The 144,179-nt window shown below is 38.9% G+C and overlaps 5 protein-coding genes, 1 long non-coding RNA gene and 2 pseudogenes across 12 annotated transcripts in view; 4 read left to right on the top strand and 4 right to left on the bottom strand.

Annotated features, from left to right (window-relative positions):
- Positions 1-2,701, top strand: part of LOC143304220 (omega-amidase NIT2-A-like) — a 6,364-nt gene extending 3,663 nt beyond the window's left edge. Inside the window, exons 2-4 of the mRNA XM_076626609.1 lie at positions 932-1,116; positions 1,518-1,686; positions 1,961-2,701. Of these exons, the coding sequence (XP_076482724.1) occupies positions 1,033-1,116; positions 1,518-1,686; positions 1,961-2,094 (387 nt within the window). The 5' untranslated portion in view covers positions 932-1,032 and the 3' untranslated portion in view covers positions 2,095-2,701. The remainder of the gene's footprint in view (positions 1-931; positions 1,117-1,517; positions 1,687-1,960) is intronic.
- Positions 2,702-18,763: 16,062 nt separating this feature from the next.
- On the bottom strand, positions 18,764-22,278 carry LOC143304240 (venom serine protease Bi-VSP-like). 4 transcript variants are annotated; one of them, XM_076626629.1, is made up of 7 exons: positions 22,130-22,278; positions 21,746-21,801; positions 19,996-20,091; positions 19,641-19,919; positions 19,297-19,565; positions 19,140-19,236; positions 18,764-18,977 (listed from the first exon to the last, which is right to left on the bottom strand). In XM_076626629.1, exons 1-3 carry the CDS (start codon positions 22,259-22,261, stop codon positions 20,049-20,051), a joined length of 231 nt encoding a protein of 76 aa, XP_076482744.1. In that variant the 5' UTR covers positions 22,262-22,278; the 3' UTR covers positions 18,764-18,977; positions 19,140-19,236; positions 19,297-19,565; positions 19,641-19,919; positions 19,996-20,048. The 4 variants fall into 4 exon arrangements, 3 of the variants coding, with proteins under 3 accessions (XP_076482744.1, XP_076482746.1, XP_076482745.1); XR_013060943.1 differs by lacking the exons at positions 21,746-21,801; positions 22,130-22,278 and adding exons at positions 20,304-20,847; positions 20,924-21,017 and having other exon boundaries at positions 19,140-19,565; XM_076626631.1 differs by lacking the exons at positions 21,746-21,801; positions 22,130-22,278 and adding an exon at positions 20,284-20,631 and having other exon boundaries at positions 19,140-19,565.
- Positions 20,938-30,775, top strand: LOC143304239 (omega-amidase NIT2-A-like). 4 transcript variants are annotated; one of them, XR_013060937.1, is made up of 5 exons: positions 20,938-21,050; positions 25,691-25,875; positions 26,277-26,445; positions 26,720-26,953; positions 29,929-30,775. XR_013060937.1 is itself a non-coding variant. In XM_076626621.1 (4 exons), the coding sequence occupies exons 2-4, from the start codon at positions 25,792-25,794 to the stop codon at positions 30,138-30,140; spliced, it is 465 nt and encodes a 154-aa protein (XP_076482736.1). In that variant the 5' UTR covers positions 20,938-21,050; positions 25,691-25,791; the 3' UTR covers positions 30,141-30,774. The 4 variants fall into 4 exon arrangements, 1 of the variants encoding a protein (XP_076482736.1); XR_013060936.1 differs by lacking the exon at positions 29,929-30,775 and adding an exon at positions 28,752-29,222; XR_013060938.1 differs by lacking the exon at positions 29,929-30,775 and adding an exon at positions 27,105-27,459.
- Positions 30,776-43,266: 12,491 nt separating this feature from the next.
- On the bottom strand, positions 43,267-57,515 carry LOC143304216 (RRP12-like protein; annotated as a pseudogene).
- Positions 57,516-64,946: 7,431 nt separating this feature from the next.
- LOC143304215 (uncharacterized) lies at positions 64,947-65,585 on the bottom strand. Its single transcript, XM_076626597.1, has one exon. The coding sequence runs from the start codon at positions 65,583-65,585 to the stop codon at positions 64,947-64,949; it is 639 nt and encodes a 212-aa protein (XP_076482712.1).
- A 14,260-nt stretch (positions 65,586-79,845) lies between these two features.
- On the top strand, positions 79,846-82,493 carry LOC117164028 (uncharacterized; annotated as a pseudogene).
- A 14,989-nt stretch (positions 82,494-97,482) lies between these two features.
- On the bottom strand, positions 97,483-98,004 carry LOC117164029 (uncharacterized). The gene has a single exon (XM_033346802.2). It carries the CDS (start codon positions 98,002-98,004, stop codon positions 97,483-97,485), a length of 522 nt encoding a protein of 173 aa, XP_033202693.2.
- A 39,542-nt stretch (positions 98,005-137,546) lies between these two features.
- Positions 137,547-139,067, top strand: LOC143304230 (uncharacterized). The gene is made up of 3 exons (XR_013060929.1): positions 137,547-138,575; positions 138,651-138,771; positions 138,892-139,067. It is a non-coding gene; the product is annotated as an uncharacterized LOC143304230 (long non-coding RNA).
- Positions 139,068-144,179: the final 5,112 nt, after the last annotated feature.

Genomic DNA, 144,179 nt, shown 5'->3' with positions numbered 1-144,179 from the left:
AGGTGTGGTTGAAGTTCCCATCTTATTTCGTCTCGGTGGCTAGTTGTTCGGGTTTCTCGAGATCGGGTTGAATTGGCAGTGGGACAAGCCTTTTGACGCCCCGATCCAAAATGCTCTTTGCCGTCTGAACTGTAGCTGTCCGGATGACACCATCGGCGCCTGGATGAACCTTGATAACTCGGCCCATTAATGAATCGCCAATGAGGAAATGTCCGGGAGTGAGGGCTAGGAGATCATTTGGATCGGTGGAGATAGGAGTTAGCGGGCGGGAATTGAGGACTGCTTCTATTTCTATGATAAGAGTATTACGGTGTTAAGCTCATATGTTTCTGTTTCTCCACTCGCGCTGCGCCATAATATCCATTGATATTTCCGATCCTCTGGTCGTACGAGGAATTGCCGATACATTTTCTCGATGTCGCCAGTGAGTACGTACTGATGAGCGCGGAATCTAATTAATATACAAAATAAATTGTGAATTGATTCGAGAATATAGGATTTCCCCATTTTCATGATTATCGTGATTTTTGTATAAATATATTTGTGAAGATACTAATAATTAGGTACTTATAAATTAGTATTGTCAATTATTTTGCATTTATAATTCCGCCTCTAGTATAAGTGTTAATTGAAAACTAACTTTATGTTTCAAAAAGTACTAGCAAAGTCGTTGAGTAACAAGCCACTGATGCTAACACAAATAGCATTGTCGTAATTAAATATTTCTAAATATTCATTTTTCATTTTGAACCTGTAGAAACAATTTATTATATATACTATTAGCTAAGTAATTGCATATTTAATTAAGTCGAAATATAAAACTTAGTTATTTTAATAATTTAAAAAATAAAAAACTGACAAACATTTCAATTTAATTTATGGTTGGAACAAAAGACAGTTATTTTTCATTAATTGAAATATTGCAATGCAGAGTACTTTCCAAAATACGCCGAGAGTATTCCTGATGGTGAAACGAGCGTTGCTTCATCGAACGCAGCTAAAGAAAACAACATCTATGTAGTTGGTGGTACGATGCCTGAAATAGAGGGCGATAAATTGTACAATACCTGTACTATTTGGGGTCCCGATGTAACTTTGATAGCAAAGCACCGAAAGGTAAGTAATATATTCCTTTATGGCTTTGAATTTGAAAATATTGGGGTGAAGAAAGTGACTCTATCTAGGAATAATTTAGGAATATACATATGTACATACGTATACTATAACCAATTCTATAATTTACGGTTTATAAAATACGTTATGATACGGGAAACGCCCATTTTTGTTGTAATGTGTTTGTTGTTGTATAAATTTTTCACATACTTAAAATATTATTATACTTATTTTTTCTCCTTTTTAAACATTATTAAATGATAAGATTCTTTAATAAAAGAAAGTGATAAAAACGCTGTCAGTTATTAAATAAAAAATAATTAAAGTTTAGGAGTTGGTAACTTTGATATTAAATTAGAAAAGTTGCAGCAATAGAATTAGCGACCACATTTTTATGTTATTAGGTACATCTATTCGACATCGACATTCCTAATAAGATTACTTTTCGAGAGAGTGATTCACTCAGTCCTGGTAACTCCCTAACGACGTTCGATGTGAAGGGCTGCAAAATAGGTATTGGCATTTGCTATGATATTAGATTCGAGGAAATGGCACGCATTTATCGGAACAAAGGTACAGTAACTTAATCGATCAATACTTAACTAGCAAAAAATTAAATATCTTTCTTAAATATATTCTATATAAAATTAATATAATCTGTAACTCTGTATAAAAAGAAGCTTAATTTAAAAAACCAGTATATTTGCTGAAAATGAAACAAATAAAAGAATTAAAAGCACAATAAGAGGACTGTCCTCGCATATTCAGAAATGATGGAATGTGAACCGTGCAACTACGAAGTTAATTGGTATTCGGTGGCTTCATATTTCCTGCTTCTCTGGGTTAGGTTGCCAAATGCTGATATATCCAGCGGCATTCAATATGACCACTGGACCACTGCACTGGTCATTACTTCAGCGTTTCAGAGCGAATGATAATCAATTATACGTTGCCTGCATATCACCGGCTCGTGTTCCTTAAGCAAGTTACGTCGCATGGGGACATACACAGTTGACCAATCCCTGGGGAAAGATTCTTTACGATTTGGAAACTCAAGAGAATATGGCAGTCACCGATATCGGTAATTTACAGCTTAAAATTAAAAGCGAGAGATCCATGATGTAATTAATTTTTAGTCTCGTTAATTTATCGATTTAGCCATCTTCCTCTGTATTTGTTGAATTTATTAGTAAGCATTACTTATTACTTCGTATGTTTCTTTTTTCTATCAGATGTAAAAGTTGTTGAGGAAGTAAGGGCTCAGATGCCTACATTTTCTCAGAGACGTACAGATTTGTACGACACTGTCTGTAAGAAGGAGTAACTCTACACTAAAACAGAAAATGTTTTTTTATAATATTTCTACTGCAATATCCCTTTTTTGTGAATTATTACTAATTTCTTATCATTTGTACTAAACGAATGACTCAATTAAGAAAACCAAAACGTTATAAATAATAATCTGTATATCTTGTGTATCAACATGTAATTGGATATTATAATAATATAGGAATGCTATAATAATATAGGATAATAATATAGGAGAATAATAATATAGAAAAAAATACATGCTTTTAAACACCTTTAATATCGATCACATAAATTGGTATAATTCACAATGATTACGCATACATAAAAGACCCCTTGATAGTAAAATTTACGATCAAAAGGCAATTACGTATCGTTTAACAACATTTAATTTATAACACCTTTTAAACATTTAGACAGATTAACACATAACACTTCTTATATATAAACATCAATTCGAAGTTATCAGCTTGAAGAAATTGGTCGATTAATACCTGTAGATTGTCTGTCTCGATGAAAGACTTAAAGAGAGCAAAAACATGATAATGCCGCTAATATAATATTCCTTCTTTCTTGTATCTGTCTGCCTCTCAGGTCGTTTTACTAATTACAATAAGTAATTTCGACTTCTTTGCGCTCTCTTTTAACGCATTCGAGACCGAAAGAAATTCATATCAGTCAGTAGGCAAGGATATAATATACATATTTTATATATAACTTATGTAGTAATGTATATATCATGTTAGTTTCATATTTTTTTCAACATAGAATTATTATATATATATATATATATATATATATATATATATATATACAACTGTACATAATACATTATAGAATAACATAGTATATAATTTTATATTTTAAAAATATGAAGCATACTATTTAAGATTGTCATCGATTTAAAATCAGAGTATGAAAAGGATACCCTGGAGAGAGTAAAACACAGAATCATTCCAACTAAACATTCAGATCGTACCGACACCTAGGTATCGTCTTACAATTAAATCTCGGTCTCGAATGGATTAAAATGAAATACATACTTGCAGCTTCAACATCTTCAATATCGAGGAGATTCAAACTTTACAAATAAATGTAAATTGCGATGTAAAACAAAGCGATGTAAAAAGGGAAAAAGGAGGAAAGAAGGAACAGGGAAGCAAAGAGAAGAAACGAATTTTTCATTTTCTCGAAACTGGATCAAGTTTCAGGAAGACCATCCAAGTAATTGATGTCCTCTGTAATTATTTGTTAATCATGCGCGGAATCAGAACGATTCGACCTCGTTCCAAAGCAAATCGTTACTAGAGTAGAGACGGGAATTAATAATTCGTGTCAATTGTTCGATCGTGTTCACAAATTCAAATGCGGTTGAGTGGCGGAAACCATTTATAACACGTCCCATACAGCGTAGATCGCATACACGTCTTAGGATGTATTTTTGGTACTTATATATACTCTATATATATTCTTACTCTATATATACTTATATGTACTCTACATATATTCTCTATCTTAGATATACCATAAAATATTTCGTGAAATCGCGTATTCGTGTCTAATGTCAGGGATTCTCTTTCCATAAGTCTGCGTTTTCTATATTATCTTTCTTCCTTATCAGTAGGCATTCTCACAATTTGTGATTAATACTGCTCGTACAGGAATGTTGGGTTTTTGACGTTGTAAAATTTCACGTGAAATAATAATGCCTATATATTGACTAATTTATCAATTAATTAAATCCGTGTATATCAAGTTTTCTATAATTTACTACTTTCGTGTAACTACAGAAATTTGATGCAATATAAAACTTGATTAAAACAGCGATTCATTAGGAAACGAGAATAATGATGCAAATATTTTTTGTAGCCATTATATAGGATTTCGATCGCATAATTAATCAGTATCAACTTACCGGTCTTTAACGGTAGAATAGAAAGAAGTGCAGGCGGTACAGAGACCGCAATTATGATCACTTTCAGATAGAATCTCCAACAGTGGTACATCTTCTTAGTCGTAATAAGTCGCGATCAGAAGCGTAAAAGAAGTTTAGCAGTGGCGTAAGTACCGCACTAGCCAGAAGTATCTGCGACAGAAATCAGAATACACTCTTTTTCGCATGGTTGGATCAATTTCGCGTGGGACTAACCTGATTGAACCTAACGCGGGATAATTGCTCAACTCACGACCTTAACCAGCCCGCTTGATTCTCTGTAAATGCTTGAAATTGACGCTTGGATTCTTTCCAGATTAACTAGCTTTGCCCCTCCCTCCCTTTATCTATTTTCTTAGATCGACTTAGAATGGATCGAACAAAGGCACAAAAGAATTCGAAGAAAACAACAACTTATTATCCAAATTGTTCATCGAGGGTAATCAATGCTGTATACTTCCTAGAATTAGGATGAATAGGGATTTGGAGAAATCCACCGGCCATGTCCAGAATAATAAAATATCTCGCTTTTGCAATCTCGCGACTCGATCCGCAATGAGGGGTAAAGGATACCGATCCGCGACCGTATATTTATTTAGTTCTCGAAAATCTGCCTATCATCTATCTGAACCATTGTTCGTCTTCACGAGTAACACGGGATATAGAAGGGAAAATAAAGGAAAGGAAGGTGGGGATAAGTAGAAGCTTGGGGCCAAGTTTAATTCACTGAAACCGAGCTGCTTGTATTATCACAAAACAAAATTGCCAGTACGTCATTTCCGTACTCTCGTCCTCGCGAAAATGGTTTTGCTCGTTAAGAAAAAACGAAGAGACAGGGGAAGAGAAGAGAGGAAAAAGCAAACAGAGAGCGCTTTTAAAAAGCTGGCGAACCGTGTGTTACCACAACGAGATACGCGGTGCTATTTGTCGCTTTAAATTGTGTCGCAACTCGTTTTTGAGATCTTTGCCAGGGACGCGTTAAAACACGCTGCAAATATATTTCTGGCTTTTCTGGGGTTTAACTGAAATATGACAAATAACGTTGTAAAACATATGTACTTATGACTTACAGAGTAATTGAGTGTACAAAATATATAGTATACAAAATAGCCAGCGATTTAGGGCTTTAAAAGATCAAAAGAAAAGAAAAGAAAAGAAAAGAAAAGAAAAGAAAAGAAAAGAAAAGAAAAGAAGAAAGATAATATGTTGTGGCAGTCTAAGTCGATCTAAGAAAATAGATAAAGGGAGGGAGGGGCAAAGCTAGTTAATCCGGAAAGAATCCAAGCGTCAATTTCAAGCATTTACAGAGAATCACTATTGAAAGTTCAAAGGCCGACTAGTGAGCTTCATCCTATCTCATTTTTTAATCAGGCGATGGATCGACGAATCGTATTGATTTCGAGGATTATTATAGTTCTGTGGGAATTTTAAAGCGTGGTTTGTCTAATCTTGTCTCGTTAGCTACAGACTCTTTGGCGAGCAGCCTGAAACTTGATCCAGTTTCGAGAAAATGAAAAATTCGTTTTTCCTCTTTGCTTCCCTGTTCCTTCTTTCCTCCTTTTTCCCTTTTTACATCGCGTTAAGACCCGTTAAATAATATTGACTGCCGTGGACGCTGGCTGAGAAGTGCACTTTATAACTAGCTTTAAAATCACTGACGTCGATGAGGACAAAGGTAAGTTAGAGGGTCATTTATCTGAGCTGGTGTTATTCCGCTGTACAAACTATTTCCGGCCAGTACCTTTTATGTACTTTCGCTTCCGCTAACAAGCAACGCGCCATGTCCATCACTGTTCTATTATACCTTTCCGCTGTCCCGTTTAATTCATGTACGTATGTTGGGCAATTATTTATTCTTATACCTTTATCCCTAGCAAATTTATAAATTCGATTATTTAAATATTCTTTACCATTATCGCATCTTAATATTTTTAACCTCTTGCCCGTTAAATTTTCGGCTTCATTTACGAACTGTACGAAAGAATCAAAGACCTCATCTTTTGATTTTATACAATAGATCCTAGCTATTTTACTATAATCATCGATAAATGAAATGAAATATTTTTCTCCATTGAATCCGGTAGTCTTAAAGGGACCACATACGTCCGTATGAATAATTTCCATTATTTCCTTAGCCTTAGTTCGATTATTTTTGAAAGGTAAGTTATGCATTTTGCTTTCTATACACACCCTACATTTCAAAAGTTCCTTTTCAAATTCATTCGTTATGCCAGTCACTAGCTGCTCTTTACCCAAAATCTCTAAATATTTAAAATTTACGTGTCCTAGCATCCTATGCCATCTTTCCTTTTTACTCATACCACTACGTTCGGCGCTGTTTACTAAGTGCTTCTTCCCTTTCAATATACTTTTTATTCTATATGTCCCATTCTCTTTGAACGCTACAGCTGTAAGTATATTATCCTCATCTATTACTTTCGCAATATTTCCTTTGGAAATAACCGTATTCTTATTGTCTGTTAGTTTACCTAAACTAATCAAATTTGCGGACATTTCTTTCGCGTAAAATACTTTCCTCATATTTATTTTATTTTGTTTTCCGAATGCTTCAAAATGACTTATAACATTCCCAACTTTTGTCGCTTTTATCGGTCTATTATCGCCTAAATATATAATATATTTACCGGTTCTTTTAGGTCGATAGATTTATCGAAATAATTTATATTATTAATTATGTGATCGGTACAACCGCTATCTAATAGCCACACTATTTCGTTCTTACTTATTTCATTCGTCTCACTGCTGTTTGCTGCGTGCGCCGTTGCTGTCCATATGCCTGCTCTTGAGTTTCCATGCTCGCCCGTGCCGGTTCTTGATTGACGATGAAAGTTTCCACGTCCTCTGCTCGTATTGCCTTTGTTCTCTCTTCCTCTGTTTCGACCACGTGTTGGCCCATGCCAATAGCCGTTACTGCTTTCCGCTTGGACGCCATTTTGACACTCTCTCGCAAAGTGTCCTAATCTTCCACATCTGAAGCATCCTTCCTTTTTTGCAGAAAAGGCGTTGGTTTGCCTTTCTCCTCCATTGGATTTATTTTTCTTCTCTGCTATTTCTATTTTATTTTTCACATACGCTACCGTTTGATTCTCTTCTTTCAATGCGTCTATTATGTCCGCTATGTAGCTGTATTCTTCGGCTAACGTATTCAGCATGTAATTCAGCTTTTCCCTCTCACTTACTTGTGCGCCCGCACTTTTTAATTCATTTATTAATTTTTCGAAATCGTTAAAGAATGATGCTGAATCACTGTAGTTCTCCAGTCTTATGTTTTCCAATCTCCTTCTGCATACGATCTGCAGTGCCGTCGACTCTTTCAAGTACATTTCATCGAACCTTTTTATTATATCATACGCCGTTTTTCCTTCCCTAACATACTCCAATTGTCTGTTCGATATTGCACTATAAATTATATTTATCGCCTTCAAATACTTTTTGTCCCAGTCTTCATCGTCTCTTTCGTTCTTCATTCTAGTTGTAACAACCTCGCATTCCTTATATTTGAGAAACATCGTGATTCTTTGCTTCCACATTCCATAATCCTCGCCATCGAATATAGGTATCATGATTTCCGATCTCTCCATTTTAATTGATTCTTCTTTTTTTTTTCTTTTCTTACTCAAGCGTTCCTACGTGCTCGAAGTATATTTTGTTCCTCTGAAAGTTTTTTTTTCTTTACTGAAAACTCACTCGCAAGATCGTAACCACGCACTAAATATCTTGCAAAACTAGTAACCACGCTCTGCTACCATGTTAAGGAAATTCGAGGATTTGGGAATACAAATAATTGACTATATTTCCCACACAACAGTTATACATCTATATTACACTCTGAAGAACGTCTTGCACGCACGCTTGTCGCCAACCGACTATCCTAGATTCTTCTAACATCTGGCAACAGTCTTTTGTCTCCACTAAGACCTTGACGCCCTCTGGCCCTTACACACACACTCTCATGTACAGTGTAAATGTATCACTTCCTTAACACAATTATCCCGCGTTAGGTTCAATCAGGTTAGTCCCACGCGAAATTGATCCAACCATGCGAAAAAGAGTGTATTCTGATTTCTGTCGCAGATACTTCTGGCTAGTGCGGTACTTACGCCACTGCTAAACTTCTTTTACGCTTCTGATCGCGACTTATTACGACTAAGAAGATGTACCACTGTTGGAGATTCTATCTGAAAGTGATCATAATTGCGGTCTCTGTACCGCCTGCACTTCTTTCTATTCTACCGTTAAAGACCGGTAAGTTGATACTGATTAATTATGCGATCGAAATCCTATATAATGGCTACAAAAAATATTTGCATCATTATTCTCGTTTCCTAATGAATCGCTGTTTTAATCAAGTTTTATATTGCATCAAATTTCTGTAGTTACACGAAAGTAGTAAATTATAGAAAACTTGATATACACGGATTTAATTAATTGATAAATTAGTCAATATATAGGCATTATTATTTCACGTGAAATTTTACAACGTCAAAAACCTAACATTCCTGTACGAGCAGTATTAATCACAAATTGTGAGAATGCCTACTGATAAGGAAGAAAGATAATATAGAAAACGCGGACTTGTGGAAAGAGAATCCCTGACATTAGACACGAATACGCGATTTCACGAAATATTTTATGGTATATCTAAGATAGAGAATATATATAGAGTACATATAAGTATATATAGAGTAAGAATATATATAGAGTATATATAAGTACCAAAAATACATCCTAAGACGTGTATGCGATCTACGCTGTATGGGACGTGTTATAAATGGTTTCCGCCACTCAACGCAACTCAATGACAGGAATAATTTTTTGTTACGGGTCGTTTAATTTATTCGTTCGTTAGGACGATTGGTCTGACAAATTCAAAGTCTTGTTCCGTATAAATATTTTTAAACAAGCACGTCATAAGCTTTGTATATTTTTTTTATCGCAACGAAGAAAGTTCAGAGAAATGTTGAAATTATTAATTACAAAAGAAGACATTTACGTTGTAAAAATGTTAGCGAAAACATTTGTGAAAAAGTTACTTTGTTATAAATTCTACAAAAAGAAATATTGAAAATCACGTCCCATTTATTCAGTATTTATGCACGTATGAAAAGTATTTTGCATTCGCGCAAAAAAATCCCTTAAGGATACATATTTTATAATAATTGGAGTGTCAAAGTTATTACGCGGATTGGCGTACCTTAACCACGTGCCTTTTAATGAAACTAGGTTATTCATTTGTTATTCGTTCCTAACTTTCAACTTTATGATTTTTGCGGAATAAAATTTTATATTCCGGTTCAGTTTATAAATGATTCAGGGTAAATACATTTATTACGATCGTTTAAAGTTTAAAGAAACACCGTTATAAAGTCGTAATACGAGACAAAGCGATTCAGAACTCGAATTCATTTGTTGGAACGACGCCATGGGCAAAAGTAGATAATGGAAAACTTTCTTCCAAAGACCACTTGATAGCGCCGACGTAATCAAGAGTGTGACGATATTGCCAGAGACGTTTCTGCAAATAGAAGACTAACTTATTTACGAATTGCCGTAACACGATTGCCGCTGGTAGTATGGTTAGTAATCGCTTTATTGAATTTTCGCTTGATGTGACATCGTCGAGAGTTTCTAGCGAAATTCTTCTCCCTGTAAAACTATGTTTCTACAGCAATGGCTGTAATTTTCGAGTTACCGTTTGCGAAGAAATCTTTTTCTTTGTTACGTGTAATAGATTATTTTTAAGTTTTAAGTTTTAAATTACATTGGTAACCTTCTATAATTTATTACTCGAAGGTGGTAATTTTTTCTTAAATAGTTTGTTTTTCCTATAATTTATTATAATATATTTTACTACAGAATCCTCAAAAACATGATGTATGTATATATATATCCTGAAATATTATCAGTCTATTGTCAAGTTATAGAACATTATGGAAATTGCCAATTAAAGTCATAAAAAACAAAAAATAAGGAAGTTCGTTAAAATAATCAAGATATAGAATTTATTCGAGTAATATAGATTACGGTAGAGATGGTGACGGTAACAATGAGTGGACTGATACTTCGTGCGAAAACAAATTGGAAGCGCAGAGCGATGTATTGTTTCAGCGAATATCGATTTTAAAGCACGGTTTTAAAGCACGGTATAATCAATTTTTTTACATAAAATTATATTGTATAGGCTATTGTTATTTAAACATTTTAAATTGGATGGTTTTTACATATGCTAAAAAAATGGAAAATGATGATGATGAATCAATGACACGTAGAAAATTATAATCTATTGTATTGCTGTTATCTAATGGTGTTGTAGTTGACTGTATGGTGGATGTATCTAATGGTGTTGTAGTTGACTGTATGTTGTTCAATATTGCTATGAAACTCTTCTGATTCATTGTCACTTATACGAAGGATGGAAGTATACGAAATCGATAAAATTATTAATAATATTTACGAAGAGAAAGTAAACTGTTGGATATATGACAAAATAATTCTATTTTAAATGAGAGACTGGTCAGCGTGGTTATTTTGTTTACAAAATCAAACGAATTTAATGAATGTAATGGTAAGGAAGTAACTATAAGTGGCTGTTAAACTATTTTTATGCTTGAAAAGTAATTCGCAAAGTAATGTAAAGCAGTACTACTGAGTTGTACATAACCTCTTTCAGAATTTGTTCTTAACCTCTTGCTTCATAACTTCCTTAATTATACTCTTCAAACTTATTGACTACTTCGATGTTGTTACGAACAGAAACTGATAAAATATTAATCTTAAATACAGATTGAAATGAAAGCTTGTCACGTAAATATATATATATGTACTACTTACTCAAACTATGGATCACATAACCTATACAAAAAAAAAAGAAAAAAAGAAAAAAATTATTGTACACTATAAAGCAAGAGGTTAAATCTTTAATCTGTTAAGAATTAAATTTTTTATTGTAACTGCGAAAATTATAAAAGTACCAAGCGAAGCAAGTACGGAATATATGCGGAATATGAATCGCTCAACGAACCAAAGAGCGGCTCAGTGACAAAATTAGCAAAGTAAAGACCACAAATATTACAACATTATATTCTACCACAAAATAATTCTCTATACAAAAAAGGTACACAACGAATCGATTTTTCACAACGATAAGAGTCAACAGAACCAATCAAGACCAGGCGAGACTCTCATAAGACAACGATATCAGAGGGATCAAATCAGCGACTTCAATCTATGTTACAGAGTATAGTTATCAAGAAAAATTGCTCTTTTCATGAAAAGTATGGTAATGATACTCTTATAATACATTGTATATCTGGCAGTCGGATGTGCCCGTGGCCATCGGAAATGTAAAGACGACGCTTTTAGAAAGTGATAGCGCCTTCGCGTTTTAAAAACGCGTTAGAAGAAGGACGGTTTCGCTATCCAAGGCGAATCGAAAAGTGCGCGTGTTGCGAGAATCAGAGTTGATCGAGACGTCGAAGCATAGAGTCGTTAGAATTGAGTTGCGAGTGTTGTCGAGTGTTAGAGTTGCTAGTGAGAGAGAGAGAGAGAGAGAGAGAGAGAGAGAGAGTTACCAAATAGTTGTCAAGTTATTTGTTGCAAATACGAGCGTTGCATTTAGTTTTCCTGTTAATCAAACATCGTTTCTCTGTCTAACTAATATCTGTATTTTCAATCCATTATTAATATACTCCGATATTACAAGTGGGGGCTCGTCCGGGATTGAATAAGACAGAGAAACGATACGATTTAACGGAGCTATTTGTGCGGGAGTAGAAAAGAATAGAATAAAATGGCAAACGTTGAAGACGAACGATTGTCGGGTGAAGAGGATTTGACGCTGGAGGAGCTGAGGAGTAAGCTCGCACAGATGAATCTGCCTATATCCGGTGCGAGATCAGTGCTGGTTGCCAGGTTGAACAGAGCGTGCAAACCTGGTCGATCTACTCCTAAGGATTCGAAGCGTGGCGAAGAACCAACAAACCAGCGAGATCTAAGAAGCAAGCAGAGAGCCGAACGCAGTCAAGAGGGAGAGGAAGACCTCGAGAAGCTGAGGACGAAAGAGCTGAGAGCGCGTCTCGTTAGCTTGGGGTTGAAGGTAACGGGAAGAAAATCCGAACTACGCGCGCGGCTACAGGCGGCCCTAGAAGGAGACGATGTATCGTCGGAAGAAGAGAGCTCCGACGAAAGTGAAGGCGAGGACGATAAACAAGGCGCGCGAGAATACAGGAGAGGCACGCGAGCGGTGTATCAGGACCGCGATGAGTATCAGCAGAAGTATATGCGTCGGTTCGATGTTGAGTCTTAAAGACGTGGAAGACTCATTAGAGAAATTCAGCGGGGATGATCTGCTGAGTGTAAATCAGTGGGTGGAAGACTTCGAGGAAATGGCAGAAGTGTGGGGTTGGTCAGACGCCCACATGGTGGCCTATGCTAAGAAATTACTCGCAGGCTCCGCTCAGGCCTTCGTACGACAAGAACGATGCGCGAAGTCCTGGGCAAAGTTAAAAAAGGCGTTGAGGAATGAGTTTGAAAATGTAGTAAGCGACCAACAGATACATCACGAGTTATCCCATAGAAAGAAGAAAGCAGATGAGAGTCTGCAACAATATATGTATCAAATGTGCGGGATTGCAAAACAAGGAAGGGTTGATACGCAATCCTTGATAGACTACATTATTTAAGGCATTCCCGACGAGGTCGCGAACAAGACTGTGCTATACGGAGCCAGGAATATCGAGCAATTAAAAGAGCGTTTCAGGCGCTACGAAGCAATAAAAAGAGATATGGAGGTGAGGACGAAATTTGAGGAGCCGAAGAGTAGCAGGGTAAAGCCGGTGGCGAAGCTGTCCGAAACCGAGAGGAACAAGGAACCCGGTCGATCTGGAGATGCGAGGAAGTCGAGAGGACCTAAATGCTTCAAATGTAGGGAGTACGGACACATCGCATCAAAATGCGACAAGGCACTGGGTGAGCCGTCAAAGAAAGTTTACAGCGTGTTTCGGTCGTTACAAACAAGGCGTTGTAAGGATGTTAAGATGGAAAATTTCGAATTGAGCGCGTTGATAGACACCGGTAGTGAGCTGACTCTAATGCGAGCAGATCAGCATGTGAAAATCGGAGCGCCCAGATTAAGTCGGGAAATCGTTGGATTTGGCGGTGTCGGTTCCGGAAGGAATTTTACGCTCGGGAAATTTTCGACGAACATTATTATAGACAATGAGTCGTACTGTATAACCATACACGTAGTTCCAGACACAGTGATGCAACATTCGCTTATTATTGGCGCAGACTTTTTGGACACTGTTGAAATAAGTATAAAAGGGGGAGAATCTTTTATTAGTAGAATAAAGGACGAAAATCCCGATGAGTGTCCGGAAGTCCTCAAGATAGATGTAGAGACACAGGCGAGTGAGATAGATTTGTCACACGTTAAGGACATGCAGCATAGTCTAAAAAGAGATTTGAAGAGAACCAAAGCATTGCTAAGAGACGCTCAAACGATGCCGGAGAGATCGAAAGGTGACTCGACGGGTAAAGCAGCTTTACGACAGCTGAAGAACCAGTTAGAAGATGCAGAATGCGCTAGAGCAGTTGCAGTTAAAGCGAAACAGGCACTGGAGCAAGAACCGAATGAGACGCAGGCTTCGTTGCAGGAAGTACTGCGGCAACGTTCCGAAACAGAAGATCGTGATTAATGTAGCTAGTCGCGAACGAACTGAGCTACTGTCGCAATTGGAAGAAAATAAAGAAGAGTTAGCAGAAGTTTTGAAGAAGTATCGGGCAGCTGTGCAGCAAGTGTCGGAGGAACGGAGAATAGTGGCAAGACACGTGGTGATTGGTAAAGTGGACCACGAGATGGTGTCCTCGTCGGATTCTTGCGGCCAGCAGGAGGACTTAGCGAACATCACGAGGAGGAAGAATCTGGCTAAACAACAGCAACAGGATGTTGTTGATGATATTTGCGAATTTACTGAGAAGGATAGCGTTGCGGGTGTGAGGGTTGTTTCAAGTTTTCGGATAGACTCGAAGAGAGTGAATGCAAGGCGAACGAAAAGACAAGGGAAGTCGCACGCGCGGAATCCCTCCAATAATATCGATACGAAGATTCGATATACAGAGGATGTGGATGACGAGGACGACGATGGGATTGTCGAGGACACGATGAACGTGAAGACCTTCGAAAAAGAAGAGATCATAGTCTCGGTAGATGGTAAGTTGTTAACGTCTTCCATGTACGAACCGAGCCTACGAAAATGTCACGATGCTGCCACGACGATCAAAGCCCCTGACAAGAGTGAAATGGGTAAACAAACAACGGAGAGGAAGATAGAGGAAGAGCGAAAGAGGAGCAGTAGCATCGAGGACGAACAGGCCGCGGTGTTCCAAGAGGAACGAGATCAGCTGCGTGCGGACGCAAAGAGACGGATTGAGGAGATCCAAATCCGAAACAAGCGGGCGTATAACAGGAGACGCAAGAAGGCGACAGCATACAGGACGGCAGATCTAGTGGCAATCGAGAGGATGCAGAGGGGTCCCGGGCTAAAGCTGCATCCGAAGTTTCTTGGACCGTATCGGGTGATAAAAGTCCTGCGAAATGACCGATACATAGTGCAGCGAGAGGGGGAGCACGAAGGGCCACGTACAACTTCCACGGCAGCCGATCACATGAAATGGTGGAATGCTGACGATAGTGATGTAAGTGCGAGCGGCGATGATGAGCACATCTGAGGGCAGATGTGATTGTCAGGAAAGGCCGATTGTAATATCGTAGAATAGCTTTGATTGGAGATCGGCTGAAAATAGAAAAACCGTGTACGTCGTGTTTCTGTGGTTCGTTTACATTTAAGAGTGCCTACGTGACTAAAGGCACGTAGTTGGTAGTTCTTACGTATGTATGAGGGAAACAATAGACAACGTTAGAAGAAGGACGGTTTCGCTATCCAAGGCGAATCGAAAAGTGTGCGTGTTGCGAGAATCAGAGTTGATCGAGACGTCGAAGCATAGAGTCGTTAGAATTGAGTTGCGAGTGTTGTCGAGTGTTAGAGTTGCTAGTGAGAGAGAGAGAGAGAGAGAGAGAGAGAGAGAGTTACCAAATAGTTGTCAAGTTATTTGTTGCAAATACGAGCGTTGCATTTAGTTTTCCTGTTAATCAAACATCGTTTCTCTGTCTAACTAATATCTGTATTTTCAATCCATTATTAATAAATTATAATTAATCGGACAAAATTACACCTTTAATATATTCCGATATTACATTACCGTGATGTAATATTTATCATGCTTATTTTGTACGTAAAACGAATCGTTGGAATATTCCCGAAGCTAACGAAGCATTTCCCAAAAGTTAAACCGAAGAAATTAACGCGAATAGTTAAGTGAAATTTTTCCATTAACTTGCTGACCAACCGGCAAATAAAGAATCATAAAAATTGTTTCAATGTGTTGAGGTCACGCATAACTTCTTTTTTCATTGACGATTACCAAACAGGTAAAATTTCGAAATTGTACGAAGGCCACGTGACCAGATCGTATTGGAATTTGAAGTGCATGGAAAAAGACAACTCGAAGTACAAACCTTGAGCTGTACTACTCGAAGTACAAACGTGAACTAATGGATGCAGAAAAGCAATTAACGCCAAACATCCGAACAGCATCTTGGAGCTCGTCATTGTTCTGAAATAAAAGAAGTGACGAATTAAAAAGACGCAGGACTAATAATAATAAAGGAAACTTAGTTCGTATCATAAATTGAATTTACATCAGAAAAGAAGCACGATCAAGCGAAACAGATCGTAGAAATGACAAATATCATCGATATACGTTTCAGTGTAATTTCACTTTTGAAAATTATTTAGTTTAATACGATCGTATTCATCGCTCTGAAACTTTCATTGTGCTGCAATTTGTGCTGCGTCTTTTTAATTTCTCTATCTTTCTGTGTTTTCGGAAAAATTACTTGAAAGATTAAGAATTGCTTGCCTTATTTTATTTTCGATTAGTTAGGATTTGATTATTCCAGGTAAGGTTTATTATTTATAACAGGTTTTATCACTTGTTTATTATTTAGGAGTTTGTTATTTTAGGATTAGTACCTTTTAGGATTTCTTATCCTTCGAGTTTCTGTTTCAGATATCTAGGTCTATTTCAAGATGTTTTATTACATTAGGATTATTTATTCGATTAAGATAATTTAAGAGTTTCACAATGTACAAAGAAATAATCGCGTGAAATTTAGATTTATGCTTTAAACGTATTAAACACGCGGTAATTTCAATGTCTATAGCCTCGAACGTGTTCTGATTAGTTGTGTCATTGTCTGTGACATTGAAATCACAAAAATCCATTGCAAGTGTGCTGTCATGCAATGTGGATGTAATTGGGTTTTTTGGGTATTTCCTGTATCATCTGATTTGTACAGTACTATTTTAACGCAAGGACAGGAAACTTATTATATATTTCCCGTCCATTATTTGAATCGTTGTGAAGTGTAACGAATTATATTCGATTCGAGGAGATGTTAATGAATTACCCACTTCATATGTAATTACATGGAAATAAAAATCATTGCAAAAATAATTGATCTAATGACAACGGAATTTCCAATATTTTTTTGTTTCGCCACGTCTTTTTCATAATATATCTTTTATAGGTACGTGATTTATTAATCGTTCGAATGGAAATAATTATTCGTATAATATTCAAATGATTCTAGCCATAAAATAAATTAAAACGATACCTGTCAATGATATGCAATCTGCGTATGACGTCAACCTCGATCTATGCTTATACAAGAAATTTTATCAATCAATGACTAGATATACAATAATCAAATATTATAAAATTTCCTGAAAACCTTTAGGTGTTAATATTAAGGTGTTAATATCTTTAATATTTGCAAGTTATTGTTTAGCGCTAATTAGTTAGAATGTAACAAGTGGTGTACCAGAATTGAGATAATTAAGCCACACGAACAATCTTATTTAGATCTTTTTAATTTTTTAATTCTCTTTTGCTCTAATACTTCGTAAAATTAATCTTCATTAGCTACTACACTTCATAGAATGACAAGAGATAATTTTTCTTATATAACGTTTCATTCATAAAATCTATCATTAAAGTATATCTTCATAAAAATATCATTCCATACTAACGGTATATTTGGTGTCATACGAGATAACAGTTACCAGTGATGACATATGTAACTTTATAAAGATACCTCGTTTTATTATATATTAAAAGAATGTACTCATTGCTGCTATATTTCAGATGAAAAAAAGGAGGCAACGATTTTACAGTAAAATCGTTCGTTTACAACTGATTCATTTACATTTCATGATAATACTGTGCATTCTGAATATGCTATGATTTGCTTCAAAATAATAAATAGTCCATTCTTGCATACTATTGCTCCGGCTTTACTTGTATTTTCGATATTGGTATAAATAGAAAGACAATTAATGTCGTTCGAGTCTATTTTCGGATCATTTATATTACGTTTAATCCATATAGTTATTATATGAGACATAGTATCGTAAAATTTGGAAGAATAAAACGTTCGTACAGGAAGTACATTTTATAAGAACTCCAACAAATCTGCGTGTGCACCTAAAATACAAACTGATAGTGATTGTTCATAAGTTTATATACATTATCTAATGTCAATCGAAGGTATCAATTCTTTTTCTCCATAAGAGTACTTTTTCATTTATATGTGTTCAACCGTGAAGCATATGTCACCTACAACGAAAAAGAGTTTTCCTATACTTAATATTTCCTTTATATACCTATGAAAGTCTATTCTTCGCGTAGTATGAAATTATGAATAAATCTGGAATATTGTTCAATCTGAAAAGAAAAATAACTCATTGACATCATTCATTGATACGAGATTCAGAATGTTTGTTTTGTCTTGCAGAAAAAGAAGGCAGCCCTCCCTTTCTTTTAATGTGAAATAGAAAGCGAAAATTTGAAAACAGATTTTTTGGAAATTTACTTGCAAATATCGTTTTCAATATCGTGATTTTCTTCCCAATGGTACTGTACTTTCAAATTTTCCAGTATCCCTCTAAAAACAAAAAGTCGAACCTCGTTATCATTAACATAGGCATTACAAGGAAGAGAAGTATTAGAAAGCAGCTCCTTTTTATTATGGATTTCTTTATAATCGTGTAAATAAGAAATTCCGGAAATTTTTTCCTCAAGAATTTAATTCTTGTGCTTTGATTGATAATTATTACACTGCATACTAACATTTCGCATACTGTTCGCGTCTAACAATTTCCTAATAATAACTACTTCAAAATTACATATGTTCTTGCACGAATTCAAAAGTACGTATGATACAATTACAATTGATTCTAAAATAATAATTATTTGAAGATATTAAGATACTAATTAAACGTTTCACTATATTTCAAAATCTGGAACAACAAATTTTTATTTATAAAAAATGAAACTGTGGTTATATATTCTTTGTCATGATGCTATTTCTTATTACCATGTCGACATTTTTTAAAATTCATTTTGTTATCTCTACGCAATATGAAAATTCATATACTGCTTAATATTTTTTACATATTATCCATCCACCGCATGATATCTCCTGAAAAATCAAAATATTAATGTTATATTATTACAATGCTTCTTAAATTTCAATTTTTGACAAATTTGAAATCCAATATATTTTGCACAATTATTATTTATCAAAAAATTCTAAGTTAGTAACTTTCTTTTCAAATGGCAAATAACATATACATTGACTTACCTGTAAGTTTTTGTTCCCAATCATCATTTCCTCTTATAGAACATCATTATTGTTCTCATAATTACTACCAGTGTCATAGATATTGTAGTGGCTACAACTGAATTAATAGAAAATGATAAATAACTGTGTATAACAATGACACATAACTTTTACTTACATATCAGTCGATAAGGGATTACTGTGATATCCTGTTGATGTTTCTTAAGGCACTTGATTAGGTGCGATACGGTATCATTCCTTATGGTATACTGTAGAGAAGTATTTTAGAAAATAACAAGAATAAATCTAAATTATTCAGAGGTTCCAGTTTCGGCTTAGACATAAATACAGGACCATTTGCAAAGAAGAAAGGGTGCGTTTCTACAGCCTCGTTATAGTAACCATGAATACCGATCTCTCAATTACTGGTTACTAAACATAAATATTCTATAAAATTTAATATATTTCTTTAATTTTTAATACATACATGAGTTAGTAGTTCTAAATTATGAATCATCCTACCTGTGATATTACACTTTTCCTTATAATATCATCACTCAAGTGAACAACATTAAGATCATGTAAACCATGTCATCCTATCTTACTGTGAAGATACTTAGTTATGTTATCTAACATTATAAAAATATCATCAAATTCAAGTCCTTTTATTCACATCACATGGCCACGACGATCTGGTTCTTCGTTATATAATGTTCTAAAATTTGTCGTACATATAGGATGTACAAACCGTGATATCAAGGTATCAGTTCTTCCTTCCCAAGGGACAGTTTCATTAAAATTCTGATAGAATTAAAAATTAATTATTAATATTCTAACAATCATATATGTTAAATACATTATAGTCAACGATATATACCTGAGCGAATGTAGGGGTGATTCCTCGATAATTATAAATGTCATCAGCCCACATCATTGTGCCACTTCTTTGTACTCCAGCCTCTGGATTAGCAGCCTAAACAAACATACAAAATTTTATAGAAGCTGCACAAAATATAGTATATATGCGCAATATTGAAGCGTTCAAGGGGATATAAAGGTAATGTACATCACATACACGTGTACTCTCATGCAACAAAATACAATTAGATTTAATAGTATAAGCTCTTTCATTCATCATAATAGATTGGAAATTTAAGTGTCTTACGAGGGTGAGTAAAAAGTTACCCGCTCTGTCGGTGTAGAATTTATTTTAAGCAATTGTCAAAAAAGAAATACATCATTTTTTGACATAATCACTCAATTTCTGTATACACTTTGTCCATTTGCTGAAGGACCTTCGTATTTTCTCATTAAAAAATGTTTTGGGCTGAGCTGCGAACCACGAATGCATCGTCGTCTTCACCTTTTCATCAGCTTTCTCGGCATCCATCTCGCACAAACTTTTTAAAACCCAAATCTGTCGTGCACTATTGCATAAGCAGAGCCGTGGCTGATTGGCAAATGATTTGCCACATTATCCAGTGTCACTCGTCTATTCCATAGAGCATAAGTTCATGAGCACGTTCAATGTTGTCATCGTGGATGTGGACGGGCGTCCAGCTGTTTTTTCATAACACTTGTGCGATCTTCTTTGAACTTTTGTGCCCATTCAAACACACTTCGTGACAAAACACTTTCTCCATAATGTGCATTAAATCTTTGATAAATATAGGCATCAAACATAACCTCCGACCACAAGAAACGAATCACAGCATCCTGCACTGTTTTCCTGCAAATCGCCATTGCAAAGCGCCATTACTCGCGCAACGGTCACAAACGAATTGACGTAACATAATGAAACCTACGCAGCAGCACTGAACAGATATTGACGTCATACGAAGAGTGCAGATGGATCAATACGGTCGACAGAAATTTTAACTATCTGGAGTGCGGATAAATTTTTACCGAGAGTCGTATAGGAATCTATAATTTGTAAGTACACCTTTGGCTGAATGGAAATTTCTCTTACATATAGTCAAAAATGCAGAAACAGTGTATTGAATTGGAAAGTGATAAAAAATAAGCGAAGTTTCGAGGTTGCATGTGATTGCATGAGTACACAGGACGTTTTTAGCGAATAAAAAATAATTTTGAAAGACACGAGACTTATCTTGTATTTTATGCACTCTCTGTGTCCGAATCTCCAGAATCTCTCTATCTTATGAAGTGTTTTAGATTAGCCGGAAAATTTTGTATGTACATACAAGAAGTATACGATCTAAGTGGAATATTCCATTATTCTCTTGATACAACAGAAACGAAATTTACAGAACTTCTCAGAAAGTTGGTTTATTATTACCAAATTAATAGAATTAATATACGTTTATCATCTTTACATACCTAAGTCGTGGAGGTTTATCGTGCGTAGAAAATTAGTGTCGTTTCAAAGTTACATTTCGTACATTTTAAGCCTATAATTTGTAACGTACAAAACAATGCAAATTTGTGCTGTTTCTGATCTCCACAATAAGAAAATCCAACTTTAGGTTTTTTACACAATGATATTTATGGAACAGTAATATCATATTATTGCATCGCTTGGAGAATGAAGTCAAGGTACGATGTGACCCTAGTGTAAACGCTGGGATAGCCAGCTGTGCCGCACTTATAAGCATAAGACACAATACCTATTAAATACGAGGTTAATACAATGTTGTATCAGCAGTGGTCCGCCGCGGTCAGCCTGAAAGGATCGTTAAATTTTTAATCAAAGATACTGAAATATATCGATCGAATTGTATTGAAATTATACTTATATACAGTAATAATCTTCTATTGATTTGTGTATTGAAATACTCCAATTTATAATGTACATGTTATATGTATTTTGAGCAAAACTAAGATTAGAAGGAAATTAGATTAAATACCATAATGAGGTGTGAGAAGTGGGCAAAACTATTGAATTGTGTTTATCTATTATTTCTAATGTTTAAGACGTCGATTTGATGTTAATTCGAATTGACGTGTCTTCAGATACCGTATAGTTTGTAGTAACTCTGTAACTTAATTACCGTACAAGAATCCTTTCCACCCTGAGCATGTTCGGCGCATATTATACCATCAGTGATATCAGGTGCATTAGGAAATTTGGAACAAGCTATTTTGCATTCGGCGTTCTTAATCACTGGCATTTGTACTACCATTAATGCATTACGTCGTGGTCGTCCTACGAAGGAAATAAGAAAGATATTTAAGACTGGAACTGTTTAATTTTATTATAAAATTGATATCACTTACTATATCTTAATGCTCCCCATCCAGCAACAAGGGGGTTATAGCCGACGAAGTTGCTCTTTCGTAGGGGCTCTTTCGTACAAATGGGATATACGTACCCTGAAAAATAAAAAAATAAATGAAAATGCAGGAAACGAATGACCAAAAGTATGAGAAAGAATTGTACACGCTTTATGACACAATATATGTGTACAGTAAGAAATTTCAGGATATGATACTTCAGTAATACTCAATAGCATATATATATATATATATATACATATATATATATTTGAGGACTTACTCGAAAATGGCACCTCCTCCGCCAATCTAAGAATGGCAATATTATGATTGCGTATGTTTTCTATTCCATCCATATGTGCACAATGTGCTGCGGTCAAAACATGCCTAGCCGATATCAGGGAACCTCCGCACTTCCATAGTGGTTTGTCTGGGTGTCGGGGATTACGAAAACCTAATGCAGCGATCCATGGCCAAGCGCCTAAAATGCAATAGTCATAGTTGTGAATATACATAATTTTTTCTCACGTAACGAGTAACAACGATTATTACCTATTCGATATTCGATCATACAGCAGACGATAAGTACATACGTACAAATACTCTGAAATAGAGATTTGATAAAGACAGAAATTAAATTTTTATTCCAGTGAAATACAAATTATTAAATAATTCTATATAATTTCTATTTGAACTATACTGAACTATAAAGTTCAAACGTGTAATTTCTGCCCTAACAGTTTTTGATCTCTATCCATATTATTACTCCTATATCAATTTTTTATTTCAAGCAAAAAGATACTCTTTCTAACATGAAGTAAAAGAAAGAAATAATTCAAGTTAATAAGTAAAGTTACTACCGATGAAATCATAGCATTATTATTTAGTCTAATTGAAATGTACATTGATGTGCTGTTTAATGCCTTTAAAGTTCATTCTTTGCAGTAAATGGCTTATTATTAATCGGAAAGAAAGACATAAAACGTACCAAGTTCAGCTGGTTTACCATCGACCAGCCTGGTATGAGAGACGTTGCTAAAACCACAGTATGGTGGTCGCAAAGCCTTATACTTGTACACAGTTTTTATTAAAATTTCTCTCTTCTCTTTGTTTGGATCGTTCGGACAGCAAACGATCGTAACATTGCCCTGGTATCTGCACACTGATCGTCTATAAAAATCGGTGGCTGTACGGTACTGTATCTGCCATATTTCTTGCAGAGGTTTACATTTTCTGTAGTCAAGGCACCTGCCTTCTTGATTGTCCGGTGTGGTACATTCTGGATCAAACAATTTTAAAACATTTATACAGTTCAAAGATGCGTAAGAAAGCGACACCGATTACTCAACTTTCGAAGTAAAAAGCCGATCAAGTCCACCGGATTGCCCTACAGACACGTATTAATCCGTAAGAGTTAGTCATCATGTTGATAATAATTATCTAAAGAAACTTTTCACGTGAAAATATAAAATTTTAATTGATTAGATATTGTGTTAGCCATACTTAAGAAAGAAAATGAAAATGAATGAAATGAAAGAAAAGGACTACCTTCAACCTCATTTTTTAAATAAACACTTTGTCAGTTTTGCGGTAAATAAATTCTTAGGAATTCAGGACAGTTTTTAGTGAATCATTTTGTTTCGACCGTTCGCGGAGAGACGCGATCGCGAGATAGCACGTCAACGAGAGTTGTAAGTTCCCGTTACGATTAAATAATCGACGCCACGAACTGATCGATCCCCTTATTTCGATTATGATAATAAGGGTAGTTCAATGAAATTCCACAGAATTAACACAAATAAATTAATGTTTATTTCAACAACTTATTAACTAGAAAGATATAAAAGGAACAAAAAAAATGTAACTGCGTTTTGGTTGATAAGTAATGCGCGACATACCACATGTGTTGACGGTTCGACTTCTCGAAAAGTTCTGAACGCCTTTCGATTTTTTTCGTTTTTTCTGGAAGGCGACCCCCACTACGTTCGGATCACGCCACATTCTTTTACTGCGAGGTAAAATACGGGCCACGAGTCGACGTTTCTGGAAGTCGCCCTGCTTAATGAACCACGCGCTTGCCACTACAATGTTTGTTTGCCGGGCAGACGCGACGATCCGTCTGCGACATTATAGTACCGCGATCGATAGTTAAGAATATGACCTATGGTAAGCCGCATGGCGTAACATTCTCCCCCCGTTGAGAGGGTACCGATCAAACTAGCGAGGTGTGGTTGAAGTTCCCATCTTATTTCGTCTCGGTGGCTAGTTGTTCGGGTTTCTCGAGATCGGGTTGAATTGGCAGTGGGACAAGCCTTTTGACGCCCCGATCCAAAATGCTCTTTGCCGTCTGAACTGTAGCTGTCCGGATGACACCATCGGCGCCTGGATGAACCTTGATAACTCGGCCCAGAGGCCAATGCATGGAGGGAACGTTGTCCTCTCTGAGGATGACGATTGTGCCCTTTTGGATGCTGTGTCCACCCTTGCTCCATTTATTGCGGTTGGTTAGCTCGTTCAAATACTCCTTATGCCAGCTGCCATTTGGAGAGTCGGTTCGATGGAATGTCTCTGAAATCTCGATCACGTAAGCACATTAATGAATCGCCAATGAGGAAATGTCCGGGAGTGAGGGCTAGGAGATCATTTGGATCGGTGGAGATAGGAGTTAGCGGGCGGGAATTGAGGACTGCTTCTATTTCTATGATAAGAGTATTACGGTGTTAAGCTCATATGTTTCTGTTTCTCCACTCGCGCTGCGCCATAATATCCTTTGATATTTCCGATCCTCTGGTCGTACGAGGAATTGCCGATACATTTTCTCGATGTCGCCAGTGAGTACGTACTGATGAGCGCGGAATCTAATTAATATACAAAATAAATTGTGAATTGATTCGAGAATATAGGATTTCCCCATTTTCATGATTATCGTGATTTTTGTATAAATATATTTGTGAAGATACTAATAATTAGGTACTTATAAATTAGTATTGTCAATTATTTTGCATTTATAATTCCGCCTCTAGTATAAGTGTTAATTGAAAACTAACTTTATGTTTCAAAAAGTACTAGCAAAGTCGTTGAGTAACAAGCCACTGATGCTAACACAAATAGCATTGTCGTAATTAAATATTTCTAAATATTCATTTTTCATTTTGAACCTGTAGAAACAATTTATTATATATACTATTAGCTAAGTAATTGCATATTTAATTAAGTCGAAATATAAAACTTAGTTATTTTAATAATTTAAAAAATAAAAAACTGACAAACATTTCAATTTAATTTATGGTTGGAACAAAAGACAGTTATTTTTCATTAATTGAAATATTGCAATGCAGAGTACTTTCCAAAATACGCCGAGAGTATTCCTGATGGTGAAACGAGCGTTGCTTCATCGAACGCAGCTAAAGAAAACAACATCTATGTAGTTGGTGGTACGATGCCTGAAATAGAGGGCGATAAATTGTACAATACCTGTACTATTTGGGGTCCCGATGGAACTTTGATAGCAAAGCACCGAAAGGTAAGTAATATATTCCTTTATGGCTTTGAATTTGAAAATATTGGGGTGAAGAAAGTGACTCTATCTAGGAATAATTTAGGAATATACATATGTACATACGTATACTATAACCAATTCTATAATTTACGGTTTATAAAATACGTTATGATACGGGAAACGCCCATTTTTGTTGTAATGTGTTTGTTGTTGTATAAATTTTTCACATACTTAAAATATTATTATACTTATTTTTTCTCCTTTTTAAACATTATTAAATGATAAGATTCTTTAATAAAAGAAAGTGATAAAAACGCTGTCAGTTATTAAATAAAAAATAATTAAAGTTTAGGAGTTGGTAACTTTGATATTAAATTAGAAAAGTTGCAGCAATAGAATTAGCGACCACATTTTTATGTTATTAGGTACATCTATTCGACATCGACATTCCTAATAAGATTACTTTTCGAGAGAGCGATTCACTCAGTCCTGGTAACTCCCTAACGACGTTCGATGTGAAGGGCTGCAAAATAGGTATTGGCATTTGCTATGATATTAGATTCGAGGAAATGGCACGCATTTATCGGAACAAAGGTACAGTAACTTAATCGATCAATACTTAACTAGCAAAAAATTAAATATCTTTCTTAAATATATTCTATATAAAATTAATATAATCTGTAACTCTGTATAAAAAGAAGCTTAATTTAAAAAACCAGTATATTTGCTGAAAATGAAACAAATAAAAGAATTAAAAGCACAATAAGAGGACTGTCCTCGCATATTCAGAAATGATGGAATGTGAACCGTGCAACTACGAAGTTAATTGGTATTCGGTGGCTTCATATTTCCTGCTTCTCTGGGTTAGGTTGCCAAATGCTGATATATCCAGCGGCATTCAATATGACCACTGGACCACTGCACTGGTCATTACTTCAGCGTTTCAGAGCGAATGATAATCAATTATACGTTGCCTGCATATCACCGGCTCGTGTTCCTTAAGCAAGTTACGTCGCATGGGGACATACACAGTTGACCAATCCCTGGGGAAAGATTCTTTACGATTTGGAAACTCAAGAGAATATGGCAGTCACCGATATCGGTAATTTACAGCTTAAAATTAAAAGCGAGAGATCCATGATGTAATTAATTTTTAGTCTCGTTAATTTATCGATTTAGCCATCTTCCTCTGTATTTGTTGAATTTATTAGTAAGCATTACTTATTACTTCGTATGTTTCTTTTTTCTATCAGATCTAAAAGTTGTTGAGGAAGTAAGGGCTCAGATGCCTACATTTTCTCAGAGACGTACAGATTTGTACGACACTGTCTGTAAGAAGGAGTAACTCTACACTAAAACAGAAAATGTTTTTTTATAATATTTCTACTGCAATATCCCTTTTTGTGAATTATTACTAATTTCTTATCATTTGTACTAAACGAATGACTCAATTAAGAAAACCAAAACGTTATAAATAATAATCTGTATATCTTGTGTATCAACATGTAATTGGATATTATAATAATATAGGAATGCTATAATAATATAGGATAATAATATAGGAGAATAATAATATAGAAAAAAATACATGCTTTTAAACACCTTTAATATCGATCACATAAATTGGTATAATTCACAATGATTACGCATACATAAAAGACCCCTTGATAGTAAAATTTACGATCAAAAGGCAATTACGTATCGTTTAACAACATTTAATTTATAACACCTTTTAAACATTTAGACAGATTAACACATAACACTTCTTATATATAAACATCAATTCGAAGTTATCAGCTTGAAGAAATTGGTCGATTAATACCTGTAGATTGTCTGTCTCGATGAAAGACTTAAAGAGAGCAAAAACATGATAATGCCGCTAATATAATATTCCTTCTTTCTTGTATCTGTCTGCCTCTCAGGTCGTTTTACTAATTACAATAAGTAATTTCGACTTCTTTGCGCTCTCTTTTAACGCATTCGAGACCGAAAGAAATTCATATCAGTCAGTAGGCAAGGATATAATATACATATTTTATATATAACTTATGTAGTAATGTATATATCATGTTAGTTTCATACTTTTTTCAACATAGAATTATTATATATATATATAGTTATATATATATATATATATATATATATATAACTATATATATATATATATATATATATAACTGTACATAATACATTATAGAATAACATAGTATATAATTTTATATTTTAAAAATATGAGGCATACTATTTAAGATTGTCATCGATTTAAAATCAAAGTATGAAAAGGATACCCCGGAGAGAGTAAAACACAGAATCATTCCAACTAAACATTCAGATCGTACCGACACCTAGGTATCGTCTTACAATTAAATCTCGGTCTCGAATGGATTAAAATGAAATACATACTTGCAGCTTCAACATCTTCAATATCGAGGAGATTCAAACTTTACAAATAAAAGCGGCCTGTTCCCCTTTCCACGACAGACTCTCATACCATATCCGCTCTTATCCAGGCTTTTACTTGAAACCAGCAATGCGTTCATTTGCAATTTAAATTTACCCGGACCATCCACTGAATCGTCAGCCCTTTATAAATGTATAATGAACCCAGAACATGTGCCTGTGCCCCTGGTATCGATGTTCGGCTTGTGATGTTCGTACCGGAACCTTCGCACAATTTCAATTTGTCACGCGTGAACATCGATTCTTCCAAGGGTCACAGCTTTATGCGGCTAAATCCTTTAGAACGATTAAAATGATACTAATGATATGGTATTTTTTACAAAGATTTAACATATCCATAAAATAGGAAGTTTCGTGCTCTCCTATTATATATTAATTATAAATTAATAAGTTTTATATGTGTTATTTATAGATCTAATAAATTTTGTATTGGTTTACAGCAGGTGCTCCGGGTATAAACAGACGACAAACGAACAAATAGAAATTCAAACTATTGTCGTTGTTTAACTCGCATGGGACTATAAGCTCGAATTGGACTTAAACGTTACAATCGTCGAGAATAATTACTATATGTACCCTGTACGACGGGCAGAGAATCTTAAGTTATTAACGGCAATTCCTTTGTGCATAATTCAGGTTTATTAACAACCTGTAATGGATAATCATCGATGAACTCTTTTTGAATAAAGTTCACATTTATAAAGCAAACACTATAAAATACGACAGGACAATTGTAATCGATAAATGACATTTTATTAGGATATTATAAGAAGCTAAGATATCGAGGTACATTAAAATTGAGTCCGCTGCAACCCTCATGACATTTAAAATCCTACGCGTATATTGAGTAAAGTTGTTATATTAAATATAATCATATTAAATACAAGCTCGTCCGCTGGATTCCCAAATTATTTGGTTAAATACTTTGAATACGAGAATACCGAGTGTTGACAGTAGTAAATCCCCTATATGGTATATTTACTTTGCTATCTTGAATAGGTAAATAACATTTCACTTTAACGCATTTAACCAATATTAACATTTAACATTTAACCAATATTATACGCATATGCACATAATGTTACTGTTACATATAATGATATATACGTAGATATACACGTTAATTAAATCCTCTATATGGTATTTTTATATCAGTATCGTAAACATTGTAAACCGGAAATCTTTTATTACACACGTACATATACAGTCAATATTATTGTTACATATAGTGATACATACGTTGATCCACACATTAATTAAATCCTCTATATAGTATTTTTACTTTGCTATCTTGAATAGATAAATAATCTCGAATATAGACATACAGGTACAGTTACGTTGATATACACCTTTGTACAAGGTGTCAAAAAATTTTTTATCACAGCGTTTTTTTAAGACGATTTTATAGCTTCGAAATTCATCTTGACACGATTTTCAATGTCAAATTATTTTTCTATTGCATCATGTGATACTCATTAGGAGGAACAAAACTTCTGTTTTCTTAGAAAAAATGTTTGAAATTTCATTAATTCCTAGATTGATTTTATTTATACTTTAAGGTCAGATATGACATCAAATAATGTCAATACTAATATCTAGTTATTTGTCAATTTACAGCATCTGAAAAACAAGACATCTTCGAGACAGCGTGGGTTTTCTTTCCAACTTTCTTAACTTTCAACAATAAAATTTTCGTCAAACGATACAATCTATCCAACAAAGTTCTTGTACACAGCCAATCTCGTAAGAACATAGATCTTCTTCAAGTATTATTCTTCACAATGCTTCGTGTGGAATTTCTACTTGACGAGTTATTATTAAACGATTAAAAGCTTATTATTATACGATAATGTAATATCGTAGAATAGCTTTGATTGGAGATCGGCTGAAATTAGAAAACACCGTGTACGCCGTCTTTTTGTGGTTTGTTTACATCCAAGAGCGCCTAGTAACAGTGACGCGAGAAAAGATAAGCAGCGTCAAAACAGAAGTACGGTTTCATATTTCAAGGTGTGGCAATCGAGAGGCCAGAGTATGTGAGCCGAAAAGTGTGTGTGTGTATGTGTGTGTGTGTGTGCGTGCGTGCGTGCGTGCGTGCGTGCGTGCGTGTGCGTGCGTGCGTGCGTGCGTGCGTGCGTGCGTGCGTGCGTGCGTGCGTGCGTGCGTGCGTGTGTGTGTGTGTGTGTGTGTGTGTGTGTGTGTGTGTGTGTGTGTGTAGGACCGAGCAGGAATGCATTGGTGAGGTTCAGAGTTGATCGAGACGTCGAAGCATAGAGTCGTTAGATTTGAGTTGCGAGTGGTGTCGAGTGTTAGAGTTGCTAGTGAGAGAGAGAGAGTTACCAAATAGTTGTCAAGTTATTTGATGTAAATACGAGCGTTGCATTTAGTTTTCCTGTTAATCAAACATCGTTTCTCTGTCTAACTAATATCTGTATTTTCAATCCATTATTAATAAATTATAATTAATCGGACAAAATTACACCTTTAATATATTCCGATATTACAATAACTTACCTTTTTCTACGTCAATGGACATGAAAGACGTTGAGTGAGGAATTAGAACAAGTGTGGATCGTTGGAAACCACTATGCTGCGGTCTACCATTCGTTTTACCCTATATATACCACGGAACAAAGGATAATTTTCACCGGCTTGGCTATGGCTACTGGTGTGGATCCAAGTATTCGGGCCATACTAGACGCTATGCAGAAGCAGAACGAAATCAAGTTAAGAAAACTGTTAAAGGAGACTATTAAAGCAGCGACTGATTTCCGTTGAGATAATAGGGGTGATTGAGTTTGTATAACACTGTGATTCACTGAATTATAAATTATATATTTCCAACACTTAGATTACACTGACGTAGAGAAATAAATAGTTAACAACTTGTCGCACGAAGATGTGATAGATATGTACGCTAGAGCAGGGCTCTTATAATGGAAATTAATGTATTAATGGACTTAGCACTATAATATATTTAGGAGAGAAGATGTATGTTCGACAACACCGAGAACCGACAAAAGATTTTCGTGAAGTATGCGACTCTCGCGCTATGTGTAGACTGCCGCGTTAGGCGTTAGTTTTTAGACTGTCTGTCGCTCTTTTTCTAATACGGAAGAAAAGTTCGGTGTGGGTGTGCCCCTGTGCCTAAAGAACGCGGATTCGTTGTTCCCACTTTCGTTAGGAAAAGTGAGGGTAACGAACCGCGGTGTCGATTGGTCATGACCTGCACTACTGCTCGAAGGGATGAGTAGGAAGTCTCCTACCGTCGTGGTGGATAGATGACCGTATTCGTGAAGAAAACCCAGCTTGTTTTATTAGAGGGCTATTCGGATTTTCTTAATGGGCGCATACCCGCTTTCTTCGTGTTTTAAGTGCGCCTAATAAACCCAAGGACCTCTCTAAAAACCGACTGTGTTTCGAGAATATTTTTAAGCTTTAGAAATTCTTCAAGACAAACGGATTGAAGACACACGGCGAAACAATACAGGGAAGTGAAAGTTATGGTGGGTCTTTAGGTTTATTGAGGGTCGAAGTGACGTTACGCAGGCCGGTTGTTGTCCGGTCGCGCGGGCTGGCGTGCAGATGTTTTAGGCTGCGTAACACCCTCAGAACTGATAATGGTTTGGAATATTTGGGATAGCATTTCACAAATGAATTGGGAAATTGTGGTATTTGCAGGAAATTTACAACTGCCCACACACCTCAGCAAAATGGAGTAGCTGAGCGAATGAATAGAACACTTGTGGAGATGGCACGATGCATGTTGATCCAGTCAAAGTTACCTATCCAATTTTGGGCAGAAGCTATTAATACGGCATCATACATTAGGAATAGGTGCCCAACAGGTCATGGTAAAACACTATATGAAATTTGGCACAAAAGGAAACGAAATGTGAATCACCTTAAAATTTTTGGTACCGAAGCCTATGTATTAAATAAATGGCCCGATAAAAGTAAATTTGAAGCAAGATATTTCGATGAATCAAAAGCGTTTCGACTATGGGATCCAAGTAAAAGAAAAATCTTAATAAGTAGAGATGTTTCTTTCTTAAGAAATATTGAGTACCACAATGATAAAATTAAAAATAAACTTGAACAATTTAAATATGAACTGATAAGTCAAGAACTTGACGAAGAAATCACAGAAGAGATTCATGAGGAAGAACATGATGATGGTGAAAACATAAATCAAAATGAAAATTATGTTCAAGATAGATCTGTGGTCAAGAGGGGAGGGGGGGAGGAAGGACACACATAATGCAAACAGGAAATGTCGGTAGACCAAGGAAAATTTATAAGACTGTCCCAATTGATCAAGAAACGGTACAATTAGTCAATGATGATTCGACTGAGTCAATAGATGAATTATTATCTGGACCTCATGCAGAAAAATGGAAAGAAGCCATGAAAGAGGAACATGACGTGTATTTTCGATCAATCACAGGGAGACGCAATCGCGAGGAAACACGTCAACGGGAGTCGTAAATTCCCGTTACTATTATAATAATCGACGCCGCGAATAGATCGATTCCCTGATTTCCGTTGAGATAATAGGGGTGGTTGAGGTGGTATAATGCTGCGATTAACAGGGTTATAAAATTTATATTTCCAACACTTAATACACTCAAGAGTTACACCGTTTCGTATGATATAAGTCGTAGACGATGATTTGGCGTATCAAGATGCGATATACATGCACAATATTCTTTGGGAATAGAGCAAGGCCCCTACAGTTGAGTTTCTTGTTGTAGTTGAAGTAGCAATAGAGGAGACGTAGAGTTGACACTGCTGATGTCGTAGAAGAAGTATAGAGATGTAGTGACTGCTTTGTAGTCTAGGGGATCAGTGACGTTCGTTCTTTTGTGATTACGGAGGAAAGCTCGGAGTGGATGTGTCTTTTGAACTAAGAACGTGGATTCGTTGTTCACACTTTCGTTAGAACAGTGAGGGTAACGATCCGTGATGCCCATTGGTTATAGCCAATATTAATAAGTGAAGATTGGAGGAGGAAGCCTCCTACCGGCGTGACTCGGGGGTGACCTTGTGCATAGGAAAAACCTGCTTTTCCGTTAAACACCCATTCGCTTTCTCCGTAATCTGTAAGAACGTGCAATAAACCTAAAGACAGTTTTAAATACCAGGTATAAACCGAAAATACTTGCAGGATTAAAGGTTCCTGCAAGCTAGTAAGATTCGGTTTATGGTGGGGCCTTAGGTTTATTGAGGGTCTGTCGAAAGAGGATTGGGCCTTAACGGTCAGACAGTGAAGGACGTCGCACGGACCATTTCACGCGACGTAACATGACGCCTTGATCAAAAATAACGTTTCGGAATTAGTAAAATGTCCAGTAAATAGATCTGCAATTGCATCAAAATGGGTTTTAATGACCAAATACAATGAAAATGGAAAAGTTGAACGCAGAAAAGCTAGGTTAGTAGCGAGAGGTTTTGCTAAAAAACCAAGTATTAAATACAATGAAACCTTCGCTACTGTGGCACGATTAACTTCCATTAGAGTTATAATGGCTTTAGCTGCTATATTAAAATTGGATTTATATCAATTGGATATAACCATGGCATATACCTATAGTGATCTGAATGAAAATATTTAGATGCATCAAGCCAAATATTTTGAAGTACCGCGCAAGGAAGATTATATATACCACCTAAAGAAATCTTTATATGGATTGAAGCAATCCGGTAAACAATGGTTTGATAAATTAAATGACTGCTTGAAAGAACTTCCCCTTAATCAAGTTGAAGAAGATCCTTGTGTTTATTCAATAAGAGATGGAGATAAAATCCTCACACTGGCAGTTTATGTGGATGACTTAATAATAGCCACTAATAGATATATGTTGTTTACTTACTTAACAGAAAATTTAATGGAAAAGTTCGAAATAAGAGATCTTGGAAAATTGAATTTTTGTTTGGGCCATTTATCAAAATGAAGAGATCAAAGAGGTAAAAATAAGTCAAGAGGAAATATATTACAGATATGGTGAGGAAATTCGGTCTTGAAGATGCTAAAATCGCAACTACCCCATTGGAAGCAAAAATAAATTTAAGCAAAGATGACGATTCACCTGAAATTGATTCGAACATCTATCAACCATTGATCGAATCATTAATGTATGTCGTCATAGCTACCTGACCCGATATAATGTATGCTGTGAGCGTACTAAGTTGTTTTAATAACAACCCAAAGGAAAGTCATTGGTTATCCGCCAAAAGGGTCTGACGTTACCTTAAGGGAACGTCTAACATTGGTCCGTGTTTCAGGGATATTGGTGATGATATAACAGGATATGTCGAATCCGACTGGGGGGGGGGGTGATATTGATGATAAAAAATCCAGAACTGGCTTCATATTCAAACTATCGAATGGTGCTATATCATGGGAATCTAGAAAGCGAAAAGGTGTGGCAATTTCCAGCACCGAAGCAGAATGCATGACGCTAACAGAAGCCACTCCAGAAGCCGTATACTTGCGACGATTTCTAAGCAAGTTTGATATGATCGCTGAAGAAAGAGCAATCGAAATATATTGTGACAACCAGAATGCAGCCAAGTGAATTCAAAATCCAGTGTTCCACGGTCACACGAAACATATAGACATCTGCCATCATTATATTCGTGAAATTTTCCAAAAAGGAATCATTGGAATTCGCTATATGCCCACAAATGAGATGCCAGCCGATTTACTAACGAAAAGCTTGAGCAAGCCAAGTCATAGTGTTCACCTAGAGACCATTGGTTTGACGAGCATTCGAATTCCGTTGAGAGGGGGTGTTGTAAACGACAACGTGAATTCGTGCTCGCCATCCATATGCAAATGCGTTAGTTATAAGAAATAGTAACAGAAGATAGTTCTAGTTACAATCGATAGATTTAATCGATAGGCTTAAGATGCCTTTTTGTTTTTACCCCTCGTTTTTGTAAGAGCATGCAATAAAGGTCTTTCTTTTTGGCTCAGAAGGTGTGATAGATTTATCCATTCAATAAAATAATAATTATTATGATTCTACCTCTGAGTATAGAAATAACAACATTTATTTTATTGTTCATTATTTTTATCGTTATGCGTGCGTATCAAATAAATTACGTTTCATAGTATTTAGCAACTTTATTCTCTAAACATTTTTTTTTTAATTCGCATTTTCCAAAATGTACCAGATTTACAACTGAATTCGGCTCTATGTTCAATACATTCACTGGCAGTTTACTTCTCCACTTCGAGTCGCCACTCTCATATGTCACTAGTTCATAGTTTTACCAGTATGCCGCCGACAAGGTGGCAGCAACCGGGAACCAAACTCGTGTCACGTAAAATAAGAAAAGGAAATCTCAGATGAAAAGAAAAATAAAATATAAAAAAATAAAAAGAGAATTTATTTTTGAACACGTGGTTTATACTAATTACGATTTGGTTCTGAACTCCAGCCGTGACTTTCCAAGATTGAAGCTCTTACAATTTGCTCATTAAGCACTTCGGCGATATAAATTGTCGCCGAGTGCCGCCACATCTTTATCTCCATCATCAGTCCATCGGGGTTTGTCTGATCGCGCCAACGAAGGTTTTTGAAAAATTTGCGAGGAATTGTATTTGCTACAAAATATTGGGATCGCTATGAACCGATTTCCTGCATGTAATGGTACAAAAGTTATTTCGTTAATCTTAAATATAGCAATTTTATAATATTTGATAGTGTTCAAAAAGCTAATGATTTTAGAGGAGCAATCATGTTGTAGTTTTCGATCGTGAATTGGCTGGGTTTGTTTACAAAGCGTAATTCCTATCCCGTGAATTTAAGGCAACTAAGAGTATTATTACTAGTATTATTTTAGAGTATTATTATTAGTATTATTATTAGCAGTATCCTGAAAAAAGTACGTTTTCAATCGGTCACCATCTATCTTTTTCTTAACATTGTCAATAGAAATAAAGTAATAAGAAGTTTTCACATCGTTGATTCTGTAGGGTTCTAACCATTCAATATCCAACTTATCTCTTTTATGGCCGTTGTGAATTAAAACAAAGTCTCCTTTCCTAAACACGGCCTGAGTTTTAACAATCTTTCTCTCTTAGTCTCGCTTTTATCGTTGCTTATTCTGAATGAGCGTTTTGCGAGTTGTTTCCCAATATTTATTCAACTATTTCTGCCAAAGTGAGTACATACCATAGGTAAGTGTGGGGAATTTGGATATTGCGGAAGGTAAGTTAGCTTTTCGCCCAAAGGTCAATTCAAAGGGAGAGAATCCTGTTCCTTCATGTTTCGCGGTGTTGTACCCTAAACAAATGAAATTAAGTACTTCATCCCATTCTTTGTCATTGTCGTGTAATGCAGTACGAATTAAATCTTTAACTGAGGCATGCGTTCTTTCGAGGGATCCGTTACTTTGTGGGTGAAATGAAGTTGTTTTGATGTGTTTGATTTTAAAAGCTTCTTCAAATTTCGTCATTAAATCGCTAACAAAATTTTGTCCCTGGTCTGTTAGGATCGTCTTTGATGCCGAAAATACGTAAATATAGTGTTCAGTGAGCGCGTTAATTATGGATTCAGTTCGCTGCGTTTTAAGGGGGACTAATATCAGATATTTCGTAAGTTCATCGTGAATTGAAAGTATGTATTGGTTTCCGCGTTTGGTTTTCATCGCGTTTGGTTTGGTCATCATCGGTCCTATGATGTCCATAGCGATTTTGTCGTTAGGGTTAAGTGGCGTGTCTGAGACTTGTGGGGATTCTTTGGGTCTGATACGTGGTAGTTTCTCCTTTTGACATGTGTCGCATGTTTTCACAAAGTTTTCTACTCTTTCTAAAAGTCCGGAAATTTTGAATTTATCCTTGATCCGTTGATACGTTTTCTGTATCCCTAAATGTCCTACGGTGTCGTTGTGGTTTTCATTTATTGCTTGTATTATTTCGTTTTCGTCTAGTTTTAAGATGGGATTAGGTGCATAAGTAATTTTCTTGTACGTGTCGTTAAAATATATTAGCATGAGTTTAATCTGTGTTTTCTCTAATTCAGTGAAATCGTTATTTCCTTTGCCGACTTTTGTTGTATCTTTAAGAATTTTGTAAAGTCTTCTGATCCAAAGTGTCTCGTCGTATTCTCCTAAATCGTTTCGAGATAATTGGTAAAATGTTGGCAACCGGACAAATATGAATTCGTAAAACCCAAACTAGAATACTTAGGCCATGTAGGTAGTTTCATCCGAAGGAGTTAAACCAAACCCCAAGAAATTAGACGCTGTAAAAAACTTTCGATTACCCCGTAATGCCACGGACATGAAATTGTTACGTTTTATTTGGATCGTTTTGGGCGTGTTGCCGTTAATTTTTGAATTCAGGTTAAATTGTAGTATTGTCTGTTGTTTAATGCGATTTGAAATTAAACTCCACGTTTCGGCTAACCTGCTACGCGCAGGAGTACTGGCACGGGAGAGGATTAAGGTTGATGAAAATAAATGTCCGCTTAATCCTATTATATTATTAGACAAATATTTAGGAATTATTTATTATTATATAGACAAGGAATTATTTTCTCTCTCTTCTATGTCGCTACACTTATTTATATTTATCTACCGTGGAGGGGTCGTCATGTGACGGGTTATTCCGTGGGGCTTGTGAGGCTCGAATTTGGTTGCTATACAAATTGTTAAAATTTATTTAAATTTCAAATTGGAATGCTCACTCGCGCTATTGGTAGTTTTAGTCTATGTTACGGCGCGTGCGCAGCACGGGACGTGACAATACCACACTCCCATACTTATCTTCATCCCATGCTGATTAAAAACTACTTCCATTATATTCCCCCTATCTCATAACATAATTAAATTAATAATATAAATTAATTTTCCCACATATCTCATTAAAATAGAACCATCTGTAAACTCATACTATAAGATCGTGATACTACTCATTATATTATTCATCCATCTATATAATTAATATAAAACTTCGAGTCATGCCTTATAAAATCATTCTAGTATACTTCCAGTCATACCATATAAACTCATTGTTCCTTTCTATTGCTATATACTTAGGCCATGTAGGCCATACCTCCTCCCTTGCACTAACCCATCGAATTAGGCTCCTATTAATAATTATAATTATCTATTACCTTTGATTATCCAACGTAACCAATGGACGATATTTGTTTTTAGGAGGGATCATCAAAATAATGTCGATCAGCCCGCTGTCTAAACAACTCAACTCAAAATTTCCCTGCGCCTTGTAGATCACAAATTTATTACTACATACATATATATGTCGGAGAGGTGACAGCTATAGGGTTGTGGGCGTTTGATAAATCTTCATTGGAACTGGCCATCGTCGCGGTATAACAAACATCGTCGCGGTTTGCTAACACAAGTATGGATAGTACAGGCTTGACAATCAACCGTGGCGGTTGGACACTCGCGATACTAGTGATATTGGTCTTAGGTTCAATAACGAATCCGCGGCCAACGGGAGGATAGATCAACTTGCACAATACACTATCTCAAGCATGTAACACTCACGAACCGTAAGGCGTTACTCCTCGTCGATGAGATCGCAAAAAGAATGAATCTCCGTCCCGATGATGCCACCGAGGAAAACTATGATGGGGTGTGTCTAAGGACGCGAGGTTATCGGATTCGTCGAGGACAACCTTCGTTCAGAAAGTAAGGGAAATTGGCGTTGTTGCTAATTGGTCAATTTCTATATCGGTGGTTAGAAATGCTAGCCGCCCTTTAGAGAAAGTAGGAGACGTCGTTTGTTGAAAAATAGGTCTCCTCCTACGAGGAGATTCTCGTAGTTGGGACAAAGACTGTTTGTCTGTTTGAAGGACTTTAGTTAGCTAAATCTTAAGATTTATAACGGGCCCTCAGGCTAGCTGAACATGTACTGCGGAGACGCATCGACATCTGGCAATCATCTTACTCGAAGAATAGGGTCTGCGTGTGGCGAGCTACGGGACAGAGAGAGTTGGAATGTTTACTGTCGAGTGTTACAACTATTTCCTTTTTAAAGAGAGCCATAGAGTTACTCCATACCTTTGTTAGACAAAGCGTTCATTCCGTGACCGCGGCTACGTTTGGCGACAAACTGTCGCCCCGAGCCCAAGTTTATTATCACACATCGCAAACAAGTACAATGATAGCAAACCGCTTAATTACAATACTACGGATTCTCCGAAGTTCCAGAGGGAAGGTCTCCGGTGTCCTCTCATCTCCGACATATAAATTAACAATAGACTCACGTGCAATCAGCAAACAATACGTTGAAGAGTTAGGCGGATTACAAAATCGTATCAATAACCAAAAACAACTCGCAAAACACTTGAAAGCGTTAACACATACCCGGAGCACACGAGGTTTACTCAACATCATAGGTTCCGTATCGAAAAGTCTGTTCAGATGATGAGATCTTACGCTCATAAACAAGGATATGGACAAACTATTCGATGATAATAATAAAATCAAGACCATAATAGCTAATCAAACAGCACTTATTAGAAAAATTATAAACTCAGAAAACCTAAACTACTTAGAGAAATCATATAGTTATATATTAAAACTACAACAACAGGCAAATATCGACAGATTTATGCTTAAGATGATCATGAAAGTCGACACCGCGATGCAAACTTTACACTTCCAATTAGATGAAATACTTAACGTCATGATATTAGGCAAACAAGGAATAATTAGTCCACAAATACTCGACCCCGATGAATTCATAGAAAATTACGCCAAGGCAATAGGTAGCCAGATGTACAACCCCGCGATTTCTGCCAAAACCGAACACTTTCAATTCATACTCGACATCAGTGATCTTAAAATCTTCACAATAGATTACAAAATATTTTTCAAAATCATAGTACCTTTAGTCTCTAACACAGAATGGAACATATTACAGATATATCCTATCCCGAGTAAAAGAAATGGAGTATTTTTGGCTCCAGTAGTCGAACATCAGATATATTTAATCTCAGGTCTTTCATTTATAAACGCTGATATCGAGCATTTCAACAAACTTTGTAAGAATCGAGCCGGAACCACTATATGCAAACAAACACTACCAATCCATGACAAAAACTCAAGAACCGATTGTCGCAGCGAAATAATAAACTTCAAACCACACATTGAACATTGTCAAACAACTGTACTTAAGATTGAAGACATTAGCTTTATACCGCTCAAAACTAGCAACTGTTACATTGCGATACCAGCAAATCCGATAGAAATAGACACAATTTGTCAAACGAAACATACCTTACAAAAACTTGACAAGCCTTCCATCATAAGAGCCAACACTTCTTGCGATATATTCTACAAAGACGAACACACGCGTAAGGGCGAAACAACAAACGAAGTCAAATACGAAATCGAAACAAAAACCCTAGCGGTCAAAACAAACGATAGTTTCACTCATCTGTTAGATAAACTCGAGCGAGCACCGAAGATAATAGATAATTTACAAGGCTATAAAACAACGATCGATAAAATAGGCGACGAGATAGAAACTCTTAATTTCGAACATAGAATAAAAAATATACAGTATTGGGGACTAACCACGCTCCAGATATTAGGGTACATAGCATTAGGCATACTAGGTATATATGGATTAAACAAAATAGGGATATTCAAATGCATCAGGAAATGTATACCGAACAAATTATGTATCAATCTATTTTGCTGCCGAAATGAAACCGTAATCAACAGCCACGATGCGACAGTCCCACCAGTATCACTCACCCTGGCCTCAACACCCAACATCTATATTCCAACCAACACATACCACTTAGATGAAGAGGAGGAATCAGCTGTAATTTTCAAGCCACGTCAAGTTCGATTCCACAAAAGTCATCTGAAGAAAACTTCTGAAGAGACCAAGTTCAATCTAAGAAGGGGGAATGTCACAGGTGAAATTCGGGCAAGCCATATGATAAACCAAAATTCCGAGCGCCTTATCACGTGTGACCGTCCGGTCAGCATCCGTTCTCAGCCGCCTGGTTGGCATTCGTTCACTCCAGTCGTTCTCCGAAATACATGATAAGTACAAGCAAAGCCTTCTCCCACTGCAACGAATAAAAGAATATAAATGCTCCCTTCAAAATCATCCAGTCAGTCTAAAAAATTCTTAACTAACCCAAGTATCGAAAGTGTATCATCGCGAACCGAAAATAATATTGTACAAATTGAGTAAAAATAAAAAGAACTCGATCTCCTGCTCGGAAGTTGACAAGTGTCTTATTTTTATCTTAATTTTACGCGACACGAGCGTGGATTCAGCGCAGCACACACTGGAGTACTGCCTGGCGTGGGCGCGGCAGCGCCACGACTTCTTCGCTGAATTCGGATGGGATCTCTCGCTGCCGACGATCCTCCAGGCATTAGTTAGCGAGGTTGGTAAGCGAGAGAAGGAGATGGACCGTGACCTCCTTCTGTGAGCAAGTTATGCTTCGAAAAGAGGTTGCGGAGAGGGTGAGAGTGCGGACTCTCACCCTGAGAGGATTGACCGGCGAGGGCGCGGCAGATGCCATGGACGCGCTTCGGTGAGGCGCGCTAGTTCCACCGCACCCCCCTATGGGGTGCAAACTTAGGCGCTGGCAACTCAGCGCCCCGGGGCCGCAAAGCAGCCCGGCGACTCCGGCGACGAGGCGCGGTGTGAGAATGGCCACACACCACTCCATTAAGCCGTGGTATTCGGCGGGGGGGGGGGGGTGTATCGCTCACACCGGTTCCCGGGCCCTTTTCGATCGCAGCCGGGACGGTCATCGTGGAGGTTTTAGTCGGTTGGCGTCCGGCACTACCAAGCCGCTTTTTCCCAGAAGCGACTTGGTGTCCGTGCGGACTTCCTCCACGTTAATAAAAAAAGCCCCCCAAAGTGCTTGTGTGGCACAGCATTCTTCACTCCCACCGGTACCAAGGATGAACTCCTCCTCCAAGTCGGTGGGGCCTTTTTTTGCGCGAGGAGAGGAAAATGAATTTAAGCATACCCAGTGACTCGCGACACCAGGTTATGTGGGACTCCAGATGACATCGTCATACCCACTAAAAACCCCTCCTCTTTCCTCTGATTTGTTAGACACAGACAACCCCAGCAGAGCCGATCAGCATTCATCAGGGTTGTCCTCAACCGTGTCGCGGCGTATTATCGTCGCGTACTGGTGGTGCCCCTCCTATTCGCTGACTCCATTGCCTTCTCCATATCCCTTCTATATCTCATTATGCCCTTACAGAACTCTCTGAACTTCCTCCAGTATTTATCCCTGGTAACTACAGTGTCCACCAAGTTGTCCACGCTTACCCAAGAAGTTTTCGAACTCGATTCTTCTATTGATCCATTTAGGGCACGCGAATAAGACATGCTCGGCGTCGTCATTCGGGTCTCCACAGTCCCAACACTGCGTGTCGACCTCCTTACCGATCCTCTTACGGTAGCTGTTGAAGATGCCGTGTCGCGTGATCGATGTCTCATCTATTCCTGGCGAATATGATCGCATTACTTATTAATCTCCTGGTCACATTATCCTCATTATACATGCTCCATTCCGCCTGCCACTCCGTTGAGGCCTTCTTCTTTACTTCTTCCAAATCTTCTTTCTTTTCCGCATGCCTCTCAATCACCTCCTCTCCAACAGCTGAGGTCTTATAGATCTTCTTTCTCTCATATATCCCCATCAACATTCGCACTTTAATGTAGATCGGTAAGTTCCCGGTCAATACAGAAAGCGCGGTGTGGGATACAGTGCGGCAGGCCGTGGATGTGATGCACAGGGCAGTTCGTTGAGCCCTTTTTATGATCTTCTTGTCTTTCTCATACTTCATCGCATCAGCCCACACAGGCGCACCGTACATTATTATGGATTCCCACACGCTGTAATATAGCCTTCTTGCCAAACCAGGCGGGCCCTTAATATTCGGTAGGATTCCTCGTAATGCTCCTATTTGATGCCCGCTTTATGGCACAATGTGCTTGCCAAATTTCCTATTCGTGTCAATCATGACGCCAAGATATTTCGTGGCCTCTACCGTGTTGATAGCCATGCCGTCCACATTCAGGCCGATAACTTTGGGCGCCCTCATGCCCGTAATGAGGATTATTTCCGTCTTCTCCTTAGCCAGCGTCAAACCCACTCTTGCACACCCATCGCACACTGTTCTCATGATCTCCCTTACTATTCCGCTAACGCCTCCGTTTCTCTTCACGGCATATGCGATTGCCATGTCATCTGCAAACGCGACCGCCTTAAACATTACCCTGTTATCTAGCCTTTCCAACAACCGATCGTAGACTATGTTCCATAGGAAAGGCCCCAGCACAAATCCTTGCGGAACTCCAGCCGCAACCAGGTACTCCACCGTACCAAACTGGTTGCTGACGATTATCCTCCTGTCCGTCAGGTAATTTTTTACCAGTCTAATGATCTTGCAAGGCAGCTACCTCCTGGTCAGTTCGTCAACAATGCTGTTCCAACTAAGGGTGTTGAATGCATTCTTGATGTCCAACGCAATCATCAAGCATACCATCCTTTTCTTCTTGCAGGTGTCCGCGAATTTAATCACCTGTGTGATCGCGTCCACCGTACTCCTTCTTCTCCTGAACCCATATTGTCCCCTATGAAATGGGTCCACTCCCATACATCTTTCGATAATCAACTTGAGACACTTCTCCCACACTTTGCATAGTTCGATAAAATAATGAAAAGATATCTGAATAGAACTCTGGTCAACCCGACTTTATTCCTTCGTAATAGGGGCTTACACCTAGCCGACCATACGTTCTCTACGCCACATGGCGACGCAGCGAAGCACATCTCATGCGCGTGCGCGTGCTTTCTAGCGCTTCAACGGGCAAGATGGCATCAAATGCCTCCCACGTGCATATATTAATTAAGTATTACGCATCGCGCGACCGTAAAGTGTCGCGGCCCTACGAGTGCAAACATCTAACAAACAAATGTGCCGCGTCGTGCGTGATCGTATACGGCGTCAATTACCAATTACCAATTGATAATTTCCCGATTACCAATTGATAATCGTTGACAACTTTTACTAACTTGCATCGGCCATATCGACGCGTGACAGTGCGTCTATTCTCATGCCATTTTAATCCTCCATCGTTCATTGTATGCAACGAAGAAACATACGAAGAAGTACTTACGCTATCCGCCTAACCACTCGCAACTCGGCCGCGCGTGGCATGTCCCTCTCCTCCGTCAATGTCTACAAACGGCGCACCATCTCACATCCCCCGGTATCTCATCTCTAATTACTGGTATTATGCCCCCACACGTTAACTCCTAATAATTTCTTACAATTTCTTATGAGCAGTAAGCAGTAAGTACCCGGCTTCCTCGCCAACTGATATACCCACTTGATTCATTCTCATTTTATTATCATAGGTATCAATCCTGTGTCGCGTAAAATTAAGATAAAAATAAGACACTTGTCAATTTCCGAACAGGAGATCGAGTTCTTTTTATTTTTACTCAATTTGTACAATATTATTTTCGGTTCGCGATGATACACTTTCGATACTTGGGTTAGTTAAGAATTTTTTAGACTGACTGGATGGTTTTGAAGGGAGCATTTATATTCTTTTATTCGTTGCAGTGGGAGAAGGCTTTGCTTGTACTTATCATGTATTTCGGAGAACGACTGGAGTGACCGAATACCAACCAGGCGGCTGAGAACGGATGCTGACCGGACGGTCACACGTGATAAGGCGCTCGGAATTTTGGTTTATCATATGGCTTGCCCGAATTTCACCTGTGACATTCCCCCTTCTTAGATTGAACTTGGTCTCTTCAGAAGTTTTCTTCAGATGACTTTTGTGGAATCGAACTTGACGTGGCTTGAAAATTACAGCTGATTCCTCCTCTTCATCTAAGTGGTATGTGTTGGTTGGAATATAGATGTTGGGTGTTGAGGCCAGGGTGAGTGATACTGGTGGGACTGTCGCATCGTGGCTGTTGATTACGGTTTCATTTCGGCAGCAAAATAGATTGATACATAATTTGTTCGGTATACATTTCCTGATGCATTTGAATATCCCTATTTTGTTTAATCCATATATACCTAGTATGCCTAATGCTATGTACCCTAATATCTGGAGCGTGGTTAGTCCCCAATACTGTATATTTTTTATTCTATGTTCGAAATTAAGAGTTTCTATCTCGTCGCCTATTTTATCGATCGTTGTTTTATAGCCTTGTAAATTATCTATTATCTTCGGTGCTCGCTCGAGTTTATCTAACAGATGAGTGAAACTATCGTTTGTTTTGATCGCTAGGGTTTTTGTTTCGATTTCGTATTTGACTTCGTTTGTTGTTTCGCCCTTACGCGTGTGTTCGTCTTTGTAGAATATATCGCAAGAAGTGTTGGCTCTTATGATGGAAGGCTTGTCAAGTTTTTGTAAGGTATGTTTCGTTTGACAAATTGTGTCTATTTCTATCGGATTTGCTGGTATCGCAATGTAACAGTTGCTAGTTTTGAGCGGTATAAAGCTAATGTCTTCAATCTTAAGTACAGTTGTTTGACAATGTTCAATGTGTGGTTTGAAGTTTATTATTTCGCTGCGACAATCGGTTCTTGAGTTTTTGTCATGGATTGGTAGTGTTTGTTTGCATATAGTGGTTCCGGCTCGATTCTTACAAAGTTTGTTGAAATGCTCGATATCAGCGTTTATAAATGAAAGACCTGAGATTAAATATATCTGATGTTCGACTACTGGAGCCAAAAATACTCCATTTCTTTTACTCGGGATAGGATATATCTGTAATATGTTCCATTCTGTGTTAGAGACTAAAGGTACTATGATTTTGAAAAATATTTTGTAATCTATTGTGAAGATTTTAAGATCACTGATGTCGAGTATGAATTGAAAGTGTTCGGTTTTGGCAGAAATCGCGGGGTTGTACATCTGGCTACCTATTGCCTTGGCGTAATTTTCTATGAATTCATCGGGGTCGAGTATTTGTGGACTAATTATTCCTTGTTTGCCTAATATCATGACGTTAAGTATTTCATCTAATTGGAAGTGTAAAGTTTGCATCGCGGTGTCGACTTTCATGATCATCTTAAGCATAAATCTATCGATATTTGTCTGTTGTTGTAGTTTTAATATATAACTATATGATTTCTCTAAGTAGTTTAGGTTTTCTGAGTTTATAATTTTTCTAATAAGTGCTGTTTGATTAGCTATTATGGTCTTGATTTTATTATTATCATTATTATTATCATTTATTATTATCATATTGTTTATGATCGTAAGATCGTCATCGTCGAGAGTTCCGAACAGACTTTTCGATACGGAACCTATGATGTTGAGTAAACCTCGTGTGCTTCAGGTATGTGTTAACGCTTTCAAGTGTTTTGCGAGTTGTTTTAGGTTATTGATACGATTTTGTAATCCGCCTAATTCTTCAACGTATTGTTTGCTGATTACACGTGAGTCTATTGTTAATTTATATGATTCTATTGTGCTTATCTGTTCGTATATGTCGCTAGTGTCTAATCCTACTATTGGCAGTATCTCTGTATAAATATCCTTTTCCTATGTTTTCTACGAATACAGAGTTTCCTTCTAATGGCGTAATATTTATTTGCGCGGATACTATTCCGGCAAAGAGGATCGTCGACCTGGAAAGTAAGGTTTTAAACGATTACCGTGTATCTTTTTGTCTTGAATCAGACAGTATGGAGTACATACTTTATCAATCGTGTATGGTCCTAACCATTCCGCATCAAGTTTATGCCTTTTATGATCGTTATGTATTAAAACGGAGACTCCTTCTTTGAAAACTGATTGAGGTTTTATAATTTTACGTTTTTTATCGCGCTGATATCGCTGTTTACTTTTAATCAATGTTTCGCGAGCGTTTCGGAGTCTAGAGTCCCATTCCTTTTTGCGGAACGTGACTTCGTCTGCGTATGTGCGTTGGGGATTCTTGGATATTGTGGAGGGAAGATTGGCTTGGTGTCCGAATGTGAGTCCGAATGGCGTGTAACCAGTGGAGTCGTGTATCATTGTATTATATGCAAGGCATACAAAGTTAAGTTGATCGTCCCATTCTTCATCCGAATTTCGCTGTATCGATTTTAACATGTCTGTTACTACTGCGTGTGTCCGTTCTAAAGATCCGTTACTTTGTGGGTGCAAGGATGTCGTTTTGATATGTTTGATTTTAAACGCGTCTTCGTACTGTTGCATTAAACTAGATATAAAATTCTGTCCGCGGTCAGTTAATATCTTTTTTGGAGCGGAAAGATGTAAATGTAACGATTGAGGAGTGCGTTCCAAATTGTTTCCGTTTGCTGAGTTTTTAGTGGTACGAGTATTAAGTATTTTGTCAGTTCGTCATGTATGGATAGATTGTACTGATTGCCTTTCTTCGTCTTTTTCAGTGGGCCTAATAAGTCCATATCAATTTTATCGTTTGGTTCGAGGAGTGTGTCGGTGATACAAGGTTCTTCGCGCGGTCTGATACGTGTAGTTTTAGATGTTTGGTAGGTGTCGCATGATTCTATATGTTGTTGTATGCGTTTCATCAAATCTGGTACTCTGTGCCGTTCACGAATGCGGTCGTATGTCTTTTGTATACCGGGGTATCCTACTAAATGGTGATTTTCTTTTAATAATTCGTCTATTTCTTCGGCGCTATATGTTTGGATTGGTTCCCATGCAAAATTTAATTCTTTTACTGTGCCGTTCAGGAATAATAAAATTCGTTTGATCGCGTTCTTTTCGGTTTCTGTGAAACTGTCGTCGCCTATACCTATCTTCTAGTTTGTATGAATAATTTCGCTTAATTTAGTTAACCATTCGACTCTGTCGTAATTTCCAAGCTCTGTTTTGGATAATTGATAGAAAGATTTACGGTTCGGAGTCATTTTGAGAATTTTGGGTAACGCGTCGGTAGATTTTTCCCAATCGTGAAACTTTTTGTCAAGTTCTATGTTCAAGTTTTCGCGTCGACTGGTCAGAATATGTATTCTAGATAGTGTGTCGGCTGCAGTGTTATTTTTTCCTTTCGTATATTCTATGTCGTATTCGTATTCTTCTAGTTTCAATCGCCATCTCATCAAGCGTGATGAGGGGTCTTTGCAATTCTGTAGCCATTTTAGTGCTTGGTGATCGGTTCGGATGAGGAATTTCCGCCCTAACAGATATTGTCGGAGGCGTTTCATGGCCCATACTATTGCTAAAAGTTCTTTTTCTGTGGTGGAATAATTTCGTTCCGGTGGGTTTAGAGTTCGCGAGATATAACAACATGGATGTCCGTCCTGTGATAAGATTGCACCTATACCTTCGTTATTGGCGTCAGTCATTAATGTGAATGGTTTCGCAAAGTCTGGGAATTTTAGTACGGGTGATGAACAGAGTTTGTCTTTTAATGTCTGGAATGCTTTCTGGGTTTTATCTGTCCAATGAAATGGTGTCTCCTTTTTTGTAAGTTCGGTCAATGGTTTCGCGATTTTAGAAAAGCTTCTGATGAACTTGCGGTAATAACCTGCTAGTCCTAAGAACGATTTGATGTCTGTGGGATTACGTGGCTGTTTGAAATTGCTAACGGCTTCTAATTTTTGGGGATTTGGCTTTACACATTCGGCGGTTACTATATGTCCGAGATATTCTAATTCTGGTTTGAGAAATTCGCATTTGTCCGGCTGTATTTTGAGTCTGAGTTCGCGTAGGCGTTGCAATACTATCGCGAGGTTGCTATTGTGCTCTTCAATCGACTGTCCGAATATTATAATGTCGTCTAAATATACGAAGCAATGTTTATTTATGAGTCCTCTTAGCGCGGTATCCATCATGCGTTGAGATGTTGCAGGTGCATTCTTTAAACCGAATGGCATTCTATTGTAATGGTAGTGTCCTTGTGGTGTGGAGCATGCTGTGTATTTCTTAGAGTCTGTGTCCATTGGGATTTGATGGAATCCGGAGGATAAATCGAGGGCTGAGAAAAATTTTGCGTTGCCTAGTTGGGATAGTATGTCGTCTATGTCAGGTAATGGATATGCGTCCTGGTCAGTTAGTTCGTTTATTTTTCTGAAGTCTATTACAATTCGCCATTTCTGTTTCCCTGAGGCGTCAGCCTTTTTTGGTACTACCCAGACTGGTGAATTGTAAGGAGAATCAGATGGTTCTATGATGTTCTTTTGTAGCATTTCGTCCATTTATCGTTTGATTTCTTCTTTATGGCATTCAGGCGGTCGGTAAGATTTTGTGTTAATGATTTTATTTTCTTTTAACGTTATTGTGTGTTTAGCAAGGTTAGTGTATGGTAATAAGTCGGTCTCTAGATTGAATACGTCGAGGTAAAACAGCAATATCTTTTCGATTGGTTCACGGTGAGTTTTCTTTGTATGCGAAAGTCTGACTAAATCTTTAAACGTGGAGACTTGATCGTACGTGTTTGAATTTTCGATAAAATTAGTCATTTTGACTGGACACTCACCACCATTGATAAAGCATGTCGTTGTCGGTTTTCCTTCCAGGTAGACTGTTTTTGACACTGCTTGTTTTGGAGGTACGTCGTTTTCCTGTTGCAATAAAAGTATATTATTGTCACGTTATAATTGTTGATTTGAGAGTTCAAATTTGGATTTAGATAGGGCTGGTAAACCGAGTATGCTGTCTTCTATAATTGGAAAGTTGTCTTCTACCACAAAGAATTCTAGAGGTTTGCCAAATAGTTTTATCAAAGCGTGTTCGTTAGTTTTAAATTTAGAGTGTCCCATCGAGAATTTTCGTTCTTTTGTATTCTTGGTCGTAATAGGCATCTTCGCTTGAGTATATTAATTCCTGCTCCGCTGTCAATGAGGAATTTATATCGCTGTCCGTCGGATCGTAAAAGTACTGTGGGTAGTCTTCCTGTTGTGGCGTTAATTCGTAAGTCTGGTATATTGGTTTCTCTATTTTTTCCTTGCTTGTCTCGAGATTGTGGACTGCTGGTGGTCTCGGAAATTGGCTGGGTATTCGAAAATTTCTACATTAACTGGAGACATGTCCGATCTGATTGCATTTGAAGCATTTTAATTGTGTACTTTGGGCAAGTGGTATTTGTTCAGTTTGTCGGAAGCTTCTTGGCATTGGACTGGGTGTTGGAGTTGGTTTTCTAATGATTGAATAGGGATTATTGGTTGTTAGTCGTCGCTGCTCGTGGAGTCGTAATCGTTCCATTGGTTTTGGTCGTCGATTTCGATCTTCCCTGAAGATGCGCTCGATGTCGGTGGCTTTCTTTACGACTTCAAGGATATTGTATGGTGGATTGGCGAGTAGTAATTGTCCTATTTCGCTTTTCAGGCCTCGAATAAAATCGATTACGGAGTCTCTTAAAATCCTGTCGTTCATAGCTCGTCTAGTAATTTCGTCACAGTATTCGTTCGTTATACTGTATTGTAGCTTATTGAGTGCTCTGCGGAACCTGATGATATAACTTTGCACACTTTCGTCGTGACGCTGTCTCGTTTCGCGTAGCTGGTCTTGTTGTTCTCTAACAGTATCTTGGGTGGCTACGTTTCGTCGTAGGGCATCGTACAGGTGTCCGTATTCGTTTATTGGTATATTGCGGATAGCCATTGCGGCTTTACCCGCGATTTTCCCGATTTTGATCATTTTTAGTAGTAGCGTGGGTTCGCTACACATGGCTCGCAATTCACGTACTTCCGATATCGTCTTCGCCGTTTAATTGCGGAATACATGCTTATAATAAATAAGAATACAAAGCACTTAAACTATCTCATTCACTTATAGTAAATAAGAATACAAAACACTTAGCAGTAATCAATCTGTTTCGACCATTCGCGGGGAGACGCGATCGCGAGGAAGCACGTCAACGGGAGTCGTAAATTCCCATTACGATTGGATAATCGACGCCACGAAATGATCGATCCCCTGATTTCGTTTGCGATAATAGGGGTGGTTAAATTGATTTTACACTGAATTAACGAATACAATTAATGTTTATTCCAACAACTTTTTGACTAGAAATGTACAATTAATTCGATTGATAGCTAGAGTAACGAGGTGTTGTACGCGACGCACGCTTAGATGTTGAAGGTTCAAAAAAACGTATAAAGACTAACTTTCTGTAACGATGATGCAGCGGAGGACACTTGCGATGGGTGCGTCTAATGATGCGAGAAAAGATGATTTGTTAAGACCAAGTTCTTGTTGGGAGAGTGAGGGAAGGACTTCTCTGGTAATAGGTTAATTTTCTGGATTGGTGGTGGAAGAGTGGAGGAAGGGTGTTAACCGTCCCGAGAGAAAGTTGCTAGTGTAAAATATCGTATATGAGAAAGACGAACTTTTCCTATCTTTCCGTAGTAAACAATAACCTTTAGACAGTGACTTAGTGCAGATGTTTGGTTCGGTCTGAAGGACCTTAGAAGTTCCTCTAAGATTTATGATCGGCTCTTAAGACTATTGAAGGTACGCAGTGAAGGCGTGCGGACATCTGGTTGCCATCCTGTCCGCGGTGTGTGGCCTGTTCTAGAAAGAATGTCGCACGACGTAACACAATCGTTGTAAAAAACCCATCACGTATTAAATAGCTACCAGCTAACCTTATAAGGCACCATTTCATATTAACTTAATAAAAGTAAGGTAGCAACCTATCCCCATAATACTCGTTTTTACCTCTTTCAGGTATCGCCACCTCCTTCGCAGTATACACTCTGCTTCACAGAAACAGTTGAGTTCCACTCAATTACTTATGATATAAAAATACAAACCACTTAACGTAGCCATCTTTATAAGTACAAGTCACTTAATCTAGAGAAGTAAATTATTATTAATATACATAGCTACACAGTCTAGGCTAGAGGAATCCATCTCAATGTCAATTTAATATAATTATTAAAAATTTACTATAGGTTATATATTACTATTATACCTTGATACTTCAATGTGGATCCACTCCTTACGCTAACGTTATCATAACTATCGCTATATTTACGTTTTTTATCCATTGCTTGCGACATGGCTACAGACTGAACATCATCTTCTGATCATGTAACATAAAAATTCATTGGCTTCGTTCACTTGTTTCTTTGAATTACTTTACATTTTTCTACAATTCCTAACCCCAATCTAACCCCAATTCGTCTTCTGAATAATCGTCTTCTGAATCACTGTGCAACAAAAGCGCAGATTTCTTCTTTCTCTTGGGTTCTGGTTCATTATCTTTCTCATTATCTACTGTGATAGTAAGACGGCCATCAGACGTAATCTTAAATTCACGATCTTTCCGTTTTATAGCTGCTATTTTTGAATTAATAGCGATTATAGGTTGCGTTGCTAAAAAAGTATTTTGTAAATCTAATTCCAACTTCGACTAATCGAATTTTGAAAAATATCTAGACTTACTTGATATATTTCGAGCAGCCGCAGGATCAACGAGATCAACGATCTCTTCATTCTCATGAATCCAGGCTTCCTTTCGCGATGTTCTTTTCTTCCTTTTCTTTGACTCTTCATTGCCCATATCTTCGTCGAACTCATCATCGCTATCCGCCAATATTTCTTCTATACTGAATTTTGATAAAGATTGTAGAGTTGTTTCGGTTTAAGAAAAATTCCGTTTAAAGGAAAATACAAAGTTACCTTTTAGGTTTTCTCTTTGCATTGAATTCAGCATCCTCGTCATTTTCTTGTTTTTTCAATTTCCTCAATTCTTTTTTCTTTTTCTTCGCTTCTTCTGCCTTATTCATATTTTTTAATCTCTTACGTAACATCGCATTGGAAGCTGGAATCATGCCAAAAATTGTTTCCATTCCGTATTCTCTTATTAACTGTACCAGAATATCGTATTTTTTGTCTGAAATGCGTATGGCAGTCATTATTCATTGCACATAAAGCGCCTATCTGCAAATTCACTTATTCGTTTTTTTATTGAGATATACGGGATTTTGTTACTACCTGTTATTATTATTAATTAAACGCCTTTGTTACTAACCAACAATTTTAAATTCGAGGCAGCAATATGAGATGGCACCACAGTAATATATATTTTGATATATGACAATGCAGCTTCTGCAATTTCTCTTGTCAGACTTGCAATTTATTTTTATACGAAATATTTATTTTGACTTTAGTTTGAAATAAACTGTACCGTTGTAATGATAAGTGATAGAAGAAAGTGCCAGCAAGGATGCGGTACAATACTTTTGTATATTTTCTATCGCACCACTCAAACCAACCATGAGCATATTAACATAATCTTTAAGATGTGTAGGATTTCCTAAAAATTTCTCGGCAATAATGTTTAAAAGTTGATATGCAGAAGTTCAACATTTCGCATTTAACTCTTTTAAACTCATTATTGCTTCGGGCACAATGGCTTCGAAGAACTTAGTTTTCTCAAGTTGTGGATGAATTTTTATGAGATGAATTAAGCATCTTAATCGTACCTAATTAAAAAATGAGTAAGGCTTATTTGTTAAAATTTTCATAAGAAATTGATATTATAGAACAACGTTTGTAAAATTAGCACATACTCCTCTGCTTGGCTTTGCGACTTCAGTAGCAGAGGATTATTATTATTAATAATTTTTGTATCTCGCGTCTGTATTGAACTACAAACTCTTTACACGTTTCCTTCTCACTGCCACATATCTCTTCTAAAAACCCGAAAGAACATACAAATAAAAAATAATTTTTGTTTTTGCAGAAAAGATAGTTAAAATATTTAATTCCAAATATATTAAAAAGTTACCTATACGCTTTCTTCTGTTCCTTGGTTTTAGAAATTTCTTTAAGAAGTGGTACACACATATCGTAAAACGTCCTTAATCTATTAATGTCAGTATGATTAATAAATAATCTTATTATATCGTGAATACTTTCTTTGAAAAAATCGTCAATATCAGGTTCTTTCAACTTAAATAACGCACGATCGAATAATTCGTGTACCAATTCTTTATCCGTAATTGTAAGATACACCTGTAATTGTACAAAATATTAGTTAATCTCTTTAAAGAAAATTACTCCTTCTATTCACAAATTACTCTTATTGTATCAAACGTGGCGAAGCGTTGTCCTTCTTCGTCAGTTCCAAGTGGCTTAGTAGTGTATAGATTTAAAAACAATGGTAAATAATTCTTTGCAAATCTAGCTAGTTCGTGTATATCTTCTTTTTTGTCGTCTTCGACTGCTTTCGTTATTAATCTTTGTAAGGCAGACGTTATCGACGTCCTTAAATTCTTTCTTTCATTTAAATTTGTTCCTAACAGTTTAAATATATTCTAAACAAGATAAAAGTTATCTCATGGATACTTGATACTATATCTTTTATATTTATCTCTGTTATATACCTTGAAATTATCTTTCATATCAGTAGCGTTGTTGCATATACTTGGTAAAATAGCCCAGACTTGGTAAACGAGAAATTCGTAAGTTTTCCTGCGTACAGGTGTTCGGTTGCTTTTTTTCTAAAATTGAGTATAATTATCATTCAAAATATCAATATAAGATAATTTATACTCTTATAATAAAGATAGATTACAATACTTACTCGCACAATGCAACGATAGGTAGCAATGCTTCCGTGAAGAAAGTATGTGACCCACTTAGCACACAATCTTTCAATAATGGTAGTAGCCAAGTTATTTTTAAATTAATCGCATTGTCTGATACCTATAGAATAGAGATTTATATTACTGTAATTATAAAATAAAGTTTTTTTTCTAAGCATAATCCGGTTCATATAGAATTACTTGCCTTCAATGGAATCAAATTTAATACTGTCTCCGGTCCTAGCACTCTTATCGCAGCCCCAATAGCGTACTCAGCGTCATTTTTCCACGCAAAATTGTAAGAATCACGTTACTCAGCAAGACTTTTTAATATCTCTATTAATTGCGGACTTCTCGCTTTACCAGTTGCCTGTAATAAAAGGAAACGTTGAAATGTACAACATTGACAAATGGGTAAGAAGCAGAAAATCGATATTACCTGAAACAGTAGGGCTATTAAATGAAGAATATGATACCAAGCTTCCAAATATTGATAACCTAATGCTTGATGGATCATAAAAGTTATCTGATTGATAGTGTCCTTATATCTAAAAGTATGATATAAATGATGAAATATAAATTATAGATACGAAAAATAATAATTAAATCTAATCTTACGTTTTCATTGATTCTTCGGTTTCACATATTTTACCGACACAATTCCGTAATAAAATTTTTATCGTGTGCGAAGAACCAGATATAACTTCCGATTTGTTATTTTATGAAATAAAATTATAGTTGTTATTTCGTGCAAGCGTTGCCAGGGTCACCTTGCTACTGTTGCATTGAAAAATCTGACCCAAATCTAAACCCAATACATTGATGATACTCGCTCTTAATTGAGTTATAACAGATACTTTTCGCAGCCTCGTATATGCAGTTGCGCTCGGGCTGCTTCGAGTTTTCTCATAGTTATAAAGTTATAAACATTTACTCGCATTTTTCTTCTTTTTTCTAAAGATAAAAATGAATCAATTCAATGCGTATCTTCGATTTAAATCAAAATTCATGGTATCATTATTTACCTTTTGTTTAATGCTGCTCTTGACAAAGGTACATAAGCATATGGATTTGGTTTTCCTTTCCTTTTAACATCACCTCCAGCCTTTGATGCTTTATATTCCGCTCCTGGTATACATTCTGTTCTTGATTTTTTCAATGGTCGATGTATTCCAGACCCTCCTGCTACGGATACCAAAATTGTTATTAAACAACAGACCAAAATTTACTATAGGTTATATATTACTATTATACCTCGATACTTTAATGTGGATCCACTCCTTACGCTGACGTTATTATAACTATCGTTATATTTACGTTTTTTATCCATTGCTTGCGACATGGCTACAGACTGAACATCATCTTCTGATCATGTAACATAAAAATTCATTGGCTTCGTTCACTTGTTTCTTTGAATTACTTTACATTTTTCTTGTCACGTCCCGCGCTGCGCACGCGCCGTAACATAGGCTAAAACTATCAATAGCGCGAGTGAGCGTTCCAATTTGAAATTTAAATAAATTTTAACAATTTGTATAAACCAAATTCGAACCTCACAACCCCCACGGAATAACCCGTCACATGACAACCCCCCCACGGTAGACCTAAATATAAATAAGCGTAGCGGCATAGAAGAAGCGGTAATAATTCCTTAGTTTTAGAGTAGTTAATTCCTCAGTTTTGTGTGATTAGTTCCTCAGTTCTTGATGATTAATTCCTTGGTTCTTGGCGATTAGTTCTCATTTCCTGGCAAGTAATTTCTTGTTCATAGCGATTAATTTTTAATTCCTCTAGCTCTTAATTTCTCAATTCCTTTGTTTTTTTTAATTCTTCAGTTCCTTAGTTTTCAGCTCTTAATTCCTTTAGCTCTTAGATCTTGCTCTCAGCTTTTAGATTCTCTAGTCCTTTAGTTCTTTAGCTTTTAGTTCTTTGTTTTATTAGTTTCCAATTCTTGTTAGTCTTGTTAATCGACGTGTTTGTATTTGTCAATTTGTAAACTATTGAAAATCTATCGAAATTAAAATCTTGTAATTAATAAGAGCGAAACGTATTGCGAACGATTGTAACTCCGAGCATTCGAAATTTCAACGACTATTCTGTCAATATCCAATTAGAATACGAATAAACATTTTTTGTGAAGAATATTTGTCTAATAATATAGCAGGATTAAGCGAACATTTATTTTCACCAACTTTAATCCTCTCCCGTGCTAGCACTCCTGCGCATAGCAGGTTAGCCGAAACGTGGAGTTTAATTTCAAATCGCATTATATAACAGACAATACTACAATTTAGTCTAAATTCAAAAATTAACGGCAACTCAACCAAAACGAGCCAGGCAAAACGTAACATTCTACAATTCCTAACCCCAAATCTAACCCCAATTCTTACCACAATCGTCTTCTGAATCACTGCACAAAAGTGCAGATTTCTTCTTTCTCTTGCGTTCTGGTTCATCTTTTTCTACTGTGACAATAAGACGGCCATCAGACGTAGTCTTAAATTCACGATCTTTCCGCTTTATAGTTGCTATTTTTGAATTAATAGCGACTATAGGTTGCGTTGCTTAAAAATTATTTTGTACATCTAATTCCAACTTCGACTAATCGAATTGAGAAAAATAACTAGACTTACTTGATATATTTCGAGCAGCCGCAGGATCAACGAGATCAACGATCTCTTCATGCTCATGAATCCAGGCTTGCAGTCATTTTGGCAGTGTTATGGCACTGCCGTGTGAGGAGGGACTGAGCGTTTCGTCCCGTGACTACCGGTGGACTCGTCAGTAAGGCTATGCCCTGTAGTCTCTGCCTTAGACGTAGAGGGAGTCTAGCTAGGTGCGGTATTTGTATCATGCCTCCTATATTCGACCGCTAGCGAGATAGACAGACTCGTTGTCGTCGTAGCGGCCCTCTGGTGCCGACGGTTGGTACCCGGATCGTCCTAGAGGTGTTACGACCGTGTTGATGCCTCGACCTGTCGGCGTCCTGTTGGTACCGATCCGCCACAAATCCCTTGAACAGCATTATGTCTTTTTAAATTTTCCTTAAGGCGCTTCGTCTCCGCCGCAATATACTGATCTGTTCAGCGTGGGCCATGTGTTAGTTTAATAGATTGAGCGAGTTTATCTTGAAGAACTGGACGTTGGTCCGGGAATCGGTTGCCTTTCGTTATTGTGCGGCGTGGGGTCGCGCATATGCTTAGCGAGGGAGGAGTTCCTTTCCGATGGCTACTCGTGTGATTAGGTGATTAAGTCGATAAAATGTTGATTTCACGTGACACTGTATGGTCACTGGTAAGTGCACTTTTCAGTGGCACGTGATCCAGCTCGAAGGACCAGCGAGGACCAGCGAGGAGACGCGATCGCGAGGAAGCGCGTCAACGAGAGTCGTAAATTCTCATTACGATTATAAGAATCGACACCACGAACAGATCGATCCTCTTATTTCTTGTGGGATAATAGGGGTAATTGACGATATGGTATAATATAGCGATTGACAGGGTCATAAAATTCATATTTCCAATAACTTAATACACTAAATAGTTACACCTTTACGTATGATATTGTTACGACCGTTCGCGGAGAGACGCGGTCGCGAGGAAAATGCGTCAGCGAGAGGCGTAAATTCTCGCTACGATTCGGTTAATCGACGCCGCGAATTAGTCGTTCCCCTGTTTCGGTTAAGGTAACAGAGGTGATTGAATGAATATGACACAGTATAGTAAGTTATATTTCAGCGTTTATTCTAACAACTTATAACGAAGGCAATTACGCTGGTGCGTATGTACGAGATGAATGAGTGACTGATTTAGGAGTGTGTATACCCGGTTAAAGGATGTTGACCGTTCGAAGGATGTACAATCAGTGATGTTCGGAAACGATGCGGTGGCAAAGGAAAGCTAAGGATGGGTGTGTCTAGCGCACGGGACCATCGGATTTGTTGGTGATGATTTTAGTTAAGAGAATGAGGGAAATAGGCTTCGTTGTTAATTGGTTAAACGAAGGGTCTTAACCGCTCTCGAGAGAAAGTGGTTCGTGGGAGGAAAGTTGTATCATACGAGAGAAAAACCGACTTTCCCTTGTCTAGCCGTAGTAGACAATGGTCTTTAGAAATTCTTCGGGAACAGACATGTGTTTGGTTTGAAAGACCCCTACTAGGAAATTCCTGAGATTTATGGAAGATACTTGAGACTATTGAGGGTACGCAGTGAGTATCCGAAGACATCTGGTTGCCATATTGCCCGCGGTGTGTGGCCTGGGCTAGGTAGAGCGTTACGCGACGTAACATCCTCCCCCCGTTGAGAGGGCACCGATGAAGTGATATGGTGTGATGTTGTCAGGTGGATCTCTTGTCAGACTTCGGAGCTGTTGATTGGTTCGGAGTCGTCTGGAGTCGTTCTGCTCGGTAGTGGTACCATCCTCTTGATGCTCCAATCGAGGGTACTCGTCGCCGTTCGAACGATAGCCGTGCGTATGATGCCGTTTGCGCCGGATTGGGCCTTGATGATTCTGCCCAATGGCCATTGCATCGGGGGGACGTTGTCTTCTCTGAGAAGGACGATGGTGCCTTCTCGTATGTCGTGACTGCCCTTGCTCCATTTGTTTCGGATGTGTAGCCCGTTTAGATACTCTCGATTCCACCGGCGCCAGAAATGTTGTTTGAGTTTCTGAATATGCTACCAGCAGGAGAGACGATTGGATGGCGTGTCCCTGAAATCTCGTTCTCGGAAACTTGTTAGTGAATCTCCGATGAGGAAATGACTGGGAGTGAGAACTAGGAGATCGTTTGGGTCTGAAGATATCGGAGTCAGCGGGCGGGAGTTGAAGATAGACTCGATTTCAATGATGAGAGTATTAAGGTTTTCGAAGCTCGTTACCTACGACACGTCTGAGATGTCGTTTGAAAGACTTCACTGCAGCCTCCCACAACCCGTCGAAGTGAGGTGAGTTGGGAGGGATGAAGCGCCATTCGATCCGTCGGTCGGCTGAAAAGGACTGGACCTGTGCCTTGTGATCGTCAGATTGTAGGAGATTTCGGAGCTCTCGTAATTCATTGTTGGCGCCAACGAAGTTGGTACCGTTGTCGGAGTAAATTGTCACACAGAATCCTCGGCGAGCGATGAATCTTCTCAGAGCAGCAATGAAGGCCTCGCTAGTGAGATCGCTGACCAACTCGATGTGGACTGCTTTAACTGCAAGACATACAAAGATTGCTACGTATACCTTGATTTTGCGTCGGTTGCGATCCTTTCGTTCCTTGATGTAAAACGGTCCGCAGTAGTCGATTCCGACGTTGGTAAATGGCCGAGATTCTGTTATCCGTGCAGCTGGAAGGTCGCCCATTATGTAATCCACTGGAGGAGGTGGGGTGATGTGTTGATCCAATGTAGAACGATTGTGGAGTCAGTCCAATAAACGGTTCGAGCAATGTTGCTTCGTAAGGCTTGGAGGACTGTAGTGGCCAGTGACGCGAGAAGGAGTGCTCCACTCAGTTCCAACCTTGGAATGGTTAGTGATTTGAGTGGAGCTACCTTCGACTTCGCAGTGAGGAGACGTGTACAGACATGACCATCCGGGGTGATGGTGCGAAGGTAAACGCATGCTCCATATGTCCTTTCGCTGGCATCACAGAACCCGTGTAACTCAATTTCCGCTACGGGTTTGATTATCGTTTTACGTGGAAACTTCACGTTATTCAATAATGGCAGCTGTGCGTAATATTTGCTCCATTCCGTGTGCACGCTCTCCATCCGCCTCGTCCTATGACTCTACCGACTATCTACCGAGTATTGATCAGTTACTAACAAGTTATCCGCGAGCGATTATACACTGTCTTAGCGAATCTGTTAGTACGAGCGTCTTTGCGAGCATTATCTGTTCTTATGTATTTAGTCATTTTAAAATATACTGACGGCTTCTACAACGGGCAATCTCGTCTAATAAATTTCACGACCAACCATCCTCTACACACAAGTCCTCTAAATACATAACGACTTTTCAGTTCAATTTGGATCATTGCGTTTAACGCGATCTACTCTCCCGGGTGCGCCATTTTTCTCTAAAAGTTAAATTCCATCCGATGTAATTTGATTAGTCGAACAATTATCAATTTCCATCATTGTATCTTCACGTAAAATAATTTTCTGTTAGCGTCCGCGGTTGTAAAAATAACGATCAGGTATTAGGATATTTATATAATGGAGTTGTGAGGTACAAAAACGACGTTATTCTAAGCAAACGCTACTTATACGCAATGTGGACGTGTTTGACAACTATGAAAACTGTGTGATTCTATTGGGCACAAAACCTTATGAAACTACTATTTGAAAAAACCTGATTGAAAAACTCGATATTATAAATTTTACTAATATAATAATAATAATAAGTAATAACTAAATAAGTAATAATAACGTTGTATTGTTGTATATATATGTGATTAATGTTACAATAATCGTATGTACGTAATATGTCATATTATATGGATTATGGATCTTTACAATAACTTAACACAATTATTTGTTTACTATATTTACAATTTGATTACTAGAAACTATATAATATGTTTTAAAGTCGGTAATAAAGTTGTATAAATATATGTTTAATGAGTATTTTATAGAAAGTTCTATATATTATTAACGAAGCTGACTAAGTTCCATATATAAATTATTTTGTCAATTTTATTATTCGTTATCACATCAAAGCATGTGTTTTTGTAGATCATATTATAATAATGTTTCCATACAGGAATAAAAGCTTCACTAAAACATTCTTATAGAAACGCGCATATTTCTCTTAATTATGCTTATATTCCTTTAAAGTAAAATTAAGTTAAAATTAAAAAGTAAATTAAAAAGTTTATTGTTATTATGAATTAATATTTGTATAATTTACATTATTGTTATTTATAATATAAGTCTACAAGCCACTATAAAAGTCTATTAGTTAATGTTTCTATAGCTTTGTAGAACTTGTAATACGTTGTAATGTAACAGGTTAAAAAGAATTGGTGCAATTTGTACATTATTGTGGTATCATGAATGAGGGGCCTGGGGGGTGTCGTAAATCGCAGACATGTGCATGTGGTCAGAGGGACAGAAAGCGATTTATCCGAAGAGATTGCTGAAAGGATCAGGTAGAATATTCGCGAGTTTCGAGTGCCATGTTAGGACTTGGCATGAGCTGAAGGGAGGGCTGATTAAAGAATTCTCTAAAAAGATTAATAGTCGGCAAGTACATCAAAGACTTAGAGATACGAAAAAGAGAAGCGACGAAACATGATTGGCTTATATGTACCGCATGCTTGAAATAGCCAGCCATGTTGATATGGAGGAGGAGGCGAAAGTGGAGTATATTGTAGAAGGAATAGTAGATGAAGAAAACAATAAGTCTACACTATACGGTACTACATCCATTACAGAATTGAGGAAGACGAGATGTTACAATTGCGGCGGCGAAGAATATGAGTGTGCAGAGTGCCCGAATAGGTCGAGAGGATCTAAGTGCTTTAAGTGTAGAGAGTACGGACACATCGTATCGAAGTGCGACAACCTGAACGAGTCCCATAAAGTTGTTTCTAGTATGTGGCAATCGTTGCAGACGAAGCGTGGTAAAGACGTTAAGATCGGAAATTTTGAATTGAGCGCGCTAATAGATACCGGTAGCGAACTAACTTTAATGAGAGCGGATCAGTATGTGAAAATTGGGGCGTCCAGATTAAGTCACAAAATTGTTGAATTTCGCGGTATCGGGTCCGGAAGAAATTGTACACTCGAAGAATTTTCGACAGATATTCTGATAGATGATGAGTCGTGCGTTGTAACGATACATGTAGTTTCAGATATTTTGATGCAACACTCGTTGATAATTGGCACATACTTCCTGAATACTACCGAATTAAACATGTCGGAGAAGGGTCAGGAATAAGGTTGTGGGCGTTCGATGAATATTCATTGGAATCGGCCATCGTCTTGTTATAACGAAGGTACGGTCTATTAATACGAGTATGGATGCTACCGACTCGACAATCAACTGCGGCGGTTGGACACTCGCGATACTAGTGATGTTGGTCGTAGGTTCAATAACGAATCCGCGGTCAACGGGATGATAGGTGTACGTGCTCACAAAATATAAGTCGGACTCTTTGCGAAACCGTGGAATATCCACCGAGCGTACAGACTCTAAGTAACTCGCTAATACGACCTCACGAGAGAATGACTTTCCGTCGCGATGATGCTGCAGAGGAAAACTATGATGGTGTGTGTCTGAGGACACGAGATCATCGGATTCGTCGAGGATATCCTTCGTTCAGAAGGTGAGGGAATTTGGCGTTGCTGCTAATTGGTCAATCTCCATATCGGTGATTAGAAAAGGATGCTAGCCGCCCTCGCGGGAAAGTTGCTAGTGGGAGACACCGTTCGTTGAAAAATAGGTCTCTCCTATCTTCCCGTAGCTGGGACAAAGACTGTTTGTTTGAAGGACTTTAGTCAACTAAATTCTAAGATTTATGACGGGCCCTCAGGCTAGCTGATCACGTACTGTGGAGACGCATCGACATCTGGCAATCATCTTGCTCGAAGAATAGGGTCTGCGTGTGGCGAGCCACGGGACAGAAACCGTTGGAATGTTTACTGTCGCGTGCCGCCACAAATATTTCTTTTAAGGAAAGCTATAGAATTACTCCATACCTTTGTTAGACAAAGCGTTCATCCCGTGACTGCGGCTACGTTCGGCGACTGGCTGTCCCCTCGAGCCCAAGCTCATTATCACAAATCTCAAACAAATACAAATCGGATCGAAAGACGACAATTGTTTAATTATGCCTATGGTAGAATCTAGATTACGGTGTTAGGGGATTATCCCGAAGTTCCAAAGGGGAGGCTTCGATGTCCTTTCATCTCCGACAAAGCCATCCTGACAATCACACGTCCTCGTGTGTAACTAAAATATTGCGTTTTTCCAACATTAGACTCGACGTAACTCATATTATTTACCGTTCAACTAAATGTTCCAAATAAGTCAAGGGTCCATTCCAACAATGAAATTTCGTTCGGAGGTTTGATAACAGAAAAATGAAAGAGAACGAGAATTTGTAGCGTTATAATTTGTATTCAAAGTGTTAGTTGCGTCCTGTGGTTTATCAGTCGGATCGTAATGGCATGATGGACTATTTGCGATTTTGTACCAGTTGAATCTTGATTTTGTAGATTGCACGACCGCACAGAGTTTTATTACATTGTCACTGGTAGTGCGTGCGAATATATGGCCGATTTAGATTCGTAACATTGCAGCTGGCAGTACGTGCGAATGCACGACCGCTTCAGCTCCGTGGCACTGTCGCTGGCAGTGCATGTGAGTACACGACCGCTTCAGCTTCGTGGCATTGGGTTAATGACCCTCAGGGGTCGGGGTACCCATATCGTTTTGGGCACTGTTCTCGCCGCTACTACCAACGTCCAAATCCGCAGGAATGTGACTATTTGGCACTTTCATCAACCTGTCGTGACTGTACTTGTAAGAGCGTTTGCCGTCTAACGTTTTTAGAATATCTGTCTCCCTCAAAATTCTCTGCTATTACAAAATCAAAATTTTGCGTAATATAAAATCACCGGCGTTAAATCTAACTATTTTAGCTTTAGTTTTGTCAACTCCATCTTTATCGTACTTGTTGAAAATTGTGGATCTTTGAGGCCGAAATAATGTTATAGGAACACTAAATTTATACTGAGGATTAATATTAAAATAATGAAATATTTATTTCATGGATGATTCCTTATATATTCATCGATACACACTTGCACGCGTCTCAGCATTTTCTTCTATACCTGACTGTAAACCGACTCTTCGACGACTCTTAACCGACTGAAGAGTTTACATTCATTTGTTTTCGAGACGCTTCGGACACACATACTTCCACACACTGATATTCACATAGAAGTATCTCTACTACGCATTTAACCTAGTCCAGCACAGAAAATTATACATACCTCAACACACCTCCTTAATTTTTTGTGCTGCATATTCATTTCCTTTTATAAGTCAATCAAACTATTCTTAAAAATAATCTAAAATTTTCAAATTTGTTCCTCCCTAGAGCCTTCGTTAAAATATCAGCTACATTATTTTCTGAATCTATTTTTTATAGTGTCAATCTTTTTATTGTCGTATCTTTCGTTCCCAAAATGGAAGTGAACTTCAATGTACTTAGAATTTTTTGTTAAGTTTCCAAATTTTGATATCGCAATCACTCCAGAATTATCTTCGTAAATTTTTATTGGTGTCTCGATCGTTATTTTAAAATCTTTCAACAATTTTCTTACAAATTTAATTTCGCTCACAGCTTCCGATAAAGCTACATACTCGGCGGCTATTGATGATTTTGTCACGCTACTTTGCTTTCTCGATTTCCAGTAAATTGCGTTTCCGAAAAATCTTATGATAAATCCCGTAGTGGATTTTCTATCTACTTTATCTCCAGCCCAATCAGCATCAACAAAACAATCAATAACTCCAGCATTCAAATTTTTTTTATAAGTTAATTTTAATTTCCTAGTTAAATATAAGCACTTCAAAATTCTCAATGCATATCTATAGTGTGTCTCGTTGTAACTGTTTTGAAATCGACTTAAATAGTTTACACTATAGCTAACGTCTAATCTTGTTCCAGAACTAATATATAATAAAGCTTCTACGAGATTTCTATATCTTATATCGTCTGAAGCTGATTGTGCGGTTTCTAAACTTAAGATTTGTTCCATTGGTATAAAATATAGTTTACTATTTTCTATATTATATTGCCTTGCTAATGACTATATAACTACTCTGATCCAATTTCATCTCACACTTCTTATTATCGTACTCAATGTTTATTCCTAAGTAAGTCTTTACTTCACCTAAGTCCTTCATCGCAAATTAGTTTGACAATTTGTTTTTAATCTCATCGATTTTTCTTTTGTTTTTTCCACATACTAATAAGTCGTCTACGAATAGAATTAAATATATAAAATCATCGCTCTCATACTTCATATACAGACAATAATCACTCTTACTTCTTTGAAATCCTAATCTTTTTATATACTTGTCGAAACATTCATACCAAGCTCTTGAACTTTCACGCAATCCATATAACGCTTTTGATAATTTACATACTCTCCCGCTTTTATCGTCGTAACCTATAGGTTGTTTTACAGATACTTCCGTTTTTATAGTTCCGTTTAGGAATGCTGTTTCTACATCCATTTCCATGAAATGCTGTCATCTCCACTTAAAGCTTCTTCATAGGTTTGAGGACTGCCTACGCTAACTACATTCACATAAATGAAATATGAGCTCGCTTGGCCATATCTTTAAGGTTTCTTTCTTTCCCGTTCTGACCGTCCCAAATTATTTTCTGTTCTCAAGTTTACTTTCTGATTCGTTACTTAAATTTCTCTCCTCTTTTATTGTGGCCTGCTCGACCTTTTCGTTTAAATCCTTTTCTGTTTCATTGTTTGGTCCATCTTCTCCTTGAAATCCTACTAAATTATCATCTTCACCTATAAATTCTACGTGTCTTGCAATTATAATTTTATTATTAACTAGGATCCTATATCCATTGTTTTCATAACCTACAAGTATCCCAGTATCTGCTTTTTTGTCCCATTTCGAATTTCTTTTAATTTCAGGCATTCTTACGAAAACTCTACTTCCGTACAATCTTAAATTATTTATATTCGATTTCCTTTTAAAAAATATTTCAAATGGTGTTTTATTTTCATACGTGTTCGTAATGGTTCTATTTTTTAATTGCGCCACAGCTCTAATTATTTCCGGCCAATATTTAATATTCAGCTTTGAATCATATAATAAGCATCTAGCGGAATTCATAATTGTTCTATTGTAGCGCTCAGCTGTTCCATTTAATTCGTGAACATAAGGTGGGCATGGTTCTACGACAATTCCCTTTGCCCTAGTTAGATTGTACATGTTTTTGTTCATATATTCTTTTCTATTATCGCATCTTAATCTCTTTATCTTCTTTCCAGTAAGATTTTCAACTTTGTTTATGTAATCAAGAAAACAATTGTAAACTTCATCTTTTGATCTCAAAGTATAAATCAATGCGCACTTACTGTAGTCATCTATAAATGTTAAGAAATATTTGGATCCATCAAACCCGGTATTTTTATGAGGTCCATTTAAATCGGTATGTACTAATTCTAAAATCTCTCGTGCTCTACTACTGTTGTTTTGGAAGGGTAAATTGTGCATTTTATTTTGGATACATGTACCACATTTTAATTTTACTTGTTCAAAATTTTCTGGCATTCCCTCAACTATTTTTTTTCCTACACATTGTATCTAAATAATTAAAGTTTATATGCCCCAAGATCCTGTGATATTTTTCTTTATTTGTCATTTTTCCCACAATTTTAGCGTGAGATTATTGCCTTTCAATGTAACTACTTATTTCATATAAACCATTATCTTTGAATGCGATTCCTATCAACTTTCTGTATTTGTTATATATCTTTGAAATATTTCCGCAACATCCCGTCACACCGTAACCTGCGTTCACGGACAGCCGAGTCAAGTCTATTACGACTAAGACAAGTCGCACACTTGTTAGTCGCGAAGCAACTCGGACGCAGAACCTACGCAAAATATCAGCCGGATTCGGTGCCGTTGGAGGAAGCATCAGTCCGGAGGATATCAGAATCCACGAGCTACAATCAACGGAGTGTCACCATCGGGAAGGAATCACCTTCACCACAAGGTACACGATGTAACATCCCGTTGCACCGTAACCGGCGTTCACGAACAGCCGAGGCAAGCCTATCACGACTAAGATAAGTCGCACACTTGTAGTCGCGAAGCACCTCGGACGCCGAACCTACGTAAATTATCAGAGCTATCGTGCGCCAAGCCACCATGGCCCCTAACCAGGAAGCACGCATAAAACAATTGAAGCTGGAGCGGGAGGTATCCAAACACGAAGTGGCGAGATTTCGAATGATCCTTGATAATTATGAGGCAAAGGGATCACTAAACACAGTTCAATTTATGTTAGAAGACTTGGAAGTCGAATACGCAATATGTAAAAAACATCAATGCGACTTAGACGGGATAGACGAGGGTCAGACAGTACAGGAACGACTAGACATTAAATATGAATTTCTGGACTGTAAAGGACGCGCCATCGATATAATTGAGCGAGCCAAGGGACGGAACTCATTGCATGACACCCGCAGTTCATTACCCACACGCGACTTGACGACAACCAAGTTCGCGTCCGCATTATCTCGATCGTCTCACCCAACGCCACAAATCACCTTGAATTTGACAAACTTTAACGAGCCTTTGGACCTGAAGAAAGAGAAGGTCTCACCAGGCGACAACTCGTTTCAAAACCTAATCTCTCCTAATCTGTTACAGAACGTTCATAATTCTTTAACCGTAGTTCACAACCTAGAAAACAACGGGTTGAGTTCCATCCAGGTCAGCAAAGTCAACATTGAGTCGGAACGTACTGTAAAGGTTTCGAAATCCATTATGATCAAACCGTCCAGGGGCAGTTCTTCCTCGGGCAATACTTCCACGATGAGCGTCCAACACAACGTATCGGCGTTCAATGATCTATCTTACATCACGTCACCTGTACCACCCAGGATTAGAAACATGGCATCGGACAGTTACTCTCCGAGACCTAACGTAACGACTCCAACTTCGCCACCTCAGAGATGCGCCACACCTGCAATTGGGCCTAATCAGAATGATTTACGCATTATTACCACCATGACTAATCACTCAAATGGCATCGGTAATTTACATAACATTCCATCTGATCTCAACGACTCTCTACTGGTTTCACAGAGCGCCACATCGAAGAAGTCGCGTACCACAGACTTCTCCCTGAAGCCACTCTTGGCTGCCACGGCGTCCCAAGCACGACGCCCAACGCTTCTTCTCTACCAAAGATCATCACCAAGAGAATGCGATTCGGGCGGGTCATTGGGCGGAGGCCAGTCTCCCAACCCACTACAGACATCGTCCACATTTCCAAGGCAGATCATCCCTCAGACAACAGCTACTACCTGCCACATCACGATTCAGTCAGGGAAAGGATCAAACCCTCAAAACTCCGCGCTGTGTTTGCTGAATCGTCACCAAGCACCACCAGAGTTCTGTACAACGACACCTCTGTGGAACACCTTTAGAATTTTGGATAATCCCGCAACATTGTAATCTAGAGTCTACTATAGCTACAATTAAACAATTGTAGTTATTCAATCCGATTGTAATTATTCGCGAGTTGTGATAATGAGCTTGGACTGGAGGCGACAGCCAGTCGCCGAACGTAGCCGCGGTCACGGGATGAACACTTTGTCTAACAAAGGTATGGAGTAATTCTATAGCTCTCCTTAAAAGAAATATTCGTGGCGGCACGCGACAGTAAACATTCCAACGGTTTCTGTCCCGTGGCTCGCCACACGCAGACCCTATTCTTCGTGCAAGATGATTGCCAGATGTCGATGCGTCTCCGCAGTACATGTTCAGCTAGCCTGAGGGCCCGTCATAAATCTTAGGAATTAGTTGACTAAAGTCCTTCAAACAAACAGTCTTTGTCCCAGCTACGGGAAAATAGGAGAGACCTATTTTCAACGAACGGCGTCTCCCACTAGCAACCTTCCCTCGAGGGCGGCTAGCATCTTTTTCTAACCACCGATATGGAGATTGACCAATTAGCAGCAACGCCAAATTCCCTCACTTTCTGAACGAAGGCTTTCCTCGACGAATCCGATGATCTCGTGTCCTCAGACACACCCCACGTAGTTTTCCTCTGTGGCATCATCGGGACGGGAAAGTCATTCTCTCTCGCGATCTCATCGACGAAAAGAGTAACCCCTTACAGCCAGTGAATATTGCACGTCCGACTTAGATTTTGTGAGCACGTTCATCTATCATCCCGTCGACCGCGGATTCGTTATTGAACCTAGGATCATTGTCATTAGTTTCTCGAGTATCTAATTACCACGGTTACTTGTCCAGTTCTATGATAATCGTATTTGCATTAGTCGAAGTCTTCTCTGTTGCATAACGATACGTGTAATGCAAACGAAGATTCGTTTCACCCCCCTAACCCTGATTCTAATGTAAACCCGACAAATATAACGTGTAATAACTATAATTCGAATTTGTTAAAACAATGGAAATAAGAGTGGATGGTTGTAATAACGCAAATAAGATTGTGGTGTATTATCGACTAAAGAGCAACCGGTCAGGTCAAACCGATCGGTCGATATCGCGTACCTCGAATAACTCAACGTTCAAGATGGAGGAGATGAAATAACTCGAGTGTTAGATTTAGATGGCACTTTATTTGTACTAGTTGTAGCACTTAACCGAACTAAGGGAGGACCACTGTCGTCCTAAGTCTGTAATGTCAGATGGTTGAAGATGAACTAAACTTCCCCGTTCCTGATTCTCTCCTCCCGCCGTTGTATTTCTTCTCTCCACCGTACTCTTCCGGCTGGTCCTTTCCTGGGTTTTTTCCTGGCCTCGAGTCATTACATTTACCGCCTTGGGAGGACATGTAACTCGGAGTTTCCTAACGAGAGGAATGGGCCTGTCCGTGTCATAAACAGACGGCTACTCAAATTCCGAATTATAGCCCTGGGAGGACTGGTAAGTCGGAATTTCCTAATGAGGGAAATGAGCTTATCCATGCCATAAACGGACAGCCAACTAAAATTTCGAAGAAAGATAAATATAATGTTGTTATGACAGTTGAGGAGAGACAATTCGTGACAAATACTTTAATAGACTATTAATTGACCGTTTAATGAACAGTAAGGGGATAGAGGTATATTCGTGTGATGTGGAGAGGACAATTAGTCGTCTATAAGCACTAATAAATAGTGGAAATTAAAAAGTTTGAATTTGATGTAATCGGTGGTTATAATATTTAATATATACAAACGTTTAGTTGTGAATTGCTTGATAAATTGAGCTTTTCGATGCTACAAGAACAGTCGATGTATAAATTGGCGTGTCAGCTAAATGAAATCATACATGTAAGCCTATGGCTGAATTATTATAGGGGTATTTTAAATGAATATTTTATAGTCTTGTAGTAGCCTTTTTTTTATTAACATGGAGGAAATCCGCACGGGCAAAGCGGCGGATGGGGGATGGGGTAAAGCGGCGGATGGGGGATGGGGTAAAGCGGCGTGGTAATGCCGGACTCCAACCGACTAAAACCTTCACGATGATCGTCCCGGCTGCGATCGAGAGGGGCCCGGGAACCGGTGTGAGCGATACACCGCCCCCCCGCGCTTAATACGTCCCCTAATGGAGCGCTGTGCGGCCACGTAACACCGCGCGTCGTCGCCGGAGCCGCCGTGCCCGACAGTCCGGTTCCCTTACCGGGATTCTTTGCGGCCCCGGGGCGATGAGCTACCAGCGCCTAAGTTTGCACCCCACCGGGGGGTTCGGCGGACCTAGTGCGCCTCACCGAAGCGCGCCCACAGCCTCTGCAGCGCCCTCGCAAGTCGATCATCTCAAGGTGAGAGTACCGCACCCTCATCCTCCTCGCGGCCACTTTTCGAAGCATAACTTGCTCACAGAAGGAGGTCACGGCCATCCGCCTTCTCTCGCTTGCCAACAACGTCTCGAGGATCGTCGGCGGCGAGAGGTCCCATCCGCTTTCCACGATGATGTCGCGGCGCGGCCGCGCCCAGGCCGGGCAGTATTCCAGCGTGTGCTGCGCCGAATCCACGGTCGCATTGCAGTGGTGGCAACGCGCGGTCGCCTCTTTCCCGATTTGGTGCAGATACTCGCCGAAGCAACAGTGTCCGGTGAGCACCTTCGTCACCCTGTAGGTCAGGGGAGACCCGCTGTCGTCCAACCAAGCGTCCCAGTTTGGAAGGACGGTCCCAAGGACCCTTATCCCCGGCGCACCCCATCTCGTGTCGAGGCTGGCGCGCCATCTGTCAAGCAAAGCCCGCCGAGCCCGAACGTTGACGTCGGCGCCCATCGGGTCTATCCCGCCCGACAGACCCCGAGTGTGAGGATAAATCTCGCGACACCTCAGGGCCTGCAATTCGAACAGGGGAAACCCGGCGAGCACCGCCGCTGCTGCCGCCGAAATGGTACGCAAGCCCCTCACTACCCTGATGGCCACCGTCCTGTGCAGCCTCCTGACCGCTAGGAGACTGCGACGGTTTGTCATCAGATCCTCCGCCCAGATCGGAGCTCCATAGAGGAGCCTCGATCGCACCATGCGGGCGTACAGCCGGCGCACTCCGACGTCGGGCCCGCCCAGCCAAGGCAGCAAACATCCTGAGGCGTTCGCCGTCGCCTCAACAGACGGTGCCAGGCGCTCGAAGTGAGCGCCGACGGTCCAGTGGCTGTCGAGGGTCAGACCCAGATACTTTATTCTTGTTCCAACCCCGATCTCAGCCCCCTCCAACCTCAGACAATAACCAGCTAGAGGCCTCCCGTGATCGGCCTTGCGGCAAAACCACATTGCCTCGAACTTCTCAGGGGACACCCTCTGTCCCAATCCCTTGATCTCGGCGATCACGCAGGCCACCGCTAGCGAGGCGGACGGTTCTACCCCATGCCGTGCCCTAGACCAGCACCAACATGTCGTCGGCGTAGCACGCCAGTGCCGAGTTCGGAAGCAGCGGCGTCCGAAGCACCGCGTCATACGCGATGTTCTACAGCAACTGACGCGTTACTCTCGGGGCCAAGACCCCGGAGACGTCCTTCCACAGGAGGGCTGGGACTCCATCGGGACCCTGAGCTTTCCGCGTCTACGACGGCCCCGGCAAGTTCTTCCTCGATGACGCTTGATTCCGGACTCCAACTTCTCGCGGTGACACGTGGTTCTTCTTCCGGCGGTTGAGGCTCCTGCTCCTCCTCTTCGGTAAAGTTGCCATCTCCCTCGTTCGTTGCTCCCGGGACCAGTGATTTCGACTAACCGCCGCCTACGGCGGGATCTGGTGTACCGGCGCCGAGCGTGGATGGACGCCTCGCGTAGACAAGCGATCCCCTCGGATCACCAGTACACAGCGCCGACGCGGCGCGGGGCTCCAGACCGCGGCATACACGAATCGCAGATCGCGTGCATGTCGCGGCTCAGCCGAGTCGCGCCCGCTTTCGCGTCCTCGTCGGTCGGGGATTCGTTCTACCAAGTAACGGCTATAGCAGTCACCGCCCATTGCGGGAATCTTCTTCTCCTTCCCGGTGGGCTGCTGGAACCGCACGCACCCAACGAACGGTCGCCCATCGCTGCGCCAACCGCCACATCCATCAAGATATAAAGGTGGTCCGAGAGGGTCTCCGCCGGGGAGACCTCCCAACCGCAAACACGGCGAGATGCGGCAGGGTTTGCCCATGTGAGGTCCACTATGGACTCGCCCCGCCGTGCCAAGCACGTGTTAGACGACCCCGGGTCATAAGCCGGAGGTCGAGTGCGAACGCCCAGTCCTGCACGTCGCGCCCCCTTCCGTTGGTCCTGCGGGATCCCCACGCCGTTGAGTGGGCGTTGATGTACCCGAGGACCAGTGTCGGGCAGGCGCCCAAACGCCTCGCGCAGCCGCGAGTCCGTCCAGGAAGGAGGCTTATTCGGTCCGGCTGATGTTGGGCGACACGTAGACGGCCACCACGGCCAGGTCGCCCTATTTCTCGGCTATGAAGCCCCGTTCCGCTCGATCACCGAGCAGGAGGGGTTTCCCGCGATCCCGGTCCAGAATATGGCGACCGAGCCTATCAGATCCCCAGCTCCTCGTGACGCGCCGGGAATGCTGTACGGCTGGGCCACTGCTGCCAGACCAATCCGCCGCTCCGTCAACCTCTGGAACATTAAGTCCTGAACCCGGCGGGAGCAGTTAAGATTGCACTGCAGGAGCAGTTGTCCACCTCGTCTTCTTCCGCTCACGTCGGGGAAGGCTCCGTCTTCATAGGCTCCTCCGGGCCGTTCCCCTCGCAGTCGTTTTGTCCGACTTCTCTGTCCTCTCTTCTGGCCTTCGTGGCGTCAGTTGACGGCAGCATCGTTTCCTTCCTCGTCACCACGTCCCCACCGTCGCGTGGAACGGTCCTTGTTTCCTGTGCTGCCCTCTTCTTACGGGCAGGCAGTTTGCATGCCGGTGACCCAATACGGTGCGACGCGGGCAGTCCCAGGTCCGCGCATACCGGACACATGGGTACTCGCGCCGAACAGTCCCTGGCGCGATGTCCTTCCGCCCCGCACCCGTAGCAACGCTCCGGCCGGTCCGCCATCGATGTGCAGTCCCGGCGCACGTGACCCGACTCCATGAACCTGAAGCATTGGAGTCGGCGCGCAGGTAGAGGGGAAACTCTCGCCGCTGACCAACCTATGTTAATCCTACCTCCTGGTAGGGCGTCTCCTCCTCTGCTGATTTTCCTGCCCGTTATCTGCGGGCAGCGTAGCCATACCGATCCGAGGTCCCGAGGAGCGGAGCGTATGACTGCCACGTTGACCTCGTCAGTGTCATGTAAAATTAAGGTAAAAATAAGGAACTTGTTAATTTCCGAAAAGGAGATTAAGTTCTTTTTATTTTTTACTCAATTTATACAATTTTTTCGGTTTGCGATGATACACTTTCGATACTTGGATTAGTTAAGAATTTTTTTATTAGACTGACTGGATGATTTTGAAGGGAGCATTTATATTCTTCCATTCGTTGGAGTGGGAGAAGGTTTTGTTTATACTTAGTGTAAAATTCGGAGAACGGCTGGAGTGATCGAATGCCACTCAGGCGGCTGAGAACGGGTGCTGACAGGACGGTCACACGCGATAAGGCGTTCGGAATTTCGGTTTGTTATATACAGTTGCTCGAATTTCGTCTGTGACATCAGCGTGGCAGCCCCCGGCCTCAGCAACAGCGGCTGCCACCTCCTCCGAGGTGATCGAGTCCTCCAGTCCGATCACTCCTAGCTCGGCCGTCCTTCGCGGCACGGTTACCCTGGCTGGCAAATCCTTCAGCGTGGCCGCCATCCGCTCGGCCAGTCGCGAAGCTTTGCACCCAGCGTCCTGGCCTGAGATTTCGAACAGCAGCGCCCCCGTGTTTGTCCTCCTCGGTCTTAACTCCGTGAAGTCGATTTCGGAGAACTTGACTTCCCTCTTCAGCACCGATATCGCATCCCTGTACGTGAAGCCCCAGCCGTCCCTCACGGTGAGCGATACCGCTCCGGATCCATCGCCCCTGCCCGCTCCTCGCTTGGATTCCCTTCCCGTGCGGGGGCGTACCGGAGGCCGAGCGGCGCCGAAAAGTCCCTGCCCTTGTTCCGCCACTGTTGGTCGCCGTCCTGGGCGCCGAGGCCCCTGTTCGCAACGTCGACAATGGAAAAGACGACGATACCTGTTACGACCGTTCGTGAAGAGACGCGTTCGCTGGGAAAACGCGTCAGCGAGAAGCGTAAATTCTCGCTACGATTATGTTAATCGACGCCGCGAAATAGTCGTTCCCCTGTTTGTGTTAAGATAACAGAGGTGGTTCAATGAATGTAACACTATTAACAGGTTAACATAAAATAATATATTTTACAATAATATGATGAATATATTACATAAAGTTGACTCGACTTTACGATATCTCTAGATGAATTCGTTAGACTATTTGATTTTGCTCGTCAGATTTCTCGTTGTGTCACGTTTGACTCGTCAGAAGTTTGATCGCCTTTCGATGATTTCTTTGTCTCATTTGGAAGACGCCCCCACTATGCTCGGGTCACACCACCGCTCGCGCCTATGATCATGTATGTCTCTTCTTGTGTGAAAAACGTAACGGACAAAAATCGACGTTTCTAGAGCTCGCTGCTTGGCGACAACTATGCTCTCGTCGATACATTGTATATGATCCGGCAGGCAGATAAGCCGATCTGCCTGCGACACTGTAGGACCGCGAGCGACGGTTAGAAAATACAGCCTGTGGTAAGCCTCGTGGCGTAACAATACCCGTCCCTTGGTTCTTGCGTCGGTCGGCGCATGGACCGTTGGAAGAGGTTGCGCCGTGGGCTTCCTGTTCTTTCGCCTCGCTCTCCCTCTTCCTCCGCCTATGACGGTAATAAACCCTGCCTCGTCGGCCGACGACTCCACGGTCGACCGCAAGGTGTCTCTCGCCGGCCGCAATCGTGCTTGTACGGTTCTTACGGCTACGCTACTGTAACGTCGATTCACATCAGAGACCGGGCCACACTCTGCGGACAGGATGGCACTCAGATATCTGCACATCCTTGGCGCGTACCCTCAATAGTCTTAAGTACCCACCAGGGGTCTTGGAATTTTCATAGTTAATGTCCTTCGGACCAAGCGAGTATTTCTTGTCTTAGATTTCCTTTACGTTTATTGTCTACCACGTGTTAGCATAGAAAGTTGGTTTTCTTCACATCTTTTATGTTCCGTTAGCAACTTTCTCGCGAGGGCGGCTGAAACCCTTCCTGGTCCACCAACCGCCTTATTATCCAATCGGAGACGGTGTCTACTGCCCTCACTTCCTTAACCAAAATTGTCATCAACAAATCCGATAGCGCCGTGTCCTTAGACACACCCAACCCTAACCTTCCTCAGACACACTATTGCCAGAAAAACTTCCTTATTCTGTATCCTTAGAATAGTCAACATATCTTTATCGGTCTCACCCCTTATAACAGTCGCGTACTTAACGTATCATTGTAACTAAGTCTTACATAACGTGGTTGCAGTGAATTGTGATTTATGTTAATTCAGTGTGTATTACATTGTGATTGCTGAATGCATAATAAAGTTTAATTAAAACAAAATTAATAGTTGTGTTACGACTCAGCTATTTTATTTCATCAACCAACCCTGAAGTTTACATGACACCGGCGTCTGTAGCCGGGAGGATCGCCCCCCCCCCCCTGGCATTATTTATCGCCGACACTCTTCCAACTTGCGGAGGAACAGGATCTTGAGATCCTCTAGTGGATCTCGAGGTCTTGGACCTCTATCCGTTTTCTTCGTTTGTTTATTATTGCTCTCCGACCCGTCGGGACAGCGGAAACGGCGCGACGCTGACCAGGTGTGTGGAGGAGGTGGGGAGGGGGACCCATAATCGTTCCCGTTGGGGCCCCGGGAGCATTTTCTTTCGTTCCCCTCGTAGAGGTGATCCTCACCTCTCGTCCTTCACCGTCGATGTTATCATTTTTGGCTGCTCTCCGTGCATTCCTTGGTCAACCGTCTCTTGGAGACACCGTCTCTCTCTCCTGAAAGCACCCTCCTTCGCAGGTATGCGACCTCCTCCTCTTTCTGATCCTGGGTCGGTTCCACGTCCTTCACGGTAGCTTGCTTGTCGACCGGTCCGATCCTCATTTCGTCACTCCGCGTGTCGTTGCCGCCGTCGGCACCGTCGCGGATGGTAAAGGTGGCGGCGGCCACGGTGGCAGCCTCGGTGTCGGTGTCGTTGTCGCTATCCTTCCCGCGCTTCGCGCCCCTCTTCTTCCTTTTATCGTGAGCCAGCAGTGGTGCGGAGTCCGGATCCCCCGCGGACGCGTCCCCCGCCGTGTGCGGTGTTCCGCGCCGCCGCCGCGACCGTTATCGACGGGGGTGGTGCTTTCCGCGGACCCGGTAATCCTGCGGTACGATCGCTTGCCGAGCGTGCCCGCAACGGTCGAATAGTAAGAGCACGACGACATTTCGTCGTCGGATTTCACTCCCCCCCCGGCCGCCGCGCCGCCGCCTCATCCCACCCCACGAAGATACCGGGCCGACGGTCATAACATCGGGTTCCTCCGAACCTCTCCGAGTCCGCCCAGTTCGCGTGTCCCCTTCGCCAGACGCATGAGCGTGTCCAGGGCACTGGCGGCCCATCCCCGGATGGCCACGGTTGCTCGATGACGACGCAGAGGGGCCGCTTTACAACTCGCGGCTGCGCCGGTATTATGGTATCCCTCCCCACCGTAAACGATTCTTTGATTCGTTTTTCTATCCATTGTAACTCTAAGAAATCGCCGAGGTCGTCAACAAGGGTTTCCATCCTGGTGCCACTCACTCTTTCGCACCCTGCCCCGGTCAAAGCTGGTGCAGAGTGACGGGGAGCCCCACAAGAATGTGAGGTAAGTGTTCTTGGGAGATACGGGCCCACTAACTTCTCCGAGAGTTCTCCGCATCGGATCGGCAAACTGGCGGGTGCCAAAGGCGCCGACCAGTCACCATCCGGCTATAGGAGAATATCAGATTCGTCGGGGATTCCCAGGGCGTGGTCCTACGCCCTGAGAACCCATAGCCGCCTCAGGCTCCCCATAGTCTTTTAGTAACTGATACTTGTATAACAATATATTATAGTATGGATGGTTTAGTCAGTGAATTTCATAAGTTTGACGTATAAATGTAATGAAACTTTACTATAGTTAATTTGTTAAGAGGAGGTTTATACTGTTATATATTGTGTGTACACAGAAGTGATGGTATTATAATTGACTGAGTGGTAACTGTGACGGATTTTTAGGATGAAGAATGAAAAGGAATAGTAGTTTAGATGCAGAGTTGACGTTATGACTTAATTGGATAGTTAAGTGCTTTAGGTTATAAGTATTTTTAGTACTTGTATGAGACTTGCTTAGGTTACGAAGTGTCATATTATAAATATGGAAATAAATTATTTATATAAATATGGGCGTTAATAGTGTTGAATTATTAATTTAGTATGTAAGTTTTAAGGCTAAGATGATGGATTGAAATTTGTAATTTAATTATAAGTATAGTATTATAAGATTCATGATGGATGGTAGCTCACGTGCGTAAATTCAAATAATCATGTGTATCACATACTCACGATTACGTTGATTGCAGTGCTCAATTGTTGACCATAATTTCGTTTTTTACCAACCTTTTTCCCCGTTCGCTGTCGGACTCGGACAGACTTCGTATTAACTCATCTTTTAGTTGGTCATATTGTCCGGTGGTCGGGGGATCCAATGGAATGTCCCTTATCCGTTCTAAATATCCTGGTTCGAGGCACCCGAGAAGGGCGGTGGATTTTTCTTCGTCACCCGTGACGCCCACCGCCGCAAGTTGTCTGTCGAATAAAGAGAACCAGAACACGATCTTCAGCGGCTTCAGCGGAGGCACGCGAATTGTTTGACTAGTCGCAACCGTTGTGTTTTTGCTCAACATTGTTAGCGCACTCAGACTCACAATCCTAAATTTCGCTAACTCAAATCACGTCGGGTTCACCAATGTGGAAAATTGGTCGATGATAGGTTGTGCGAAATAACGAGAGCGAAATATTGCTGTCGCAGTCCGTCAAATATATCTTGAATAAATAAATAAATAAATTATTTACAGCCGAATACGTGAGTCGTTGGTACAAAATACAAGACGCGGAATAAATACTCATTAATGTTCGTCGCGTAACTCGATAAATAATCGGAGATACTCTGTAGATAATATTCGATACTCTATATGTACTGTTCGATACTGTTCGATACATTTCAATACTCTTCGATACTATTCCACACTAAAACGCACGCGATCGCGTCCGTTTATTTATACTGGCCGGGGGAGAACCGGAAAATTCGAATTTGTCTACGTTTGATCTACGGTTGCACGAAGCGGCGACACTGTTTTGCATGGAGTTTATTTGTTCTTACATTACTTGTAAGGCAAAACAACAACATGATTTGAATTGTCCTCTGACTCATGTGCCACTACAGTGATTACGGGAGAGAGTGTAGGACGAGTGAAGAATGGTGAATAAGAATGGGAAACGGATTAGCCGAATGACTGGCAGTCGGTATAATAGGCCTGGCGAACTGTAAATGCGTCGCATTTTCATGTAAAAAACAATGCACGTAGCACAAGGGTAAATGGGGAAACGACTTTATAAATGATTTTTTGTCTATTACACGCCTGTCAAATTTCTTTATGAGCAGAACTATTACAAGTGCTATTGTAGCAGAATACAAAAAAATGATGCGTGCTTATGTGGGTGTCACGTTTAACTGCAGTTACAAAAATCTGAACTTTAGAAACAGAACGTTGTTGTGGAAGTAATGATAAGTAAAGTGCGGGTGTTTGTGTAAATTCATATTTTTATAAATTGAAAAAATTAAATCTGAGTAGACGATTGTTTTATTATAAATGTTATAAGGAGTACTAGTATATTTCATACTTCGTTCGGTCTAATACTTCATATATGAAACCTATAGTGGTCATTGTTATCTATATTTATTCAATTAATATTTATTATTAATATTTATAATGAAACAATTTATCTTTATATCTATGTAGGAAGCATGAAAGTTTCAGCAACTATATGATACGTGGCATTAGCATTATGCTAGGCATTATTTTACATTAGTCTTTGATTCCCGCTCTCTCGCTTTCTCGATGAAGAAGTAGAGGGCACAATAATAGAATCATCCACCCAGGGATTATATTTAAGAGTCAGTAGATATAAAGGACAAACTGTTAGTACAGGATTTTTACCAGCTGGTCACATGTCACCTTGTGTGGAAATTGCAGCTCTACTAGCATCAAAATATGTTCCTGATCATACACTTTCAGCTCTTGTGTTTGCTACAGTACCTAATTTAATTTTAATTAGGAATTTTGCAACTCAAGGAAGGTACAGGAATTTTGAAAAACTGAAAATAGGAGACTGTATACCTTGTACGATCAAAGATATGGGGTCAGATGGTATAAGACTTATTTTACCAGTTGCAGAATGTACGCCATTTGGATATGTGTCCCATAGTAACGTTCGTAATTTTAATCTACTGCACACAAACTAAATTTCATTGACAAAAATATTTTCTATTAACAGGGAAGAACAACAATTAGGACTAACATTGTCGCTAAAGAAAATATACGATGATCCATCTAATCCTAAAAGTAGAATAGTGGCAGCATTGGATCCATTGATCCTGTATTTTAATAAATTAGTAGAACTTTCAAGAAATTCATATTACAAAAACAGACCCATTGCATCTGTTAAATTAGGGCGAAGAGTTACTGGAAAGATTGAAAAAATTACGCCTGATTGGTTGGTTGTTCAATTGCAGAATAACTTGCTAGGTATAGTGTCTAAGAATCATTACTCCGAGAAGAAAAAAATAGGGGACAAAATTTCTGGGACGATTATAACCACGTTATCGTCAATAATGCATAAAATAAGTGCCAAACAAAATAAATAAATACAATTTCCTGGCGGTAAATTGCTACGTGGTAGAATCTTAATGGTGACAAATTGATTTATCTTGATATTCCTTCAAGGTATTGGCAACGGAACTTTAGCTGCGATAACTGTACGTCGTCACATAAATAGTTTACTGCTAGATCTAACACCTTATATTATTCATTTTAAAATTAAATGTTACTCTTCATTAAATTCCCAAAAATCCGATATTATGCCTCTCAGCGTCATAAAATCTGCATTTGAAAAGAAGTGTTATGTGAGAGAGAAATCGGATGATAATAATAACTTAAAAAGAAAGAAACAAAATCAGGAGTATGTGGCACTCGCCAAAGAAATAAAAATTGAAAAGATACGGGAAGACGAAACATGAAAAACAAAGGGAAACGAAACAGAGAGAAACCAGAGAAAGATTTAGAAAAGGAATATTCAAAGAGAATGTGTGTTGAACAAACAGGAGAAGAAAAGACTAAACTAGAAGACCAAACCTTCCGAAAAAGATTTGGAATATGCTGACTCAACTCTCCTTCAGGATAAAGAGTCATCTTGCGATAGTAAAGATGAAGTAGAAGAAAAACCAAATCTGAGAAATAAGAAATTAACGTCGAGAACAAAAAAGACAGGAGAAACATGAAATACGTCAAAGAGAAGAAGCGCTCGCCAACAACCAGTTACCAAATTCTGTACATCAGTTCCACAGATTAGTTTTAGCTAGTCTAGACAGTTCAATAGTATGGTTACAGTATATGGCATATCATTTACAAACAACAGAAATCGAGAAAGCAAGAGCAGTTGCAAGAGAAGCGGTGAAAACGATTAATTTCAGGGAACAGAAGGAAAAATTAAACGTTTGGGAGGCTTGGTTGAATTTAGAGTCTAAATTCGGAATTCCTAAAGCACTGAATGATGTTTTTCAAGAGGCACTGAAAGTATACAGTCACATGTTGACTGTACATGTCGAGGCTAGCAGGCAGATGGAACTAGAGAAAACAATTAATACCATGATTGGAAAATTTAACCATATTCCCGAAATGTGGTTTAATTGTGGAGAAGGGTTACTAAAAATGGGCTTGGGGGACAAATCGAGGCATATTATGCAGAGAGCATTCCAATCTTTGCCAGCATCTGAACGTATGTACACTACAGAAATAAAGAGAGAGCAGTAACTCTGTTTGAGCAAATTCTAAGTTCTTATCCGAAACGGGTGGATATATGGTCTTGTTATGTTGATTCTCTAATTAAATCTAATGATACTGATATAGGAAGGTAAAAATATTTTTTCAACTATATTTTGTCTTTTTAATTTCATAGAGAATTTACCTTCTAATAATTTGCATTTACAGGAAAGTTCTAGAGAGAGCAGTTGTTCAGGCATTACCGCCTAGAAAGGTGAAGATCCTCTTTAAAAAGTTCATCAATTTTGAAGAGCAGCATGGTACTGAGGAAGTCGTGACTCGTGTTCAACAAATGGCTGTAGAATATCCAGAGAAGCAGTGTACAAAATGATTAAAAATAATAAAACGTTTTGACACATATTTCATTACATCATGTGAGCAAAACCTTCGTTACTTCGCGCAAGATGATCTGTGCGACGTCCTTCATTGTCAGACCGTCAAGACCCAAGCACCATTAAACAGATCCTCAATAAACCTAAGGCCCCACATAAAACTTTAACTTTCCAACGTCATTATTTTAACACATGTTTTAAGTTAATCCTTTTGTCCTGAGGGACTTTTTAAGCCTAGAAAGGTTTTCGGTTTATGGAGGGTTATTGGAAAGGTGCTTAGGTTTATTAGGCGCTCTTAAAAATTACGGAGACTGCGGGTAGTGACCTAACGGAAAAAGTGGATATTTATCTAACGGAAAATCCGGTTTTTTCCCGTAAACAATGACACCCCCTAGCAAGGTTGGTAGGAGGTTTCCTTCTCCTTTCACCACTCAGTAACATGACTACAACCAATAGGCATCACATATCGTTACTTTCACCTTACTAACGAAAAGTGTGAGCAACGAATCCGCTTTCTTCGTTCAAGAAAACATACCCACACCGAGCTTTCCTCCGTAATTGCATGAGAGCGGAACATCAGTCTCCCCTATTGCTACGTCAACTACAACAAGAAACTCAACTGTAAGGGTCTTGCTCGATTACCAAAGAATATTGTACATGTGTATCGCATCTTCATACGCTAAATCGTCGTCTACGACATATATCATACGCAACGGCGTAAGTTGTAAGTACAACGGTATCAACTTGTTGAAAATATATAGTTTATAACCCTGTTAATCGCAGCGCTATACCGCCTCAACCACCCTTATTATCTCAACAGAAATCAGGAGATCGATCTATTCGCGGCGTCGATTATTATAATCGTAACGGAAATTTACGACTCCCGCTGACGTTTTTCCTCGTGATTGCATCTCCCCGTGATTGGTCGAAAATACAACCTTAATTACACAATACCTAAAACAGTCCAGTTATGTAAAGTTTTCTACAACATATGCAAAATACTATTAATATTGATACATATAAAAATGAAAAAGGTAATAATAACTTGACATATTTACAATTTCTCTGATCTTAAGTGCGTCCTTTTTATTGATTATTCTGTAATGACAAAACCAGGAATATGTCTAATCAAAAATCTTTTAGTACGTTTGGGACGCAACTGCTCCATTGTGCAGCAGTAGTTTTAGCTAACCGATCGTTACAACCACGTCGGCGCTATTGACTTCTTCAGAGGTCTCGGCGACATTTGAATTGTGCCTGAAATTATACAAGTTGGTTTTGTAGGTACCCAGGTAGATACCCTTGTCCAAGAAGTCTTCGTTTTTGTACTTCCCGTTCGTGGTTATTACGTTTTGCGTCTATCTTAAGCATATTTTTTGAGATAATCCATGATGCATCCTGAAGACATTAAATAATGTAGATTTATATTGTTTCGACTCGAGATATCTACCCGATTCATTTACGTGATGCTCTGTATGAAGTGTACCATTGATCAATTTGAAGAAAGACACATTTTGAATTTTTGGACGAACTACAAATTTTTAATAGTTAGTAGCCAAAATTGAGAAGCTAAATCAAAAACCGCGCGGCCACCGTCTACTTCTTCCTAAATGTAGTCATAGACTATGGATATAAAAATATGGATCGTACCATAGGTCTATGGTAAATTCATCTCTGGATATAATGTTCTTGATTCGTGATGTAGTCGCACGTGGGTTGGCTCGTTGCTTATTGCCCCGGTGTAGCCGGTTCCTCCATCTGGTTTAGGATCAGTTGCCTGCAGCTTGTAAAGCAAAAAAATCAGAGCCTGTTGAAGAATTTTAAAGATAAATCTGTCTTATACTGTTCATTCTAAAATAAAACTGTGGCGGCACGGGCCACGGAACTTTTCAATGGCTCCGGATACAAAGCGCGACGCCACCAAAGCGCAACACCGACGTGCCCAATGTATCATCGATATCCTCACACTCTTTCCGCCGAATTCTCGGAAGAGCATACACGCGCCAGCACAGGCGGCACATCTTATGAATGCACGCTAGTGGGGATATCGATGGGCTACGAAGGGAAGGATCTGCGCGAAGAAAAACAAAAAGCAGGGTCAGTCTGTCTTGCGTCATTAGAAGTGTAACTCCTCGGTCCCTTTCGATAGCAACGCGACGAACGACATCTCGGTGTCTATCGTTATTTGTTAGTTGTTACCCGTTGTCTGTTAAGTGTAATTGTTGATTATTAATTGTTAACTCAGATTGTTGATTAGTTCTAATAAACTGTTATTCGTTAAAAACACCAAGAGTAGTTCCTTACGCACCTATCACCATACCACCTCAAAACGATATATCTCATTAAGTTCCTCAGAATAAAGTATTACGCCTATTTGCATGGTAAGATTTGCTTTCGAAAAGAAATACTATGTAGAAGACAAGTTGTGCGATAATAATAACTAAAAAGAGTTGATATTTCATAGAGTGCTTACTTCATAAATGAAATTATAGGAATGTCCTGGAGAAAGTACTTGTTACGTTCAGATGCTGGCAAAGATTGCAATGCTCTCTGCATAATGTGCCTCGATTTATCCTTCAAACCCATTTTTAATCATTCTTCTCCACTATTAAATCATGTCTCGGGAATATGTTTAAACTTCCCAATCATGGTATTAATTCTTTTCTCTAATTCCATCTGCCTGCCAGCCAGACATGAACAGTCAACATGTGACTGTATATTTTCAGTGAGTCGTTAGACCTCACTGCCTCTTGAAAAACATCATTTAATGAGTCAGGAATTCCAAATTTCGATTCTAAATTCAACTAAGCCTTCCAAACGTTTAATTTTTCCTTCTGTTCCCTGAAATTAGTCGTCTACACCGCTCTTGTCGCCACTGCACTTACTTTCTCTATTTCTGTTGCTTGTAAATGGTACGCCATATACTGTAACCATACTATTGAACTGTCTGGACTTGCCAAAACTAATCTGTCGAACTGATCTGCAGAATTTGATAACTGGTTATCGACGAGCGCTTCTTCTCTTTGACGAACTTCACGTTCCTTCTGTGTTTTCTGTTCTCAACGTTCAGCGGCACTTAATTTCTTATTTCTCAGTTTTAGCTTTTCTTCACAATCGCTAGATTACTCTTTACGTTGAAGGAGAGTTAAATCAGGGTTGTTATCCCAGTAAAATCCATACGCAAATATCCTTGGCTTCTGCTCGTTATCGTCACCATTATTAACATTGATAAGCGCATATCTCAAATCTTTTTTGGAAGGTTTGGTATCTTTCAGTTTAATCTTTTCTTCTCCTGTTCGTTAAACACACGTTCGTTTTTCTCTGTTTCGTTTCCCTTTGCTTTTCATCTTTGGTACTTCTTGTAACTTTTCAATTTTTATTCTTTTGGCGACTACCATGTTCTCTTGATTTTGTTTCTTCCTTTTTAAGTTATTAATATTATTCGATTTCTCTTCCACACAATAATGGAAGATAGTGTCACGTAGAAGACACAGGAAATCGCGAAATTAACGGATCATGTCGTCTGAATTTGAAGTGTGTCGGACGTGATAGGTGCCAAAGAAACACTCGGAGATATTTAAACCGTATATTTATTAACAATTCTCTCTTTCTATACTTTGCGTAGAACTTGCGATTACACTTAACGATTCGCAATTCTCGGTTACAACTGATAGACGACGAGTTAAGGTGGCGATTGAGCAAAGTGCGCGATATAAGTTAAGATGATGACTACTCAAGGAACGTAGAGGAACTGTCTTTCTGTGACGATGACGCTACGGAAGTGTGGCTAAGGGTACGAGATAATCGGATTCGTTAAGGAAAGTTTTCCTTAGGAAAGTGAGGGAAATGGAAGTCACTGTTAATTGGTTAATTTCTATGTTGGTAGTTGAAGAAGGATGCTAACCGCCCTCGAGAGAAAGTTGCTAGCGGGAAGAGTCGTCCTTGAGAAAAGCAGACTTCCCGTATCTTCCCGTAGTAGGTGTTGGAGATTTAGGGACTGTTAGGATAAAGACTGTTTGTCTGTGTGAAGGACTTTAGTTAACTAAATTTTAAGATTTATAACGGCTCCTCAAGCTAGCTGAACATGTACTGTGGAGATGCATCGACGTCTGGTAATCGTCTTACCCGGAGAATAGGGTCTGCGTGTGGCGAGCCACGGGACAGAAACCGTTGGAATGTTTACTGTCGAGTGCCGCAACAACTATTTCTTTTTAAGGAGAGCTATACTATTACCTCATACCTTTGTCAGGCAAAGCGTCCATCCCCTGACCGCGGCTACGTTCGGCGACTGGTTGTCGCCTCGAGTCCAAGCTCATTATCACAAATCTCGAACAATTGTAATCGAGTTAAGTTATAGAGGCTAAAATATTGGGGGTTTTCCGATGGATTCCAAAGGAAGGACCCGGTGTCCTTTCATCGATATATGTCGGAGATGAAAGAACACCGGAGCCTTTGGAATTTTGGATAATCCCGCAACATTGCAACCCAGAGTCTACTATAGCTGTAATTGAACAATTGTAGTTATTCAATCCGATTGTAATTGTTCGCGAGTTGTGATAATGAGCTTGGGCTCGAGGCGACAGTCAGTCGCCAAACGTAGCCGCGGTCACGGGATGAACGCTTTGTCTAACAAAGGCATGGAATAATTCTATAGTTCTCTTTAAAAAGGAAATAGTTGGAACACTCGACAGTAAACATTCCAACGGGCTCTGTCCCGTAGCTCGCCACACGCAGACCCTATTCTTCGAGTAAGATGATTGCCAGATGTCGATGCGTCTCCGCAGTACATGTTAAGCTAGCCCGAGAGCCTGTTATAAATCTTAAGATTTAGTCAACTAAAGTCCTTCAAACAGACAAACCGTCTTTGTCCCAGCTACGGGAAAATAGGAGAGACCTATTTTCAACGAACGGCGTCTCCCACTAGCAACCTTCCCTCGAGGGCGGCTAGCATCTTTTTCTAACCACCGATATGGAGATTGACCAATTAGCAGCAACGCCAAATTCCCTCACTTTCTGAACGAAGGCTTTCCTCGACGAATCCGATGATCTCGTGTCCTCAGACACACCCCACGTAGTTTTCCTCTGTGGCATCATCGGGACGGGAAAGTCATTCTCTCTCGCGATCTCATCGACGAAAAGAGTAACCCCTTACAGCCAGTGAATATTGCACGTCCGACTTAGATTTTGTGAGTACGTTCATCTATCATCCCGTCGACCGCCGATTCGTTATTGAACCTAGGATCATTGTCATTAGTTTCTCGAGTATCTAATCACCACGGTTACTTGTCCGGTTCTATGATAATCGTATTTGCACTAGTCAATGTCTTCTCTATTGCATAACGACAACGTGTAACCCAAACGAAGATTCGTTTCACGCCCCTAACATTAATTCTAATGTAAACTCTACATATATTTTGTGGCATACTTGTAAAATCTAGACATCATTCTTTTGATAGCTTTTCATAACTGTATCAGAATTTTAAGATTAATTAAACGAATATTTAATAATAATTTTAATATCGAAAATAACGATTATTATGATACGAATTTTTATATGAATAGAGTATGTTAGAATATGTGAAACATAAGGTCCGGTCAAGTACTAGGAACAAACGAAAAACAGTTTTGTACGAAGAAAAACAAGAAAGATATAAAGAATAACAGGCTTTGTTTTCGAGAAAATTGATCTTGGAAATCTGTTTGAAACATATAAATTTGGTTAGTTACCGATTAAGCAGATGGAAGTTATTTTACGTGCAAAAATAAGAGAAAAATGTGGAATAAAATCTTTCCGTATAAAGCTTCATTTTCAAGAAAAACGAATTTCTTCGTGCTCAGTTGATAACACTGTTCAACACGTAATTTTGCAATCTTCAATTTCTTTTACCATCGTTCCTGGTATGCCATCTACACCAACCGCTTTATTCCGGTTCATCTCAGCTCCGGCATCCAGTAGCGCTTCCTTCGTGATCAAGCCCTCGCTGACACTAATACTCCCGTGGATTCTACTTATATTTCCCCTCGGTCTCGTTAAGAAAAGCTCATCGACAAGGGCTCGAATCAGTTTCCTCGTCTGCCTCTTCTTTTTCTGCAACTCCTGAACCCACTGTACCGCGTCTTCAGTTCCTCACGCCACTGCTCTCTGAGTTCTTCTTCTCGTCGTCATCACCTCCTCCTTTCTTAACTTCATCAACTGTTCATTCCGCCAATAATTATGATTTTTCTTGCCCGTTGGAGGGTAAACCCTTTTTAATTCGGAGGTACATGGGGTTTCCACCGTAACAGCGCACATCGAGCCCTACTGCATAGATGTCCCTCGGTACTTGTTACTAAGCTTTCCTAATTAACCATTGCTACCAAGTGACCCACTTAGCCAGATTGACACATACCATTTCATATTGAATAATACTTTACTTCATGCATGTAGATGGCACCACTCCTTTATGTATCATAAAGCCCCTAAAGAAGGGGCCCGCTTACCAATATGGCAACCGTGTGACACGTGCGCGTCTCATCACGTCGTTCAAACTATTATGTGATCCCTACTTCCTACACTCCACTGCATATAAGCATTTGCATTTACATTTCCCCTATCCCATCAACTCACAGTTGACCCCAGTGACAAGAAAACCCCACCGTGTTCGCTACCACCCACATGTACTTTCTTCAATTCATCGATCTACTGATATTCATGTGCCAATCCAGCAGGTATTAACCGTGTCGAAGCCACCCAAAGGGTAGTGTTAGTGTACTATTGTGTTCCATCGTGTGCAATTGCATTCTCTATCATACTTCATAATCTTACAACATTTAAATCTATTATATTAATTATCATCTCGAAGCCAATTTTAAATACTGTTGCGTTGTCAATTAATACAAAACCATTCTCGTTATTCAGTTAAAAGTAAAATAAATAACGACTAAAACAAAAACAAAACACGATAAACAGGCTTAGCGTGATGAGTTATTGTTATTAAAGGCTTTTTTAATCTTTCACTTTTTAGTTAGCTAAACTTTATTTAGTTACATTTTTTGATATTCTATATTCTATCCCATATAACGTAGCTTAATGTAAAAAATTCGAATTGTGTCAATTCTTGCCCTAACCATTAATTTAGTAGTTTGTAATTAATTAATTAATTTGTAGTTATGGAGCTATAATAACTCGTCAATAAATGCGAACAACCAACGTCCTTTCGAATTATCTACAACAACGTACTCACGCATATTAAACATTTACGAATACGTTATATACATTAATTTATTACTTTTTAAATTATTTACTGTTTCCTACTAATTCCTTTCCTTTTTAGTTTTGAAAATCAACGATATATACTACCACTTTCTAATTCTTCCACTGTTTTCCATTATGAACTGACTTTATCTGATGAGTCATTATAGTTCCAAATATATTTATCCTAAGCTATTGTATTTAAATTACTTAAGATTGAAAATAAATTTCTTCTTAAAACTTTATATTTATATAGCTCTTCAATTATATTACGTAGAATACTCCTCCATTATATTACCACTCTTTATTATATTTTATTTAACTCTGGCTTCTTCTAATTCAATTCTAATTTTATTTCCTTTTAAAGTTTTATCATTTAAATTGAAATTCGTAATTGCATTTTCTATAGATATTCGACTTTACCAACTCCTCTTCATATTTTAATTCAATAGTTCAATAATTTATTGCTTTATGTTCTTTGTTATTGTTCACCTATGACTCATCACGCCATGATTATCGAGCATTACACTTCTTGTTTCTCTCACATTTAACATTAGATCCTCCAATTATTCCATTTATTTTTGTTCAGCTAGGATATTACCATTTAATTATACCCAAACATATTGTAACTTACTCACTCGATCATAATCCACGTCGACTCCCTTGTAACATACACCCTGATATTCACTTAATACTATTCCACTCACACCAATTCTCCTATCATCTCATCCCACTTCACACCCCTTACAATTTATCGTAATAATTCATTGCACTTCCCTCTCCCTTTGTAATCCATTGTAACCCATTGCAATTTTCTTGAAATTCGCATAAGCATACTGTATTTTCGACCAATCGCGGGGAGACGCTTCCGCTAGGAAATTCGCCACGGAAGTCGTAAATTCCCGTTACGATTGTAATAATCGACGCCGCGAACAAATCGATCCCCTGATTCCCGTTGAGATATTAGGGGTGGTTGAGGTGATATAACGCTGCGATTAACAGGGTTATAAAATATGTATTTCCAACAACTTTACACAAGATAGTAACGCCGATACGTAAGAGGTAAGTGAAGAATAAATGGATTGCTCTTAGATGAGAGAATCAGTGTAGAGACGATGACTGATCTGAAGACAGAGCTCGAGTCCTAGTAGATATGTTGTCGTAGAGGAAGTCTTGAGGTGTTGAGTATGTTAGAATGGAGAGTTAACTGAACTTCCGCTCTCATGTAATTATGGAGGGAAGCTCGGTTTGTAGGTATTTTTTGAACAAAGGAAGCGGATTCGTTGTTCACACTTTTCGTTATGAAAAGTGAGGGTAACGGTCCGCGATGCCGCTTGATTATAACCCACCTTAATGCATAAAGGTATGAGGAGGAAGCCTCCTACCAACGTGGCTCATGGGTGAACTTGTTCATGGAAAAAACCAGCTTTGTCGTTAGACAAACATTCGTTTTTCCCATTAGGTGACTACCCGCTCTCTCCGTAATGTTTAACAGAGTCTAATAAACCTGACGAGTTTTCTAAGAACCAGCCATAAACCGAAAACACTTATAGGATTAGAAAATCCTTCCGGATAAGCACATTAACTTGAAAACATGTGCTAACAATTAAACTAAAAAGTTAAGGTTTATGGTGGGTCCTTAGGTTTATTGAGGACCGGAATGACGGTACGTGGACCATAGGCTGCCAGGCATTGTCGTGCCCAGTTTATACAATCTTTGTTTATTGACGATCGGACGAAACACGTCGTCTCCATGTTTTGCGTAGCGCGTATCCAAAGATGGGAAAGTCCCTGAGCGAATTATATACGCTGTGCCGCAAGGATTTCGATACAAACGGTCATACAAAATCGCCTGATACGCCGTAATCAGGAAAACGTATCTTCTTTAATTGTAATACGGATGTATCGGACTTGACGATGTCGCGTAGCTCGGTGTCGTTTTCTTGCGCTGCGGCGAGAGTTTTATGGTCCACAGATTTCCCTATCGCTTCGATGCCAGATAGAGCGTCGGTTACATTATTGTCCAAGCCTTTAATGTATCGGATGTCGGTCGTGAACTGTCCGAAGTAGTCAAGATGGCGAAATTGTCGCGGCGAACATTTGTGTAGATATTGATTGAACGCGCACATGAGGGGTTTGTAATCGGTTTATATCGCGAAATTTCTCCCTCCTACGGCTTATCTACAACGTTTAACTGCGGTGTACAAAGCAAGAAGTTCGCGGTCATATGCTCTATATTTTTTTGCTGAGCGGAGGTCAAGGATGTTGTAACGAATCTTAGCGGCAGCCATTTGTCGTTCACGCGTTGATGTAATACTGCTCCTATGGCGTAATCCGATGCGTCTACCGCGAGGCTGACGGGCCCGCCTGGTATCGGATGTGCTAGTGTCACACGCTCAGTAACGTCACATGTTAAGAAGCAGTAATAGGGTGAACAAAACATACTGCATGCCACAGCTATCGAAACAATAACCAGATAGTAACGGAATAGCCGCCTCTGATATACACCCGGCGATAATCCCTACAGGAGGACTAAAATCTCAGCATAAAAACCTTTCTAAATTAGCGCTCGACATCTTTTTTATTATAGCACTCTGAACCGCCACTATTTTGGATTCATACAATAAATTTTACTACTGTTAGGTAGACGATACATTTACACTGTACATGTGAATGTGTGTGTAAGCGTCGGAGAGCGTCCAGGTCTCAGTTGAGACGAAAGACGATTCGAAGCTGTTAGAAGAATCTGGTGGGGTCGGTTGACAACAAGCGTGCGTACAAGAAGGTTATCGAGGTCTTCGGAGTGTAATATATATCGGAGATGAAAGAACACCGGAGCCTTTGGAATTTTGGATAATCCCGCAACATTGCAACCCAGAGTCTACTATAGCTGTAATTGAACAATTGTAGTTATTCAATCCGATTGTAATTGTTCGCGAGTTGTGATAATGAGCTTGGGCTCGAGGCGACAGTCAGTCGCCAAACGTAGCCGCGGTCACGGGATGAACGCTTTGTCTAACAAAGGCATGGAATAATTCTATAGTTCTCTTTAAAAAGGAAATAGTTGGAACACTCGACAGTAAACATTCCAACGGGCTCTGTCCCGTAGCTCGCCACACGCAGACCCTATTCTTCGAGTAAGATGATTGCCAGATGTCGATGCGTCTCCGCAGTACATGTTCAGCTAGCCCGAGGGCCTGTTATAAATCTTAAGATTTAGTCAACTAAAGTCCTTCAAACAGACAAACGGTCTTTGTCCCAACTACAGGAAAATAGGGGAGACCTATTTTTCAACGAGCGGCGTCTCCCACTAGCAACTTTCCCTCGAGGGCGGCTAGCATCTTTTTCTAACCACCGATATGGAGATTGACCCATTAGCAGCAACGCCAATTTCCCTTACTTTCTGAACGAAGGCTTTTCTCGACGAATCCGATGATCTCGTATCCTTAGACACACCCCATTATAGTTTTCCTCTGTGGCATCATCGGGACGGGAAAGGCATTCTCGCTCGCGATCTCATTGATGAAAGGAGTAACTCTTTACGACCAGTGAATATTACGCGTCCGACTTAGATTTTGTGAGTACGTTCATCTATCATCCCGTCGACCGCCGATTCGTTATTGAACCTAGGATCATTGTCATTAGTTTCTCGAGTATCTAATCACCACGGTTACTTGTCCGGTTCTATGATAATCGTATTTGCACTAGTCAATGTCTTCTCTATTGCATAACGACAACGCGTAATCCAAGCGAGGATTCGTTTCACGCCCCTAACCCTAATTCTAATGTAAACCCGACATATTTATTCATATAATGTATGCTACTCGTTCTTTTTCCCTTGTTTGGTTTGAAGATCACCAGCGTATGCTAACACTCACATATTATATTACTCCTCCTTTTACTTATTCACCGCTATCCATCATAGACACCATCACCAATGAGCCGTTTATGCATCACACACTTTTTTATCCTACGCTGCTGCTGCTGTACTCGAGTTAATTTAACAGCTATTCCCCTACAACTTATCATGCCAATATTGACCGCCACGCTTCATGTTTCTCCCACTTTAATTGTACTCAAACGATCATATGATTATAATCCTTGTCGCCTCCATATGCATACACTCTGATATCGTCTCAATATTATTCCACTCACACCCCTTGTAATTCACCACAATCCTTAGCAATCCTGCTTGCATTTTCACACGCATGTATCATCGTATATTGTCAAACACCTAGCTAGCGAGAGCGATCCACCAACATGTCCGCTCTCAATTGCGTCGCGAACCAGACTTCTGTCTATAACCTACGTTCACCTTAACATGTGACTCGTAGTTATTCATTTGTTATAGTTCCCGAACCGTAATTACACTTTATTTCAATTCCTATCCTAGTCAAATTCTAATTTCTATTTCCTTTAATTTAGCCAATAGATTAACTTAATATTAATTTAGCTCACTTTAACTTCAATTAAAATCCACTAAACGCTTACTCACTCAATAACATTAATTGTTATATCGATTTTAGCCCCGCTACGCCTTCCAATTTAGCCTGTGACTTCTTGCATCCGTTAAACCCTCTCATCTTATTTAAGTCAACAATAAACTAAAATCACTGTACGTACCCACGACACCCTAATTCATCTCAAATGGGAATTATCCATCACTATCTAGCTCGTTAAAAATTGGTATTTCTCATGTTTCCTTTAAACTAATTCCACCCACGATATGACACATCTACCCCTAACCAACTACTATTACAACTAGCCTTATGCTCACGAGCGGGAGCTCGCGGCAAACACGTCCGCAAGCAACGACGTCTCGAGTCGAACTCCAGTTTTGCTGCTAATTAAACTCGGTTGTCTGATTTCTAAGATTTTATGTGTTTTACACGATACGTCGATCTGCACATTTTTCCTAATGATAATGATATAATGATTTTCTGTCTGTAAGGGTACGAACGTCAATTCTTCCAACTTGAATACAGCAGTTGGGCAGGTTTTGACTGTCTGTTGATTATTAGTTAATTCGATTCTACATTTAGGTGAACTGATTCTATTGTGACTTGACTGAGTTCCCTTACAAATGTCGATGATTGCCGTTCGTTTATATTTGTTTAAGTAGTGGCTATCGACAAAGGTGTATCGTTCTAAGCTGATTAGTATCAGTTTCTACTACAGGTGCGATAAATACAGAGTTTTGCTTGAAAGGTATCGGATAAATTTTTGTTATTTTCCATTCGTTGTCTTCTGAAAACGATACAGTTATCGTATATATGAGTTTGTTATCATTTGTCCATAATTTTAGTTTACTTAGATCTAGAATTAGTAGAAAGTTTTGAACTGAAAGATCGATATGATTACTCATAAAGTTTTGCTTCGTTATTTGGTCGAGTGTTGTTAAGAATTGTTTGGGTTCCATAATTTGCGGGTTTATGATTCCTTGTTTTCCTGATACTATAGTGTTAAAAATTTCGTCGATGTTAATATGGAGCTCCGATATGGTAGATTCAGTCTGAATTAGTAAAGAGATCAATATTTCGTTTTTCTCGTTATGGTTTTCAATCTTGCGTATGACATTGCTAACGTTTTCGAGTTGATTCGTCTTAGCATAGTCTAGCAAGCGTTTGATAAGTGCGGTTTGATTACTGAGGATCGTTTTTATTTTATTGTTGGAGTCAAATAATGTGTAGAGGATGAGTCGAGTCCGTGATGATTGTGGTTGGTGGCTGTAGATGTCGCTGCTGGGGGTACTGCTATATTTTCTTCCTATTTAGAATCGTGGAATAAAAATCGGACTTCGGTCGCCGGGATTCGATCCCGCGTTCCGAATGTTCGTAACCTTTTTTTTTTTTTTGTACGTGGAGAAATCCTCATGGACACTCCGCTGCTGCAATAATCGCGTAACAGCAGAGTAGTGTCGGACTCCTACCGACTAAAACTCCACGATGACCACCTTATGCGCGTGACAGGGGTGCTCCAAGAACCTCTTATGAATTAACTTCAGTTGCACCCCCTTCTCGCGTTCTCTTGTTCGAGCCGGCTATTGAGTAGGCGTTAGGGGGAGGTCGTTGCCCCTAGCGCTGTCACTTCTTCTGGCCGTAGTCCGTTGGGGTGGTGGCGGGGCGGCTCTGTGGCCTCCGACTTAGCAGGGGAGACTCTCAGGCCCAGTTCGTTCACGGCACGGATCGCACAGGCCGTTGCGATTTCGCCAATGCGCAGCGTCTCGTGCCAGCCACGACCCTCGACCAGGATTAGGGTGTCGTCCGCATAACATATCATGGCCGCGCCTGGGGGTAGCGGACATGGCAGTACCTCGTCGTACGCAACGTTCCATAGTATGGGGCCCAGCACCGAGCCTTGCGGGACGCCACGCTCGACGGATCGCTTTTCCTCTCCTTCCTTACTGGTGTAACACACCCACCTGTCGTCGAGGTAGGCTCGGATCAATCGGACGAGGTAGCTGGGAACCTCGAAGTGCTCCAGGGCCGTCACTATCCTGTCCCATGGCATGGTGTTGAACGCGTTGACGATGTCCAGGGAAACCGCCAGCGCCACGCCTTTCCGGGAGACCATGTCCTCCGCAATCGCTCGTACGCGTTTGACCGCGTCAATCATCGAGCGCCCCTTCCGGAAGCCGTACTGGCTTTCGTGCAAACCTGGCACTTGGCCCGCTATGTGTCGTTCCAAGCGGGCGGCGACTACCCTCTCGAGTAGTTTGCCGACCTCGTCCAGTAGGCATATCGGCCGGTACGCTGACGGCGAGGTCGTCGGTCGGCCCTCTTTATGGAGCAGGACCAGTCTCGTCGTCCGCCACGCCCGGGGGTAGACTCCCTCCCTCATGCATCTTGTGAAGAGGTGCCGGAGTCTGGGGGCCATGACCCCCATCACTTCCCCCCAGATCCGGCTAGGGATTCCGTCCGGGCCCGGTGCCACGTTGCGGGGGGTCATTCTTCTGGTAGCCTCCCATATCTCCTCCTCCGTGACTTCCCAGTCGTCCCTCCATTCCAGCGGTCGTGTCGTTTCCCGTGGCCGTTCCACCGCTCTGTTTTCTTGTGGGAGAAAGAGCGTTCCGGTGATCCGCGTCAGCAGCGCAGGTTCCATCTCCGTCGTTGTCAGGGGGCCCTTCGCGCGTAGTTTCTGTGTCACCTTCCTGTATGGCCTTCCCCATGGGTCCGACTCGACTGTTTCGACCAGTTCGGACCAAGCACGGTCCTTCGCTTTTTTAATTTCCTTTTGTAGCGAGCGCTGTAGCGCGCGGTACGCCCGGTAGCGCAAGGAGACTTCTTCTTCGTCGCGTCGTCGCCAGCGGCGGGCCCTTAGGTACTGTCTTCGGGCCCGGACACATCTCGTCCTCAGTTCCACGATGTCGGGGTTCCACCAGTAAACTGCTCTGCTTCGCACCGTGCCCGGTGTGGCCCGTGGCATGGATGCGTCGCAGATTGTTGTCGTGGCTTGGCGGAGGTTCTCGGCCTCCTCTTCCACGTCTGCTTCGGTCGTCGTTGTCGAGGCCTCCCAGCTCCAAGCTGTTGCTATAGCAGCCGCTCGGAGTAGATCTTCATTCCTTTCTTTTATTTTCCATCTGGGCGGTGGGCGCGCGCGCCTCCCCCTCGGCGGGCCGTGCCCGTCGTTTGTCGTCGGCATTCCAGGTCCAGGTGCGTCCACCTCCATGAATATGTAGAGGTGGTCCGACAGCGTCTCGACCCCTTGGGCCACTCTGCAGCCTGAGCTCCGCCTGAATGCCTCGGGGGAGGCCCATGTTATGTCAACAATGGGCTCCCTCTGCACGTCACGCAGGTACTGGTCGAGCCCCTGTTCACTAACAGAAGTCCAAGTCCCGCGGCCCAGTTTGATAGCGTGCGGCCGCGCGCGTTGGTCCTGGCGTTCCCCCATTCCGTGAAGTGCGCGTTGAAGTCTCCCAGGACGAGCACTTGTCGGGGGAGTCGTCGCCTGACGCAGTCGCCAACTCCGTCTAGGAATTCCTCGAACGCTGCCAGTCCGCTGTTAGGTGACACGTACACCCCCACCACCATCATCCCTGCCCACTCGACCGCGGCGTATCCGTTGCCGCGTTCCAGCAGGGCTCCGTGGGCGAACGCCCCGGGCGTTGATGTCCAGGTGACGGCAACCATTCTGTCCGTGTCTCCGACCGACTCCGGGGCATCCAGAACTCTGTACGGTTCCGCCACCACCGCTAGGGCGACCGTGCTCTCCCGGATGGTTTGGTGGAGCAGGTCTTGTGCTCGCCTTGACCTTCGCAGGTTAGTCTGGAGGATGCGCATTCTCAGTTCTTTGGTGTTCTTTCCTTGTTTGTGGCTTCCTCCGTGCCTACCTCCTTGTTCGCGGGCTTAGGGTCGCTTTGCGAAGGGGAGCCTTTCTCGCTGCCTCATGCAGCCGTGGATCCGCGGGCGGCTCCTTTCGTTCCTTTCTTCGAGGGGGCGCAGGCCGGTCCCCCCATCCTGTGCACCGACGGTGTTCCAAGCGCCTCGCAGAGCAGGCATTTCGGGCTCGCAGTAGTGCATGCTCTCGCCTTGTAGCCTGGTTCGCCGCATCTGAAGCACAGGTGCCCCTTGTCCTCCTTGGCGGTGCAGGTCTTCCCCGTGTGTCCTATCCCAAGGCACCTGTAGCACTGCAACGGTCTCCGTTCGATGGCTTCGACCTTCGCCGTCGACCAGCCTATGGCGACCTTTCCAGCCTGGGCCAGTTTCCTCACTGCACTGGCAGGGCCTCGTATCCACACGGTGCCAAGTCCGTTCCGGGCGGGGCGGATTTCTCCCAGCCGGATGTCCTCCGGCTTGCAGCCGCTCTTCCTCGCCAGGGTGTTCTGGATTTCCGCCTTGGTGGCCGCTATGTCTATCAGGGACACCCTTGCCTCCGCGGCTCGGAAGGGTGTCGCCACGCGGACCTCGTTCGGGTCCAGAGCCCGCGTCAGCTGTGCTGCGAGCGCTGCGGCCTTCTCCCTTCCCTGGTCCTCGGGGACCTCTAAGATGACGCCTCCGGCGATGGTCTTCCGCATCCTCATCGTGTTGATTCCGAGCTCGGTCAGGGAGACGCTGTCCTTGGCCGCAGCCAGCACCTCCGCGTAGGATTGGCTCGATTTGTCCGTCAGGGTGATTGTTACCGCTGACGTTCGCGGTGCGCGCGGGAGGGGCCCCCTGCCTCCCCCTCTTCGTGCGTTCTCCAATCCACTCTCCGGAGTTTCCCTCTGTCTTACCGCCCCTGTCTCGGGGATCAGCTTCGCCGGCTGCTTCTTTCCTGCTTCCTTCTTCTTTCCGCTTCTTTTCCTTTCAACCGTCTGCCATTCGATGACAGCTGTTCGGCCTCCCTTGGGCGCTGGGGCGTTTGGGGCTCCAGGCTCCATCCCTCTCGTGTTCGCGGCAGGAGCGACCTCCTTTCCTTCTCCTTTTTCTATTCTCTGCAGTCGTTCCTCCAGTCGGTGCAGCAAGGATCTCATCTCCTCTGCATGGTGTTTGACTGCAGCGAGACGCGCCCTGTAGCTGCTCTCATCCGCGGTGGGGCGCGAGGCCGGCTCTTTTCGGAGTGCCTCTACCGCCGCCTCCAGTGTTGCTATGCGTCTTTGCGCTATAGCGAGTGCGTCGGTGACAGGGTCCGTTCTCCTCACTATTTCGGTCACGCCCGCGGTGATGGTTCTCGCCGCCTCCTTCAGGGTTTTCACCTGCGTGCCCTTGTGGTTGCGGGGTGCCTCGGCAGCCTTGGCCACCTCGGCGGCCCGGCGAATCAGTTTGGCTCCTATGTCCGCCGTTGTGGCTGTTCTCATTTCTTCAGCCGGGTCCGCGGGGAGTTCGGGGGATTCGTTGGCCTTCTTTCTCTTCGCTCGGGGTGCTTCTCTGGCGGGGGTTTCCTCCTCCTCTGTTGTTTCCTCAGTCCATATTCCCTCCTTGTCCAGCGTGAAGCGGGAGAGTCCCTCCTTTGGCGGCATCGCCTTCGTCATGCTCCTGGTGCTGACGTGTGGCAGCTCCGCAGCCAGTTCCGTTTCCCTTCGTCCCCTAGCGTTTTCCTCTACCTCCTTCCCTTTCGCCATGGTTGCGTCTGTTTCCCCGTTGGGCGGGAAATGTCGCTCGGTCAGCACTTGCCACTCTGCCAGTCGCTGTCACTTTCAAGTGGCCCGCGCGAAGCGCTTCGGCGCACGCGCCAATATGGCTGCGTCTGGGTAGTTTCTCGGGTAGCCCGTGTAGCGGCGCTGTTGTCACGCGTCCTAATATGGCTACTCCACCGTCCTAACCTCACACTTGGTTGGTTTTGCTTTAACTCCTTGTCCAAGCCAGACTTCCCGTATCCACATCCGCTTTGCGTTCACGGGCACTAGTCCTCCACTCTGGTTACCTCCCTTGCCCAAGCTCTCCAGTTTTCCGGAGATTTCGATTACGCTCGCAGCTCCGTCCTCTCTACGTCTGCCTCCCATATATCCCCCCACTACTTTCCCCGAACGTTCGTAACCTAATGCGTTAACCACTGCGCTACCGTCGTCCGTTAGTTGTTTATGTCGAGTAGCGGTATTTGTGCTGTGTCGAGTGCCGCTACAAATGTATCAATATTTTCGTTAATGAGTTCTAGATCTTTTTCGAGGAGAGTTCCGAATAGAGTTTTAGATTCTGAGCCTATGACGTTGAGCAGTCCGCGTTTGCTTCTATAATGTAATGCGTATAATATGAAAAAATATATGAAATATCCAAGGTATAGTTTTATTAAACTTACTTTTTATAATGCTTCGTAGGTAAAACAATTTTCTATCCAGATTCCACTTTCTCAATTATATTTTCAAAAATGCTCGATAAGGAGTACAATTTTCTACCCAGGTTGTACCTTTCTAATTATATCTTCCAAAATTCTTGATAGGTGAAACAATATTCCACCGACGATTTACTTTTTTAATTGTATCCCCAAAAATATGGACCTGCTTAACGTTTAGATATTATTATTTTTTTCGTTGTTACTTGATACGGCTAGCAATTAAATAGTGAGAATAAGAAGAATTGGAAGTGCCATTTTCGAAAAAGAATTTTGTTTATCCTTGAAGAGGTTGTTTGTATGAAGGTTAATATCACTAAATATGAAGGGAAGTGTAATCATAATAATTCGTACAGTTTTTAACGTTTCAGTTTACACGTTTTTACGTGATATAGGTTGTGTATGATGTATGTTATACGATTAGTTCCCTAAATTAGACTGTGTGCACCATGTGCCAGCAAACTCCCTCCATCGTGCTTGAACATGTGCGTAGATAAATCTGCCTCGATTATCCCATCAGATAAGAAAATCTCTACTGACCTTCTTAAGCAAACTACATAATGGACTTACATATCTTCTCTTAAGATATAAAGAAGATATTTTTTTTATCGTTAATTAACAGATCTTTGAAACGATAGAATAGAGATATCGTAAAATTATATAAAGTATTATGCGTAATAAATAAGTATCGTTATATTTTTCTAATAAATAACATTCCCATAAACAAACAATTTCTCATAAACAGTCGTTTCCCAGAAAGCTTTAGTTTCGATACTGGCAACTTTATCTACTTCCGCTCTTCAATTATGAAGGATTAATCTTTACGAAACTTTTGGAACGGCTGAAGATTTCTCACGATGAAACGCGACGAATTCGATACAAACTACGCGGAAATAAAGACAGCTGCGATGGAGGATCGCGGGATTGATATTAATTAATTAATCTGTGGCAACCATTATATCGATTCGTTACGTTACTGCGACAGGCCACGCAACATTTTATTGCTTCTGTTTCTACAATTTAATTACAAAGTATTCAATTTCCCGTTATAAACAAGGAAAGGACTGCAAGTTTGTACAGCTTTTATCAAGATTACGTGCCATTGAACATATCGATTGATTGACTTCTCATGTTTCGTATTAATCGACATCCGATATAGCTATGGGACCTGGAATATTGAAATATTGGGAAGTCAGTTATATTCAGGTGTTCTATAGATTTGACGTATAAGCCTTGTAACATGTACTTCTTTATCAGACGTTTACGAGATACTGAACGATGGCTACGCTTGTAGTATCCAAAAATTTTACGTCGATTTATAATCGAAGATTCGATCAAACTATAGATAGATTTGAATATTCTACGAATTGAATTTAATATTAAGAATTTTAGTTGTATAGATCATCGACGAAAGTCTGTTACACGGGCCCTTTCAACAGTTCTATACACACTTCTATTATATATTTTATTTTTTAAAAATAACGCTTTGGCATGATCAAGGATCGGAAGTATAAAAAATAATTGTGACAGTTCGAGCAGTGAAAGCCTCTAGAGTAACATTATATTAGTCTCTATAGCGACATTGTGGTACCGTGTCATTTTCAAAGTTCTCAGAATTGGTACTGTATCCGATTTCAATGTTTAATATTCTTCCCGGGTCCTGGAAGAATTTCTTCAAAACTACGTTAACCCATGAAGAATCAACCAACAGTTTCTCATAATGCCGTTTTATCCACATCCTTTGAAACTCATGAAATTGTAGAATCCAGATAGAAAAAGTAGAGACGAAGTAAACGCGAAGCTCATCCTTGGAATTGCTTGTCGTGGTGATAATGTTAACAAATAGAATTCGATAACGCAAATTCATTGGGGAAAAGGTGACAGATGAAATTCGCTAACGCAACGTTGCCCGTTAATGGGCTAAGAATTACGCTCCATGGGATCGCTCACTGCATTCTTCGAAACGACCCTCGTAATCCATAGGCTCGTAAACGGCTTCCGTAACCATAACGAATTTCAATCTTGTTCACGGATCTCTGACCGCTCGTTTCGAGGGTAACGAGGGGGTTGCGTGTTCACGTGCGTGCAACAGAAGGTGTTATCGTGATTGTAAGGCGTGCTGGAGCAGATAAGTCCAATATGCTCGCGGAAATCGTCGAGATTCATTGCCCAAAGCTGGCTGATAGTCGAAATTAACTTCGCCTCGTCCGATTTCCGCGTTCACATCGCTTTCACGATGGTTAGGCGTTTCTTCGTTCGTTTCTAACGCTGAGTTTTCCCGTGTCGCAGTCAACCCATATTTGGATGTGTGTACACGTTGCACAGAAAATGTGGTCGGGGGTTGAAACGCGGACAGAATGGAAAACGGACTATGGGAAACGCCGAGAAAGAGGCGTCGATGAGTTGAAGACACGTCGATGCTGAAGTACACGTGTATCTCGCGTCTTATAGCGAAGGAAGGATACGTGTGAAATTTTAGAAAATATTGGCTGGAAAATGTTCTAACGGACATTGAAGAAACGAATTTAAATTGTAAAAAGAAAAAGATGGTAGCCTAAAGACGTTCCGCTTTCTGTCCCATTGCGGAAAACTGCAAAAGCTATGTATCTTGAGAACAGATAAAGTTAAGAAATGAAAAGGAAAAATTCGATTTACTATGTATTTTCGCTATATTTTATATTTACTGTATATTATCGGAATAGCCATCCCTGATTCAGAAAATCAATTACATATATCCCTTGGCGAGAAGGAGTGAGAATTAATCCGATTAATTGTAATGGTGGATCAGCTGGATCCTCATATTCTGAACGTCCAGAGACTCGCTAACTACGAAGCAACTGGTCTGTTTGTGACGCCTATCAATTGTTTGCTAGAGATTAATCTGCTGGTAAGCAGCGTCAAAATGCGACGATAACTAAACCGTCCGAAGATCGAATTATAGCAAATGAAACGCGTCTCTGCGCTAGTCTGACCGATTAACAGGGCCTATGGGGGTGGCTTTCAAATTTGTAAGCAAGGAATTACCGTGCAACGAGCAACTCGTATCGATTATTCAATGGGTTCATATGGAGGCGAATAGAAACTCGAACTCGAAACGTTTTCGACTCGACGCTGAGTATCGCGTTCATCCTTTAAATGCTACTTCAACATGGGCAAACGTTCATTTTGGTAATGTCGAGTTTTCTCATTGAATAATCTTCCGTTCGTCGATTTTACACGCTTAACCGACTAGATAAATTCGATGATTTTAAGCAACGTAATTAATGTAATTGATTAATTTTTCTTAAAGTGTGAACTATGGATGAAAGATTAGAAACCGTGACATTACAGAGTACAAAGTTAGAAATACAGGGGAACTTTATATTTTTCTTCACTGCTGATTAATTTCTTGCTGAACGTGCAACGACTCAGGAAAACTGCCGTTGCCTGTTGCAAACTGATCGTAACGTACATAGATCAAGGAACATCACAAATTTCACTTGACTACTTACGTTCGTACAACGAAGAATCCACATAATACAGTACGGCTAATATATCACTATAGAAATCGGATGGTTATACATACGCAACAATTTGGAAGAGGATATTTGCTTTCGGGTTGGGAATATCAGGGAATAGAATTGTTATTATGCGAATGACTGACGTTGATTCAATGTAATTAGTTAGGAGTAGAATTACAGTAGAAAAGGCATCAATACGATGGAATTGCACAGTTATTGTAAAAAAACAAACGATACTACATAATATATTTAGGTATACAGAAACAGTGACACTTCTGTATTGTCAATTATGATATAATTAAATGAGATAATACGAATAATTGTAAATGCTATTAAATTGTTAAATTTTAATAATTTCCATTCATCTTCGTATCAAAGCAAATACGAACAATTTACAACGTTGCTAGTTATGACAATAAATTTCTATTTCTCGTGTCAGTAATTTCAAATGTCGTTGGTTGCAATCAAAAATCTGTCGGCGGAAAATTTTCACCCAAGCTTCGACAAATAAATGAAACATCGTATTATTCTCGGTCAATATCGAGTCACTTTCGAGATTACACGAATAAAATTTAAAAAACTTTTTTGATGAATTGCTCGTCGAGGCATCGTTCTGATGTCGATATCGCATTAAGCAACTCGAGGATCGAAGTCTTGGTAACGAGATTGTCGCGTCAAAGACGAAACGAGGCCTATTACCCAGGCGATGATGGAAGCTATGCAACTATAAAGAATACTAGCGCCTTTTTCTACGATTTTACACGACTCGATGCCAGTCGAAGCTCTTGGAAAATATTGCAACAAAAAGTCAATATATAAAACAAAAAATAGGAGGTTTTTCCTTAAAGCAATTTAATCACTGTCCACGCAACTTTTATTGTTCTCATCTAGAACCGAGCAAGAAAAATAACTATTTTATTTTTATACCTTCTCTATATTGGGATTGTAAAAATTTGTCTGTTTGAAACGCATTGGAAAATTTCGTCGAATTATAAAGTTACACCGTTGGTTGTCACCATAGAATCGATTTTAGAATGGATTTTAAAATAACGTAAGAACGATTTTAATGAAATTTTGAGAGTACATATGTACGTACATAGAGAAGCGAATGTAGTTCACACGCATTGCTACTAGGAATATTTGTGACCTACATAGGTTTCAGGGAAAATAAATGTCTGTTGCAAATAACACTAATTACAAATTCTATTTTTTCAAGCTTCGTGAAAACTCACATGAGAAATTAACCTGTCGAGATTCAGCATTTTTATATAATACTATCTTGACAAGTACATTTTACAAACAAACGAATATTACTAATTCGATACGAATAATTAATTAGTTTTTCAAGTTTTCCAAGATAAATAATAGAATCAGACATTATTCCAATTTCCACGAAGATCCATTGAAATATAATATCAGAAAATGATCTATTAACAATTTCAATTTTATTCGACACTACTATAACCCTTCGCAATCGAGGGCTCCGCTAATAATATCAAATAAATTAAATAATTAATAAATTAAAAATTTAATAAATCAATAAATTAAAAATTTGTCCTTAACCTGTCAAATCATAATTATCTCACGTATTCTTGCAACGAACAGGTAAGATACAATCAGAAAAATAAACCGACGTATTGGCCGAAGATATATTACACTACCAAGCAAAATCGTATCGCACTGCGCGATGATAGTGAGTGAGTGAGTAGGTGATGAGTGATGCGGCTATGACTCTTCATTCTACGCATATATTTAACCAATTATACGAAAACACGTTCTTTCTACTGAAATTACTTGGAGTATCTGGTAATATGAATAAATGAAACCTTCGAATGCAAAGTATTAATATTATTAACGAAAATTAGAAATATAATTTATCAAACGGGATACGTGTATATAGTAAACCAAAGAATACAATGAATTATGCAATAACGACAGAAAAATTAACAGATATGACCAGATCTAATTGTTCAACCACTATACCCCTACATGTTCGAATCCTTGGGCGAACACCAGCAAACAGTTCGATCGATATTTTTCAACCTTCGAATTAGCTGTTATAACTAAAATATTTTCCATCGTTACAATGCATCCTGTCCCCAATTACATCGTTAATTTCGTTTCCGAGGTTCCGCTACAATACTTCGCAACGAGCAATTCAATAATTGAGATAACGACTCGCGGGATGCGCAGCAGTACGCTGGTCGTGAATCAATTGCATCGGATTACCTCGATTAATACGATTTTCTAGGACTACGCTGTAATGTCGAGTTAATTAATACGATAAAGTGCAATCGCGATCCAATGGAAACGACTTCATTCTTACTTTCTCGCGCGATTTCACATCGGAGTCTAAGGAAAACGAGCTGCATCTTGCGGCATCTTGCGGAAAAACTGAAATTCATAGGACACAGGAAACCTGGTAAACAATAAATACGGCATGGTTCCACGATATGGACGCAAAATCAATGCTAATTCGATTGGCGGCTGGACAGGTCGAAGCATAGAGCTCAAAGTGTTTCCTCAAAGTGTTTCCGTTCCCTCATTCTCCCTTCAATAAATCTTGTTTCTCTCTCTCTCTCCCCCCCCTCTCTGTCTCTTTCTCTTTCTCCTCCGAAAACTTGATCATCCGATTTGTGTAACGGAGTTTATTTTGTCTTTCTGTTAATAATCTGTTAATACCAATAAGTTGCCTAATCGCGACACTTCTCGAGAAAATTTCTTTTAATCGCAAGGCCGCATAATTTTCACGAAATCCATGTGAAAAGAGTGTCCGGAATTAGGATGAAAAATATGTTTATATTTCATACGTGTATATGTTTCAAAATAGTTGCAATATAGAAATACCTTGTTTGTAAAGAAGGTTAACTCTATTGAGATTAATTGTTTGGTTTCTGAAGAGTTCAATGTGAATAAGGTTTTACGGTAAATTGAAAGATGTAAAAATACGCGCGAAAGTGTACAAATATGCAAAGTCTAGCAGCTATTAATAGTTCAGTAAGTAAAATAAATTTCTGTCTAGGTTCTTCTCATTCGTCGCGCTCTATAAAAACATAAATTTAAATAAATATCAGCAGTGAGTGTAGCGATTTAGTCGATCGGATCTTAGAACGAAAAAACTTGTTTAAAAATGGAATCGATCAATTTAACTTCTCACTGGCTCACTTATCAGTGTTTATGTAACTCTTTCTCCCATTTCCTCTGCGTGAAACATGCAGCTTGGGAGTTTCGATTCGATAAAAAGTTGCGACTCTGAATATCCTTTGATCGTAAATTGAAGCATGAAAATATCATATATGTCGTATTTCGCTCTGAAACTGGATGAAAGAGGGAAATTGACTTGGTTCTTTCGCTGTTCCATTTTTTTCTTTTTTTCTATCTTTCGGCTATAGAATTACTCTGCCTATGGTGAAATTTGTAAAATTTAGTTGAATGTTACTAAGAGATACGCGATTTATCGATGGAAAGAAAGAAGAGAAATATTCACTCGTCGAAAGCTTAGTAGAACAACGTTTACTTCGCAGATGTAGAACATTTATTTCGGTTACCTATCGGTTGTATCGTTATCGACTTGCCAATCATGAAACGCAGACGCCACCGGCCAGTTTATTCAATAATAAATTATCTGACGCGTCGATTGATCACGAACACATGCTGTCCACGAAATTGAATTGTGTTCCAATCTCTGCATTATAATGTTTATATATATGTTTATGTTTATATATATGTTTTGTAAGGATTCGTTTAGTCGTAAATATGGTTTAGTCGTAAAACAGAATTTTTACACTCGACTCGATTCGCGTAATGGAAATCATAAAATTAACAAAGGACAATTGCAGTTAGATTTAAGATTAGGTAAGTGGCGAATAATGGCTCGTATAATTGATTCTTCTCTTCTTCTTTGAGGATATCTTCGCCGCTCTATAGCTTCTTTATTGTTGCAAGTGTGTAACCTTATTTTGTATAAATTAGATCAGTAACGAGGATTTAAGACGAGGATTAATTTAATAATAGCATATGAATTCTTTTCATTGAGATTTTCACACGAGAAACTGATCAGCCTTGTGAAAATATAAAATTAATATAAAATTCCTCGATTTAATTATTTAAGTATATAATTAATATTCAGCATGCTAAAAAACGAACGATCTATTTTTCCAAATTTGCAATTATCTATCGCAAGGAATTGTAAAAAGTCACAGGCTCCAAGGTAAATTTTCAAAAGCGTTTGTAATTGTTTTCTGTTATTTTTCTCTGTGCTTGAATTTATGAAGGTGATCAGCGTGGCTCCTGAGCAAATTAAGCTAACGGAATGAAATACTTTCAGTATACAATTTCAATATTTTAATATATGATTACAGAATTTCAATATTGAAATTTAAATTATTATTTAGTGTTACGCCGTAAATAATATCAATGATACTTATTACGTAAAGTACGAAGTACAAATCAACGTATATTATTGAAACTCTAAAATTGAGTAACTATTGCTGTACCAAGAATACTAATTAAGAGTTAATCGCATGGATCTGCCTGAGTGACTAAGGAATTTAACAATAGAAGATTTTTAATCGAACTTCTCTTTCAAGCTGAGTTGACCGTGATTCAATTCACGAATATCGGAGAAGAAAAGTCGTAACAGTCTTACAGTTTCGATTCACTTTCATCTCTTTTCGAGGGGGTACTCGCGATTCGCGGCTGCTTCGAGAACTTCCTGCTGGTTCATCCATTGAACCTCATTCTTCAGCGTTCTTTCAATCCCTCGTCTTCCATAGACAAGTCGTAAATCTTTCGAAAACTATTAGCTTGTCCAAAAAGTTTCTTTCGTTTTATGAGGAAATAATAGACGCACAACGTTTTTTTGTTTTATATTATTTTGTCGAATTACGTACGATCCAATTTGTTCTGTTGAGATAAATTTCACAGACTTGGTTTTACGTTTGTACGAAGGTGCATCGTTGTAAAAGACACGCTTGCGAAAGAAAGACACTTTCCGGACAGCCTAATACTTTCTCTGTTCGTAAAAATTCTGTTCTACGTTTATTTCCTTCTTTCATATTAAAGGAAAGCGATACTGATCGATAAGTTACTTGATACCGTTTAGTATGTGTAACTGGTTAAAGTATAGTACAACTGGTTCTTACGAGTTTCGTAGCATTCAAATATTTAGTGTGTCTCATTAATCGTACTATAAAGGATAAGGTAAAATTTTCTACGTGAAGAAATAAATCGAAAATGTATAATTTTACAATGTACATTTTAAAATGTACAATTTTATCCTACGACGTTCTTCTTTTTGGAGAAGATTGGATTTGAAATACTTTACGTCAGAAATTTATAAAGGTTATACGTTTGACAAAACCTGTTGCTTCGCTGAAAATAATATTTGGTAGGATATTCTGTCAGCCAATTTTTTTAAGAATTTTTACGATTTTGTTGTCTCAGAGTCATAACTTTACAATGCTACAACTATACACAATTGCTTCATTACGATATATGGGATACTTGTATAATCAATTATAATCATGAAGATAAAGAGTAGTAAATGGTATAATTGAAAAACACGATTTTGTTAATGTAACTTTATCGAATAATGTTAAAAAATGACTAGAAGTGATATTAATAAGTACCTTTTAAAAATATCTGAAACGAAGATTAATGGAAATGCAGTATATATATCGAAATAAAAAATATTGAAAAGTCCTATGAGCTGTCTTGTTATTTTATAAATTTTTATTATAGATACTATACGAATTTCCAACTATGCGAATAATTTTCCCATTTAATTTAGGAAAAGTTTCATAAACTAAATATATTTCATTACGGTATATTTAACTCTATTTAATTGCATTTACCTATATTTAGCTATGTTTAATATAGAACACCTGCGTCCCATATATAATATAGTTTATATGTAAATATAATACAGCTTCATTGACGGTATCCAAAAATTTTTTTTTTAGGCACGGATTGGCTTGGTCTTTGATCAGAACGTCGGCTATTATACTCGATAAATTTTCATTATCCCTCGTGTCATCAATTTCGCGGCACGGAAATTCATCGTTGCTCGAACCACGCGAAAAATATCCAGGCCAAAGGAACGAACGAGAGAGAGAGAGAGGGGGGGGGCAGGAGGAAATGGAAGAAGAAAAATGCGAGAGAAATAAAAGGGAGGAGACCGAAAAGAGAGCTGTTCGTATTAGGTCGGTGAGGTACGTATAGACGACTTTGAAGTGGGTACATGAATAAAAAATATGCCGCTAACACGCGTCGACCTATTTCGGCTTCTTTCTTCTTACTTTCTTGTAACCATGAATATTAAAACGCGTATAGTTCGTGAAATGTTAAGGGCCAGTTATCGAGTAGAAATTTTTAAGGAATTAATCGATACATCGATTCTGTTTTGTCTTTCGCTTTTCTTACGAATTTCAATAACTTTGAAGGAAAGCAATCTTTCGTTTATATTTAAATTTAATTAGAAGCATCGTAATTTAGACAAAAATTATGTTCCATTATGTAATATGGAAAAACGTGTAAAATATTCGAGGAATAGTACTCGATATAATATTATCCAGTGCTATTATCGAGTATTATTTAAATTATATCTATAAAAATATTAATTTGCATATTCAACCTACAGCATAAGCGATATACAAAAGTATTAGAATACAAAAACATTAAGGGATTAATAAACATGAAAGTTTATATTCTGAAATAATTCATCTCTTCTAGGTGATGCTTTTAATATGTTATTAATCATGTCAAGTACTGTTTTATTATTATGTTATGAGATGTAAATGGTGGGTGGGAATGACAGGGGATGAATGGGATTATATCATTGACCAGAACATTTTGATAAGTTACGACAAGAGGTATTTATAACTTCCAGCACTAAGTAATAGTACAGTAATGCATGGGAAAGATAAAATGATGAACATTGTATTTTTCTCATTGTACCTTAGAAGTTTGAACAGTGTTTATGATTTTTTTAAATGACCAATATACGTAATCGACATATACAATTCAAAATTCTTTCTAAAATCTAAATGTAAGCACAAACACTTGCGTCTATCAAAAATGTCAAACTTCTGATGAAGATTCTTTCCACAAGTGAAACACAAACGAGGAATTGAAACTTTCATTTCACTTTCCAATCCTAAACTTCACTTTTCATTCACTGCCAGAGCAACAAGTTTAGAGGATTCATTCATGCCTCGAAACAGTAAAAAGTAGGGGAAAAAGAGCGGGCACAAAGTGGGACAAAGGACACGTATAAATTAGAATATATTCATTTTGCTACGATTACTGCACAGAAAATAATCGATTCGAACTGACCAGCAGTCTCCTCGTATTTAAATTGCTACAATCAATCAGATCAAATAAAAAAGAATCGGACAAAGCTAAGGAAAGGACCGAAGACGCACAAAAATCAGAATAAATTTTATAATTATTCGATAGACAATGATCGAGCGAAACTCAACGTCGATGGTCTTGCGTATAAATTCAATAAAGGATGGACGATGCAAATTTATCAACAGTATCCTCGCATAAAAGTTCCTCACCTTTTTGACCAAGTAAGAAACAACGCGAAATGAAGAAAAGAAATTACACACAGAAATAAATTAGAATGATTTCTTGTAACTACATTTAGCGTCACGATGATTTCATAGAAGATATAGTGGATTTAAACTCACCGATGTCACCGAACTCAATGTCTTCACGTTGGAATTCCACCCTTTCGAGCAGGTTGGATGAACACTCGTATGGAGCGCAACTGGTACTGAGCTGTGGCGAAACTAAGGTCCTGGTGCTCCTTCTCCACCACTTGTTCGCTTGCCAGCAGTTTCCAGCTATGTCGAGCACTATGCGCAACCTCGAATATTTATGCAACCCTCCCCACCAGCAGGACGAGCTGTTCGAAACGAAAATTGTTTCAGGACTCGGAAGGTTTTCCCCTTCTCTTCCGACATTCACCTATCCGCGCTTCGGCTCGTTTCCTCCCCAGCCACCGACAAATCTTTTCTCATGCAAATAAACGAACGATTGGTATTTTGAACGCGGAACTCCCGTGGTTGGCTTAGTAGAGTTAAATATGGGAGGGACTTCAGGATTGTTGACGTCAGGTACGTTCCTTGATGCGTGATGGTAATTTTAGACTAACGCAAATTGTTATTCTTGGGCTGCTTGTTTTCGCAAATAAACTTTTGTGATTGACGAAAGCGCAAAATGAGATTTCGGGGAAGGGGGAGGTCTGTAGAATTTTGAACATAATTGAAAAATGTAGGTATTTCATAATTTTATGGACAGGATGTATATGGAATGGATGTGGATGGTAACTGATGGTACAAGCGGAAAGGGGGTGAAAGAAGTCGAAAATATAGAATAAAAATTTTTTTCTTAATTTTTCCATCGAGACAACGATCTACAGTGAGATCCGTTATAACGAGATAAGATTCAAAGTTGATTTTCTCGAAAACAAAGCCTCGAACGAAAGATTTCTATTCTATATTTTCTTTTTTCGCGTAGAATCACCCCCTTTCCGCTTGTACCACCAGTTACCAACCACCCTGTATATTCGTACGTGAAGCTAGTCTAAAGTCTATTATTATAAATACTAAATGTACAGAAAATCGGTTAGGTGTTCGAACTGTAAGACATATCCAAGTAAAATCATATATCTAAAAAGACGAGATTCTATGTTTTTTGTTTCGAGGAAATAGGAATAATTTCTGAATTTCGCCACTGGTAATTAGTGGTACACAAAGTTGGTAAAAACAAATCAAACAGATGTTATATTCAAATACGATTGCTCACGTGCAGCGGATGCCTGGCAGCCGCAGTAGAGCGTGCCTGTCTATGGTCAGACGCGTGCAAACAGGCGGAAACACAAATTAACAGTAACAGCTTAATCTTAAATCTTCCTACACCTTAACACATCGTTACAATTCCACGTATTTGCCCTTTCGAGTTCTCATTTATTCTATTAAAAAGTTTCTTTAAAATTCTGATCACTGAATTAATTGATTATACATAATCTATAAAATCTAATTTTTTTTTTTTGTAACCATCAAAAAACACGATGTCTATGTTAAAATACCGTTAGGCAAAAAACAGTTTCTGCGACCATTATCATCGTTATCATGCGAACATAGTCTCATGGTAATATACCTCTCGCATTTGCATAAAAAGGCATTTTTAATATTTATCTAATATTATAAATATTTATGATGAATTTCTTCTTTTTGCAGTAATCTGCTTCAGAAAACCTTACGTTACTTATTTATCAAAAATTCCTGATTTAAAGACGTGGTACTCCGTTACGAATATTCTTCGTTCACTCGACGAAATCCTTACACTTCCAAAATTATAAATCAGAGAATAAAAATATTTCATCTGTCGGAGATGAAAGAACACCGGAGCCTTTGGAACTTTGGATAACCCCGCAACATTGTAACCTAGAGTCTACTATAGCAGTAATTAAACAATTGTAGTTATTTAATCCGATTGTAATTGTTCGAGATTGGTGATAGTGAGCTCTGGCTCGAGGCGACAGTCTGTCGCCCAACGTAGCCGCGGCCAAGGGATGAACGCTTTGTTCAACAAAGGTATGGAGTAATCCTGTAGCTCAAAAGCTTAAAATCCTATACCTTAAAAGAAATATTCGTGGCGACACGTGACAGTAAATATTCCAACGGCTTTTGTCCCGTGGCTCGCCACGCGCAGACCCTATTCCTGGAGTAAGATAATTGCCAGATGTCGATGCGTCTCCACAGTACATGTTCAGCTAGCTCGAGGGCTCGTTATAAATCTTAAGATTTAGTCAACTAAAGTCCATCAAACAGACAAACAATCTTTGTCCCCACTACGGGAAAATAGGGGAGACCAATTTTTCAACGAGCGGCGTCTCCCACTAGCAACTTCCCCTCGAAAACAGCCAGCATCATTTTCTAACCACCGGTATAGAGATTGACCAATTAGCGGCAACGACAATTTCCCTTACTTTCTGAACGGAGGCTTTTCTCGACGAATCCGATCTCGTGTCCTTAGACACGCCCCAATATAGTTTTCCTCCGTGGTATCATCGGGACGGGAAAGTCATTCTCGCTCGCGATTTCATCGACTAAAGAGTAACATCTTCGCGATCAGTGGTTATTTCACGTTTTAACCAGACTTAGACTTTGTGAGTACGTCCTTTTGTCATCCCGTTGGCCGCGGCTACGTTGGGCGACAGACTGTCGCCTCGAGCCAGAGATCACTATCACCTATCTCGAACAATTACAATCGGATTGAATAACTACAATTGTTTAATTACTGTTTTATTAGACTCTAGGTTACAATGTTGCGGGGTTATCCAAAGTTCCAAAGGCTCCGGTGTTCTTTTATCTCCGACAGGTGTTCTTTCATCTCCGACACATCGATTTCCAATCTGTCTTGAATAGATCGATAAAATCGCGAAGGTGAAAATTTTTATGACCCACGAATATAATTCCAATCGAATTGCCATGAATATTTGATCCGTCAATCGCGTGAAGGTACTTGTAACTCACGCTGGGATGATCCGCGTGAGCGAATTCATCATCACGCGAGATTCCCTCGCAACGCGTTTTCATGTAACGCTATATCCATCGCGTAAACGTGGCCACGTGAACAGGGGAAGGCGGCGAGTGTACGTTAAATATTATGCCGTAGTTGGGTTGGTTAAGTGGTCAGAGCAAGCCAGTTAGTTTCATTACGTTATCTCCATCTTCGTGGGTTTCGCACAATGGAGGCCTCTTCCAGTATCGGGGCCACTAGGCCTGCGTGCGTTCTAGAGCCTCTTTATCCGAACGAGACCGATTCCTCCATCGAATTCTATCGTTCTCCATAGTTTCCTGCTTTCTTTTTCGTATTTTTCATATTTCGATGAGACATGGATTTTAGTAAATGATTTTTTTGACGTATTAGTATGACGTATTACGTAAATAATTTGGAATTTCTTATATAAACTATAACTGGTGCATAAACACGTTGCGTAAACTTGGCTTAATTACTGGTTTGTGATAATTCATATGTTCTAATTTTACCGATGAAAATTATATCATCCAGAAAATATGACATTCAAACGCTGATTTCAATGACTGCATCTTCCAAGATGACAGACAACCGTCTGTGTAACTTAAGAACATTTTTTTAGATATAGCGCGAGTTTGAGCTAATTCTGACTGCGAACTGAAGCAATTAGTTATACATATCGTAGCAAATATTTATTGTTTAATATCCACTATTACACTACACACTGTACGATGCGAACAATCGGATGAATTTCCAACTCAATAGCAGTATTGTTTAATCTTAAAGCTGATACAAACGTATTACACATATCGCTGACGTAGTCGACTGCATATGTGCATAGATGAAGTATTATGACAGAATTACCGATACGTATTATGCGAGGATAGGGAACACCATTGGAAATGTTATTGCATGTTAAGAATAACATTATATTGCGACAAAGAAAAGGCATCTATAAGAAATGAGCAGAATTACACAAGCAAAAGCTACATATATCTCAGATGTATCAAATAAATTCCTTAAAACATGTACGATGAATATATTACGAACACTCTTAAAAAAAGTTCTTTTCAATAAGCTTGAACGCATAATTTTTCGATTCTATTTCCCAGTCCCTCTCATATAATCTCTTTTCCAACATACAACTAAACTACTCAATCTTCCATTTCCTAGCCCGACTTGTAAACTGTTTCCCAGCTTCTCTGCAAGCCTCTCTTCCATCGTATAACCCTCTTCAGTCCTCTTTTTCGATCAGACTTTACTCGAATACAAAAATGCTTATCCTGACAACACATCGTTATACTATTCGCGTGAGAATCAAATTTGATCAAGGATATTTATGTAAATTTATACCTTCGTGTATCAAAGACATTATTTAGATGAGAGAAAAAAAGAAAAAATATGTCAAAAGGCAAAGTTTATACTTTAATGAATGATCAACGAAATAGATTGTAAGCAGAAATTTGTTTATTTACCAAATATTCTGGAACATTATAAAGAATACATTTTTGTATATTAGGAGCGTCTTACGGATTTTCTCGTTTCTAAATTTCCTATAGATGGATAAAACTCCACACTAATGTTCTATCTATGCACATTAATGTCTCAATGAAAATTAATATTTTTACATTGGGTAGGTATTAGGAGAGTATTAATTAAAGAAATGTTGAGATTAACAAGAATAAATTATGCAAAAGATCGCTATGAAGAACGACATCTTTTTATGTAGCACCGAATCCATCGAAAAATAGAATATTTTTATGATGCAGTAGTGATTTTTATTCAAAGCTTCTCTAGTTTCTCAAAAATGCATAGAATGTACGTTGCATAACCATCTATCAACCACGCGTAATAAGTATATGGTAGATAGTAGCAACGACAATATGGAACAAGTTTACTATAGAAAATTAGATCTCCTCGTAGAGGATCGTGCGTTTTAAAAATCACAATGCTTTCGACATTCGTTGAATGTTCTCATCGAAAGCCTTTTCAACTGCCCGCGAACGTTTAAAAATCCACACAATCTAATAATCGACTCGAGTCAGCGAATAACGAAGATCATAACTTTATCTTGCATTTTTCGATCGAAAAAAGAAAAGAAGCAAAGAAGGTGAACGTAACGAAAAAGAATAAAGAGGATAAGAAGCGCGTGCACGAGAATTACGCGAGCTTCGAAAGATCGTGGAGGGCATCGTTAATGACCCACTCTAAGTGGCGAAGAATTACACGCTGGCACGCTCTCCACGTACCCTGATCGAATGCAGGGCCTCTAAAATGCTGAACTACGTCCGCAAGTTTTGTTATCGTTGCCAGAGCGAGGTGACAGAGCTTTAGTGCAAGGTTAGTCGGCGATGAGTGAAGTGGCAATCCTCTGCACGGCCATTATTCTTCGGTAGCGGCTAGGACCAGAAAGGATTTCGTTCGAATTTCTGTCGTGAGTACATTGCTTCATCGGTACATTGGATGGAATATTTCTAAAAACCGACGTTCCTACGCGTCGATTTCGGTTCCTTTCTCTCTGATGTCTCTACATCATTTACGCACGTAGCGAGTCTTCTGGATTTACAGTTTGTCCAAACTATTTCTCATTAAGAATATCTAAAAAAGTGAATATGATATGGTGCCTTTCTCTCAAGACTATCGGTTTTCTTTATCCTCGATCGAGTCGTTAAAAGTTTGTCTTAAATATTTTATGCAAAGATTGTCAAGAGAAATGTTATCACATTTACTTGTAGGATTTTAGTATTCGAATTATGAAGGTTTAATATGTGTAAAAATATATGTACACATTTTAAAAACCTGTTAAGCTATAGCTACATCGAATTACTCCTAGTAATTTTTGTTTTGAAACGATAAATTTGTCAGTGGTAATTTTCTTCAGTTCGATAGAATTCTGATGTAAAAGTTTTCTAACAGAACACAAAGTCCTGAACTGACTTTCTCTTAAATTCTTGAATTTTATTACAAATGTTTGATCAATAGCGTAAATAATTATGATTGAAGCGATATAACGAAAACCGTAACAATTTTGCCAATTGTAATGTACAAACGAAAAATCGGTCTGTGTCATTTTAACAGATTTAGCAATCTTAGTGTTGAGAGGGTGGTTTTTCATTTCTTTGTTTTAGCGGGGTAAATATAAGAGAACTGTAAGTCGTTAGCTTAGTGGAAGCGCGTTTCGCAGAAATAATTAATGCATCTTTCATTCCATTGTATCAAACTGTGATTAATCGCGACGAACGTGCAATTAAGATGTGTACCGGAGAAAAATCTGCTGCATTTAGTTGCGTGAATTCGAGTTAATCCGAGGCAGTGGAGAAATAATCTTATCGATAAATAACACGTAATTTTGTCGTATATTTCATGCCAGGAAACCTTGTCGACTGAAAAATTGTGATTTTCGTAAGTGATAATAAATTTACCAAACAATTTGTTTGTTTCTGATTAGAAAACCGATCGACTTTAAATTCTGAGAGAACGTGTTTCACAAATGATGAAGAATTTTCGAAACAATAGTGGCAAAATCTTTAATTTGATCTCTCAATAAAAAAAATCTGTACTCTCATTATGTTCTTAACTTCGATCGGTTCACACGAATTTAATCTAACAAGTCGTTACTTGGTACTGAAATAAACCAAATTTAACATGCAATCTTATGATACAATATTTTAATTATTAATTTTTCATAGAGAGTTTTTCAACGTTTCTTAACTTGAAAACCTAAAGGAACAGTGAAGAGATATCTTCAGTCCTATGTAATTCAAATAAAACACTACAAAATACATTGTTATGGACGCTTGGAAAATTCAAAACAAAGTCCTCCGCGTGAATAAAGATATAGCACACATAGGATTAATCTTTCAATAATTTTCTAATAATATTTACGTATATTCAAAAATATTTCTAACAAATATAATATTGGTAAAATTGTCTACAATTCCAAGAATACATATTTCGCTGAAGATGGTCTCGCGTGAAAGAATTACCTGAATTTAAGTACAAAACAGAAACGAAACAAAAATCCGCGACGGATCAAGTCTATTGTCCCAGCGAATGGAACTTGAAATCGAATTTGGATTGTTCGCCACGGACACGATTTCCAGGTAAATCGATACATTCTAAAAAGCAAGGAAGCCCGTGGGACGGGACAACAAAAATAAATTGAGAAGATTAATTGCAATTACCACATAGGTCGGGTTACACCATTGTTTGACCGACGTCCCTCCTGAACTTCGAAACTGGGTTGCATAATGCGGTCGAGGCACGAGCTTAACCCTGCATTGGGCTAAAATTTCATACATGCTCGTCAAAGAAAGCCTAGACGATGATAATTACCATTTTCAACTATGAAAATTATCACAGAAACTTAGAATTGCACAGCATTTCTGTCCATTTATTAACACGACGTAACATTTCTTCTTCTAGAAAGAAATTCAGAAGAAAAGATGATTGTGTCTAAAAAAAAAAAAAAAAAATGAAAAATGAAAAACACGAGATTCAGGTTTACGATCATAGAGAGTTTTCACCGTAACGTTGCGTTTACACAATTTTTATGTATTATTTTGCTACTTGGTTCTTAATAAGTTAATCGATGCCGTGACCAAGGGCACTCGAGAAGCAGAGTCGCGAGAATTCGAGACGTAGAGATCGTGCGAGTCAACGAATTTCTCGAGAGAAAAGTTTATTCGCTCGAGAGGAGATAAACTCTTAAACAACATGTAATTTCTTTTCTCTTGTATTTTCCCAGCGTTTCGTTTACTTTCTCTCCCCTTTGATAAAAAGTTACGATAGTTGACATGGTTCAGCATTTTGAAACATCTGAGTTTTAATTGACAAGTTTCTCGATCGAAGAATATTAAATGGAGAACCTTTTAATTGAAAAGACGTTGGGTTTTTAAAATCACTGAGGAGCTTGTTTCAACTTCTGAAACTTTTCGGTCGGGATAGATTTTTGGAAAGTAATTTTAATTGATACGCTTGTACTTCGCTTAGTATACTACACCACCTGGAATATTTTCAATTGGATTTTTTATTGCAAAAATTTATTAATATTGAGAAAACTTTATTCTGCAACTGCATTCTGTTATACAAATATTTCTTCTTCATTTGCTACCCACCTCATTCTGCAAATATTTCTCCACGATAATTTTGTAGCTCACTCTCTCTTATAAATTTGTTCAAATAATTAATATACGCGGGCAGTAGTCAAACGAAATCCATCTGTCACTCCATTTGATTATTTTACAAATTTCCATTTAATATTAAGGGGACAAATATTTAATTCGTTATTTTCACGATTTATGCTAAGGATAGCGCTACATCAAAACTTTCAGTTCGTAATGTACGTCAATTTTAATGTCATCTGAAGGTTGGAATTATTCTGTATTCCTATCTCATTTAAAATTTAAACTCCACTCTGTAGCATTAATTTGCAGCAGAGACAGCGAATGTATGTAGTAGTCATCTTATTCGTATGCTACAGCGTTCAACGAATTTGCAACTCGTTAATCTAAGCGACACACAACAAGTATTTTGTTTTAGCAGCATTGCCATTCGTTTCAACTTCATCTGAGCGAATGGAAAATCCACGTTCGATCAAAGGAAATATGGTGCGCGAGTTATTCAATTAATTGTCGTATTTATTGATAGTTTAATTAGTTTGCACATTTTCTTTATTTTCACCACAAATTCTGACCAGTTACAGCCGCTTGTTCTAATGTATTTGAAAAAATTAGTGGTTTTATATACAATTTATATACAATGATAAAATGAGAATATTTTAACGTTAATCGAACAAGCTTTCCTTTTAATCAGTAAAAATTATATCCTCGCGAAAAGTTATGACCATCGATATATTCTACCAATTCACGATATATTACGAGTCGTTAACGAATTAAAAAGCTCGTTTTCAAACATAGATCGTACAAAAATTGTTCATCAACCGAATTTGACGAATCGCCAGGCAATTTCTTTTAATTGAAAAAAAGAAACGCGAGGTCTTTTAATCCACCGAGAAGATTATTCGTACAGTTGTAAAATGTCGAATAGATAAAGATTGTACGCGTCTTGTCTTAAACTCTCATTAGCGTAGGTTGATTCGTGCAGTAAAAAAAAAAGGAGGGGAAAATAACTTTGCTAAATTCAACCAGGCAGCTTTCGTCGTATTAAAAGTTTTAGGGTTGTTTTATAATTATGAGCCGAGGTTTGCGACAACGCGACGCAGTTTACAATAGTTCGTCGCAGTTGACAATACTTCAGCAACGCGTAGAATAACAGACGATGAAGAATAGTGGTGCAAAAAAACGAATGATATATTATAACGCATGTCGTCATTGATCTGGAAACTCATTAAACGATAGGATTACGGCCATATTCGCGGATTGTATTCGCGACGGATATAAAACGACAAATTCCGTGGATAGGTTCGTTGTAACAACGTCGACCACTTGGACACAATACTCCTTGATTATCCGTGTGATTTTATTCGCGGGCGTGGAATTTCCACGAAAATTCGAAACTGTATGCCACGGTTTCGTAAACCGGTGTTCCATCGCGAAAGTGCTGGATGAAACTGAGTATACAACGTTCAATTCGCGCAATTCTCTTCAATTGACATCATTCCGCCCTATGTTGCATGACGTTTACGTCATGTTTCGAAGAATTTGACATAGGACGGCGCGAACACCATAAATCACTTGTTCGACAGGCGATCGATCGATTTTAAAGTAAGCTTAAACGCCGTTAGATGAACGGCGTCAAGTGAGTTGGCCGTCGTGTCGTCTGCCGGAAATCGAGCTGGCGACACCAGTTTCGCGCTTGTCACGCGCAAGTGTTAGATTGTTTTAAATGGCGTGACGCGGATGACACTTCTGTAATTGTTAAAATTGTTGATTCTTGTCTTTGAGATAACTGGCAAAGAATTGTAAAAGATAGCCTATTGTCAAGAGGAATTTCTCAGGAGTTCGATGGTTCGTTAAGAGGTTCAAGTTGTGCGATTTAGTATTGTTAAACACTGTATTGTGCAACTATTTGCACGTTCATAATGTATATTGATAAATCTAAATGGCGTGATGCGAACTATACTAAATGGCGTAATTGCTAAAATTGTTGGTTTTTGCCTTCGCGATAACTTTGAAAGCTTCCGTGAAAGATAGCGTATCGTCGAGGTCTGAAGTTTTTTCAGAAGTTCGCCGTTTCAGAAGTTTTATTTCAACTCGTATACTTTAGGATTTTTACGCGGCTTTATGCAACTATTTGGACTTTTATAATGTGTATTGATAAATTTAAACGTTGTGACGCGAATGGTATTAAATATTATGATTGTTAAACTTGTTGATTCTTTCCTTTAACATAGCTTTAAAAAGCTTCTATAAAAGCTAGCGTATTGTCAAGGTTCCTCAAAAAATCGGAGTTTTGTTGAAGATTCAAACTGGTTTAGGATTCTAAAACATTGGATATTTCTATTTTGAAACATTTTATAGCCGCGTTTTACGTTTAAGATATACTGAATCTTCATTTATATTACAGATTGTATCATTATGCTGTTATACCTTTAAATTACAAGACCGTATCTTCAAGACTAATTATTAATCATCTTAGAATCTCAGGATTCGATCCTTCGACTTTTAAATTACGTTACGGTATTAAATCATATTACATGGTAATAAATTTTACCAACTTGTTGAAATAGCTTGTACTCTGCGCAAATCAAAATCGTATTATCACTAGATTGATATACAACTAAGTTACTGTATGTCATAGCAACTTTTCAAATCGATCGAAAATCAAAAACAATGCGGTTCGTATCGCGGCAAATAGTATGCCGTGTGTCACAAACATGAAGATCTTGTAGTAGACATTGAAAACTGTGGAAAAATATATATTACGATATTTATATATTATTAATATTATAACATTGCGAAGATATTCGTTGTTGCAATTTAATTACATTAGGGTTGAGTAAATTAAGCTCATTAAATGTCAGTATAAGAAGAGACAAAATTACATTTTAAATTAAGAACATCGATTTCAAAAATCTCTCGATATTTTTTATTTCTTTTTTTTTCCTCTTAAACATTATAGATCTTTAACTACAGCGCGTTGCAATGTAATATACTCGCGTTTAATAATTTTGCAGAACGATATCCTACGAATATTAAACCTTAATCGTTTCCTAGAATTAACTCAAATAAATCCAGGAAATCCCTCAGAGCCATTGATAATTGTCTTACCTGGTAGTAAGTACTTTAATTACGAAACATTACATTACATCGACGACTGTTAATGCGTTAACTGAATTATCGTTTATAGACTAGTAAATTAAGTCAACCTACATAGAAATACAAAATTAGATTTTACGTTGAAAGCGTTGATTTTGGAATAATGGGAATAAGGAAAAATACAGTTTAAATTATTAATATAAAAACTGCTTCAAGTAAATTCAGATTTGCTTCTGAATAATCATGGTTTTCCCATGCTGAAAAATGATCGAGCAATATGAATAATAAAGAACCATTTCTTAGAATTAAATGAGTTTCTATATTTCATTTTCCTAATATAAAATTTTACCAAATACCAAAATTAATACACTTGGACCTAATTAACTAGTATGATATAATAAATACAATGTTATACTAAATAAATATATTAATAATTACAATGCTAAGTGTATTTCGAAATTATTTCTTATTCCCTTTAACAAAATCCTTGCACCTATCATGTTTTTGCAACAGCCTGTATATACAAGGTGTCTCGTCTTGATCGAGCCAGGCAAATATCTCTTAAACCGTATATTATTCGAAAGAAGTGTTTCTTCGAAAAATACATAGCTTCGAGATCTCAAGGTGACCTTCGTTTATTCAAATGGATTTCTACATACATTTTTTTCATACGCTATTCGATGGATTTTTTAATTCCCTACAAACCAGTATTAGAGTACTTCAATGGAAAAATGATTAGTTCAAAAGGTATTCCAGCTTCAACCTTGTAAAACTTATCGCATGAAAGTCAAGGAAAGATAACACAGCGCACTTACGTTTATATGTTTCTTGTCCTCCACACGCTCAATTTTAATGAAATTAACAATGAGATATCTTTTAAGCTAAGAATTTTCAGATACAACTACCTTGATACTTTTCCGTAGAGAACTAAAAAGTGCATCGGATGGTGTATGAAAGATAAAACGTATAATTCAATTGGAAGAAACAACGGTTATCTTAGAATCTCGTAAACGCTTCCACTTAGACAAATCCAATTGAACGTCGTAAGATGGGCCAATTGAAACCGTACAATTGTATTGTACGCTCTTTCTCGAATTACGTATAGTTTAGGATATATGTTTGCGTGGAACGATCAAAATGAGACACCATGTACATTAATACATTCCACATTCATTATCGCGAAATTGCGTTTCCCTTTGACTTTTTCAAGTTTCCGGGACGCGACAGCACGTTCCATTCAACCGCAATTCGCGTACTCGCTTACAATTAGTCAGGGTCGCAATACTCGCGAGTTCCACTCGCGCGATTAGTCATAATGGCTATTATTTTATTGTGTAACAGCTTTTTCCCTCGTTGCTTGCCAATCGAATTGCCTGTTACCGAGAGGCACTACTCGACACGCCCGCGTCTTTAAACGTTAAATACCTTGAATATTAATGTCAGAGACGTCTGATATAGTGCATTTTACCGATGATGAAATCCACTCGATCACTAGGGAAAAACACGACGTAACGAGGGCGTGTGTACACGAAACGTGGATCATTTGCTCCGCACGATCGATCATGCTAATGTAACGAATATAACAAATCGTTACGATAGCTTCTACTCTTGGAAGAAAGAATAGAAATACCAGCAGACACTGGGAAAATGACAAATGTACAATCATTTCCAAGTAATCCGCATGTCTTGAAAACATTGACATTCTTTGTTTAAATAAAGCATGTAGGAGTCAATCTGACAAGCTGAACTGATCGATTTCGATGTTTGAAAAGTTTTTAATTTTACGTATCAAAATACGTAGATAGGGTTCATTTCGCAGAAACGGAACGATTAATTAACCTCGATAGAATTGGTCAGTTTTATTTCTATATCGTAGTTACTTTTTGTTTTATTACGCAAGAATAAAACAGTTATGTTAATCGTTTTGTTACGAAATACGTTAACTCTACGCTGAAATTTTAGAAGATTTTACTCGAGTATAAATAGCCTTTCTATTATGAAGACTTTTGTATGGGAATGTAGATGCCGAAAAATGTCAGCTCGAAAATACAGAGGAAAGATTTATATATAAAATTCAGCATAAACCGGAAACGCCACTTCAAGACGCGTAAATGTACCAATGTATCTTTCATCAAGATAGAAAAAGAGACGTCGAAATTATTAATAGACTAAATTAAGATAAATCTGTTGAACGGTTTAATCGAGACACAATGGAATACACAATAGAATTCTTACAGAAATACATAATAACAGAGCAGTGATACATCAGTCATCAATCTCAGGTGTGCGTTATTACGTTGACCCTGGCCACGGATTAGCTAACACCTTGATGGTGACGTTATTAATCGATGTGGTTTTTACTTTCTGAATGATATACAGCATTATGTGACGTTTCCTATTTCAGCAGATTGACTTTAGAAAGAAAGAAACTGTAGAAAGAGAAAAGGAGAAAATGGGGAGTCATAAATTCTCGTATCATTAATAGAAGTCTAAATATCACGTGATAAGTTTTATATTAATTTCACATTTTATATCTCGGAAATATAAATGTCACAAAATCACACAAAACAAAAATGTTGTCAACGCAGACCCAAAACGTAAAATATTCGGCTTACCTTTTCAATTTAGTTTCCATCAAAGATAGATTACGGATTTTTATGCAAATTCATATCTTTACGAATATAGCTGAAAGGACCATATGTTACGACCGTTCGCGGAGAGACGCGGTCGCGAGGAAAACGCGTCAGCGAGAGGCGTAACTTCTCGCTACGATTCGGTGAATCGACGCCGCGAAGTAGTCGTTCCCCTGTTTCGGGTAGGATAACAGAGGTGGTTGATTGAATATGACACAGTAGTAAGTTATGTTTCACCGTTTATTCCACAACTTATGACGAGGATACTACACTGGTGCGTATATACGAGATTGGTGGATACCCGCTCGAAGGATGCTGCTCGTTCGAAGGATGCAAACACAGTCCCCCTGGGAGACGATGCTGTCTCGGAGGAAGGCTAAGGATCGGTCTCGCCCACGGGACCATCGGATATGTTCGTGCCGATGTTATTTAGGAGAGCGAGGGATTAGCCTTCGTTTTTAATTGGTTAAACGAAGGGTCTTAACTGCCCTCGAGAGAAAGTGATTAATGGGGGGAAAGTTGCCGCGTGCGTGACAAAAAAACAACTTTCCCTTGTCCTGCCGTGGTAGACAATAGTGTTTAGAAACTTCTCGGGACCAGATGTTTGTTTTGTTTAAAGGACCTTTTCTCGGAAATCTATAAGATTTATGACGGTGCTTAAAATTATGGAGGATACGCTGCGAGTATCCGAAGACCTCTGGTTGCCACATTGCCCAGTGTGTGGCCTCGGCCATGTGGCGTGTTACGCGACGTAACAAGTACTATAGTTCGAATTTATTCATATATTTTTGCTTATGTTTCGCGTTTAAGTCTCCCATAAGTGCGTAAAAAGTTGCATACTAGTCAAAAATTGAATGGTCACACATTTTGGTCAAACTTGAGTTAAAAGTAAAATATGGTTCTACAGTGTTTGTAAATTATTGCAGATATTGCGATCAAAAGGCGATTTAATGTTAAACACAAGAAGCACATTAGGTGCTCGAAACTTGTGGCACAGCGTAGCTTAAAAACTCCTTTATCTCGACATGCGCTAAATGTGTTTAGATCTTTACTCTCGGTTTCCATTCGATTAAAAACGTAGAATGAGAAACAAAACTCCAGAGAGTACAAACGTCCCTTCCATAGGATTCCACAGGAATCACCCCCATTCAATATACATAACATCCGTACGTATATCGATAAAAGTCCAGTATTTCTTTCCGATCGGAGAAAGCAAGCCATTCTCATGAGACTTAAAATTCGACATACTAAACTGACACACTCTCATAACTTTATCCTATTTGTAGATGATAATCTTCTTAATCGTAGCAACGTTAATGCATGAAAAGTAAATTAAATTAAGAAATAAATTCGCTCTGCCAAACGAGATGCAGCATGTCTAAATCAGAAGCATTGAAGATCTTCTTTATCTTCTCAAAGATATTAATCTGTACCAGCAATTATGATATCGTAAGCTACCTGCTTAATTCTAACATACGCTGTATCGTAGTATAGATATCGTTGTTTGAGTTTCTAACTTGCCTTATTGCATTCCACGCTTTGCTCTTTGTTACGTATTTTATTAATCGCGGTAGCTACCTAATCCCGGACCATAAAAATCATGAAAACGATAAAGAAATAAATGAATAAGGAAGAACAGAGCATCGACTATTAGTAAAACCTACTCGGCGATAGAAGCGCCTTTTCTTCGTTTCGCGGTGCCGCGAAAACGAAAGAAAAACCGCGGCCAACAGAGCGAAGGTAAAGAATCGGAAGCCGGCGGCAGAATTAAGAGGAACGCCGTTAGCTGTTTACAGTGAATACCGGTCGCGATAAATCCAGCCTCCGGTACACTCGAAATTGCTTTTCGAGGGTCGCCTTGTAGCGGATGCAATTAAACAGGATCACTGTACGCTCGTAATAAAATCTCCAAGTTCCAGTGCGCTTCCGGGATGAAAGAATCGGCTGCCTCCGCGGTGCGACGCTACTCCCGGCCGTGCAAAAAGTTCCCTTGAAAGTGCGCACTCCTCGTAACGAGCTTTTGCTAATTTTTTTAATTAATTCAAGATCGAATAGGTATCGATTAGAATCGCGATCCACATTTACCCGTTTCGATGAAACACGAATTATTAACACGAAAATACTTTCGTATTGGGTTTGAATAACATATAACGAGGTTTGAAACGAGCAGAATGTTTAATTGAAAAATTTAACTTACATTTTTACGAAGCGTCAAGACATTGTGAGATATATTTCGAAGGATTATATTTTGCTCAAATGTTTGCATTGATTTGCACAAATTATGCAGCTATATTGTTACAATATGGAACGTAAATTATTATAATGAAACGTATATTGTTGCAATAATGTAAGGTAAAACCAATCCATAAATTACAGTAATGAAATTTCATATTGAATATGTACGATATTGTAACTATACAAATTAATGAACAGTTTAACAGTTTAATTAATGAACATGATAAACAATTTAATAAATCACAACTGAAGACCTTAGTAAAATAGACGTGTAAGTGCAGTTATTCAAGAAGATGATAAAAACGCTCATACAATTCCAGTTTTAATAGCATGAAAGTATAAATGCACTTACACATTTCAGAAATAGTAATTATCCTAGTACTATTGCTCTTTTAATATAACGTTTTTGAACACGTAACATTAAAATCACGAAATCTATCATGATGGATCTGCCACATTATGTTCAGTTATATTTCCTGTACTTCTCACGGAAATTACTTAACGAAATAAGGTTCGACTACGTCTAAATTTAATCTTAATTCTTTTATTTTTTTAAATTTGCTAAAAATCTCGTGTTATTTTTAGCTCATTAAAAAGGTTTCGTATTATATTCATATATTTATACAAATTGGTGGGAGGATTTTAATTAACGATAGCCTGCGTCCATCGAGGCAAGTGGAATTAAATTTGATCTTGTAATGAAAGTTTGCCAGTTGCACTCTGTGTTTAAACGGTTCGAAGGTATTTAGTGTTTTTTGTAGAAAATCGAGAGCCGCAATGTTATACAGATTGTGAAGCTGTTCGCAAGAGATACGAAAAGTTATGAAGATGGCTACTCGAAAGTTCCCATTAGCCTTCTTAAACCAAGTGCATCGCCCTCAACGACAACGACACTTATACTCACCAGTCTCCACCAAAATATGCAAACTACCCCTATGAGAGGTATTTTTCTTTTCTTTTGATAAAAACAAAACTGTATAATAAGCGATACAGAACTTTAGTATAAGTATAATCACTGTTACGACCGATCGCGGAGAGACGCGGTCGCTAGGAAAACGCGTCAGCGAGAGGCGTAAATTCTCGCTACGATTCGGTGAATCGACGCCGCGAAGTAGTCGTTCCCCTGTTTCGGGTAGGATAACAGAGGTGGTTGATTGAATATTACACAGTAGTAAGTTAGGTCACCGTTTATTCCACAACTTATAACGAGGATAGTTACACTGGTGCGTATGTACGAGATGAGTAGAGAGCCAGCTCGAAGGATGCTGCTCGTTCGAAGGTTACAAAAACACTGTCCCTGGGAGACGATGATGTCTCGGTGGAAGGCTAAGGATCGGTCCCTCCAGCGCACGGGACCATCGGATTTGTTGGAGCCGATGTTATTTAGGAGAGCGAGGGATTAGCCTTCGTTTTTAATTGCTCAAACGAAGGGTCTTAATTGCCCTCGAGAAAAAGTGATTAACGGGGGAAAAGTTGCCGCGTACGTGACAAAAAACAACTTTCCCTTGTCCTGCCGTGGTAGACAATAGTGTTTAGAAACTCCTCGGGACCAGATGTTTGTTTTGTTTAAAGGACCTTTTCTCGTAAATCTATGATTTATGGACGGTGCTTAAGGATAATGAGGGTACGCCGTGCGGACGAGCGGACCTCTGGTGTCCGTCTGGCCCGCGGTGTGTGACCTGGGCCAGGCAGAGAGTCGCGCGGCGTAACAATCACATAAAATCAGGCGGCGCTAGATAAAACTTTTATAAACTTGTTATGAATATCGTAACTTTGATCTTCAAAATATAGTAAATTATACCATCAACCCTTAACGCATACCAAGATAGGACAAGAGATGTCTTCTTATCAAGAAGGCTATTAACATCCTCGAAAAACTGTACGATCTTTTTAATAGTTCCATCGATTAGCATTAATATATTCTTTTTTAGAAAAATATTATACAATATCGCGGAACATTTCACTCGAAGGATTTTATTAAAGTAAAAAGTACTTCAAAATAAAATTACGCTCTGACCAGAAATTATTAACAGTCACTGTGTACACTATCATTTCGTAAAAGCGCGTTATAATTAAATTTTATTAAAAGGATAATACCGTTAAACAGCTTCGAGGCAAATACTAAAAGTATCGGATAAGCGTTTTTTCATCCAGCAAAAATTCAACAAGAACATACTGTAAAATGGTAAGAAACTTCTAAAATCCTTTAATACGTCAAGAAGTTGGCGTTCGAGTCTAAAGTGGAGATAAAAAGATGCTTGTTTTCACCGAAAAGGCGAAAGCTCAAGAGATCGTTTTAAGCGTCTTAAGAAAATTATAGCCCGTAAGCATGGAACGTTGAAAAAGTAAATTCGAAGAACAGAATATTATTTGGAGATTGTTTTATTGGGCATGCGCATAAAGGAGCGCAACCACCTCTCTATGAACGCTTTCTACATACGAAACGATTGTGTGCTGAACAAACATCGGACCAATCTCGGTTCACTTCTTCCCTCGCGGCTTGCTTTCACGAATCTCCATCCCTGAAACCATCCTTTCATCCCTCGTGGTCGTGGGTTTTTCGACGCTTCTCTCGTGCGATTGAAAGTAAAGGGAGAGAAAAGAATTAGAGCGATGTTCATCGATTAGGGACGAAGGGTGAGAAAGCATACAACAGTGAAATAGCAAACAGAGAACTTTTTAGGCCTTTAGGCTTTTAATCATTTTTGATAACGTTGAAATCCCAAGCGGAAGTGTAACTGGAAGTCCGCTTTACTGCGGAAGGCAGAATTATGAAATGTAAATAAATAAATAAAGTAACTTTAGAATCTTCAATTTTTAATGATTTAAAAATCTCTGATTTTTAATAATTTTAGGATCTTTAAGAGAAGATTAATCTTAATAATTTTGGAATCTCTGGACAATTTTCATAATTTTATTGATCGATTAAAATGATTTTTGATTCCAAAAATTAAAGTTTCGCGTGAAATTTATTTTTATCAATATCCATAGTTTTTAACAACAAAACACGAGATTCAGTATAAAATAATTTTTGTACCATCGCGCCGGTGTGAAATTTTAAGCATGGACACTGTGTACCTGGAAAATAAGTCGAATACAGAACGTAAAAACGCGTAAAATAGGTTTGAAGTAGAGAAAATGAGGTTTGTAGAATTGTAAAGTGCTGTACCGAGCAGGATTTTTTATTCAAACGAAGTACTTTGTGGTCGAAAGTTTTACGGATTCTAAAGCGATGAGAGCAACAGGTCCCCTACTAAATGTTTCATATTTTTAACTAATTGTTAAGAATTTCAAACGGATGAGATAACCTCGTTAAAGACCGTAGAGAATTTTAAAGTTTGTCGTTTTGTATATAAAATCTGATTATAGACGGTCTCTACCATCTTTCGGTTTAAATCTTCTTCTTTGCAAATCAATTAAAAATTCTTTCAAATAAAAACTATTTATACTTATGTAAATTATTATGAATTTATAAATATATTTAAATTTGTTGTGGTCAGACACGAAGGCCTAATGTAAAATAAACTGCCTTGCATAACTTACGTGTAATAACAGCTGGACAAATCTTTAATTCTGTGGTTGACGAGGAAAAAAACAAAAAATGTTTATCACGGAAAACGTATAAATATAAACTCGTTGATTCGATAAACGCAACAACGATGAGCCTTTGCGTCATTCTTATGCCAATACTATTGATCGAACTGAAAGAAGCTTTCAACACGTTGAATGCTAGCTTTACAGGGATTACCCGTGGCGCCATAATGAATTTTTTATTATGCGATAAATGTAACGGTGAAGTATTATAGGTCTATATTTCATGTATAAATAAATTTATTTTTATATGTTTTATACTGTATTAATTTCGTCACGCCGTTGTAGTAACGATGGTGATAATGAACAATCGACATTTGTTCAAATTTTTTGATTTTATTTTTACCAATCTTGGCACTCCGCTTACCGGTGACCTCCATGGCGGCACCGACAAGTTGAGTGTCGGTGACCGATGACCCCCGTGGCATGTGACATGCTAAAATGAACGCGGTTCCGATCAGTCCTTGAAAAACTGCGTGATTCTCGTTTACAATAACATCATGACAGAAAAGTAATTTCAGATATAAAATATCTTAAGTTTTACAGTTTAGGTGTTAGATGCTGTGAAAAATTGAAATAGAATAAAATTGTCTAAAATATAATAACATAAGTCCAAACGAAACGTTTATGAGTCATTCGCGATTCGATGACGTTAACTAAGCATTACATGCTATTTCCAATGAAATTAAGACAAAGTACTGTATAATTAATTTTATCGTAAATTATGTATCCCATGAAACAATGGAACGAACTGTGAAACGCGAAAACTGGAAAATTTCAATCTTCTCCTTCCATCGTTTTTGAAAGCAGGAAAATCGTAATTCAGAATGGAAACATTGTAAACACGATATTATGTTCATAGAATTATCAATTCGAGTAGGTACATGATTTATTGTAACGTAAAACCGGACACTAACGATGATCGAGCATAATTCCCTTTCGCATAATTACTCGAGTTCTCTAATAAACGTTCACTAAATCAACCAAGGTTGCTCGTTCGATTGAAACGAAAAACCATTCGAATAAATAGTCTGAACGTTTAAAAAGCGGATCGAGAGGCAAGTTACATCAAGGTTTCCACGAAAAGAATCTACAAACGTCGCTAATAATCGCTGAGAACGAATCACCAACCAAAGCTAACGCGTTTGCCGATCGTGTTACGATAATGACGCGCTACGTCAAACCATTTCGATCTTAGATTTAAGCGAAGTTTTTTCTTCCTCATCTTATATTCATCTATCGGTATATTGATTCTGGATAATGGAAAAAGTCACGGAACTGCGACCAATAGAAACTTGTTAACACGTTGCGAGAATTCTTTTTGTTCTTTCGTCCTATTAGAAGTGGATCAGCGAGTATTGATCGATGAAATAAAGTAATAGATGCAGATGGAGTTTCACTGAAAGATCGTATAACACTGTCGTCTAGTTGATACTTCCATGGACCCAGCTTCGATGGATATACTTTGACGTAAAACGCGACTCATTACTTCCATCGAACCACGTTTACCGTATCGTGCAACTATTTCCCTGGAACTGTTCCATTTATCGCCGGTACTCGTTAAGAAAACACTTCCTGTCCTTGGCTAACCCGGTCGTAGAATGCCTCCTGGATGCACCGTGATATTTTCAGAAATTCTAGGGAATTTGGAGTCACTTGTAATCGTTGTTCGTGACGTTACACGTCTAATACGTGATTCTTGTTTACACACGGATTGATATAATGCAGCGATTTTCAATTTTTGTTCAACCTACCGCGCGTCTAAACTAATTATCCAGCAAAATTCTGCTAAAATTCTATTGAAATTCTGGTACGTTAAAAAATATATTATATTTGATTTGACATATGCCATATGCTGTATAGCTATCGTTATGTTTATTTTCTTGAACGCGTTCAATTTTTATATATTTTGCTTTAAAAGATAGATTGAGATGTACGAGGTAATGTTTATTCTTTGTAATGTGTTATTTTGTATTGGCACTGTTGGAGGAAAACACTCCACTCTTCCAGGAAAATTCTACGTCTGCTCTACTGTTTAGTTTTCCTGATTTTCGAACCTATTAAGCATTATCTATTACTAAATTAATTTGAAGAGCCTTCCAGACCAATAGCCTTTTCTGGAATATGCCTTGTGTAGATGGTGCAGCGAGATGTAAACAAACTGGATTTTTGGAATTATAAATACCATAGGCCCATGGCTTCGGGGCTCTATTGTAATGTCACGCTGCCAGCGTGCAGATCTGGATTAGCATACACTGAACTTATACCGTTATACTCGAATATATTTCTGTTACACATTAACAGAATACAGATAACCCCAACAGGTACAATTTTTCTCCAACGATGTTATTTAAATGGTTCATGTTGTTGACAATTTTTTAATCCGTGAAATTCCTGTTTTAACCATTTTAAAAGATTCAATTTATTTTACCTAGTTGGTCACCGATAACCACCGTGGCAACTAACATGTTAACGGCGTGAAAAATTAAATTAAAGCAGAATCGTGAAAACACTGTAAATTCCCACCGATAAAAATTCAAAAATAAATGTACCAAACAAATATCGGTCTTTTAAAATCAACGTCTAAAATACATGTACAAATCTCAAAAAGTAGTTTCCACGATTTTCTCCAGGAACTAATAGAAACAGCATCACTACTTCCCTTCCAAAATCCAATCGATTCGAAACTCGTCAACTTTCAAAATCCACCTTAGATTCCCTTGGAAAACAAAAGCAAAAAAAAAAAATCATTTGTTTGAAGCAATTCAGCAAGGTTAGCCCGCGAAGGGAAACTCAAGATAAAGTGTTTCTCCCTAGTGGGAAGTGTGACGACGGGCCTCCGGCCGCGTTAACGATGACACGTTCACATTTCCGGCACGCAACGTTTGCCTCTCACCTGATTACAACACTTCATCGTTCATCTTTGTTGATGTCTCCAGAAAAAGTTTTAATCGGTTAATATTATTGTTATTATTGTTGTTATTATTATTATTGTTGTTATTATTATTGTTGTTGTTATTATTATTATCGTTGTCGTTGTTGTCGTTGTTGTTGTCGTTGTTGTCGTTGTTGTCGTTGTTGTCGTTGTTGTCGTTGTTGCCGTTGTTGCCGTTGTTGCCGTTGTTGCCGTTGTTGCCGTTGTTGCCGTTGTTGCCGTTGTTGCCGTTGTTGCCGTTGTTGCCGTTGTTGCCGTTGTTGCCGTTGTTGCCGTTGTTGCCGTTGTTGCCGTTGTTGCCGTTGTTGCCGTTGTTGCCGTTGTTGCCGTTGTTGCCGTTGTTGCCGTTGTTGCCGTTGTTGCCGTTGTTGCCGTTGTTACTAGTATTGATATAATTTTGTAACGTCTCATGGAGAATCTTTTCGAGTGCCATGAAACATTACAGACGATGCACAGGACCCGAGCCTAAGATTTGTAGCCTTGATAACCGGCCTCATGAATTATTGATGAGACATTTGAATTCATTTGAATGGCACGGCACGAAATCGCGAAGAAATCTCCTAGTATCGACGAGAGGATATCATCGCCTGACCTATCGTCATCCTCATGCGATTCGTGAACCTGCATCTCATTTTTCTCTGCTTCTTTATGCCAGTTAATGCCACTAAAACTGCCGCGTGATCGATTCTCTGCTAATTTTGGGGAAGAGTTTGCTTTTTCTTTGACTTTGGTCTTCGCTGAACTTGTTAGCGAATCTGTTTCGCTTTTAGTGGGCGTAAGAAATAATTTAAGTATGGAATTATTTGAATAATCCTTCAGTTGGGTATTATTTTAATAATTCTTCAGATAAGATTATTTTAATGATTTTTTCAAGGGTTGGAATAATTTCAATAGTTTCGCAAAAGACATTTTTCTATTTTAAGATCGTTGAACGTTATATAGAATATTTTATACGATCGCTGGCGATTCCTGAACTTTCACGCTATTTCCTTCTTCTTCTTCTTTCTCTCGCGGGTTACATCATTGGAACTTTCGTGAGATCGATTCCTCGCTATATGTTTACTCGTGTGTAACTTTTTCTTTATTCTTTCTAAACTTCGTTATTGAATCTTTTCCTGTCTTAATGAATATAAGAAGGAAGTTAAGTAATGTCAATAGAATTCTTGTATGAGAGATACCAATACATCCTGTTATTAGACTTTCATTATTTAGAAGAATGAAAAAAGAAAAGAATAATGTTAACTCAGAATGAAGATATATCGATGTCTCAAGTCGTGTCATGTGCGATGATTCGAGAAATGAACAAATGTTATATAAATTACTTGAGCTAAGGAGGGCTGTATAATTCCAAAGATATTAAAAATCGTAATTTTCCTCAAACCGCCCTGCAATTATTATTTCACTTAAAAGCTAATTAAATTATACACGATAGTTATTACTAATACACGCGATCGCTCATGGTAATTATATCTTTCAAGTTACGACGAGATAAAGAATTGCTTCAACCTGATATACTCTATTTAACCAATCGCAAGTTGATTAAAATATTTCCGCCAGGACTTGTTTACAATATCGATTACAATAATTCCCCATGATCATGAAAAGGAAAAATCGCGTCTCTGTCTCTCCTCCTGTTCCACGTGCGCGACCGTTTTCTTCACGACGTACCTGGAAAAAATCGTCGATACTACAAATAACTGATTTGTTTCCTCTTTCGTGTAATATCAATCCATGAGCCAGCTGAGCGTGTCCAACTCGATATTTCCAAGGATACCTGGCTGAAAACGCATAGCAATAGGGAATAAATGGAATTACAGTTATCGAAAATCGTAGAAAACAAGCCCGAAGAGCTATCTGACGTCCATCGGTGGAATCCACCGAGGAACGGTCGACAAACTTCGGAAATGTGGTCAGTCGAAGCTTGCTTGATCAACAATAAGGGACAGGGCATGTCCTGAAAATTGATCATGGACGAAGGGGAAATAATTAATGTACAATATATCCAGTCCATATACAATGTATTAAAATTACATACGTCATGATTAACGTCTAACTGTTAAAAATGTGATGGCAATATGGGGGAATATTTTTCGTAATTGACAGAAAAGCTTTAACCATTTAATCATCGTTTATATAGATTTCATAAAAAATTCAAATGTTCTATAATTAAGTAAATAAATTGCGATTAATACACGTTTAACATGATATCAACGTACATTTCGATCGAATAAAAGCAAACTTAATTTTACTAGCTAAAAATGTGCTTAAGGTAAAGTTAGTCCTACTAAAAGTTAGTCACAGATTAAGATCATCGAATTTTATTGCATTCTAGATCAACTTATTTTGACGATTCGATATGCGTACGAAGAAACATGAATATAAACATACATACAAAGAGACATATGCTTATGTGCATGCATGTGTGTACGTGTAAGTACCGTACATGTATGCACGTGTACCGTTCAACGGTACAGTCACCTGTTTTTATGCCGCAGATACAAGTAATTAACACCGTATGAGTTGTTATTCGCCTTCAAGACAGATTAATTACAATGCAACTTGTTCAGAACAATTTGAAGCAGTTATAGAATGTTGACATTTCGACCACACATGCACGCTGCTGTACAAGGAATTGCTTCATACGCGAGGAATTGCACTGTCCTCCTCGCGCGCACGGCTTCTCCGAATCTCTTTCATCCACAATAAATTATTTCCTTTTTGTTGGAATACAACGATATCAGTCGCATGCGGATAGAGTGTTTGATCGTACAGATTCTTCCATTCGTTGCCCAGCGCCATCCCCACTAGCGTACGTTCGTTAGATGTACCGCGGCGGCTGGCGTGTGCATGCTCTTCCGAGAACTCGGCGGAAGAAACGTAAGGATATGGATGGAACATTGGGCACGTCGGTGTAGCGCCTTGACAGCGTAGCGCTTTGTATCGAGAAGCTGCTAGAAGGTTCCGTGGCACGTGACGTTACACAGACATCTACGCAGGTCACACTCATTACAGAGAGTGGGGGTTCAAAATCTTTACAAGCGCCACAGGTCACTAAGGCAGTTAGTCTGTGAATAGCTAGCCAACTGTCTGCATTCCAGAACGCACATTTATAACTCTCGAAATAATTGTTTAATAAATATCACATTATATTATTTCAACATAAACATTGTGTCTTCCACAGAATATTAATCCTAATTCCAAGATTAAATTCTAACACTTTTACAAACAAACCATCCATTTTAAAATCGTATTTAGCGTTGATGAAATTTTAATTACTCGCCGTGAAAACGTCGCGATTGTTCTCGACACCCCTCTTTGCCGGGACAAGAAACGATACAATCAAGAATTCCTTCGTATACGGAAAAGAGGGTCATACGCGCACGCCATAGCTGTACATTTCTACGTCTTCCCTTTTTTACCGACGACTCACGTAATTGTTGCGTTCTAACGTTCTAAAATTGGACCAATCAACGATCCTTTAATTACTCGTCACGGAGACTTGGCAATTGTCTTCGACACGTGCCTTTGCCAGGACAAAAATTATTCCATCAGAAATTCCAGATTCTACGGATAAGAAGGACACGCGTAAGAACGTCGTTTCCGTCATCCTGGTAACTAATTACTGATTCTACCTTGTTCGTTAATTGCACGATTTTTCGAGATTCTCGAGAAAAAAAGAAGAAGAAAAAAAGGAACAAGAAGTAAAGGAAAACGATTCATACGTATACTACATAAAACTGATCGAATCAGTTGAAAAATCCAAGCTGGCTCGAGGGGATTTTTTATCGAGAACGCCGGTGTAGTATCAACGTAGCGTCGCAGTAACGCAACGTTCAGCCATGCGACAGAAAAATGTATCACCATGAACACGAGCTTCTTTGCGTTTATCGACGAGATTCGTCTGACTGGCATTGAAGATGATCGATGCAACTCAATTACGGACCGAAGATACCTTCGCTTATTATTACTACTCTTGCTTGTTATTACTTCTTACTTCGTAGCAAACGTTTCCTGATTTTGTTTCGCAATTATCAAGTTACCATCGCAGTACGGTGTGCGATGGACAAAAATAGAAATAGTCGCTGTTCGATTTTGATCTCATTACGCCGATATGATATCGTCAGCGCGTAAGTAAGTAATATTATAATTGTAAACAATAATCGTCCGCGGAAGCAATAGAGGATTGGTAAAATGGGAGGATTAGTAAAATCGTTAGCACATCAAAGTCTAATCACTTGAAAATTAGCTCGTTCACTGTACGTTCTTGTTTGTTAGCTCTTGTTAAATAGCGTTTGTTACGACTTATATATGAAGAATTTGAGCAAAGATACGTGCAATTTTAATTTCTAATTAGAAAATTTCTTCCCCCCTTCAAAGAGCAATTTGAAAAATATCGTTCAAACCACCTTACATTAATTTTGATCGTTCTGTGTCAAGAAGGTATCGTATCACAAAGTTACATGCTATGTAACTTTCGTTACAAACTGCTACATTCGATGTTCATTATTTTTTTAGTTGGATCTTTAGTTAAAATTAAAGTTACACGAAAAGTCTGTTCTTCGCCGAATGTCAGCGCAATATCTGAAGACACGGAAGGGGAGATAAATGATTTCTGCATGACGCTCACGATAAAGTGGTAGGATTTATTTACTTAAGCAACACTTCTCACACTGATGTGTGGTGATAAACAAAAAAGCAAATATACGAGTCAGGGAGATACCAACAAAAATTTTATAAACAGGCTTTTACTCGACAGATCTCCTGATGTCAAGCTGCAGAGAGACTGCACGTTATATGCGTCTTTTATCTTCGTCGCCAGTGCTCGCCCAAATGCCGTACTGCGATGACATGGCGAATTTTTTTCTCGTTTAACATGTTCAAGTCGGGAGGATTTCTACGATTCCTGCTTTCCGCTCAGGAGAAAAAAGAAAAAGGTGGAAACAATTTTCTTGCTTGATTTTTATTTCACAAATATTAATTCGTTATTGTTGAGAAGTATTGAAAAAAAAGTAAATAAATGATGTTGATACGTGCATCGATTTCGCACTGAAACGTGTTAATTTGTCAGTACATATATATTTACTGCTGAAGTTTATTTGTTTTTATATCTTCATAAATATAATTGAAAAACAATATCACAAATTATTTACAAATGTCAATGATCGCGTGGAAAAAACAGAACGTTCGTGATAAAATTGTCACCTGGTAGACCAAATGTATATTCTAGAATTATGGACATTTTTATGAATATGGAATATTTAGGAAAGCGCGAAGATAAATGTTTATCAATGGCAGATAACGCGAGAATAATCCGGGAATAATATGTTAAGAGAGAACACAATACAATTATTGTTCGAGTGGAGTATTTCATTTTATAGTTTCCAGAAGATTGATTTTCTCGGACAGGTGTTCGCGTTCGAATAAAAAATCCAGCAAATGGAGGTCGAAAATAGTATTTCTTACGCCATGGTGGTTGCTAACGATGTTCTGGTGTTCTATCGTTCATATCTTTAATTCATGTTTATAACGCTATAAACACTGATCGTTTATATGATAATATCCTAGAAACTGAAACGGAATTATCTTTCTAAGAGACGTAGTTCCTTCCGTCGATTTTATTTATAAATTAGTAATACTGATTAATCAAGATTATGGGAAATATTGCGATTGATTTAAGAACAATATAAGAGAATTGTAGTTTGTATAACATAGGCCATGAAAAGCAACAGGATATTATGAAACTTGTCTTTAAGGGAGGAAAGTTTCACTTTGTTAAAATGCCATTCTTCAAAGTATGATTTTACTCGACGAATGAAAGAATAATGGTAAATTAGATAATATAGATTTAGAATAATTGAATAAAAGCTGTGTAGCATTTTATATTCTCCAAATAAACGAGAACAGAATTATAAAATAGAAAGGAATAAAAAGAATAGAGAGTCGGATCCAGGAAAAGTACTACAAATAAAATTAGGGTAGAGAAGTATCAAAATTAATGCAAGAGTGTATTAAAATTTTATCAAAGTAGGATATATTTTCCCCAAAGGGAAGCAACATACCTCCGAGCGATTTGATTAAGAAGCCACTAACCAAAGTTCCCTCAACGAAAAGGTGGTGAACATCAAAGGAAAAGTTGGCAAAAACATGATGGCAGTTTCCGGTAAAGCACAATCTCGCAAGATCATTTTTTCGTCACGCACTAGCCCTTTCGTCGAACCCATTAGACTCCCTGTGGCCATGGAGCTAAATGGAAGGTCGAATTATAGAAAAAAAGGTCTCGGTTCCTTGTCGGAAATCGAAGAAAAATATACTGTAACTCGATCGAAAAAAAGGAATGTACTTGCTAGAAAATACAAGAGACATGTTTAAAAGAAAATTGCAATTTTCAAATATTTTCCTTTATAAACTGTTGGTACTTTTTTACAGGATTGAAACGATCGATAGGGAAACTGTGTCAATTTGGTGCATAATTTATAAACGATAAAACGGAAGTATCAAGGATATATCGATTCAAGAACTCTGTCTCTCCCTATTATTTCTCTAACGTAGAGAGATGTCCTTAATTAAAATATTCCAAGTCGAACGATTCTGCGCATTGCTTCGTAAATGGACAATATTTATCATTTTTAACGTGCACGCGCAATGACTTGAAAGGGGAGTTCTGAGCTCTGTTTGCTCTTAACGGTGTATTAATATTCGATTGAAATGAGAATCTAGAAACAAAGGGAGAGAATATTTTTATCGCAATAAATGTAACGATAAACGAAAGGACACTCGTGCATATGACAGGAAAGAAAATGGATGAAAGCGTGCTTCAAAGAAACGATAAATCCCCTTGAAAACAAAGCCGATACGGATAAACTAAAAAGTTTTTTGAAAAATTCTATTAATGAAAAGGTCATAATGAATATATAAATATACATAAGTGGCAAGTGTATCCTCCAGTCAAATGATTATTAAAATTGTTAAAATTGTTAGAAATTGAAACAAAGTTCTTTAAAGCCATTATAATTACCAACTTACACGTAATTTATATTTAAAAAATTAAAACTTCCAATATAATTAACTTGTTTCGACCTTTTGCCTTACATGATTTTTTTCTTTTTTTTAAAAACATTCCACGGTCGGCGCATCAAACATAAAAAGAAGATTAAAAAGGAAACACCAAACAGATTTCACAAAGGACGTAACCTAACATACAAACACTCACCACACTAAAGAAATAAATCAATCAAATTCGAAGATGGTATCCCACTGGTGGTAACCATCCACATGCTATATTGCTATATGACTAAACTATAATATTTTACCAAATGTCCTACTGGACAAATTGTAAGATATAAATAAATAAATAATAGAAAAAAAACATTCCGATTGTTCCATATTTAGATGATTGAACTATTTAACCATAAGCTATACACGCAATACTGTATAGTTACTAAACAGTATAACTAAAGTGTAATTAAAGGAAGCATAGCTAGCAAAATGGCGTTAAATGAAAGTGGCCGTTAAAAAGCAAAAGATACAGAGCGCGAGATAAGTAAAACAACCTAAGGTTTATTACACATCTCGAAATGGAAAAAGTCTGTTGAAAAAATTGTTTAATCAGCTAGTTAAGTAAGAGTTAAGTAAGGAAGTTACTTAAGAAAATGATATACCTGCCAAGTAGGACCGAAGCGAAATTGAAGGACGATTAGATAACATTTAACCGTGTCTTTTCGTCGAACTCGTTCAAGATCGTTTACGCCGGTGAACTTGAACTTAAATGTGTATTCGTAAAAAGCGAATGGAACCAGGCAGCCAGGATGGCCTTGCTTGCGGTCGTTTCATCCATTCATGGGAGTCACTTCTCTCGTCTTTATATAAAGAAACGATCGTACAAATTGCTTTTCGGCTCTTACCTTGATATACAGTTAACCGTCTCGCATCTAAACCTTCGTGTTAAGGAAATTAGAGGATTTGGGAATACAAATTATTGACTACATTTCCATACAACAGTTATACATCTATATTCCTCTCTAAGAACGTCTTGCACGCACGCTGGTTGCCAACCGACTCTACTCTTCGGTTTCTCGATTAACTCTAACGACTCTACTCTTCGACGACTCGATTAGCTCTGTCTCTCGCAACACACACACTTTTCGACTCGCACACTCTGACCTTTCGGTTGTCCCACCTTGAAACCGTCCTTCTGATCTAACGTTGTCTATTGTTTTCCTTCTAACATCTGACAACAGTCTTTTGTCTCCACTGAGTCCTTGACGCCCTCTAACCCTTACACACACACTCTCATGTACAGTGTAAATGTATCACTTCCCTAACACGCCTCCTTACATTTATACTGTACACTTAATTTTATTTACATACTTGTCGAATTAACAAAATATTTAACATTTATCGCTTTCTTTACATTTCTCTTATTTTACATTCATCCATGACCTAAACCTTTCAAATTTCTCTCTACACAGTGCCTTCGTAAAAATATCCGCAGTGTTTTCTTCTGTACTTACTTTTATTATGTTTATCTTATTTTCCTTTACGTACTCGTGAACGTAGTGGTAATGAACTTCGATGTGTTTAGAATTTTTTGTAAAAGTTCCGTATTTTGCTATACTCATTACTCCAGAGTTATCCTCATAGATTTTTACAGGGTTATCGTCTACATTTACATCGAAGATTTTCATTAGTTCTCTGATAGTCATTACTTCGCTCACCGCTTCCGATAGAGCTACATACTCTGCATACGTCGAGGCTTTTGTCTCACACCTTTGTTTTTTAGACTTCCATCTAAGACAACAATCTATCGTTTCGCATTTTTCATTTCTTTTATAATGTAGCCCTAAATCTCTAGTCCGGTACAAATATTTCAATATTCGCAAGGCATATTTAAAATGTGTCTCGTTACAACAATCTTGAAATCTACTCAGATAATTCACACTATAACTTATATCGGGTCTGGTATTTACACTAATATACAGCAATGCGCCAATTAAATTCTTGTATCCAATGTCCTCTCTATTTATCTCAGCTTTTTCAATTTTTAAGTTGGTCTCCATAGGTGTACAGTACAATTTGCTGTTATGTAATTTATATTTGTTTGCTAATGATTCTATGTATTTCTTTTGGCTTAATCTCATTTCATTTTTTTAAATAATCATACTCTATATTTATTCCAAGATATTCTTTTACTTCACCTAAATCTTTCATTTCAAATTTATCAGTTAATAATTTTTTTACACTTTGTATCTTCCCTTTGTTTTTACTACAAATCAACAAATCGTCTACGTATATTAACAAATAAACAACATTTTCTCCCTCTCTATAAGTATATAGGCACAGCTCTATATTGTTCTTTTTAAAACCTAATCTCGTCACATACTTATCAAAACACTCATACCAGTCCCTCGGACTTCCTTTTAACCCATAAAGCGCTTTCGATAATTTACAAACTCTATTCGTTCCGTCCGCATATCCCTTTGGTTGATTTACATATACCTCCGAGGTTACTTCACCATTTAAAAAGGCAGTTTCTACATCCATTTGCTCAATTATTAATCCATTTTGACAACAATATGATAGCAATATCTCAAAGGTCTGATTACTCGCCACTGGAGAATATATGTCATCGGCTACGTTTCTTTGTTGAAATCCCCTTACCACTAATCTAGCCATATACCTGTCCTCTGATTTTTTCGTGTAAACCCATTTTACATCTAATACTTCTTTGCCTTTTACGCTTTCTACCAATTTCCAAGTTTTATTCTTATAGAGACATTCTATTTCCTTATCCATAGCCTGTTTCCAAACTTCATTATTTTCGCAACAAATCGCCTCCTCAAATGTACGAGGGATATCTACTTTACAATAATTTGCATGAATCTCGCAAATATTTTCCTTTTCTGGATACCTTACTGGAGTTTCCTTAATACGTGTAGATCTCCTAGGAGTGTTTGAGCTTTCAATACTACTATTATTTTCATCTTTCCTACCTTCTAACTCTTCCTTATCCATACCATCCAATGAATAGTTATCTTCGCTATCATT

This window comes from Bombus vancouverensis, unplaced genomic scaffold, assembly GCF_051014615.1.
Source record: "Bombus vancouverensis nearcticus unplaced genomic scaffold, iyBomVanc1_principal scaffold0027, whole genome shotgun sequence".
Taxonomy (NCBI): domain Eukaryota; kingdom Metazoa; phylum Arthropoda; class Insecta; order Hymenoptera; family Apidae; genus Bombus; species Bombus vancouverensis.
This window is presented reverse-complemented; position numbering and strand designations above follow the sequence as displayed.

Bases quoted from the DNA above. Each gene is read 5' to 3' on its own strand.
- LOC143304240 (XM_076626629.1), bottom strand. From the start codon at position 22,261: ATGGTAGTACAAATGCCAGTGATTAAGAACGCCGAATGCAAAATAGCT. The intron at 21,802-22,129 runs GTAATTAAGTTA...CGATCCTTTCAG, and splicing joins GTGGAAAGGATTCTTGTACG to GCTGACCGCGGCGGACCACT. The intron at 20,092-21,745 runs GTATTGTGTCTT...ATGTTTGTTTAG, and splicing joins ATTAACCTCGTATTTAATAG to GCTGCTAATCCAGAGGCTGG.
- LOC117164029 (XM_033346802.2), bottom strand. From the start codon at position 98,004: ATGCGCATCCTCCAGACTAACCTGCGAAGGTCAAGGCGAGCACAAGAC.
- LOC143304239 (XM_076626621.1), top strand. From the start codon at position 25,792: ATGCCTGAAATAGAGGGCGATAAATTGTACAATACCTGTACTATTTGG. The intron at 25,876-26,276 runs GTAAGTAATATA...TTATGTTATTAG, and splicing joins TGATAGCAAAGCACCGAAAG to GTACATCTATTCGACATCGA. The intron at 26,446-29,928 runs GTACAGTAACTT...GTCAATTTACAG, and splicing joins ACGCATTTATCGGAACAAAG to CATCTGAAAAACAAGACATC.
- LOC143304215 (XM_076626597.1), bottom strand. From the start codon at position 65,585: ATGGAACAAATCTTAAGTTTAGAAACCGCACAATCAGCTTCAGACGAT.